We start from the raw sequence: 144,179 nt of genomic DNA on the forward strand, positions 1-144,179 counted from the left end.
TGAAAAATTGTGCACTAAAAGACTTGGAATGGTTTGATGTGGTGTGTTCGAGGCAAAGTATGAGGATCCCAAACTTTAAGGTTGTGTATGTGATAGCCATGTCATGTAAGGATAGGTTGCAGAATACTTCATGGGTTGGTGTTGAGGATGGACATGGGAATACATCACTTCTAAATCTGGTGTGGACTTTCAAGCATGCATTCTATCCACCCTTCATCCTGGTTGAGGAAGAGCCAAAATTAGAACATGGTAGCTAAAGGAATATGTTAGGTGAGTGCACATGTGGGGCTAAAGGGAGGGAGAAGTGCTAACCATAGTTGAAATCACATATTGTATTGATTGAATGATGATGAAGTTAGGTGGATGCAACAAATAAGAAAAGAGCTTAGTGATAAACTTCATCAAAAGCATGTGTGATAACATAACTAGATTTTAAGCTTCCCCCATGGGCACTTTATTGTTAAAGTGCAAAAGAAGGAAATATTTCCATGAAAAGGTTCATGATTTCATCCATAAGACTTTTTTCTATCCCCAAACCTAAATTGAGAATATGGGAAAAGAGGATCAATGGTGTGTGGAGAGTAACACCTTCTCACAAACTCAACCTATTAACCTAGTGCTTTGGCATGTCATAGTGAACAAGTTTGCCACCAAAGACATGCTTGGCAAGTCAATGCATGTCTTTCCTTTGTGTGTATTTTACAAATGGAAAGAGGAGAATGTTCCTCACTCATTTTGACACTTTAGAGAAGTTAGAGCTTTGTGAAGGCAAGCACATGATTGGATATGTAAGGCATGTTTTGTAAATAATGTCAATCTAAAGACGGTTTGGTTTGGTAATCAAAGCACACTAAAGGAAGAATGCTTGAAAGTTTGGGACTTGCTAAGAAATGACAAGTTTTTGGGTGGGAACAATAAGACCTTGACCTTAGGGGAGATGTGATGTAAAGCTCAGAAGTAAGTTTAACAACATTGCTTGGCTCTAGACATGGCAAATATTTAGTATTGTGCACAAGAGACTAAAGCAATTGCAATAGTTGCATAAGGATGTTAGAGCTTTAGCTCTTAGTAGCACCCTAGTGGTGTTGTGAGTATTCTCAACTCTACTCATATATTTTCTCATTATAAAAAACACCTCATTTTTTTAAGATTTAACTATTGGGTTTTGCCGAAAAGTTCTTTTCCCAATTGCATTTCTGAATCACGTGGATCTAAATTGTAGAGAAATGTCACTTTGGACATTCTATTTGAGGCATCTTTTCCTTATGTGGTAGCTATTTACAAAAGGTTTTTTGTACTTCATGTTGATATCTTTTTGTCATCACATCAATCTCATAAGTAATGATGAGATACACTTAGTGTCACGTGTAGCTAAACCAAGTAAGCCTTATGTTGTAAGGATTTTTTTCTAATTTTAGAAAGGGGTGGGGAGTTTCTATGTTGGGTGTATTATAATTGAGAGACTCTCCACCAAAGCCAATTGTCTTATTATATTTATTGAAGTTGGAAGCTTGGCTTTCAAGTATAGCTATTCTACCCTTCGTCTATGAGCACACATTAGCACGTGTCGATATTAGATGAAGGCATTAAAGGATGAAAACCCTCTAACCAACCTCAATAATTTAGTTGAAAGCTTGGCTTTCAAGTATAGGTATTCTACCCTTCCTCTATGAGCACACATTAGCACATGTCAATATTAGATGAAGGTGTTAAATGATGAAAACCCTTTAACCAATCTCAATAATTTAGTTGGAAGTTTTGTGGAGCACAATTGTGACATACATCTTCATCAATCCAATAGGTCTAGTGTCATCACCAGCTTCTTCTTCTTTTCCTTCTTTGAGAGAGAGAGAGAGAGAGAGAGAGAGAGAGAGAGAGAGAGAGAGAGAGAGAGAGAGAGAGAGAGAGAGAGAGAGAGAGAGAGAGAGAGAGAGAGAGAGAGAGAGAGAGAGAGAGAGAGAGAGAGAGAGGGAGAGGGAGAGGGAGAGGGAGAGGGAGAGGGAGAGGGAGAGGGAGAGGGAGAGGGAGAGGGAGAGGGAGAGGGAGAGGGAGAGGGAGAGGGAGAGGGAGAGGGAGAGGGAGAGGGAGAGGGAGAGGGAGAGGGAGAGGGAGAGGGAGAGGGAGAGGGAGAGGGAGAGAGAGAGAGAGAGAGAGAGAGAGATTAATGTCCTCTAGATGTCTCAAAGGCATGCAAGACAAAATGACTTAACTCCACATCTCAAATACAATTCACTTTAGGATACCATTGGCTTGAACATGAACCAACTACGAAGATTACAATAGTTACTATACAAGTTAATGGCCCTAAGTAGCCCAAGCTTTAGGATTTTTGAACTCTTGTATGATGGCTTTGCCACCTCAATAAACTACCCATTTTCTCACTTGGTTGTGCTTTGAGTTGTGCTAGTGTGAGCTCACCTATAATCCACATTTTGGTTCACTTGAAACATTTTGATTTCTTATAATGCTTCATTTTTATCTTGTATGTCTCCAAATTTCAAAGTTGCTTGGTTCTCTAACTTGTATTAATATACGAAGATGGGATTTGTATTACATGGAAGGGCTTTAATTATACAAGGTATAATATGAAGACACCTGTAAGTCATTTACTGTATCGGATCATACAAAAGACTAGTGGAGATTTGTGAATGATTGTTATGTTTGATTGATTTCTAGGATTTGGAGATTACTATGACAAATGAAAAAGCATGAAAAGAAGGGTAAGTAATAATTGGATTTATATTTTAACTATGAGAAGAAGGGAAACTAATAATTGGATTTATATTTTGATTCTTAAGACTCTTTAAGGGGTCATGAGGTAATAGTAATGGTTTAAGATAAAATTTGGAAATTATTTATGGCTCCCTAAGGGATCATAAGCAAATAATGTAAGTTTAAATTAAAAGTTGGAAATTTTTATGACTCCTAAAGTGGTCATATGTAAATAATATTGGTTTAAGTTCAAATTTAAAAATTCTTTATGGCTTCTAAATGGCTCATAAGGAAATAATATATGTTTAAATTTGGAAATCTGTATGACCCCTTAAGGGATCCTAAGTAAATAATATTAATTTTAGTTAAAATTTGGAAAATTTCTTATGGTTTCCTAAGATGTCACAAATTTTGAAAGGAATTTAATAATAGCTTTAATTGAAAATTCTTTATGACCCCTTGAGGGGTCATAAGTAAATAATATTTGTTTTAAGATGAAATTTGAAGAATTAATTTAGTAATGACTTGAAAATTCAAAAGTATAAGTAATGTTTCAATATTAAACTTAATAATCAAAATTTAATAAATAAGACTATAATTTAAATAATACATATAAAAAATTAACAATTAACATGTGGCAAACTAATATTTGAGAAACTAAAGAAAACTTTATCTTGAGAAAGGAAAGAAAATTTGATCTTTGTGAAATTCATAATATTTAATTAAAAGTAAAGGTTTTTGCATTTTGGTGGAAATCATAAAGTTCCTATTAAGAGGAAAATAGTTGACATTCTTAAGTAGAAATCGTGGCCCTTGAGGTAGCTTGAGATGTAAAAGTAAAAGAACCTTTTCACTTAGGATTTGAGGCAACTTAGGACTACTTGAGAAACAAAAGTTTTTTTTTTTTAAAATGTGGGGCCCTTGAAAAAAAAGAATTTACTTAGGGCTTTGATTTTGACCCTCATTTATTTTCCCCAAATGATGAAGCATGCATCAAGTAGGAAAGAGCATATGCCATTGCTACTTCGGCTTCAAACCACTTTACAAGTTTGTAAATTGCTTTCTTTTCTTCAATGTTGCTCTTGTGTATATCTAATAATATGGATAACACATCAAGTAGGAAAGAGCATATGGCATTACTACTTTGGCTTTAAACCACTTTACAAGTTTGCAAATTGCTTTCTTTTCTTCAATGTTGCTTCCTTGTATATCCAATAATATGGATAACACATCCATATTTCTAAGTCGAGTGCAATGTACTTGATTTGTTCCCTTCGCTAGCTCCTCATTCAATTCAATGAAATACTTCATTATGTGATTTCTCCTATAACAAAACATTAATTTTAAAGTTATAAGTGTCACACTACTAAAAATGACAATTTCAAAAAGATATAGAAGAATTATACATTGCTTCTTTTCATCTTAAACAATTTCCTATTTATTTACTTAGTTTTTGATTATCCAATTGAAAGTAATTGTTGAGTTTGCAAACTCAAGAAAAGCTAGAAATTTAATATTTATGTTAGAAATAATTTTTTATTAACTATTATTTCATATAAAACAATGTATTCGTTATTTCGTATGGAAACCTATTTGGTATGAAAAGAACTATATACAAAATAAACTTTTTGTTCGTAAGGATATTTCATACTAAATAGTTCTTTTGTTCAATTTTTGTGGTACGAAAGATTAGTGATTGTATGGTAGTTGAGATATTATATAGATTGTATGAGGTATTGAAGGTATAAACTATATCTTTTAAATGCAATATGGGCATATAAATGCAACCTAGTTGGTTATTCCCTTGATTGGTGATGTGCCATGGTATCACCTAGTTAAATCCTTTATTTTTCAAAAATTGCTTGATTTTGGTTTCTAATTGCTAGTGTATGACTCCAAACATACTTGGTAGTCTTCATCATCTAGTTCCTCTTTTGTTTCCTCATGCCACCCATTAGTGAGTCTCCCTAGTCATGCATTAGATTCAATCTTCTTTTGTACTGTGGATTTATTAACTATAGAAGTAGTGTTTGTCATAGCTTGGGTAGCTTCTTCCTTCATTGTTTTCATTTCCTTTTGAAAATCCTCTTCTACTCTTGTTGTCACATCCTTGACTTCATCTTCAATATTCTTATAAGTTGTAGCCACCTATATAGCCAACTTCTCCTCTAGTTGAGCCAATTGTGTGTATACCTTTGGAAAGTGCATCCTTCAAGGCTACATTTTTTTCTTTCAAGCTATAAATTGATTGACATAGGCGTTCCTCCCATGGATGGCTTGGGTGGAGCTACTACAATGGTAGAGGGGGTCTTTAGGTACATCTTGCTCTTATGGCGAGAATTAAAATCTAACGCTCTTCCCTAGGTGCCTCTCCTTGCACCATAAAGGGAGGTGATGAAAAGATTGAAAACCTTCGCAACTTGGTAGAGAGAGAGAGAGAGAGAGAGAGAGAGAGAGAGAGAGAGAGAGAGAGAGAGAGAGAGAGAGAGAGAGAGAGAGAGAGAGAGAGAGAGAGAGAGAGAGAGAGAGAGAGAGAGAGAGAGAGAGAGAGAGAGAGAGAGAGAGAGAGAGAGAGAGAGGGGGAGGGAGGGAGGGAGGGAGGGAGGGAGGGAGGGAGGGAGGGAGAAGACACCAAAATAACCTATGAGATTGAAATGATAAATACAATTTTCATGTGGTGTGTTTCATCATAGGTTAATAAAAGAAATTTGAAAACTAACCTAAAAGCCAATGCATGAGAGAACTTGGCTTTCTTATCACCTAAAGTATCTACATAAAGCTATTGTGGACAGATCTTAGGTGGCATCTCTTAACACTAGAATATCAAAGAATACCTAACATTGATGGTTATACATGAAATCTTCAATATTTGCATTAGTGATGCCTCAAGATAATGTGGGGCTACACAACTCATTGGCACATGGGCAATATGTCTAGATTGGCCAAGATGGATTGCTTGATCTATAAATATTCCTTAAGTAGACACAGTCTAAGTGCATGCTAGGACCTCCTTACTACTCCTTCCATATGCAGATTAAGATTTCTTTGAAGTTGTGTTGCTACTCCAATTGAAGAAATTTATAAGATACGAGTGGTGGATAAGCCCTTGGTATATTGTTGCTCTTCTCCTAAGGAGAGTCTAAGCCATCATATCATGGTCATCTTCATTGCCAAGTTATCATGAGGACTTATGAGCTAGTTTTGCATATCTATGTTTAGGTAGCTCCCATGAAGAAATCTATAAGCTACCACTAGATAGGCCCTCAATATGTTGGTGTTCTACTCCTAAGGAGAGTCTAAGCTATCGTAATTCGTGGTCAAGTTACTATGAGGACTCCAAAGCTAGTTGTGCATATCTATGTCTAGGTGGCTCTTATGAGCTATGTATAAATAATGTTGATCTAGTAAGAGCCCTTATTACAATTAATGTACCCCCTAACTTAGCTCATTAGATGTACATTGGACTTTTCATGAGTTCATACATGTAGGGGTAAGTAAATTTGACAAATAGGACACAAGATTGAGCAAAGTGAACTTTCAATGGAACCAAAGTTTTTGGAGAAAAATAGGGCACAAAATTGAGAAGATTAAAGTGAGTTTCCATTGTAATCAAAGTTCTTGGAAAGTGAATTTGAAAAAATAGGACACAAATGCAAGAAAATAAGTGAGATTTCATTGCAATCAAAGGTATTACATTGGTAATTATTTATTACATTCATCACTCATAAATGAAAATGGTTCTCATGACTTGGTGAATTTTTGGGCTCATGATGTGATCATTGACCATTGATTGTGCCGCCACTTCCACTCAAGAAGACAATACGTTTTGCCATAAGACCGCAAAGTGAAAGCAATAAATTTTAATTGCTAGGTTACTTAACTTTTAAATACTTCAAACATTATCGAATGTAGTTAAGAATTGAAAAATATAGTTTGAGTTGGCTAATGAAATGTGTTGAGGTGTGTTGATGGATAAACGAGCTCACTAATTATCAAAGGAATTTCTACTCGCTTATTCACCTGATCATCTCGTGCAACTTGTAATTGGCTCCTCCCTACTTAACTTTCTAAATTTAAGCAAGGGCTGCATGTTATAGCCCATCTCTAGGCAAATGCCCCTAGGCCAACCCAACAAAGCATGCTAGGAATGTGTGGCTCCTCTCCATGAGGTGAAACTCCATTAGTTGTTTTAGTTATATGGTTCCATCACCATGAGCATGAAAAATGTGGCTACTCTACATATTGTACATGTGTGGCTACATGCCATGCCCAAGTGAATCATTGAACTAGCCCTGTTGTAAAGCCATATGTAGACGCCATAATGCATAAGCCTCCTACCTACCTAACTTTATAGATGCAAGTAAGGATTCGATGCATGGTGTTAGAGCAAACATGCCTTCCTGATGAGTGTTGTGCTATCACCAATCTCTAGGTCAATGTCCTTAGGCCAACCTAGCAACCCAAATGAAGCATGCTAAGAATGTGTGGCTCCTCTCCATGTGATGGATTTGCATTAGTTGTTTCATCCATGGATCCATTTGGAAGTAATGATGCATGCCATTGTTGGATATCTCCATACCATAAGTATAAAAAAAATAGTTGCTCTCCATATTGTATGTTTGTGGCTACATGCCATGATTAAGTGCACTTTTAAGTGGAAAATCATAAATCCAAACATAGCTTTCAAGTGGCACATTATAAAGTCAAACATAGATTCCATTAGGACAACATGTGAAATAAAGGCAATCAATGGTTACTAAAAGTACATTTACTTTTTGAACCATGATTACTGACACATGACTCCTATAGGGCATGATGAACCACCATAAATGTGTTGTACAATGTTGAATGTTGATGCTCAATCGTATTATCCCATCCATAGAATGGAGTTGCATGCCAATAACACCCAAAAACATGTTAGCAACTCATACATATTCTTGAAAGGCAAGTCCAAAACATGTGCATACTCAAATCACTTAGTATTGATAGCATAACAAGTAGCCACTCATGATCTAAGATGGTAGATGGAACTATCAACAATTTGTATTGGTAATATTGTCACAATGTCACCTAAAGTGTGACCATTCCAAAAAGCAAATGCCATTATCAAAGGGCGCCAGGTAGAGGTCTCTACAATATATGCACACCATCATAAATATGTTTCAAATGTCAGATGTCAAGCTTGTAGCTATACAATTTCTTGTAAGGTGTCTTTTCATGTATTCGTGTTGTAGGTGTTCTATTCATAACATAGACAGCCATTGTCAGGCATTTTTACAAAAAGTGGATCTACTTCAAACAAGTTGGAAATGACATTTCCATGAGATGGAACAAGCATATATGAGATAGCAAGAAGGATATAAGAAGAAGTTTCTTCTTGAAAGGAAGATGTGTCCATGGAATGCCATAATGTCATTGAAGGTGAATTATGGGGCGCACTAAAAGGTGATATTGTGGTAAATGGTTATACTATCAAGGAAGCAGTGGCATTTACTAAGAGTGTAGTCCTTGCACAAAAGGGTCATTGCTCTTTGGATATGTTAGCTAAGATATTGGACAAATCCTTGTCAATCTTTCAATCTCCACCTATCTCAGAACTAAGTCTAAATGGAAGAGTGAATTCGTAGAGAGCACTCATTCGCAGCTGCGGAGTCGATGGAAGGACTGGAGTTGCAGCGGCAAAAATGAGAACGAGGATCGTGCCTGTGTTCTGTTGACGAAAGTCTTTTGTGATTTTTGAAGCAAGATTCTTGAAGGGTGGTGAAGTCCTCGTGTGGCTGGCCTTCTTGTTATTTGTTATTAGGGGAGAGACGTGATTAGTTCTAGTTTAGAATTACTAAGAGAGCGCTGAATACCAAGTTTTAAAGCTAGGTGGGAAAAACTATTCAAGAAAATACAAGAATTTTACTCTGTGAGTAAGGAGAGATGGTCTAGGCCTCTTGACCCTTCGATACTTAGATGGTTTTGAAGCTCATGAGATCTTAATTTGAAAGCTTCTATAGTCTCCTTTTCAAATATGGCAGCTTCATCTTGCATTGTATTTATTCACGTTCTCCGAGGAGTACTATACCTTAGTCTGTTTTCCAAGTTCACTTCACTTCTCCCCATCTTTAGGACTCCTCAGTGCTACCTCAATAAGCAAGTGATGAATGGGGGCATTTTATAGGCCCTGTTCCCATCAATCCACATGGATCAAAAGCCCATGAGGCTTTATATATATGGAGTCATAAGATCTTTAAGTTTTGCTTTGGATTAAAATATTCTACCTAAAGAACATTGGAATAAGATTTTCCTTGTGTTGCAAGGGAAAAGAACAATAGCATCTGTGTTTGCTAGTGGGGTGGTGGAGTTAGGGGAAGCACATCAAAAGGATTGAGCCTCTTGGATATTAGAATTGTATTTTTTGATTCTTAGAGACTTCGCACCAAGCCACAAACTTATACCAATGCTCCTTTTTCTCGTGTGTATTGAGTAGTCTAAGGGATTTATTTCCACTCACCGCTCACAATCCATTATTTTTTGTGCCCCCACTGAGGAGCACTGACAAGTGGTTTGGTGCTATTTCTTGGTTGTTATTGATTACAAAAATGGCGACATTTCATGGGAGATTGACAAAAATGTTTATGCTTAGGTGGACTATGTGGAGCAGCGTATGCGCATGTTTGATATTGTGGATGATGAAGAAATAGTAAATTTTGCTTTGTAGGGATTCAAGGATTACGCTTTCAAAGTTGTCAGCCATATTCAAGTTTATATTCTCAAGAATTGGGAAAATCTCTCTTGGTTTATATAGAGTTTCTTCTTTATTTGTCATGCAGGTTCTTGCATGAGTGACTAGTCATAAAGGAAGTTTTAGGAATTGTACCAGCTTCAACTCAATGATATTAGAGAGATGGGATGTTATTATGAGCACTACATGAATGTTTTGGATCCACTTTGGCAAAAGTTACAAGATTTGGCATTTGGGATATATCTACAAAGCAGTGATAAGTATGTTGAAGAGAAGGCACGTGTGTATATAGAAGAGAAGGAAAGATGTGCATTGGTAGATTATTCTTTAGCTTTGGAGAAAGCTCAAATTTTTTGCAAGTATGTCAATTTATGATAGTGATAGAGAAGAGGGGGAGGGCTTTCAAGAGTCTCCTACATCATGTGGTAATACAGGAGGTGTTATGTCTACTAATATTGGTTTTGGACTCTTTGAGTTGCAAGGAGGATTTTTGTATTTCTTTGGGATTTGGTTATGTGTTGAGTGATATTGAGAGTCATCATGTGGAGGTGTTCCATGATGATTGTGGTGTTGTTTCTAGTGTTGATGGTAATGAGTTGGCTATTGAAGAAAGTAGAAAAGAGCGCTTGTTCTATATGCTAGAGGATGAGAGAATTCTTGAAGAGCACTCCTTGGAGTTGGATGATGCTTCTGGTATTGAAAAAATGTTTTTGGATAGTTTGGGAAGTGATGATGATGATGAGTCTGTTGAAAACGAGAGCTGATGCAAAGTGTTGTGTATGGAGCATTGTTATCTTTCTTTCTATCTTGGATAAAGTTGTGTTTAGTAATTTGAATTTGCAAGGTATACAGTTAGATTATGGTGGTTTTGAAAAGGAACTAGCTATGGATATTTCTTGTTGGGACTCTCATCTATTGGAGTATGCTTCTGAGTATGAGAATGCTGGTACTTTATTCTTGTTGGATAAAGCAATGCAAGATGTGTCTATCAAAGAGAACTAAGGTATGCAAATAGAGGAGGCTATTTCTAGCCTTTGGCAAAATATTTGTTGGTTGTATGAAGCAATGTGTGACACCCAAGGTGACAAGGAAGATTATTTGATGAAGTCGTTGGAGATCTTTCTTGATGAGGAAGAAAGATTGAGTATAAGCTGTGGTCTTGCCTATAACATTGAGGAGACAGAGTCAAAGGAAGAGATTGTGCTATTTGGTATATACATGTCTACAAGGATGAAAGAGGTTGTGCAGCATATCTTGGATTTCATATTTGGATGCATACGAATATTAGCAAAGCTTGTAGGTTTTGAGAAAGTGAATATGATGTTTGGAGGATTTGAGTTTTCGAGTTGATGAGGTTGGTTTTGTGGACATGTGTTGTACAAATTATATTGCTTGGGATGTCACATTGGAATATTCATATACATACGAATTATATGGATTTTGTAATTTATCTTCAAGCCTAGAGAAGTAATTAATATGGGATGAAGAAGATATCATCTTTGTATTTGAGGCAGGAGTTCCAGAAGTTTTCCTTATAGAAAAAATTGATGAGAGAGGAATTATCTTTGTGTTTGATCTAGGTACTCAACAAATCTTCTTTGTCAGCTATCACGATGAGAGCCAGACTATTTTTATTTTTGATCCAGGTGGACCATTGCACATAAATGTTTGCACACTAGGGGTGAGAGCTGGATTTTGGGACCTGTTTTTGAAGTGGAAAGGTTGCCCAAGAAGTGTAAAAGACCAAATTTTCATGCAAAATGAAATGGTTGCAAATCGATGAGGTAGAGTTTTCTAGATGGAGTTCGATGTGCCACAAACCCAACACAAGTCTCGTTTCGTCAATTGGAGTCTGTTTGACCCTCCATTTAATCCCTGCAAGGTTTGGTGTTATAAAGCAACTATGTGATCTGGGAGTCAAAAAGTGCATGACGAAGACCAAGTTTATAGATTTCAATACCACGAAACCGACGATCATCGTCACAATCCAGTCGTGAATCAAAGTTTGTTTGGGCCTCCGTTGTTCGGCAAAAAACCACTTACGACCAAGTGTAAACATGAGAATACGAACCGGTTTTTTTATTTTAACTTTAAGCCCTGATTAAAAAGGCTTAAACCAAAAGTCATGAATCGTGGGGAGCCCCGCGAAGGGGGGGCGAGAGGGGATGTAGTTTTTTTTTAAATGCCCTCAATTTTGCATTAAATTTTGATTTGTGTGTCCTTTTGCATCAGGCAAAGGAAAGAAGGCCGCAAGATACTAATTTTTCACACTCTCCAATGCTTCAATCTATTCAACAATTGATGCATTCTATGAAGAGTTTGGTTTTTAGTCTTTCTCTCTCCTCTCTCCTCTTGTTGCATGTTTCCATGGTTTATTCTATGAGAGAAAAGGGTGGATTGATATGAAAGATTTTGATCGTGGGATAATGGTAGAAAGTGAAGGAGCATAGATCAAGGTTAGAAGGATCATCAACGGTTGTTGGAAACCATAAGTGGACCTCCAATCACAAGACATGCATGATTCTATGAGTAAGCGGTACATTTTATTGTTTTATGATAAATTTTCGTTGGAAATTGTTACATTTGGTTTCCAATTAGTAGATGAATTATGACGTTTTGTATCATCTACTAATTTCTTTGTAAACACACAAAACCCGCAACATTGTGATTTAAGGAAAATTATGCATTTTTGGGATTTTGTCATATGTATAGTGTTTGTATGGGATGAAATACAATAAAAAAATAATTCTCAATAAGATCAATTAGTTTAGATTGGTAAATAGAAAAAATCAATAATTATCTATAAATAAATGGTAAAAAATAGGAAAAAAATATTGAAAATTAGGTTTTTTACATTTGACAAATAGGAAAAAATAATATTTGTATTCATGAATGTATGGTAAGGCTAAAGCATGAGGTTTAGCCTCGATTCAATCCTATCTCTATATTAAAGTGGGTTTTCATTGCTTTCATAAAAGAAAAATACATTAGAAATACACTCTAAACCTATCACCGAATGCACAATCTTAAGCAACAGGGAGAAGAGGGATGTTAAGTGCTTAAAATGATCGGTGTTGACCCTAAGCAACGCAGCAATCTCAGTTACTAGAGGAAAGGCATGAAAAGACATGTTTTTGCACCTTCACAATCCGAGTTGTTGATAAGAAAATTGTTTGAGCACTAAGAATCATACACAATTGCATTGTATGCACCATATGGTATCATCATGGATGCATAGCAATTGTTTTCATGAACGATGACCTACATTGAGTGTGGAGGTACTATAAGTTGTAGGGTTAGCGGTTCGTTTCCTTGGGGAATATTTAGTGAGGACTATCTATTATCTCTCGAATCTATTAATTAAAAGAGTGAAGTATGTATTGAATGTGCTTTATGTGTTCATGGCGCATCTTAGGGCCAATCCCCGAGGTGTAGGAGAGCTATAGTAGTGGGGATACCGCAATTAGCCGAGGGGCACTCCCTTTGTTTGTGCTTATGTGGTGTATAATACTTATATGTGTAGAGGAGTGTGGGAAGGGTTATCTATTGGGTTACAATCCATACAAATGCAAAGTTCTGTATTCAAGGTTAGGGTAGGATATCCCTTAGATGCTCCTAGGCGTGAGGTCGTGTAGGGTGGTTTGGGTGTGTAGTAGAGGCCCTGCTAGTGCCATAGGGCCAATGGCTAGCCCATTTCAGGTCCTGACAAGAGGGAGGGCTAAATATGTCTAGCATTTTTACAAAAACTAGATGCTTCGATACTTAGACAATTTTGAAGCTTATGCGATCTTATTTTGAGAGCTTCTATCATCTCATTTTCAAACACGGCAGCTTCGTCTCGCATTGTATCTAATCATGTTCTCCGAGGACTATACCTTAGTCTATTTTCCAAGTTGACTTCTCTCCATCTTTGGGACTCGTCAATCCTGCCTGGATAAGTAAGTGATAAATGAGGACATTTTATAGGCCATGTTTCCATCAATCCACATGGATCAAAAGCCCATGATGCTTTATATGTATGGAGTCATAAGATTTGTAAGTTCTGCTTTAGATTAAAATATTTTACCTAAAGAATATTTGAGACTGCCAGTCATAATAGGTTGCCTGCCATCAACTGTGAGAAAGTTCAGTCTATGTCAACATCAGTTTCATGCATTCATTTGATGCCTATAGGAGCATAGTTTTTTGTTGCAATGTTTTGCCACTACACTAGAACATGTTTGAGCTTATTTGAGGTTGGTTTGGCTATGGTTTCCCATTGCTAGAATACAATTTACAATAAGCAGTTAGTTAGTGGAAGAATTGCTCTTAGTTTACAAGGAGTCAAGCACTGTCTTTTTTAAGATTGCATTGAATGCATAGAGTTGTGCTGATAGGACTAACAACATTACTCAAATAGTGGGTGAAATTTTGGATAACAACAATTATGCTATTTGGAAATTTAGCATGGAGAACTTTCCCATCAAGAAAGGCTATTGGAATCCTATGATTGGTGATGAAGCTGAACCTAGGCTTCCAAATAGACATCCAACTCTTATGAATAGTAGAAGGCACGCCATGCTTGGTTTGAAGGTGTGTGTAGAGTCTTGCACTAGCTCTCATTGTGCATTACGGATGCAATGGTCATGTAGATAATGAACTTCGTCTCCTAAAGATGCTTGGGAAATCTTGATGAAGTATTATGGCACTACCACTAGTGCTAGAAAAATACACTTGAAGCAAAAGTTTAACACAATGGAGAGGAAAGGGCGGTCCATTCAGGACTATGTGACTGAAATAAAGACTATTGCAAATCATAGCATCCATCGGGACTGAGACAAATGATGAGGATTTGGTGGATGTGACCTTGAATGGTCTAGGGCTCGAATACAAATATTTTGATACATCAATTTCAATCAAGGATGAAATGCCTAACTTTAATGAATTGGTATCCTTGCTTATACATGAAGAAATGAAACTAGGTTTGGCTGTAAGCTTAAGTAGCTCTAAAAATAGAGATGAAGCTTTTTACTCTAATCAATGAGGATGTGATCATTGTGGCAAAGGAATGGTAGAAGAACCCAACATCTCAGCATGGGCAAAGTCAATAGGGATTTCCTGGTAGAGGTGGTGGATACTCCCATGTGAGACAGAGATTTCAATCTCTGGGCAGAGGATCCTATCACACTTAGTCTACTCATGAAAATGCAAACAAAGATAAAGATTGCCATTATTGTGGCAAGAATGGCCACATTGCAAAAGAGTGTTAGAAGAAGTAGACTAATCAAAAGGGTAGATAATAGGGTCACTATGCATCATCTAGTCATGCAGAGCTTGAGACTGGTGAGAGACTATTTGCTATGACATATCTGTGGAACAAGGGCAAGCAACAAGAAAAGTCAGATGATATTTGGTATATAGATTCTGGTGCCTCAAACTACATGACACCACATGGCAAGCAGTTTGATGAGCTGAAAATAGGTGCTAATGGCTATGTATTCGCTGGAGATGATTCTCAGCATGACATAGCACACACATGGATTGTTCCTTTGGTTATTCGTGAATCATGGCAAGAACAAGAAATTGCATGATGCCTTGCATGTTCCATCAATCACCAAGAATTTGTTATTTGTTGGTCAGATGGTTGAGTAGAACCTGCATGTATGATTGAATAAACATGGCTGTTTCATAGTGGAGTATGGCAAAAGATGTAAGTTGGTTGTTAAAGGCCAAAAACATGGTAGGATGTTTACACTAGATGCAAACATCTCGGAGTTGAATGCTGCTATGTTTGCTCATGATAGGGCAAGTATCCAAGACATTGATATATGGCATAAACAAATTGGAGATATAAATGTCCAAAAGCTTAAAACTATGCAGCATAAGGAGCTTGTTATAGCCCAAGCTACCGAGGTTTAAGTATGCTGATTTGGGACATGTAGGCTCAGTATGTTAGTTTGGAAAATAAGCCATGTTTTCATTTTTTAAGAATACATGGAATAGCAATAGGCCTTTACAGCTTGTGCACTCAGATATCTAGGGATATGCTCATAATGTATCACTTGGTGGGTTTAGATACTAGGTGATCTTTGTAGATGACTATCACAGGTACACATGGGTATACATCCTAAAGCATAAGGATGAAGTTTTGGACAGCTTTATGGATTTTAAAGCTCATATAGAAAAAGAGCGTAATTATTATGTCTCATGCTTATGGTCTGATGGTGGTGGAGCGTACGTGTCAAAGGAGTTTTGACAAATACTTAGCAAAGCATGGGATCAAGAGGCAGTTGACTTGCAACTATACTCCTCAGTAGAATGGAGTGGTTGAAAGAAAGAACATGGTGATTATGGAGGCAACCATGGCCATGTTGAATAAGAAGGACATGCCTTTGTCTTATTGAGCTGGAGGAGAACTTATGGCTATCTATGTCATGAATAGAACACCTACAGTAGGAATACATGAAAAAATACATTTTGAGCAGCTCTATGGCTACAAGCTTGACATCAAACATTTGAAATTATTTGGTGGTATTGCCTATATTCACGTTCCAGATGTCAAACGGAAGAAACTTGACCCTAAAGTAGTAAAGTGTATTTGCATTAGGTACTCATAGGAAAGGAAGGTATACAAGTGCTATGTTCTAACTACATGTGAGATATTGCTCAACTGTGATGCCTTATTTGATGAGTCAGCATCTTGATATGGTGCTAAGCAAGTTACAATACATGATGACCCTTCACAAGCACATATGTTGAAAATAGACAACAAGACACTATTTCTACCAGTGGATCTACTCAAGATGCATCTAGCAGTGCAAGTCCTTGGACAGGAAGGCTAAGGAGTCATGGATCTCCATCCATTGACATGGATATGTCAGTGAGAGGGGGAGAGATAAAGGAAAAGAAAATGTTTTTGATGATGTTACAAGCTCATTGACTTTAGGATATGACTCTGCTGATAGTTCGAATAGTGAGTTTGGCATACCTGCAGTGGTTACACCTAGAGTTAAGCAAAGATATATATCACCTCATGAGAGAGTGGACTGTAGTTCAACTCAATTGTGGAGATTACAAAGAGAAAGGAAGCATGTGGATGGTAGGCTTACCTACAATGGATATTGAATGAGACATTATGCATACATGACAAAAGTGTAGAAGTACAAAGAGTCTACATGTTTTGTAGAAACAATTAAGGATGAGAACTAGTGCAAGGCTATGGATGATGAATATGAAGCTTTATTGGAAAATAGAACTTGGGATTTGGTTGAGTTACATAAGGGCAAAATTCTTATTAGATGCAAGTGGGTCTATAAGGTAAAATGTAAGTCTGATGGCTCACTAAAGAGGTACAAAGGCGAATTGGTAGTGAAAGGATATGCCTAGTAGTATGGACTAGATTATAAGGAAACCTTTAGTTTTGATTGCTAAGATGGCAACTATAGAGACTCTTATTGCATTGGCTACATCCAAAGGCTAAAATCTTTATCAGATGGATATTAAAAATGCATTCTTGAGTGGTGATTTGGTGGAAGAGGTGTGTATAGATCAGCTAGAGGGCTATGTGCATCCCAACTATCAATCATGTGTATGCAGATTAAAGAAAGTATTGTATGGCTTGAAGCAAGCACCGCAAGCCTGGAATGCAAGGATCAGTTCTTACTTGTAATAGACACTTGGATTTCAAATAGGCAAAGCTTATCACTATTTATTTATCAAGAAAACAGAGACATGATATGTGATTTTGGTGATCTATGTAGATGATTTGGTGATGAAAAGTGATGATATGCATGGCATTGACAACATAAAAGCCATGTTGCAAAAAGAATTTCAAATTATAGACTTGGCAGAGTTGAAGTTTTTCTTAGGGATTGAAGTTATGCATACACATTCTGGGATCTAGATATTATAGAAATAGTATGCACATAATATCTTGGAGAAGTATGGCATGTTGGAATGCAAACCCATGGACACACCACTCGAGCAAAATGTAAAGCTAGTTGTTGATATACAAAATGTAATAGAGAATGTGTCTATGTATAGATAGATGGTTGGCAGTTCAGTAGACCAAACTTGAGTTATGCAGTTGGGTTGATTAGCAAGTTTACGCAGCAGCCAAGGAAACCTTGCCTAGATGTTGTGAGAAGGATCTTGAGATATGTGACGGGTACATTGCCTCATGGGTTGCTCGATGAGCATGGTAATCTTGCTGAGCTTATAGGTTATAGTGATGCAGATTGGGTTGGCTGTGTGTATGATAGAAGATCAAGCAGTGGATATTGTGCTTTTGGTCTTGAAAGTAGCATGGTCAATTGGAGTAGTAAGAAACAACCTATTGTGGCTCTCTCAAGTACAGAAGCAGAATACAAGGACATAGCATTAGCTTTATGTGAGGCTGCTTGGCTGGTTAAGTTGATGGATGACTTGGGGATTTTTATTGATAACCCATTCAAGTTGCATTAGGATAACATGAGTAGTGTGCTCCTGTGGGGCAGGCAATTCCATTTATCATGCCAGTTCAAAGCACATAGAGGTACATTTCCATTTCATCATGGAAATGGTGCTTGGAGACAGGACAGACATCATTCATGTGAAGATGGAAGACCAAGTAGCAAACATCTTTACCAAATAACTCACAATCAATAAAGATAAGTTTACTCATTTTATGATGCCAGGAGGCATATTTCACGATGGATTCCGTGCCACGGTGGATTCCGTGAGGTTTTACGGTGGATTCCGTAAACTTTTATTATTGGGGCTCATACACAAAGTGGATTCTTTGTGTGAGAAATCGATGGGGACGCCTATCCTTTTCGGGCGTTTTGTTAATTTAGTGTGTACATGGGTGATTCCATAGCGGGTGATTCCGCAAAATACATATTAAATTAATAAATGTTTATGAGTTTAGAGTGTCCACTCGTGATAAATTAAGGTTAGGATTGATTTCTAACCAATTTATTTATTTATGTAGCTAAAGACTGCTAGGTATTCACTTTTGTCAGTTTAATTTTATTATTTTACTAACGATTGTGAATGCTTCAGTTGATGTGTAGAGATAGCAGCAGTGGGCGGTGGAAAGCATTGGAGGATAGCGTGTATTCGAGTTATCATCTATATTTTGATAGGCGCATACCTTAGGCATGGTGCCTATATTTTGTCACGCCTATTTATCAAGGCATTGGATATTTATTTATTATTTTTGTATGCACATGGACGCACGATTTAGATATTTGTATTTGGACATTGTATTGGGTATGCCTGACTTCTTGGGCGCCCGTCCATTAGCTTTATTTCTACTTGGCACTAAAGCGAACTCAAAAGCTAAAAGCGTGCTATTTTGTAATTTGGGCTATTATTTGAGCTTGAAGATGATTAATACATAAAATACATGCTTTGTGGAGTGCTCATACAAGGCATGGGAGGAGATTGCACCCAATTGGTCTCTTGTTCATGTCATGCAAGTCTTCTACATTGAGTTTTGTGCAAAAAGTAGAGTTCTTTTGTTCTTGGGGACCTTCTGACGCTCACTATGCGCGCTTACGACATCCGATCTGTGCACCATTTTAGGTCACTACTTGGGATATGGGAAGTGTTATGCAAGCTCATTCCATCATACCTTATCCAAACCCTGACATGAAAGTTGGGTCCTTAGATATTACTAGTGTATACTTCATAAATAAGTCGAGTTATAGGCTAACTCTAGTTAGAGTGCATGGTCACATTAGGCCTAGTTGAGTTGTACTTTGACTTTTAGTGCGTGATGATAATAATGAAGTGAAGAAAATAGTATAATCCTCTTTGAGCTTTTTTCCCTTTGCCTATCTCTCTCTCAACTTTAATGGCTACTAGAGGACATGGTGGAGAGCTACTTTGCCTTATATATCCATCTATTTTATCTAGAATCTTCCATTGAATTTTGAGATGTAGTTAAAGATTATGTGCTTATCACAGGATGTCTTGGCCTCACCTTGCATCACTCTTAGAGGAATAAAGTTCAAAAAACAAACAAACAAATAAATAAAAAGAGAGAAAAAGCTCCAACTTACATAGGACATAGTACTACGAATACTATATCTAGGGATCCTCGAGTTAGGTGCATATAGTGGACCTAAACACCATATTAGAGAATTTGGGAATATCCTAAGTCCCACTTTCAAATAAGGGGTAAAGATTTGGCCATGTGGTTAAATCTTAGCCCATGCTGCAAAGGGAAACTTGGAAAGACAACCTACATAATAATTAGGGTAGACTCCACTTTCAAGTAAGTGGACAAGATTTGATCATGTGACTAAATATTAACTATATTGGGAATTTCCAAACTATATGAGAATCCCTCCTAATATAGTGTCCCTAGTAGTCAGCTAGCTGCATTTCTAAACCCCTAGCCCTTCCCCCATAACAGAGCTGCTTGTGCGGATAACCTGACACCCTGAGACTTCATTGCACAATAAAACTATACACAAATTGGGTGCTTAAGTGTGGGACAAAGTACCAAGCCTGCTTGGAGCTCACAATCCATCTCCCGGTTATACCTACATAAGCACAAGCACCACACAGTAAGGTAGACACGCCTCCAAGGAGAGCACCTTGATTTCAAATTATTGAAGAATCCATTGAAGATCCTGCAACATCAATGGCCAATCATGCTCTAAAACAACACTACACCCACATGTCTTCTTCTACCTCCTCAAGTACCATCAGTAGACCTACAACAATACCTATACCATAGTATGCCATGGGACTAGCACTCATCTAGGATAGGGGTAATGTTTAGTCTTACTTCACAATGAAGCAAGCATACCAAGAAGTGGAAATGTTCACAAATGATGTGCAACAAAATTTTTGTGTGTGTGCCATGTTGTGATTTTCTTTTTTAAAGATGTAGTTAATAGAAAATGAGGACCAACTTACTCCTGCTATACAAATTGTAATTATTAATTGACAAACCAAGTGAGATTTATGTGAACACCTAAGCACATGCAAGAGTGGTTGGCCAAGAGGCCAGAAGTGTGGCTGGATGCTTAAAAGGGTAAGAAACCCTAATGGTTTGTATAAAATAGATAATGGAAAAGCCTATTCATGTGTGTTCAAACTTGTAGTCTTCATGCCTATGCTATCTTTTCTTGAGAGAGAGAAACAAAGAGAGAGCGAGAGAGTGAGTGAGAGAGTAAGGTTGAGAGAGAGAGTGAGGGACATTGAGTGAGAAGCTCTTGCACTATTCTCTTCTTCCCAATCTATTCCTTGGAGTAGCAACCTAAGTGGTAGTGAGAGGATGTGAGGGTTTGGGGTGGAGAAAGTGAGGGGTGTAACAGGGGAAGTTACCCCCATCTTTCTAGTTCTCTACTTTACACAAAAGCTAGTAAATTCCATAATGCATGTTTGATGCTTCAAGCATGCTATTTTGGTGCCTAGAATTTTTTAGAGATTGATTAGCTTAGTTTTGCAAAGTTATATTACTATCATAATAGTTTGGACAGTTAAGCATACTATAGTGAGCTTCACACATTAAATGCCTATTGTGGCTACGTGGTATTTTGGGTATGTTGCATGTCTACAGTGATGTCTAGCATTGATATATGAGCCTAGATATGGTTATGATATGATTTGGCACTTGGATTTGAGATATATTTGATGCACTTGGTCTTTGGTTAGTTGCTTTGAGCTTCCATACTTACTCACTTATGGGTATTGAAGCTTCATTATTGGACACTTATGCTCTTGGATGTATTTTTTATGCACTTGGGATTCTCAGATACTTTGATGTATATGTCTTGAGTTTTTCTTACTCACTTTGCATTTCGGATTCACTTCTAGTAGGAGGTGCTTATACTTGTTGGTAGAGCTTAGTTCTTCACGAGTTAGCGAGAATCTTGGTTCATGTGAATGCTCTCTTATATGCTATTGGACACAGTTACTTCCAATAGTGGGATGATTTGATTCCATATGCTTTGGACACCAGTACTTATCTCTATTAGTAAGTTGCCAGTGATCTATATGCTTATGGAATGTATAATTTACTGACACTTTGAATTTGTGACAATCTTTGGTACCGCTGATCTATACTTAGTCACTACTAGTTGCATTCTTTGTATCCCTCTTGCTACTTGGATATCCCTAGCAGTGGTGGAAAATTACTTTCTTGGCTATTTGCCCATAGTTGGATTGACATGTACTACTATCTTTATTTCAATATTGCTATAGTTACAGTTTTCAACATTCTTTTGGAGAGCAAACATTATAGTTTGGCAGTCTATTGCAGTTGGTGGATAGCTCTATACTTTGGTATTCCCTCCTATTTTACCCTTGTTTTAGCAAAGCTTTAGGAACTAATTTATATTCATTTATAGCAGCCCATTCTCTTAAACCTTGCATTGGTATACTACTACTAAGGCTAGTTCTTTGAATAATAGTGTTATTTTCAATATTAAAAAGCTTGATGGGATAAATTTCACCTATTGGAAGACATAGATATGGTAGGTGCTAGTTCAAAAGAAGAAAGTTGGGCCTTTGAAAACTAAGAGTGTAAAGCTCAAAGGCATTGATTAGGATACTCGGGATGAGTTGGATGAGCTATGTAAATCCACTCTTATATTGTCATGATTAAAATAGGTTTATTTCAATGCTATGGCACCTAAGGATAATGCTTGTTAATTATGGGAAAATACATGTAATTTTTATGAACAGCAAAGTCTTGCTTCATAGATGTACTAGTTGAAATAGCTCATGGACCCTTGAATAAAGAGAGAGACTAGTGTGTCCGTGCATTTGAATGAGTTTCATTCTATTTTCAACCAATTGGCTTCACAAGGCATTGAGTTCAAGGATAATCTACCTCCCTTGTTTTACTTGTGACACTTTCCAAGTCATGGAACACTTTCCTTTCACACATGTGTGTTTATATACGTAAGGATGGCTCAAAACTCTAGGATGTTGAGGGTGCTTTACTCATCACAGAGGAGATAAACAAAAAAAAATGTGGATGCTGCCCATACTTCTCATGCATTGATTGTTAGAGGGGTAGACATAATAATAAGAGTGGTAATGACCACAATGGTGGTAGAGACTCGGAGAAGTCTTAATCTCGTATAAGCAAACTCACAATAAGTCCCATAGTTGTAAGGCCTCTCTTACATGTCATTATCATGGGAAGAAGGGTTATATTTGGCCATAGTGCCATAAGATGCACAATGATAAGTGCAAAGAGAAAGGCAAGGGAAAAGTGCAAGAAAAGTCAGATGATCGCATCATTGTCCCTAGTAAGTCAAGTGTAGAGATTGAAGAAATAAATGTAGTGCAACCTAACTCAAATAATGATTACATCTCAACAGCTTCTTCTCTTAATACTAGTCTGTTGACTAATGTCTCGTCCACTTTTTCTCAGTGTTGGTTGCTTGATTCGAGAGCTTCTTTTCATGTTACTTTGTATGGGGATTGGTTTTAGTCCTATCTGAGCACAACAGGTTTTGTTAGACTAGGAAATGACTTGGCATAGGATATTATTGGCATTGGGGATATAATGCTGCAGTTTTTTTTAAAGAAGATCTTTTACTCTACATAATGTACATCATATATCGGTTTTGATCAAAAGCCTTGTATTTGCTAGATAGTTGGATGATGCAAACTATTATGTATCTTTTGGTGATTTTGCATGGAAAATTGCCCGTGGGAATCTTGTTTTTGCTTGAGGTGTCAACGCTAGTAAACTCTATCCTTTATTTGTATCTAGATCCCTTGCCCATGTTTTGGTTGTGGTTGACATACAACATGTATCTTTATGGCATTGTCTCCTTGGGCACATATCCTTAAAGAAATGAAATGCTTACTCATTTGCAATATCTTTCGTTTCTTGAATATAAATGCTTTAATTAGACAAACATTTAGTTCTCATAAAAAGTTTGGCATTACACGAATGGGTAAAAGCCTCTAGCTCTTGTGTATTTCAACATGTGTGGTCCCATGCCATGTCAAATTGGGTGGCATAAAGTACTTTGTTACATTCATTGATTATTATTCACATTAGGTTGGGGCATACCCCATACAGTAGAAATCAAATGTGTTGACTACCTTTCTGTGCTGGCTTGCTCTTATTAAGAAGAAGTAGATGGCTATAGGCTGAAATACATAATATCTAATCATGGGGATAAATATATCTCTAAAGAATTTGAGAAGTTTTGTGATGAGTGGGGTATTAAGCATCAATTTACCACCCCTTACACCCCACCCCAAAATGGTGTTGTAGAGCGCATGAACATGATGATTCAAGAGAGTCCATAGTATGCTTAGCCATACTTACCATAGCATTTTTGGGTTGAGGCAGTTACTAATATTGTACACGATAAAAAGATCCCCATGTACTACTATTTGTTTTCAAGTTGTAGAGGAGATATGGTCTTGAAAACCTCCATCATATGCTCATTTGCATGTCTTTAGATGTGAGACTTTTTGACATGTTCCCAAGGACAAAAACAATAAGGTAGATCCTAAATCAATGAAATGCATCTTCTTGATTATAGGGATGTAGATAAGATGGGTTATTACTTATGGGATCTACAAGCTAGAAAGGCCATATGTAGCCATGATGTTGTTTTCCATGAGGAGAAAATGTGTAAGCAGCCTAAGCAATAGTTGAGGCATGCATGGTGATATTTTAGAAGGTGCCTCCTGTTATTGTATAGCTGGGCAAACAACTACAACAGCTAATGTTCCCATGGTCCATGATCATAATATTAGATAGCATGTACAGGCCCCACAACCTACTTTGAGATGTCTAATAGAGATAGTCTGATCAATTTGAAACCTCCATGGACTATGTTATGGTGACAATTTTTTGTTAGCCCCTTACTTATAAGGAGGCCATGTGTAGAGGTGATAGCCACTCTCGGGAGAGGGCCATGCAATAAGATTAGAACTCATTGTAGAAAAACCATACATGGGATTTGGTTCCTTTGCCCAATGGGAAACATACATTACTATGCAAGTGGGTGTACAAGTTGAAAAGTACCCCTAGACACCCCCCAAGCTAGCATATAAGCCTAGATTGGTTGCTAAGGATTTTAAGCAAGAGTGCGGTGTTGACTTTGATGAGGTATTTTCTCCTGTAGTCAAGATGACTACCCTATGTTTAGTATTAGCCTTGGTTTCTTAGTCAGATCTAGATCTCTATCAAATAGATGTTAAGATGGCTTTCTTATATAAAGACGTGCATGATGAGATTTATATACAATAGCCTAAGGGCTTTCAAGAAAGGGGTAGAAAACATCTACTATGCAAGTTGAGAAAAAGCCTTTATGGTCTTAAGCAGGCACATAGGGAATGGTATCATAAGTTTGGTGCATTTATGCAATCGTAGTCTTACTCCTGCAGTGATATGGATATGTGTCTCTATACCAAGAATGCTTGTAATGACAGTCTTATTATCTTAGTACTTTGTGTGGATGATATGTTGATTGTTGGGAGAGCTCATGATAAGCTAGATGCTTTGAAAACTTAGCTCAAGAATAGCTTTGAAATTAATGACATGGGATAGACCTCACATATTTTTAGAATGCACATTGCGTGTGATTACTCTCAGGCACTCCTTTACTTATCACAAGAGTACATATAGAAGGTCGTTGAGTACTTCCATATGTAAGATGTTAAGCCTATTGGTTGTCCTTTACCTTCCCACATGAAGGTCAGTCAAGGAAATTGTCCCAAGTCAAATGATCAAAAGGCTGAGATGGCCAAGATCCCTTATGCATTTGTAGTAGACAATTTGATGTATTAGCCACTCACCTTGACATAGCATTTGCAATGGGAGTTGTGACATGCTGGTAGGTGAATTGGGTAGTCGGCCTCTAACAACCACGAAGACAACACCACAGGATAAAGATTGAGGATCTCCCCTCAACGAAACCCAGAAGATAGCACCATTGAACACATGATCAAATATTCCTGATCACTCACTACTCACTGAGACTTCAACTCAATACTTAAGCAATTTAAACCTTCAAGCTCAGAATTTACCATTTTTAGAGAGAAACTTATGCAAAAACAACCATGGTTGAGACTCTTACAACACAAGCTTTCAGATTCACACAACTCCTAAATTTTTAGGGATGGCAGCCCTATGCGAAAACTGCCCCATAAAGTGTGGTTGCCTCAAGCAATGCAAAATTAGTTGTAGATCCTTTCTATTCTTCTTTTCTCAGAGCACACATAAATACAAACCGAAAACGCAAGTAACCAAATCTTTATAAGGTAAATTTTCATGCCAATTCAACTGCTACAAGCATTTCACTGTTGTGGACATTCCATTACTACAACAAAACAAAGTTTACACTAATATAGCAACGGATAATCATGATGACTTTCATGGGAAACCAAGTTGGTGGTGTAGATGTTGCTGAATTCACATGTTGCCTCATGTAGCATAGAAATTACCTCATAGAGCATTGCAAAAATACAATGCTTCTCTATATAGCAAACACATAACTTCTTTGCTCCAACAAGCACAAACTTGCAAACGGGAGGACACTTTCTTTGATTTCAGATTATCATTTCAGCATAACAGTAGATATATCTTAGCATATCTTGCATTAATGAAGAGTTACGGAGCTTCGAACGTTATGAGTTCTAATTCATCATTTTTATGGTTGCAAATCCTTTCAAATTTCCACTAACTCGATTCCATGCATTCAACACCTGCCCATAATACATATTCTCTACCACATACCCAGTTTTAGATGTAGATGCCATTTGCTTCCATTCTTCTCTTCCAACAGGAAGTCTCACGCAAACAACTAACATACATCACTCTCAACACGACAAAGAATAGCCCTCTATTGTCTCTCACTCATATTCATACATCAGAATAGATCTGCATACTCTGTGCCCCACACAACAATAGAAGAAAACAAGACAAAAGAAAGACTCTTATTGCCATCATCTAAAAATCGAGAACTCGCATCAATCAATTAGCTTCAATAACCCCATCTTTAATATAATGCCATCATGCTCCACGACCTCGATAATTTCAGCTGCACGGCCTCTTTCTTCTAAAAACTTGTTTTTCTTCTTCTAAGCATCAGATTTCTCCCTTCTCTTCAGACTGCAAGGTTCTTCTCTCTCTCTCTCTCTCTCTCTCTCTCTCTCTCTCTCTCTCTCTCTCTCTCTCTCTCTCTCTCTCTCTCTCTCTCTCTCTCTCTCTCTCTTTGATACGCTAATTGTCTTATGTAGAACCCTTCTCCCCCTCTCTTTAAAAAAAAAACTCCTCATATTTTTACTTTTTCCCCTATTCTACCAAGCTACCCCCTGCTTCCCCTCAGTTACTAGATGGCAAACATGCCCCGTGCCACATAAAATTCCATTTAGGGACTCAAAATTGAAAGTGAGAACACATTCCTTGTATGAGGATATCTATTATTGCATGAAGCACGTGTCTCAAAACTAAAATATCACAACCACATGTCGAACATGCATGGTACCACTTGGGATTTCCACCTATCAACTTGACTCTCGCTATGGTTAGGTGTTAAAAAGACAAAAAAAAGATATTTGCATGTGTTACTTCACTTGACCCCATGCAGCATCATGTCCCCGGTCACTCATTTTCACCTATCAACGCTATATGATTACATCTAGCCAATGACATTGGGACACTGTGAAGGGTATCATGAGATACTTGAAAGGCATTGCATATATGTGCATCTACTATGATGGCCATGATACTACAATCGTGGATTATATTGACTCCAACTATGCATGATATGCAGATAGTAGTAAGTCCATCTCTGGGTATGTCTTCACTTTTGCTAGAGGTGATGTTTCTTGGATGCCCAGGGGATAGAAATGCATGGCCTTATCTACTATCAAGCCAAAGTATGTTGTAGACAACACTTAGACTTGCAGGGAGGCCATATGGTTAGGGCATTTGGTGCAGTAGACCATGGTATTAGTATTACTTCTACACTACGTTGAGATTTTCTACGAGTTATTCACTTGGCCAAGAATTAGGACTTCCATGCGAAGAACAAAGCACATTGAGATGCGTTATTGCTTCATTAGGGAAATGATAGAGGAAAAGTCTATTAAGCTTGTCAAGATCTTGTGACAAATTGACAAGAATCCCACTTATCTACTCACTAAAAGTCTCTTAGTAGAACATTTTCCCTTCCTTAGAAAGATGATGAGCATAGGATGAGATGACATCTATTCCTCATCATGTTATACTTTATGTATATTTGTACTTTGTCATTTTCTCTTGTGCTCTTCTCACCTTTATTCTTTCATTGACTATTGAATAAGGGAATGCCGATCACACATTATGAATGTTGGAGTTCTCACATACAGTATCTCTCTCTCTCTTGCTCGATCTGCCATAGCTCTTTCTCTGCTCTTGCTTCTACTTTTATGCTTCCACTCAGGCTCTACCTTTCAAAGCTATCATAAATCATTCCATTGTTTTGAGCTAGAACAAACTTTATGGTACTCTCAAATCTTCACCAAGTGAATGTAAGATAAAGCAGGTCATCATAAGATTGATAAGGCAATGCTTGAAAATAACATTGGCTACAAAAGCTTTACCTAAAGGACCATTAAGACAAAGACCAAATGAAAGACTTCGCCAAAGTCAAAGACATCCAATACCACCAACTATCGAAGACCATCTTCCTCAAGAAAGTTTGCCTTGCATATACACCTCAACTACTATATTGTCTTCCTCAAGAGACTGCATGTTAACCCTTTTTCAAGACCAACTACAAAGCATTCAAGAATAATAGATGGCTATACAAAGGCCATGTTTTGTCAATTCCATCTATAAAGAGTTGAAGAATAGATGGGCATACAAATTTAAAGCTAAAACACTAACCAACAACACACTAACTACATCAAAGTAATAACAATAAAAGCTCGAAGCAAAAGCACATCTCAAAATGTAAAAAGCTAAAAATAGCACAACAGCATCAAGTGCCCCAAGACAAATCGGAGAATTAGAGATAATACCTAGGAATCCCAAATAATTATTCTAAAATCATTCTCGAGCATTAGGCTCAGTCTCCGTGTAATTTTAAATTTAGAAATTATGCACACATAAATACACTATGCATGTGTGACTTAATGAAAGAGACATGCCAACGGGCTAAAAACTTGAAGTTTGTGAGTAAAGAAATGTTCGAGCACAATGCCAAGATAAGCATTTTCCCACATGTAAAAGAGAACCATATTTTCATCCACTGTCTCAGTGTTTCAACTATGAGCTCTCCATTACAAAGTGCTATCAAGGTGCCATAACTGTCCACAACTTTTGTAGCATGCTCATAACCCAACCTATGAATAGTTGATACCAAATGTCTAGGCTAAATTGGTGGACGGCTAAGGCCTAAGCTAAAAAATTTGCTTGTATATAAATAGACCACTATTTTCATTGTACATAAAATAAATTTTTCAATATAAGAAACACACTACACATTTTAAGGAAGCACTTAAACCATCAACCACACAAGTTACTAGTTTCTTTGGTGCACCTAAATTTTTATATAACACCACAAATTATCTTTGTGCATTAGCATACTAACCATTAGACCTAGAGCCCTTAGCAAAACTACAATATAACCAAACCTATGACTATTGGATACCTAAGGTCAAGGCTAAAATTGGTGGATGACTAAGACATAAGCTAAAACTTTTTCTTATATATAAATAAAACACTCTTTCCATTGTACATAAAATAAATGTTCTTGAGGAGGGGATTGTAAGTAGCATAAGGTAAAGATAAAGGTAATAGAGGTAAATTTTTTATTTTTTAAGTTCAACCCCTCATACTAGAAATTCCATAAGAGAAAACTATTTATTATTTGTAATGACAATGACAAGATAAGAAGTAGTCCCGATTGAGATGAAACGGTAAGGAATAGCATATAGAGTTCAACTTATAGCCATGACTCTATAGCATTAAAGAGCTAAAGTATAGCACTCGACAACTTGGATTGGCTAATCAAGGGTAATGACATGATAAAGAGAGTGGTGGAACAATGTGACTTGAAAACTTATGCATGGGTGATAGGCAAACCCCTTGGTTCCATTGCACACAAGGTTCATTAGAACTAATCAATCCTATCTAAAGACAATGTATGTCATGCTTTGCATCAATAGTGACACCACAAGCTATGGCATCATAGTCATATTAGGCCTAATGGAAGAAGCACTAAGGATGAGACAAATAGATATGACAAGAATAGGAAGGCTAAGGTTGTAGCAAAGAAATGGAGTAAACCAGGTGTTAGCAATGACAGCCTATTGATAAGCATCATACTTGAGGAAGGCTTGGATGTCACCACCCAAGTTTTTCACACAATGTCCACCTTTATTCAACTTGGCTCCTACTTAGGCAAGATTTCAAAGGGACTTGTGGAGGACATACTCATTACCTATATAGCTCATGAAGTTTTTGTAAGGGTCGAGAGGGTTCTCTTTCAAGAAGCTAGATGACAAGGTGTCACTTGTAGATGCCCAAGAATTTATAGTAGTATGTGGTAGTGTTCTTACCAAGATTATCCATGTAGCCTTGCAAAGGTCAAATGCCCCATCACTTGTTAGGACAATCCCACTAGAGCAAGCAACAAAGAGGGATTCAATTTGAAGAGGAGAAAACAAGAAAAAGTGATTAGTTAAGAAAACGAAAAGAGAGGCAACCAAACTTTTAGAGGAGAGAAAGAAGGAGAAAGTGAAGAAGAAGAAGAAGAATGATGATGAAAAGTAATATTTTAGGAACAACCCACAAGAAGAAGCCAAGTTCTGATATGTGCTAGGATAGTTTAGGAAGGAATTTGAAACCAAGGAGGTAGCACATTCCAAGGAACATGAGGACACCCTAATGGCCATGATGATGTCTTTTGAGGAAGACATGAGAAAGTAAAAAAGATTTATTGGCATAACAATTAGGTGAAGGATTTTGGCCAAGGCTAGATGGGAAGAAGATTCTAACGAGAGAAAGGGGAAAGTAAAGGAGGAAGCACCCCTAGTGGCTGCACTTAGTGATCTTCAAACTTTTATACCAATCTTACAAGAGCTACAAAGAGGGCGGCCTAGATAAAGAAGTAAATAATCAAAGAAGCAATGTCATATCTCTAATGGGGTGGCATGTTGTATTAACCATTACTTCTCAAGACCAATTTAATGGGATAAGCCATACTTTGAGGAGTGTAACTAGATTTGAAAGCCTTTGTGATTAGCTCAAAAGACAATGCTAGAGCCATTAAAGAGTGACAAGAGCTCCATCTTTAGTTGCATGATGCAAAGGAGGTGCATTAGGAGTACATTCAACCATCCAAATCCACAACAAGAGGGTGTTGCAATAGCCATGAAACCACCAAGAGTGACACCATCACAACTTCACTATATAGACTTGTGGGTAGTAGATTCACCATGAATGGGAACGGTGAAGTGTCATGGGAATTGCGTGAAGAACTGGAGATATCCATGTATGATCAAGAGATTTATTGAAGGATTATCAAAATTATCAAAGCCTAGGCACAAAGGGTGGCATAAACTCCAATCCCTATAGACCTCCCAACATAAGAAGAATAAAAAGAAGGCCCTAAACAAACACTTAAAGGTTGTAGACCAATTCTATTTGTTGACATGTAAACCATGTCCTCAAAATGCTAGTGTATGCATCAAGTAGGAGGACTAGTCATAAGCCCAATAGATAAGGGGATGATGCCGAATCAAATATGAAGACCCTAATCCTAATGTATAAAATGTGTAAAAGTGGACAAAGGGCTCATTCTTCTATGTGCAGTTTTTGTGTTTCTACTCTCCTAGGGAGGATGCCAATTGAAATATGAAAATTGAAACCCTAACTTATGCCATGTGTAAAAGTGGAAAGAGGGCTCATCCTTGTATGTGTAGTTTTTAAGTTTCTATTCTCCTATCTTTTTGTCTACTATATTGTGGCAACCATTGCTTGAGAGTGAGGGAGAGATAATGTGGGATTTATTTGAGTGAGAGACCAAGTGCAGGTGAATCTTTTGCTTACATCTCTTCTTCCTCCCTTGCTTCCATAGCTCAAAGAGAGAGAGAGAGAGAGAGAGAGAGAGAGAGAGAGAGAGAGAGAGAGAGAGAGAGAGAGAGAGAGAGAGAGAGAGAGAGAGAGAGAGAGAGAGAGAGAGAGAGAGAGAGAGAGAGAGAGAGAGAGAGAGAGAGAGAGAGAGAGAGAGAGAGAGAGAGAGAGAGAGAGAGAGAGAGAGAGAGAGAGAGAGAGAGATCAAGCTCTTGAAACAACAAGAGTCCTCATCCAATATTTCATTATATGAGCTCTCATGGACCTAATATCCTTCTATCCTTTCAAGATGAGGTGTTATCAATTTAGTGGCCAGATGGCCTAGTTGCCTATCCAAAAGGCTCCACATGTTTAATGGCTGAAGGACTATACCTATAGTGAGGCTTAACTCTAAAGTTAATGCTATGAAGTACATCCTGAGCGTGCAAGGTTTGAAATACTCATCTAAGCACTACAACTTACTTTGTTAAAAGTGTTAATAGGCCCAACGACTATAATCAATTTAATACATGGTACTTGTAATATTGAAGTCTTCTAGTTTAGAGGGCTTTAGGAGCTAGGTTGCACGAACGAAGTTCATGATTTTGATGCAAGTGGCACTTCTTTATCAAGCACGTTGAAGACTAGAAGAAGATCATAACTCATGTATTTGTTCTACATCTAATATCATTAAGTCATAATAATGGCGAAAAGCTTACAGGTCTATGGTTTTCCTTGAATGGTTATCCTCAATATTGTGAAGATCATGTTGGGGCTATGTATGAGTTTGTGGCTTAGAGACGTTGATATAAGATAAACCTTAAAGATTGATGTTGACTTTCAACCCGCTTTAGTCATAAAAGTAGGGGAGTATGGGGGGAGTGATTTCTTGAAAGATAGTATTAAGGGTGAGGTCCTCAACATGTAAGATGAACAAGTTGTTCAATGTCAAGCAATCAATTAAATTATCTTTAAGGGTGCACTAAGTGTGGTGGGACTCAAGAGGACGACCATGCTCTATTTTTTTAATGATCATGTTGTCATTTTCAAGTTGATTTTGACAAGGAGGGAAGGATGCAAGTTGCATATGCTTGATGTGACAAATTTTCAATCAAGCACTTACATATTGTAGGCCTATTGGTGGCCAATGGTTAGAGTGGATAAAATAAAACCTCAATTGATAATTTCTTTTGAAAGAATGTCAACAAGGTATCCTTGGAATAATAAATTTATACCAAGTCCAATTTATAGAAAGATGAGATCCAAATTTCATCATCTTTAATTCTCACCATGGACCATATTATGAAGAAACTGTTGCTGATAGCAATCGAAAACATATGAAAGAATTGATATGTAGCATAAGTGAGTTTGGATAAGACAAATAACATGTGTATGCTACATTTGATATATGCATGAGGATGACTTTTAGTAAGGGATCCCAACTTGGGTAAAGTTATCCATGTGGTCCAAATATCATGTGCAACTTGTTTCAAGTTGTTGCAACACAACATTGATATGTTTCCATGCTTCACTTCCATTCAAGTACTTATTTAGTGTGTTGTCTCACTCATATTGCCGATTCTAGGTTTCATGTTGTTTTTGCTGTGCAAGCAAAGCATGAGACACTGAATAGGACTAACATGGCACTTTTCCCCTAGAATATGTCCTTTTTGTATTGCTTATTAATCTAACTTCAAGTAGCTGTGAGTACCATAAACTTGGACTGCTTAATACCTTCAATTGCTTTGACTTAACTTTGGAGATGTTCTCATCATAGTTGAAATAGACAACCATTGGTTTTGAAGGTTGTTGGGTTCACCTTTGTGGTTCAAACTCCATGAGTTGTTGATTTCATAATTTTAGCTTTGAACATAAGCATTTTATCCTTTCATTTGGACAAAAAGATGGGGCAACAACCTCACGTCATACTGTTGGCAAGGTCAAGTCCCTTGTGCCACAAATACACTTGGCTTCCCATCCAAAACCCATGTCCAACCATGTGTGGTTTTGGATTGAATGTGTTTTCAAAATTGCACAATCTACACCTGACCTTGTAATTATAGCCAATAAAATGAAATGATCACTTTTGGCATCAATGTACATTGATGAATCTTTTTGACTAATAATCTCGTAAGGAAATGCAAGCCTTTTATGGGGGTTGGTATTCAATATAGGTACTGATGTAGAGTTTTTTGTACTATCATTTGAAACTATAACCTCCCAATACTAAAGTGCTCGTACTCTCTCTCTCTCAGGGCACACTTGTTTTGAACTAAGAAAATAAGCTCATGAACTTGAATCTTGATCTTGTTTTATCATCAAGATTGGATTTCATTCGATAGATGACCGAAAAAAAGAAAGGTTAGATACAATACAGGCTTGTAAAGAATGTGCTCGGCTTAGGGTTTGCCCCGTTTTTTAAAGGCGAAAAATTCTGTATTTGCTTTACAATATAACTATTTAAAAGTGAAACTATTTTACTTTGCGTTTAAAGTGATGAATATATGATCTAATTTCCCACTAATTTTAAACAGGAAATACATTAAAAATTCGAAATATTGAAAGTAAATAAATTTGTACTTGCTATCAAAAATATCTTCTTTTTTTATTGACGTGTTAAAAAGTTGTGCCGATGACGGACGAGGTGGGACCAGGCGACTGGCGACCTATAAAAAATGCAGGATGTTTTCCGGAAATAAGGTCAACGTTTCGGTTTCTCCCTGCGTGTCCGGGCAGGTTCGTCAAAATGTAACAAATGGTATTGCACCTGTGTTTCTTTGGTGATCGTCTTTGCAAGCAAACAATTCATTGCTCCTGCCGCCACTGGCAGCGCACGCAGCTGGCTATGGTGGACAAGCTCTGATTAGGGTTCCGCCAGACAAATGCATGCGCTTCTTCCATATTGACACTCAAAGGCAACACCCGATCAGCCGTCGTTTCTGAAAGGCCTTCTTGCGGAGCCAGTCTTTGAATGCAACCTCCCTGTTTTCCTTTCAGTTGCATTTTGCATGTGATCCGGCAGCAAGCACCATACGCCTGCGGTTCCTCCATTTTGACACTCGAAGGCAACACTCGATCGGCCATCCTTTCTGAAAGTCCTTCTTGGGGAGCAACTCGTTGAATGGGACCTTCCAGGTTTCCTTTCAGTATGTGATCCGGTAGCAAGCACCATGCTCGCTTCCTTTTCCTTACAGTTTCGTCAAGATGGTCAGAAGCATTGAGCCTTCCAAATCATTTAGTTGTTATCATAATATATATGCGACGATTGGGGAACATCCAGCTATTATTGCCCATATCTGCTTTCATTCATGGACTGCTGCAGCTGCTTTGAGTTCTTTCGACGCAAGCATTCTACTGTAGAGACTAAATCCTTTACCCCGTCTTTTATCACTCATCTCTCAGAGGAGCATCTGCTCAGTTACAAAGAGGAAGATTCTCCTAGTGCAACCGCTAAAGTTTCAAGGCATAAATCTGTTGCTCCTGTGAACTGTTTTAGGCCGTCTTATCCTATTGAGGATGCATCTTCTGATGTGACCGATACAAATAATGGCAACAGTAATGAAATCAGACAAAATTGTGACCCAAAAGTTGCAAGTTTTCAGAATGGAGCACATGGGATCCAAAAGGGCAAGGTGCCTGTTAAAGTTACTCATCGGGCTATCCGATCTGAGGTTCTGTCTCTCTCAGTTGCTGGTTTTTGCTACCAACCCTGTATCGAAATAGTTCTCATTTTGTGTTTTGATCTAGTCTACGTGATGCATTTCAATCACACTAATGCATTTGCTTTTTTGTTCTTTAATGGCTTCGTGAGCTGCTAACGACTGTTTGTTATATCTATGTGATCTAAAAGAGCTCAAGGATAGTTAGATATAGTGTGGGATACAAGTTTAGGTACAACTTTCTATCTTTGTACGTATTCTGTACGAGGAAAAGTACGCAGTTCAAGCACAGCTTTCTGGTTCTGTATATGAGATCAAACATGGCATCGTGTGGACCTTTTAAAGTGCATACAAATGCCTTTATAACTTATATCACTGAAAGTCAATATCAAGTACAAACTGTAACACATACAAGAAAGTAGAAAATGTACAGGGAACCACATCATTGGCATGATGCTCCGATCAAGGGAAGAAGGGGATAAGCTATCAGAGCCATGAGTCCAGGCAGACTACCATACTGAGCCCTATAGTCATCATAGAGTATTGCTACATGTGGTCCCTATCTATCACAGCATGCTGTAGTGCTCTGTTGGTTCATGGAGTATGGGATTTATGTATATTAATAACCACCCTCTAGTGCTCCTTATATGCTAAATTCTCCTGATAAGTTTTGAGATATGATCTGGTACAGGGCACCCGATGGAGATGCAGCACTGCAAAGATCATGTCGTCAGATTCACAGGTGATGGGGCTATTAGACTATGAGGCTGCATGGATGTATGTTTAGATTATGTGTCCAGGTTCAGATCAGGGCACAATGTATTTAGGGTTTTTGTCCCATATTTTTTGACCATCCGACACCCCCATGCATTTCCTTTGTCCCACTAATGGCCCATGCATTTTTATGTGTCGCATTTAACCAGTGCATTGACCTTAGGAAGTAAACCATTTCCTTTGTCCTATGAATGGTCTAGGCCACATTTGAGACTTCCCATGCATGGTTATATGTGTCCAAATGTCTAGGAGTAAATTCACATGCTCGTGACATACCCCCCTCTTGAAAAATGGCAATTGACCCTAGTTGTATGCATGTAGAAACCAAAGGCATACCAACCAAAAATACAATGACATAGACCACAAATGATCCAAGCAACATGTGTACCAGTTGCTTTCATAACCATGTCCTCGTGTGGATTTACAATCCAGAGTTGTTAGTATGATACCCAATCCCATTGTAAGCATTTATACACAACTGCATAAGCAATGATGAGTAGTGCACTAATGATAGTAGATCTGAAAGCAAGATATACGATTAGCAAATAGTACCTTGGATGAATATAAAGTTCATCAAATAATCTCTAGATATCTGAGCTTATATGTATGAGAGAGTGGAAATTCTACCTTCCCTTGAGCATCATACAATGCTCCGGTTCTATACTTTCCTGAGCCTGATGGAGGCACAACCAAAGTTGGTTCTAGTTGAAAAGCCTCGAGATAAAGCTACAACAACTAAGGTGAGTCTATTGAGTCACCCCCCTCCATACACTTCAGATGGTCACCAGATAGCGAGCGATAGGAACCTTTACCTTTTATTTTTTTTCATTGTGTGCCAATATTTGCTCAAGGACTAAGATTATCAAGGTCGTTAACTTCCTTGAACCTCATCGATGGTATCCCCAAGGACTAAGATCATCAAAGTCCTCAACTTTCTTGAACTTCATTGATGGTATCCCTAGTATAGTTGTCCACATTTGATGGATAGGTTCATCTGCTCGATCAACTCCATTGTGTATGACTCGTGTTAGATATGTTCAATGCTCCACCCTCGTAAGGTGCCATCAATGATCCATGGTGCTCTAAGCAAGTTGTAAGGCCCCCATTATGAGGAGAAGCCATGTGTGAGTACGGACATTGGGTGGGTCCTGACTTGTATGTCAGATGATGTCTATGTGACCAAATGGCAAAAAGGTGATCTTTGTGGATCTAGCCTTTGGGTTAGATAGAGTAGTTATATTAGTAGCAACTCAAGGCACAATTCTACCCCCTTGATGGGGGTCTGGGGGTAGTGTCTCTGGCCTGATGGTAAAGGAAATATTCCTTGGCTGATTAGGGAAGGTTCATAATATGGTTGGACATGCCGATGAGACGACATTCCCGGGCAATAAAAGGAAGATCCCTCTAAAGCCATTGTCAATCTATCTTTTATCCAGTCAGAGTTCTTCCAGCTACCCTTAAGCTCTTCGCCTATCATCTGTTCGGATTACCATCTAAGCTTCACAATGGAAGCGCACGGGTGCACAGAGTCATCTTTGCATCAGTTTGTTTGAAATTAAAGTAGTCTCTATTCTTGATAGATTTGCTATGTGTTCTCTACTCCTTGCTTAGATTCTGTCCGTTGTGCCGTGTAATTTCTACGACTCGTTGGATCCCATGTGGACTTGTTTGGTTGTGCCTAGTCAACTGTTCACCCCGCACCACCACCACACACCATCCCCATGCACCCACGCACCCACTCACTCGCCATCCCCATCCCCACCAACTAACTAAAAAAAAGCATGATGTGATATGGACTATCATTTGCAAGCTTAGCAAACAAGCCCATTTCATTTCGGTGAGGAAGAAAATAAAGGCTAATTATATGGCACGATTGTTTTTGCGGCACATCTTTAAGTATCATGGTATTCCAAAGTCGATTGTTAGTGATTGAGATCCTTGAATAACCAGTTTGTTTTGGAAGGGGTTGTTTGAGAATATGGATACCACACTAAAATTCTTATCGTCCTTCCATTTGTAGACATATGGTGAGTCTGAGGATGCAAATTCCATAGTGTTAGATCTTTTGAGGTGCTATGTTTTGGGCCACAAGACATAGTGGGACCAGCATTTGCAATTGGTTGAGTTTGCTTATAACACAGTGCATAGTTCTAGGGCAAAGCTCCATTTGAGGTGGTTGAGGGTGGCAAGAAGGTACCACCTATTTTGCAAATTAAGGATAAGATCTTTGAGATTGGCTGCAATGTGGAAAACTTAGATGCAGCCTATGCAAAGATAAAGTATGCACTTCAGAGATCACAGGAAAAGCAAAAGAGGGCAATTGATCGTCATAGTCGTGCTTTGCAATTTGTAGAGGGCGATTATGTATTGCTGTGTTTTGAAAAGGCAAGGCTGAAAAAGATGAAAGGAAAAGAAAGATTGTATATGAAGTTGAGTATGAGATACTATCGGTCCTTCTAGGTATTGGAGAAGATCATTGATGTGGTATATCGACTGAAATTACCTCCACATTGGCGGATACACAATGCCCTTCATGTCAGCTTATTGAGGCCTTTTCATGACGATGTGCCAATGTTAGCAGTCTAGTTAGCTCATGTTTGAGTTTGGGCTATGCTTGATATTAGTGGGTAATTTAGGCATTTTATAGTGGTCATTTTAATAATTATTTAGACATTTATTGCTGATTGACCAACTGCTATATTTGGCATATATTTGGGCCTATTTATTCAATGGCTCCTCCTTCTCTCATTCAATCATCATCATTCTTCAGGTGGTCTTCTTGTTGGCGAGAGGAGTCAATGTTGGTGCCCAAGTAGCCCATGACTTACTGTTGTAAGCATCATTCATGTTTTTGGTATATGGATTCCATTTCCTGAGCACATCTCTGAGTTCTCTTCTTTTGGAGTGTTCTTTTGTTCTTTTGCTCCTTTCTCGTGTTCAACAATTTATTTCAGCACTTGTCTATGCTTCCATTGTTGCACCGCTTTTGACATGGTATCAGATTGCAGACTCTCGGTTCCTGTTGCAATTCTTTTGCTGATTACAAGTCTTGCTTCCCCTTTTGATAAGGCTTGTATTTTTCAGACTGGCAATCTGCGTTTTCAGCATGTGCTTGGATTTCAGGCTATAATCGTAAGTTGACTGCATTCACTGCTCCACCAGTCTGCGATTTTTTGGTTTTCTACCCCTATCCGTAGCTGGACAATTGTTTGTACAGGCCGTTTTTGTTGTTTTTGGCAGTTTTGGACTGGTTTTTCTTTATTTTGTAGCAGTTGGCTTTTGTTGCTGATCAGATTTTTGGTTACCTACATGTGAACTCTCATTTTGTGAAGTCTTTGCTGTTGGTTTGCCTGTATTTCCTCTCCATATACCCTCTATTCTCTACCTTTTCTTCTTCTTCCCTCCAGATGGCTCCTCCATGCACTTTTGCAGAGATGATAAGTTACATGGACGTGATTATCTTACATGGAGTGCTGTGATGAAAGCTTGGTTTATGTAGAAGCAGATTTCGTACATTTTATGTAAATCTATTCCTTGGCCTCAGCATTCTTTTTCTCTTCCCAAAGATTTTGATGAGGACAACCATGAGGAAGCTGTGCTTGCATGGGATTCAAATGATGCTTGTGCATATTGTACACTGCTTCGGTGTGTTTCTAAAGAAGTTTTACTGGTGATTACCTCCTGTAGGACATCACTAGAGATACAGTTGAAGCTTCAAATATTGTATGAGGCACCTTCCCCATGCGTGTTGTGATCCTTTATGGACAGCTTCAACAGATGAAGTTTGAGTCCAAGGACACCATTCGGTCCTTTTTGCTCCGTGTTACATAGATACAGGATCAGCTTCGATACATGCAGTCTGCCCTTCCAGAGGCACATCTCGTGGATACGGCACTCTACAAGCTCCCCCTAGAGTTTGGAGTAGCGAATGCTTTGAGAGCGCATACCTCCTCTACACCTGTGAGCTTTACCCATATGTCCTCGATGTTGCTTGAGCATGAGACATCTTTGCATTTACAAGGGAGGCTCTCATCTCATTATAGTGATTCTAGTGAGGCCTTTACAACTTTAGAGGGTTGATAGGAAGAAGTCGAAGGCCCAGTGTTATCACTGTGGTAAGAAGGGTCACTTGTGGAAGGATTGCAAGAAGTTAGCAGCCTCATGGAATAAGAAGCAGTGGGATGGGGCCTTCTCCGACGCATCATCCTCTTCCTTAGACTCTGACTTTGATCATCCGGCCAAGAAGAAGTCCGCGGTGGTGCGGAAGGGATCCACTTCTTTAGATCATGGGAAGGGCTTGATTGGCCCTTCCTCAACTGCTTTCTAGTCCTTGTGATGTGGTCATCCCTTAGAACTCTCTGGTGCCAGAGAGAGTATAAAGAGGGTGATAAGATAGGGCAGCCACGCCTCATCTATACAGGTTCACAAGTGCACAGGTTTTAGAGAGGAATATTTTTAACGCATTGACTGAAGTTTGGGAGGTTCAAATCCTGAAGTTGGAATTGATATCCAGGTTAATGATAAGTTGTTTTCTTTTTTATAGAGAGCGGGCTTGGCTCCTAGTCTTGAGCTCACATGAGGGGACACTTTGGCGGTCTTGGTCAAAGGCGGGAAATCCATGGTTATATATGTTTAGTGGCATTTTTGATAGGATAGTCTTGTATACTACTGCGAGGCATTGTTGACAGACACTGAGATCTGTTTTGGCTCTTCTCTATTTTCAGGAGCTAGTGCGATCGACTTTGACCTCAAGTTCTCTCCGAGGCACCTTGGTGGTAGCTTAATCACCTATTGCTTGGGTATCCATAGTTCTACTTTGGTGGTTCTTTGTTGTATATGATTATCATTGTATCATTGTATTATATCAGATCACCGATGATGATTAAGTTATTTATCAAATATGCAAGGTTGTTTAGCATGTGATACACATGGCAATTATTTCATGGTAATAGGCCAAGGACCCTGAGGATGTAGTAGTTGTCAAAGGCAAAAGTTGTGATAAGTTATGCTAGCTAGGTTTTGGGGGTCAATTAGTATTCGCTTTGACCCTAGGATAGTTATTTGGCCAATAAGTGTTGGTGGTGACAGTAGGGACTAGTATTGATTAATTAATTAATGCTAGTTTAAGGATCAACAGAGGTTGGGGACCACTCCAGGTTGCAAATGGCCTAGCTAATTTAATTATGGATAGGCACATTTAATTTTGGGTAGGGTCAAAAGGGTTGGAATTAATTTTCAGGACTATTTAATTTTGAAAATTAATTAAATGATTAGATAATGCTAAAAAATGGGTTTAGAAGGTTGCAACTTGGCAAAAATGCCCATGCAAATTGAGAAAACGTTTTTGGGGGCTAGGTCTCAGTCATTCAGTTAGTTTATAGTTTGGAGAGAGAGAGAGAGAGAGAGAGAGAGAGAGAGAGAGAGAACGCATGCAGGGGCTAGCAAGGAGTCACCTTCTAGGGATTTGCAATAGCATTGTTCATAAGGTGACAACATTTTGGAGGTGCCTGACAGTATAGATGATTGTATTAAATACTGGATGGAGTAAGCAACATGCTAAATGTAGGGTTTTCTCATGAAGAAAATCAGATTTCTCTCTTATCTTGGCTTTTTCTCACCTTCTCCAATCCATTCTCAAGAGATCGCGACATTGCTTAGCCATTTTGAGCAGATCTTAGCCAAATTTAGTGGGGACAGCAAAGAGATCTTTGTTGTAAACCCTAAATTTCTGCACAAATTAGTGTTTGATAGCCACCTTAGGACCCATGCCAATTAGTGAAGGCATCGCACATTGAATTAAGCACTTAAAATTTGTGTAATTGTTAAGGAATTTAGATGCCAGCTCATTCATTGTAATTGAGCAGCATTTGGCTGGTTGGTGGTTCCATTTGTGCAAGTGCTTGGTGAAAAATCAAGGGGCGATTGGCCCGAATTGATTGTTGATTGTTGTTATAGCAAAGGGACTTTTGGAACAGCAAAGGAGATTGTGAATCTCAGCTCGTACTCATTCCATTAGCAATGAAGTTAAAGAAATACCGAAAGAGGTGTTAGTTCTGGGGCCAACAAGGTGTGGAATGTTTGAGATTATTTAGGTAATTTGTGCAATTTAAGTTGTGTCCATTTGTTGCTGATTGTTGTAATTTGGTGCTTAGTTAGCAAATTACCACCCTTTCCAAGAAAGAAGATCGGTTTCAGCGCCACTGAGAGAGGTTGGTTTTGAAGGCTGAAGTGAAGGAGAAGAAACAAGGATTCGAGCAAGCAAGCAATGGGTAAAAAGCTCTTCCATTTTTCCACTCTCTGTCTTGGATAGTACCTATGGAGGCACCAAAAGTATGGCAGAGCAAAAATCTCAGATTTTTTGTGAGATTTGGTATGCGATCAAATCAGTGTATATTTTGCAAATTGGCCCTTTAGGGCTTTTCCATTACTTTTTTGGCCATCTGAGGCTGTTTCGAGTCTCGTTTTAGACTCGTAAGGTTGTGGACAACAGTTTCAGGGTATACTATCATTTCAGTTGTGTCGACTGAAAGTGAGTGCACATTTTACAGATTTCGAGTCTATAAGTTTTGAGTTGTTTGCTAGGAAGCAAACACAAGTTTTATATCAAATAGATTGCAGATTACATGTAATGTTAAGTAGTTAGTGAAAGAGGTTTGATGTGTTGTTGTGCACTTGTTGTAGAAGATTGTAAAAGACTTGCTTATTGTTTTGTATTAAATTTGTGAAAATGGTAGAGAACAGTGGAAACCCCATTATTGAGAAGTTGGACAAGAATAATTACCCATCATGGAAGTTTCGTGTGACAAACTTTTTTATTGGAAAAGATTTGTATGAGTTCATTTTAGGGAAAGAAAATAAGCTTGAGCTAAGTAATCGTACAACTGAGAAGAATTAAAGGTGTGTAAATAATGAAATGCAAAATACAAAAATGTTATGTATTGGCTATGTGTAGTCATTGATAACACTATGTTGGGACATATCAGAAATGCAGAAACTTCACATGTAGCTTGGATAATCTTTGAGAATATGTTTTTAGTAAATACAAAGGCATGGAAGATTCAACTTAAGTAAGAGTTGAATATCTTGAAGAAATGAAAGATATTTGTAAATGAGTATGTTTTGAAGGTGAAAAGCATTGCAGATATCTTAGTAGCTATTGATGCAATTCGTGATGATGATGATTTGGTTTCATCTACCTTAGGTGGTTTTAATAATAAGAAGGTTTGAAAATCATATCACTTCTGTATTTGTACGGAAGCTGTTTCCAGTTTTTAATGAGTTTGTCTCTCTCATGATTACTGAAAAGATTAACATGTAGGGTGAATCATTTGAAAGAAGTGATGAATAGATCCAAGCATTTTACTTAAGTTCAGGAAGGGGACGTGGCATATTCTCTTTAAGAGACCGCGGTATGGGATACATTGGTAATAACTAGCAAAATAAACTAAATCAGCACTTTGGTGAAATGTAGGTTTTAGAAGGCCGTGGAAACTTTAGAGGTAGGGGGTACTCTAGAGGAAGAGGTGGATTGTAGACTAGAGGTTTTAGCAAATTTGATGTTGTTTGTCTTTATTGTGGCAAAGCAAGCTATATTGCAGCTCAATGTTATGCTAAGAAAAATGATATTTGCAGTGGTAAATTGTAGTAAGAAAGTATGCATCGTCTTCACAATAGGATGAAGACAAAAATGAGCGTATATTTATTATGTGTAGCATATGATGAATGCTATTATAGAAAAGGGGACACATGATGATGTATGGTATGCTGATTTAGGTGCATCTAATCACATGACAAGCCATGTTGAATGGCTTGGAGAGATGAAAGATTTACAAAATCTAGGTTATGTATAAATGGGTGATGACTCATGCTATCTAATTTTACACATTGGAAAGGTTCTCTTATCCTTGCATAATGGTTAGACAAAGAATCTGTCAGATGTATTATATGTGCCATCTATCATAAAGAATTTAGTGTTTGTTAGTCAGATGGTAGAGCAAGGGCTGTAGGTTCGATTTAATGCAAAAGATTGCTTTGTGGAAGATATTAATGATAAGTATAATATGTTGATTGTAAAAGGAAGTAGAGTTGATCGCATATTCACTTTAGATGTTGGAATTCTTGCTATGAATGCTGCTATGTATGCTAAAGGCAAATGAGTGGTTGGAGACATTGAAATATAACACAAACGTATTTGACATAAAAATGTGCAAAGGTTGTAATTAATGCAATCCAAAGGATTGGTTATAGGGAGGTTTGCTTTTATAGTTGTAGAATTTCATAAAGTGTGTGAAGCATGTCAATTTAGTAAGCAAATAATATAACATTTTTCACATGATAGAGATGTGAGTAGACATATATTTGATATTGTGTATATAAATGTTTAAGGGTCTATATAAAACATATCTCTTGATGGCAATAGATATTTTGTCACGTTTATTAATGATTATTCAAAAAAGCTATGGATATATTTTATAAAGGAAAAGAGTGGTGTTTGAGCACTTCAAAATTTTCAAGTCTACTATTGAAACAGAAATAGGCTTGAAAGTTAAGTGTTTAAGATTAGATGGAGGAGAAGAGTATCTCTCTAATGAGTTTAGTGAATTTTTGAGGTCTCATGGAATTAAGAGAATTTACTTGTAGGCATATTTCACAACAAAATGGGTTTGCAAAGAGAAAAATTATGCATATTGTAGAAGTTGTATAAGCATTGATGGACAAAAAGAATTTGTCAAAACATTTTTGATGTGAAGCTGTTCATACTGTTGTCTATATTATGAATAGAACTTCTATAGTTGCAGTTCATGGAATGATCCCCAAAAAATGCTTTATAAGTAAGAAGCCAGATATGTCAAACTTGAAAGTGTTTGGTTATATTGCGTATGTTTATATGCTTGATGAACTACAAAAGAAGCTTGATCCAAAGGCCGTGAAATATATCTTCATTTGATACTCTTTAGAGCAAAAAGGGTATCGCTATTATAACCCTTTTATAGGTGAGTTCAGAGTGAGTAGAGATGTTATTTTTAATAAGATGAGCAGTTGGTATGTATCTAGTAGTGATGCATTGGATGATGATGATGAAAAGAAAGTATCACGGAGCCTTAGTGGACCAGAAACATTATCTGATACTATATCTATAGTTAGCCCTTGGTTTGGGAGACTAATAAGTACCCTAATATCTTTAGTTGCATCTATAAGTATTGCAAGTAAGGAAAAAGATTAGAAAAAAGTGTTGGATGGTAATAATGCATCTACTAGTCATTTGGGATTTGATGGAGATTCTAGTGGTTCAGAGAGGTTGGATGATGAGCTTGGTATTCCTTCAGTCATGACACTAGGTGTACAGAGAGCATATGGTAATGTAAGGGCTCCATTGAGTGATCCAATGGTACATAGGCCTAAAGCGTCGGATATCGTGTTAAAAGATTAGGTTTTAAAGGTTATATAACTCACCATTATACTTATAGGATGTTGAGCCCACTTGTTTTGAGGATGTTGTTGGTCATGCTCATTGGAATGTGGCAATGGATGAGGTGATGGCTGCATTAGAGACCAATAAGACTTGGGATCTAGTATCATTGTCCAAGGGCAAGAAAAGTATTGATTGTAAGTAGATCTAGAAAATCAAGCATAATGTAGATGGTTCTATTAGCAAATATAAGGCTAGACTAGTTGCAAAAGGTTGATTATGAAGAGACATTTAGTCCAGTTGCTAGAATGGCAATTGTTAGATATGTAATTGCTTTGGCAATAGCCAAAGGTTAAAGTTTATAGCAAATGGATGTAAAGAATTTTTTCTTGCATGGTGAATTGCAAAAAGAGATGTATATGGAGTAGCTAGCATGTTATGAGGAGAGCATCCCATATATGTGTGTAGGTTAAAGAGGATGCTCTATGGGCTAAAGCAAGTACCTAGAGCATGGTCTAATAAAATTGGAGAGTATCTTGTTAACATTGACTTTTATATTTCTGATACTGAGCACTCACTTCATGTGAGAAAGGGAGATGCAGGTTTAGTTATCATAGTTATCTATGTGAATGACTCGATTATTCCAAGTAACAATGATAGTGGGATCGCAAAAGTCAAGGATCATTTGAAGAAGAAGTTTAAGATGAAAGATTTGGGTGAGCTAATGTATTTTTCTTGGTATTTAGGTGATAAGATGTGATGATGGTATATGGCTATTCCAAAGATAGTATAGCGTAGATATGTTGTCCAAGTATGGTATGATAATATGTAAGTCCCTTTCAGTGCCATTGGAGCAAAATATTAAATTGAGTGTTGATATTGGGGATGACATAGAAGACTCTACTATATTCAGGAGGATAGTAGAAAGTTTAATTTACTTAACTGTCATAAGTATAGCCTTGTCAGTCAGTTTATGTAGATGCTTAGAAAGCCTCATTTGGATGTAGTTAGACGCATATTGAGATATGTGAAGTTCACTTTGCATTATGGAATTTTTTATGAGGCAAGTAAGAATATACAGGGTTTTGGATATATAGATGCAGATTGGGCTGGTAACATGTTTAATGGAAGATCTATGGGTAGATTCATGTTTTCTCTTGGTAGTGTAGTAATTACGCAGAGCAGAAAAAAACAACCAATAGTTGCTTTATTAAGTATAGAGACTGAGTACAAAGGTGTTGCTATGGCAGCATGTGAGGTGGTATGGCTGTAAAAGTTATTGGGTGATTTGGATATGCAGAGAGATGGTCTAGTTGTTATTTATTGTGGTAACATGAGTAGTGTACAATTAGTTAGGAACCCAATGTTTCATGCTAGAACAAAACACATTGAGGTGCATTACCACTTTGTGAGAAAGAAGGTACTTGTAGGAGAGATTGACTTGGTATATATCAGCACATAGGATCAGATAGTATCTTTTCTTCTGTTCTTAAGTGAGCTTCCTCTTGTGTGTATGGTGTGTGTTTGGCATAGTAGCTCAAGCAAGTCCCCCCACCATGCGATTGATGACAATAAAGTGGATACTCAGCCAATTGACCAAGGCTGTTATATAAAAGGGATATGTCACCATCACCCCTGGAAGAAGAAAACAAAACAACAGTCTATATAACAATAAAAATATAAGAGGATAAGTTTTGAGGGAAAAATGGTAAAACCTCGTCCATGACTGACAAGCAACAATCCATTACAATTGCGAGTCCATCCGAATATCTGAATTTTGAATCTAAAGAACCTTCATCACAAAAACATAAAAAGAAAATGCAACAGTAGCAGTTGTGAAGATATGCTAGGGTTTGTGCTAAGACAACATAGAATGTATGACCATGATTGAAACACAAAGACTCAAAGAGTGATGTGCAAAACTCAAACCTTAAACGCAAAACAAAAAATTCAAAAATCAAAATACAAAAAACACAAACACGGGCATAGAAAGAATAGAACTCTAAAGTGAATAGATCGATGTAATAAATGAATGTAAGAGTGTATAGAATGCTCAAGGGCAGAGCAATGAGTATCGGAGTGTGATGTCCATTGAAGACGAACCCTGATATGCAGCCAGGCAGCCTCCAAAGATGTTTGGCAGTAGCAAATGTAGTAGTAGATGTCGGATCTGTGATAGACGAAGTATTAAAATGCCACAATAAAATGCAGCAGTAAAATGGTAGCAGTAAAACAACAATAAGTGGCATAGGCTGTGAGGTAGAGGTTGGAAACATGCTCTAGATGGATGAAGAAAGTGTGGGGCCGCTTTGGTTGAGATGTCCTTCGCGAAGGGGGTATGGATAGTGAAGTTCTAGCATGTGAAACCTGCAAAAACGAGATTGGGCTGAATGGTGGGCAACTTGTTTATTTATAGAGGTGGAAGGATCCTCCCAAATTAGGGTTTTGCATGTGGAACATAGAAACTCTCTAGAACCACTTCATGTTTAATGAAAATTTTGGTAACTAGCTATTTTGTGACCGTCTTAAAGAGCTAATCAAGATGTAATGAATTTTTAGCTCAACAACTCCACTTAGGTCCAAAACTGGGACCAAAAAGAGACTATAAGAAAAGCTTAAGCCTAGTGTTACCCAAGGTGTTCCATCCCAAAGTAGCGAGGGTATTAGACAAAGGGTGTATGTTGATTGCCCATTGGCCTACCAAGACTATAGAGGCAACACTTATCTTATTAAGGGAGTTCAAGTAGTCACGCTAGAGAGGACAGGCCATCAGACAAAGGGTGCTCATCAGTTGCCCAATGGTCTACCAAGTCCTACAAAATTGGATGGAACCACAATTATTTATTTATTTTTATGGGTGAGAATAGGTATGGTTTTTGCGGCCTTTTAAGTAATTGTGCACCGTGGGAAGAATGAAAAGGGATGGTTAGATCCAATACATCATAAAACAAACAAGCTAACCCAATCACTCGGGGGTATTGATGATGAAGAAAAGGGTGATGGAGGGTAGTGAGAACTATTGGTGGAGAGAGCGTAGGACTTGCTGAGGTGTACTGTGTACAATGAGATGCATAGAGTAGTGTGCTACATGATGAGAATGTGCATGCGGTAGGTGCCACTTGCACATGGAGGAGAGATAGGGAGACGTGGAGCAAAAGATGGAAATCCCTACATAGTAGTGGCCCATGGAGTGCGTGACGATGCATCATAAGTAGAGAATGGGAATCCCTACGTCTAGAAGGTTGATAAGTGGGGAGGTGAGTGACTGGGAGTAGTGAGGGAGATGCCTATCATAGCTGTCCTAGGGTGAAAAAAATACTCACTTGTGGATATGTGGAAGGCACAATGTTAAAGGGTGGCATTTTCCCTAACTATTTACTGGGGTACGAAGGGATAGCGAAGTGAAAGTAGGTGTCATTAGAATATGTATTTTGGAAACCTTACTTAACATATGGATTAAATTTTAATCACATGGTTAAGTAAATGTTGCACATGTGAGGTGCAATTGCGTTAGAGTAAATTTACGAGCCAGAGACTTAAGAAAATCATAGGATGTCGAATGAAAAAGTTGCTATAAGTTATGATGCATAGGTACTTGGTGGTATTTCGTGTCAGTTATTGGTCTAGGTCATTTATTTGGTCATAAGTGTCAGTTGGGTAATAGTAGAGAAGTGGCATTTAATGGTATCTAACATCAATCTGATGGTCAAAGATGGCGCAGAGACACTTGAAAATGGAAATTGCCTAGTCAATTTAATTATTGGCTAGTTAGATTATTTTTCATTACAACGAAATAATTATTAGATTAATTTTTAACATTTAAAGACTGAAAAATATTATTTTATTATGGATAACGCTAGAAAAACCATTTGCAAAGGCTGCCACTTGTCAAAAACCCCATGCAAGACTAAAAAACGTCTTTAGAGGTTAGAGAGAGGCATTTTAGTTTATTCAACCTACAAGAGAGAGGGAGGAGATGTTGCTGGTTTGATCTACAGCCACTGGAGGGCCTTTTGAGACAATTGGAGGCAGGAGAAGATTAATCAACACAAGGTAACAACATCTATAGGTTGTTGAGACAAGGGAGTGGTAGTTAATGATTGATTTTCTTTTTCTTCAGTTATTTGCATCTACAAGTTGTTGAGATTGGACACTAGTAGTAAATGAATGGTTTTCTTTAGTTCTTTGCGAAGAAAGTTTGAATTTTCTCTCTCCTCAATATTCTCTCTCATCTTCCAATCTTTCTACAGCCTTGCTCCGAAGATTATAGCATTGAGATCACCAGAGGTTGAGAAATTTTGAATTTTTTAAATGTAAACCCTAATATGCAACAGAAATTAGGGTGGTTACATGGTTTCCTTGCCGGGACACCACTCAATCCCTTGATTTGTTGGGCTTGAGACACTTGATTGCAAGCCAAAGCTTTGCACTAGTGCTGATTTCTACTCTTAACCGAGAATTATAGCAATATGTCTTCATATAGTGAGATGGACTCAAGTAGTGATGATGCCTCTTAGTATGAACATTCACATGGGAATGAAGGAAATGCAATGCCTCACCTTGGACAAGGCTCAGACCATGGACAACAAGCTCAAAATATTGCTGTTGGGCAAGATCCATGGCTTTTAGGGCATAAGGAGACTGATGACCAGCAAGGTGAAGAGAAATTTGATGATCTGTTTAAGAATCGGATGAGGACAGCAGTAAATCTCTTTGCTGAATTGGCAAAGGATCCTCAATTTACCTAGTTTTTTTAATGCTCCGAAGAAGAATAGCAAAGACAAGAAGAAGAAGAGGTCTTCTATACCTTCGAGACAGCAAGATGCACCAAAGATAATGCCAAACCCTTCATTTCAAGCTCCCAAAGATGCTAATGAAACAAAACAGTTGGTACCTACGGCGCAAGGAATGCAAATGCAAGGCCATCACAAAAGTGCCAATTCAATGGATATTGGACAGCTGGGCATGCTTGCTATGATGGAGCAGCCAGGATATTTTGGTGGAAGCATGATTTTTCATGCTATGGTTGGACAAGGACCGCATATGGGAATGTATGGCACAAATCCCTATGGTATGTAGCAACCAATGTATGGTGTGCATGGCCCAACAGATTCGGGTATGGTTGAAAATTGGTAGAACCCTATGTATGGCAGCATTGGTGTAGCCTATTTAGGGGGGAACTTCACAGAGTCCTCCAAGATTTGAAAGGCAACCACTTTCTTGAAAGAGAATGCATTACAATGGTGGTCCACTCATTTGATGCAAGGTAGAGCACCGTCAATGTGGGTACAATTCAAGTAAATGTTTGCATCGAATTGGTTGACAAGTACATTCAAGGTGGATATCATGATAGCTTGGAATAAGTTGGATGCTAAGGAACGTAAGAATTTGGAGCAATATAATAAGAAGTTTTGGAATGCATTGTTGCCTATTACTTCTTATTGCCCCGTATCCCTTCATGAGCAAGTGGAAAAATATATTTGTGGGCTGCCCAAAGGAATCAAGGATTTTTGCATTAAATCCACCATGTCTAGCTTGTCTCAACTCATAGAGACTACTGCTACAGTTAATGCTTTGGTGTATGGGAAGGATTTGGGCTTCCTAGAGAGTGATGAGAAGCCAAATAAAAAGTTGTTTAAGGCTAAGAAAAGGGGCATATCTGAAAATTAGCTTGAAAAGAGGCCAAAACAGCAAAGAAAGGGCTCGAAAACATTGGCATAACGTAGGGAATGGATGGCTGCAAATAAATGTTTTATTTGTGAACACGAGGATCACATTGCAAGGGACTATCCCTATAGTAGTAAGTTGAAGAATCGGAAAATCAGGGAGATTCTAAAGGAAAGAAGCCCGAAACATCAATGGAATTGGTGTTCGATATTGTTAGTGATTAGCCCAATGATGATGCTATTGAGTTGTGCAAAGCATTGGACAAAATTAGGGATCTGCATGCTTTGATTTTATTTGATAATGATGCATGAACCAACTTCATCTCTGTTGACATGGTAGCTCGTCTTGGCATGAGAGAGGATGAGATGGGACCCATGGGGGAAGTTGGAATGACATGTAAAGGCCATGCAGATGCTGTCACACCGCTCATTGGAAAGCTTCGGTTGCACATACAAGGATATGTGGACAGTGAAGAGTTTTTCATTGCTCCACTTGAGAGTTGTGATGTATTGATTGGTATGCCATGGTGTCACTGTATGCATGCAGTGATTGATTCTTGTGCAAAAAGATCACTATTTAGCTTAAGGGAAAGGTACTCACACTTGATGTAAAGTTGAAAGGTGAATTTGTCCTTGTTGTATCTGCAGCTGCCATTTCTAAAGTAATGAAGAATCATCTTTCAGCATACTTGGTTTTTACTAAGGATAAAGGTAATAGTGAGAATGTTGGGAACATGTCTAAATTAGAGAAGGATTGCATGTCATTTCTGAAAATGTACATTGATTGCCTCTCTCAGTCACTTCCAAGGCAACTACTACTTGAAAGGCCAGAAGATCATGACATAGATCTTATCCTTAGAAGTAACCCATCTAACAAGGCACCCTACAGTGTCAGTGTAGCCCAACAGGAGGAGATTATAAGTCAGGTGAATGAACTATTAGAAAAAGGGTTGATTCAGCCCAACTCATCTTCTTTTTGTTCTCAAGTGTGCTTGGTGCATAAAAAGGATGGTTCATGGCGTATGTGCATTGATTATTATGCTCTGAGCAAGGTCTTGATAAATTATTGCTTTCTGACTCCTCGGATTGGTGATGTTATGGATAGATTGCAAGGGGTAGCCATATTCAGCCGTATAGGTTTAAAAAGTGGGTATTGTTAGATACGCATTGGATTGAAAGATGTGCCTGAGACATCTTTTAGGACATCTTTTGGATTGTATGAGTTTCTTATTATGCCTTTTGGACTTATGATTGCTTTTGCCACTTTTAATTGGATGATGGATTGCATCTTTAGGCCACATAGAGGATTTGTGGGCACTTTCGTATCAAAGTGCAATGATGCGGAAGTGTAGGACAAAGACTGAGAGAGAGTGAACACGAAGAGAGAGAGAGAAGGAGATAGTGTAAACACAGAAACATACATGGGGGTAGAGGAAATATCTGTGTGTGTCTCTGACTTGATGACCTCGATCTCTGTGAGCTCGATGTTGTGCCACTACGCGGATACGGTGTGAAAAACTCTGGAGTGCATCATCATCCGACTTTCTTATTAATGTAGAGAGTCAATGTGATCTGAGTTATTAGTGCTAGTGTTTGTCGCATGGATTATCCAAAAATACTATATTTTTGGATAATTTTAGCATATTTTTGATATTATTTATTATAAAAATCCAAAAAAGTTAGAAAAGCTTCTAGATTAGGATGGCAGACAAAAAGCAAGTTACTTTTTTAGCAAGTTTGGGATTTTTCATAAAAAAAAACAGATTGAGGAAATCGCACGCGTCGCTATTATTGTTGACAGGTTGAAAACTACACTTTGAACTGGAAGAGGAATAAAAAGTGATCTGGGAGATCCCTGAGCAGGTGTCCTAGGGTTTTACCCCCCTTTTGAAGCCAAGGGAGCCATTAGATTTGGGTTCCGAGTAGTAGAGGAGCTGTTATTTTGATCCACGTTTTTGGTCCACGAAGAAACTCCAGGAGATCTAATGTCTAGAGAGTGCTTTTGAGTAGTGCCAGATAAAGGATTTCAGGTTCTGTCAATACATATTGATTTGATTCATTGTGCTTTGTCATTATTGTGTTTACCTCTTGTGTATTCTTTATTTTCTCTTCCATCTTCTATCTCTACTTCCTTCAATCTTTGATCCTCGGTGGATACGACCTTTTGACAAAAACCCGTCCAACATTGGTGAACCGGACGTGAAAGGTTGTCAGAAGAAGGAAAGACAAGATGGGAGAACCTTTGAACACAATCTCCAGTGATGTTTTGCAACAGTTGGTGCAAAATATGAATATGATTATGCAGGTACAACAAGTGATGCGAGCTCCTGCTCATACAGAAAGTGTTGTGATGAATGTTTTGCAAGTAGTCGAGCGTGAGGTGAAGTTATTCAATGGCAGGAATGTACCTGCATATTTACATACTTATGCTCAAAAGATGGAATTCTTTGGAGTGGCTCAACTCGCATGGAGTTGGTATTTTGTAGGTGTTATTGTACATGAACTGAAAATGCGGATTGCTGAATTATACATGGAGGATGTTGACTGGGTAGCTTTCAAGAAGACACTCTGAAACCAGCCTTCCTTCTTGGAATGGGTGGTAATAACCTGATTTAAGAGTTAATTACAGCAATAAATAAATGCACATAAAATGAAATACACACTTTACCATAACATTCTTGGACAGTAGACTCCCTGTTGGCCCCAAAACTGGCGCCCTTGCGGTATTTGTTTAGCTTTCATTCAATTGGAAGGAGTACAACTTGAGATTCTTCAATCTCCTCCTGCTAACCAATTGCTCTTGCTGCCATAAATGACCAGCAAGCCTTTTGGGTCATTTGCCCTTTGATTTACCCAGGACTTCTTCTCCAATTTGACCCTTGGCTGGCCAAATGCTGCCCCAAGTCAATTTGGGATGGGCTGGCTCTTGAAATCCCTTGATTATCTTCAATTATCAGCTGCTGATTTCAGTCCCTCGAGGCTTCAATCTCTGGCACGGATCCCAAGGTGGTTGCTAAATCCTAATTTCTGCTGTAAATTAGGGTTTATTGCAGAAATTACAGATTAGCCCACCAAAAATGGCTAAGATCTCCTCCGAATGGCTAAGCAATTGCCAGCTTTCCAAGGTTAAGAATATGCAATCTCCATCACCAAAATGCTCTTTCCAACACCTCTTTCCAACCTTGGAAAGAGCTGTTGGAAAGGGAATGGACAGCAGCCCTGAAGCCAAGAAAAAGATGTATGTGGTGTGATAGTTTGCAACATGAGAGAAATGATTGTGTTGCCTATCTGGAGGCCTTGGCACGACAACTCATCTTTTGGAAAGATGGCAAGATCCATGTATAAGAAATGGGATTGCCTCTTGCTTTGAATTTTGAAAAGGGAGGTATGCAAAAGTTGTTGGAAGACTTGGCTGTTCGAAATGCTTATACGGCGGTACATGCTTCTACTTTTAGTCTATAATTGAATACAATGCATGGCCAAGTGATGTTGGTCCAAAGACTGAAATATGGACACATGCTTTACATGCAACTAAAAAGAGAAAGGTTACCGATTGTGAAATGTCTCATGCAAGGCAAGACATTCGTGACATAGCTGGTTGGGAATCACCGGTAGATGCATATTCAGTGTATGCATATTTAGCAAAGGTACAAAACACGGATGTTCTTGTGGAAGAAAAACGAAAGAGAGACGATGATAATGTAGAAACATCTAAAAGAATGACAAAAAGAAGTGTGGATCAGTCAGGAGCAAAAACAAGATAGCAAACAAGAGGGCAAGAAGAAGGGCAAGCAACCAGGATATAAGTTGCAATCTGACATTGAGACATCCACAGATCTTAAGAAGGTTCTTGAAGAACGAATCTTAAACAGTTGGGTGGAATTCACCTTGGGAGAGGTGTTTGGCATCACTAAGAGAGAATTTCATGATTCCGATAAGAGAGATCCTGCTAAGGCATTAGCCTTTGTTAGGCGATTTGAAGTTGCTTTTTCTGATGGTAATTTCTCAAAAAAGTTTAAGCTAAGGCATGTAGGCATGCACTTGAAAGACACCGATAGCAATTGGTGGTCGACTCTCATTTAGGAGGAAAGGAAATCCATGACTTGGGAAAAGTTCAAGAAGAAGTTTTATGCTTAGTTCTTGCCTCCTGATTTTGAGAATGATGTCAAGGAGTGGGATTGGCTAGGCTAGAAAGAGCATGAGAAGGTCACTAGTTATGTGGACAAGTTTCGGTCTACTCTTCTCAAGGTTACTCCTTTCATGGAGATCAGCGATGAAGAGAAGAAAAAGAAGTTTGAAGCTGGTCTACTCCCTCATTTACATAGAACCATGAAGGTGTATTCACATGAAACCTTATCTCGTATGATGGAGTCTGCCATCATAGTTGAAAGTTTGCATACACCTGGTACATCTCAAAAGTTGGAGATGAGTTCCTATAGAGCTAGACAAGAGCACCTCTATGATAAACCAAGAGACAGGACTAATCGAAGAAGACCTACCTTTACCCATGACCAATATACAAAAAGAAGTGCAAGTATCTCTCACCCTTTGAGATACAAAAGTACAAAGAGAAAGCAAGGTGCTTTCTTTGTGGTGAATTAGGACATATGAAGCTTGATTGTCCTCACAAAAGCATAGTTGCACTCATATGTAGTACGAACTGGTTCGTATCGTACCGTACCGTACGAATTCGTACCAAAAAACAAGGTGTGTTTTTTTTTTTGCATGGTTGGTAGTGGTGGTGGTGGTTTGGGTTGTTGGCTGTTGTTGTTGTGGTGGTGGTGGTGATTTTGGAGCCTTGATCGATCAACCAAGAAAGGGGGTGGAAGCTTGATTAGACTCCTTATACATGTTTTGTTATGATTTATCCTAGAGCCATAGGCTATACATAAGGTATTTAAGCAGTTCCAAACGTTTCTAATTGATGTCCCATCATTTTTCACAATATGTTAGTGTCATCAATAAATAAATTCAGCACCATTTCAGAATTACCAAGTAGCTTAATCCTATTGATTTTACCTTTGTTCACAGCTCATTTTGCACCACCTAACCCAAAGCATTAGTACACATTGCTAATAAGACTAGGCCAGAGGATAGCTTAGTCTAATGTACCTTCTGAGAGTACACGAATTAGTGAATGTACCATCGGTAGCTACTTTAGCCTTAGCAATGCCAAACAAAACCATTACAAAATTCATAAATCTTTTACCAAAACCTTTGGTGGTTTGTTTGGTAAGTGTTGGTCTCACAGGTCATTTTGGCCTCTTGTAGACGTTGATAAAGCATCTCATGTCATTTCATCTCTTTTTTTTCGTAATGGAATGTCATTTCATCTCTCTCTCTCTCTCTCGCCTCTCCCTCTCTCTCTCTCTCAACCTTCTCTCTCTCAAGCATGCATACCTCTTATTTGTATAATCATTCATGTATGATATATCCATTCCTATGTATGTACTTGTAAGTTGTAGCGCATGTTGCGCATGCGGCATATGCCATAGAGATTTTGGCGTTTTACCCTCAAGTATTCATCTTATATACTCCAATAGCATTGCTATTTAGACTTTAAACATTTGTTCTATCATCTATAGTTCAAAATAATGAAGTTAATTTTTTTTTCGCACTAATATCGTACCTACCTTATAAAATCTTAAGGTACCATTTAGTACCGTATTTTATCGTACCGTACTGTACCGTACCGTACTTTTCGTACCTGAAAACTATGCACAAAAGGAAGGAAGCAAATGTGGTTAAAGATCCTCCTCCGCTATCCTCAAATTCTATTCCGGATGTGCAAGCTAACACTCATTCAAATGAGAAGAAAAGACAACTCTTAAAGGGTTGGGGGACCCTCAACAATCAACGAGTTTTGATACTCTTTGATCCATGTTCCACAGATAATTTTGTGTCAATGGATACTGTTGAAAGGCTACAAATTCCACCGGATCGATTGGGATCAATTGGATTAGGTTTGGCATTTGAATGACTTACAACCAATCCTAATGCTATCCAAGGGAAGCTGAATTTTAGAATTGGGGATTACCGTGACTAATAATCTTTCCTACTTGCACCCATTGATAACTGTGATGTTATCTTAGGCATGCCTTGGCATTACAAGATTAGACCTCTTCTTGATTTTGTTAAGAAGACCCTTGCATTTCAATTTAAGGGTTGTAACATAGTATGCATTGCTGATACTGGAGATTGGCCTGTGCCAATGGTTAGTCATGTTAGCATTTCTAAAGAAACGAAGAAAGCTATTTCTACGTACATGATTTTTGTGAAAGAGTCAAAAGAAGCTAATGATTCAAGGGCACTTGATGCCTCTAATGAACACACAATACCAACTAATGCTTCTAAGTTTCAGACTTTAAAAGAATCCCTCTCTTTAATTGATCAAGCTAGATATGATTTTGTTAAACAATATGAAGATTGTTTTAGTGATTCACTCCCAGGAGAGTTACCTCCTAAGCGCTCGGAAAATCACACAATTGATCTTATCCCAGGCAGTTTACCACCTAACCAATTGCCTTACCGAGTAAGTGCAAGTCAGCAAGAAGAGATCCTAAAACAAGTAAACGAACTGTTGGAAAAAGGGTTAGTTCAACCTAGCTCTTCTCCATACTGCTCTCCAGTCTTACTTGTTCAAAAGAAAGATGGTTCTTTCCGTATGTGCATAGACTAGAGATCTTGGAACAAGATCACAATCAAGAATTGTTTTTCTTATCCCAAGGATAGATGATATCTTGAATAAGTTGCAAGGGGCTAGTATCTTTAGTCGCATGGATCTCAAGAGCGGCTATCATCAGATACGGGTAACACTTGAAGATGTTCATAAGATAGCTTTTCGTATAATATTTGGACTATACGAGTTTCTAGTCTTGCCATTTGGTTTGACTAATGCATCCGCCACATTTAATCGAATGATGGAGAGAATTCTCAGACCTTACTCAAAGTTCACGGGTGTCTTCTTTGATGACATTCTAATATTTTTGCGGTTTGAAGAAGAGCATAGAAAACATCTATCTACTGTTTTTTAAGAGCTTCGCAAGCATAGACTACAAGTCAATGCTAAGAAGAGTGAATTCTTCCTTTCGGAAATTCATTACTTGGGCCATATTGTTTCTCACAATTTGGTGAGAATGGATCCTGAGAAGATTCGAACCATTATTGATGGCCTACACCTACTTTTGTACTTGAAGTTAGAGGTTTCTTGGGCCTATGTTCATACTACAGGAGGTTGATACGAGATTTTGCGTATGTTGCATCTCCTCTACCTGACCTTACTCAGAAGTGAATGCCTTTTCGATGAGGATCAAGGCAACTACAAGCCTTTGAAAGAATTAAGTTTCTTGTGACTCAAGAACTAGTTCTTATAGTTCCAAATCTTCGAAAACGTTTTGAAGTTCACTGCGATGCTTTTGGGGATTGCATTGGAGCTGTGCTTAACCAAGAGAGCATCATGGAGTAGCATTTGGGAGCCGACGCCTCAAGGATCATGAGCTATATGCTCCAGTATATGAGAAAGAGCTTATGGCGGTGATACATGCTCTTCAAGTATAGAAACACTACTTACTTGGTGCAGATTTTGTTATTAAAACAGATCACCAAAGTCTAAGATACTTCCTCACTCAGAAGAAGCTCTCAGAGAAACAGATGCGCTGGGCGAATTTCTTATCTATGTTTCATTTTCAAATCCTTTATACATTTGGAACTAAGAATGTGGTAGCAGATGCTCTATCATAGCGACCTCGAGTAAATGTAATCACAACTGTTTACCATAACGAGTTCATGGATTTACCCAAAATGTATGCAACTGATTTCGACTTCTCAACCATATGGGATTAGCTTAACTCAGGTCAGTCAATTACACCTTACTCAATTCAATATGGTTATTTGTATCATCATCAAGTAATTTGTATAGCATTACCATTGTGACACAAGGTAATGGATGAAGCACATGCATCTCCATATACTGGACATAGGGATATTCTATCCACTACTCAAGCATTGGAAAGATATTTCTTTTGGCCTACTCTTAGAGCTAACATTGAAGGATATGTCCGCGAGTGTAAGATATGCCAAAAAGTAAAGTATGATAGGCATAAACCACCTGGTCTATTGAAGCCATTACCTATTCCCAATGAGCCTTGGGAAAGTATAGCCATGGACTTTATCATGGAGCTTCCTCGCACACAAGCAGGCAATGATGCAATCTGGACTATCATTGATAGATTCAGTAAGCAAGCTCACCTTATACCTGTGTGAAAAACAATCAAAGGTGATCATATGGCTAAGCTATTCATTGCTCATATTTTCAAACATCATGGCATGCCTAAGTCTATTATAAGTGATCTAGATCCCCGCATGACCAGCCTCTTTTGGCAAGCTCTCTTCGAGAACCTCGGGACAAAGTTAAAGTTTTCATTCTCTTATCATCCTTAAACGGATGGGCAGAGTGAAAGTGCTAATTCTATTGTTCTGGACCTTTTGAAATCCTATGTCTTTGATAATCAAAGAGAATGGGAAAAGTATTTGCCTTTAGTAGAGTTTGCATACAATAATACGGTGCACTTTAATATTGGTAAGGCACCCTTTGAGATCATCTATGGTAAGCCTCATTTACCACCCATCCATTCTACGAAGGATAAGATCTTTGCAGCAGATGAGTTTATTAGAGACATTGATACAGCTTTCACTCAAGTAAAAGCTCCTATCCAAAGAATACAAGAGAAGCAGAAACGCAAAGCTGATAAGCATCGTTGTAAGTTAGATCTCAATTTGGGACAACATGTTCTTCTTAAGTTTGAGAAGGCTCGCTTTAAAGAAGCAGAATGGTCAAAAGGGTAAAGTGGTTAAGCTTTCTAATCGCTATTATGACCCTTTCAAGATCACAAATAAGATAAACGATGCGACTTTTTGTTTGGATCTACCAAGTCATTGGAAATTCATAATACTTTCTATATAAGTTTGCTACGTCTCTATATTGGAGAACCTCCAATGGAACCGATCAAGGAAGATTTACATGACATAGAAGAAAAAGAAGAGCTCCTTGTGCCTGAAAGAATTTTACATCATTGGGACAATACTCTAAGGTCAGGTAAGGTATTACAAAAGTATCTGGTTAAGTTTAAGAATTATCCCCCATTGGATGCTCAGTTTATGACTGAGAGAGAACTACAAGACTTTCCAGATATTCTTAAGGACTATGTATCCCCTCTACAGTTGAGGTCAACTGTTTAGAAGCCAGAGGGATGTCACTAAATTGATTGCTTATTACACATTCTCTATTTAATAAATTCATGTCAATAAATTAATGACTCACTTTTCTTTAAGTGTTGATGATGATCTAGCATGGCCATGAGACCATTTAGAGACCAATATTCCTAGTGCATCACTTAATGGGGTGATCAGAGCACTGTGACGGGGATATCTGGTACATGCAGTACAAGTTATGAAGGGGAAAAGAAGTATCTGCCAAGTGTAAGAGTGTACACAAGAACCAAGGAGTTACACATAAATGAAGATGGATTAAGTTCTAAGAAGAGGAAGTGCATTAGCATTGCGTATATATATTTATGTGTGTATGCGGGGATGCCTGGGAATGTTTACTTGTGTGTAATGAGCATTGCATTCATTTGGGGTCATCCTCTCCCTTACAAGTCAAGGTTTAAGGTCTTTTTTTTCATTAAGAAAGACAAGAGAGGTAATTCTCTCACTAAGAAAGACAAGAGTTGTGATCTTGTGGAAGTGAGGAGAGAAGTGATTTTCTCTTTCTAAGGTCTAAAAAGACACAAGCTTTTGTGTGGAAGTCAATCTTAAGGTTGAGGCCCAATGTAATTTAATGAACTCTCCTTAAGGTGGTTGCATGGACCATAAGTTAAGAGTATAGTTTGAGAAGCTGTTCTTTTTAAAAAAGACATGGTGAATTCATTTTTAAAATATCTCGCAATAGAAAGACGGTCTCTAAAAACGAGCCACATGGGTTATTGGAAACAACGAGATCTACAACTTTTGTGTTGGACGTTTTTTCATCTGAACAACGCACAGAGAGATATCTCGAAATTAGTGCTTTAGAGTAGGTCTTGGAACAAACACATCTTGCATGAAGATCAACTCAAGTCTCTCTCCAAGTAGAGAAGCTCTTGAAGCCTATAAAAGAGAAGGCTCTCCTTGGGTGTGAGAGAGGAAAAGGAAGCATCACTTTGCATGCATCCAAGAGGAGAAGAGAAGGTGCAAGTGCTGTAGAAGCTCTGCTGAAATCAAGTGCTGCGGAAGCTTTGCTGAAATCAAGTTCCAAGAGGAGAAGAGAAGGTGCAAGTGCTGCGGAAGCTTTGCTGAAATCAAGCGCCAAGAGGAGAGCCCTACATATATTGTGTAGGAGAGAAGGAGACTCAAGAAGGATCAAAAGGTGCCAACTTCCAAGTTGTGCAAGTGTTAGACGGATGTATACTATGCAAGGAACCGTGATTTTGTTTCCAAGATCTACAAGTAAGAACTGGCTTATGTGTAACGGAGGAGCTTGCTTCTTGTCAATAATACAACTCCACAATGGCGGGGACTGTCCCATTTTCCAGTCCCTAGTGTGTTGCTAATTTCTCTACCTCTCTCTCTCTCTCTATATATATATATATACATATATATCTTTCTTTTCTCTCATTTATTCTCCCTTTGTGCTAGCATAATATTGGCCATATATATTTTAAGTATATAAGAAGTTGAGCGTGTGTCTCGGATCTTATAACAAACTGGATGAGATTTTGGTACTCGAGCAAATTTTGGCTCATAAAAAAAGAAAGGTCAAAGGTAAAGTTTTTAGGAGATACCTGGTGAAATTTGAGAATTATCCACCAATGGGTGCCAAATGGATAGAAGAGGATGACTTGGCAGACCATCCTTAGTTGTTACAGCTTTACCTAGATGCCTTTTAGTTAGAGCCGTCTTTAGTTTGGCGGGCTCCGTCAGGTTCATCGGAGCAAGGGTCCGGAGTATTGCCTGATGCTCAAGGGGGAGGTAGCACTTTCACTCCTCCAGTTGTAAACAACTCTTATATGTAGTGGATCTCGGATGTATTCGACATGCATTCGAGATACTGTGCTGACAATATGTCTGCCATGAGGTCACTACTTAGTATACTAGTCATTGTGAGATGTATGCAGATGAGTATGAGTTTCACCTAGGTACTAGAACTATACTTTTGCATCAGCTTATGATCAATTTAGCATGAATTTTGCCTCAATTTTGAGACCAAAATTGTGATAAGTTTCAGCTCAGTTTTTGATAATCTTAAGAATCGTTTATGGTTACTTTTGGGATTAGTTTTGCATTGATTGCTGGTCAATTTTTGCAATGTGTTTGTGATCAGTTTGGGGTCACATTTGCAATAGTTTGTGATTAATTTTCAGATTATCAAGTGATCAATTTATGATCAGATTATTGAAGAGTCAAAGCAAAAGCAGATAGAGAAAGAGAGCTGAGAGTAGGCACATTAATCGAGGAGTTCAATGACACAGTTGAACAGTGTTTGACAGTGATAGAGTGAGAGTGAGTCGTTGGATAGGTGTGTACCAGTGTGGTACTCACAAAGAATAAAAGAATGTATTTATACTTAGGGTACTGTACACTTACACCCATTAGGGTGGGTTCACATGTGTGAAGTAATATATACATGGGAGAGCGCGTAAAGGGCCTTTACACCCAAAAACCTTCCACTTAAAGGTCCTAAGTGAACCTTTAATCAACTCTCACAAGTCTAATGCAATGCTCATGTTGAACCTTTGCAAGACTTTTAGTGAGAACGTCTGCAGGGTTATCTTGTGATTTGATCTTAGTCAGGGTGACTAGACCATCATCCAGAACCTGTCTGATAAAATGATACCGAACATCAATATGTTTGGTACGTGCATGAAACATGGCATTCTTAGCTAAGCATACAGCGCTCTGGCTATCACATCTAAGTATAGGTGTTTTGGTGGGCAGTCCAAAATCCTTGACCAAAGGACCAAGCCAAATTGCTTCTTTTGAAGCTTCAGTGGCTGAAATATATTCAGCCTTAGTGGTAGAGAGTGCTACTATTTTTTGCAATCTAGAGGACTAAGAAACCGCCCCACCCGTCAAGGTAAAGATATACCCGCTAGACTTGCGAGTATCCAAGTCACCTGCCATGTTTGCATCACAATACCCTTGCGGATTCAACGTATCCTTGCCATAGCAAATACATTTTCTTTGTGTGCCCTTAAGGTACCGTAAGATGCATTTCACTGCTTCCCAATGTGCTTTGCTGGGATTTGACATAAACCTGCTTACAACTCCTAGTGCATAAGCAATGCCAGGTCTAGTGGCAACCATAGCATACATGAGTGAACCACAAGCTGAAGCATAAGGAACACCCTTCATAGTACTGGCTGCCTTATCATCTTTTGGGTAGTTTGCTTTGCTAAGCTTAAGATAGGGTGGAAAAGGTACATCGAGAGGCTTAGCATCAGCCATAGGAAAACGATTAGGTTCTTTGCTGATGTACTTTTCTTATGAGAGAAATAAGAGTTGTTGCTCTCTATCTCGTGTTACACACATGGCCAAAATATGTTCAACTGCATCCAAATCCTTCATAGAAAAGGCTGAATTCAGCTGCCTTTTCAATGCATTAATGTGGCTTTTATGCTTACCAGCAATAAGCATATCATCCACATAAAGCACAAGTATAGTAAGGTTTCCATCATTAGCCTTCTTAATATATAAGCAGTGATATGCTACTCCTTTTAAAACCATGTGAGAGCATGAAGGCATCAAACTTTTTATACCATTGTCTAGGAGCCTGTTTCAAACCATACAAGCTTCCCTTAAGCTTACATACCAAATGCTCCTTTCCATGTATAACAAAGCCTTCGGACTGTTTCATGTACAACTTTTTTTCCAGATCACCATGCAGAAATGCAGTTCTAACATCCATTTGATCAAGTTCAAGATCCATAGAATGCTACAATGGCAAATAACACTCAAAGAGTGGTCATTTTGACAATAGGAGAGAACACTTCTTGAAAATCAATGCCCTTCTTTTGTGCATAGCCCTTAGCCACAAATCTGGCTTTGTATTTGGGTTTGCCATCCACACATGTGATTTTATAGACCCATTTGTTAGGAATGGCTTTTCTATCCTTGGGCAATGTAAGCAAATCCCAAGTATCATTCTGATACAATGACTTCATTTCTTCCTACATCCCTAGCTCCCACTTTTTCTTTTAACTCACATGATGAGGCCTCTTTATATGTAAGAGGCTCACATTCATCTATGAGCAAAATACAGTCCAAAGAAGGATAAAATCTTTCTATAGGTCTTCTGACACATGTAGACCTTCTTACCCAATGATCTGTGTTATCAAGTAATGGATCCACATCCAAGGGAACGTCAATGACCTCATTGTTTGATTGCTGAACTGTATGTTCAGGTTGCTGTAATACAATTTCAGGTTGCTGCAATTCATTTTCAGCATGCTGATTTTGGTGCTCAAGTTGATGTTCAACATCCCCTTGCTACCCATTTTCATCTGGCTCAATAATGATATGCTGATTGTCATAATCAACATCAAGAGGAGCCGAATTTTCAGTGGCTGATAGCTGTTTAAGTAACCGATCATGTTGAAATTTAGCTTTCTTTTTGTCTGAGTCATTAGATGTGACATTTTTCAGCAGCTTTGACTCATTGAATACCACATTCCGATTGCGTAGCACCTTTTTCATGCTTGGAACCCAAACTTGATAGCCCATTTCACCTTCATCTTCATAACCCATGAAGATGCCTCTACGGGATTTCATGTCAAGTTTGGGTCTGCTATCAACAAGTACATGTACATAGTATTCACAGCCAAAGACTCTTAAGTAGTCATATGAAGCAAGTTTGCCAGACCAATCCTCTTTAGAGATGCCACTTTCAAGTGTACGATGTGGAGATCAGTTGCAAATATGCACCACGGTTTTAAGTGCCTCTCCCCAAAACGATTGCGAGAGATTAGTTGTGGACAGCATGCACCGAATCTTTTCACATAACGTGCGATTCATTTGCTCAGCCACACCATTAGATGATGGATTGTAAGGAGCTGTAAGCTCTCGTTTAATCCCATTGTCATCACAAAACTTATTGAATTCTTTAGACACATACTCTACCCTATTATCTGTTCTTATGCATTTTAACTTTAAGCCTTTTTGAGTGTTAACCAATGCATAAAATCTTTAAAAGCATCCAATGCCTCACTTTTCTGCTTAAACAAGTAGACCCATAGCTTCCTAGAATGGTCATCAATAAAAGGGACAAAATAACGGAAACCACTATGAGTTTTTATTGGCATGGTACAAGCATCAGAATGGACTAAATCCAAGATACATGCCTTCCTAGAGGCTCCATGAGAGTAGGGACTCTTTACATGTTTACTAAAAACACAATCATCACAAAAGTCAAGCTTTGAGCTTCACATCAACTCTTCAAAGTGAAGAGAGTGCATGCAAACCCTTTTGGCTCATATGTCCAAGACGCTTGTGCCTTAACTCCATGCATGACTGTACTTCAGCAACTGTAACAAACTTTCCAAGAAGTGCCTTGCAGTAGAGATAATACAGAGCCTCCTTTTTACCACCTGTAGTGATCAGCATAGACCCTTTCTGGATTTTCCACATACCACCACCAAAAGTAGTGAAGTAACCTTTGCTGTCTAGCTGCCCAATAGAAAGCAAGCTCTTCTTGATTCCAGGAACATACCTAACATCATGAAGAATCAATTCCTGACCATTTTCTAGAGCTAGGTGTATGTTGCCCATTCCTTCAATATCACATGCATGATTGTTGCCAAGGTATACTTTTCCAAGATTACCTTTTGCATAAGTAGAAAAACACTCCAGAGATGGAGTTACATGAAAAGAATCACCGCTGTCAACAATCCACGATTGTGACAAACCATCATGAGTCGACAACAAAGCATCTATCACATTTGTTTTAGTGATATACATGCCCTCCACTGTCATAACAAGCGGATCTGAAAATGCAACCAGCAAATCAACATCTTTATTATCTTCTATTTTCTCAATAACAACACTAGATACCACATTTACTTTTTCTATCTCTTTAGGGTAGATCTGCCATCCTTGTCATTCTTTTTGCCTTTTGCATTAGCCTGCTTCTTACGTTCTTGTTCCTTTTTAAAGTACCTGCAATCAGACTTTTTATGCCCTTTGTGACCACATTGATAACAAGTTACATCTTGCTGTTTTTCCTTGCTTTTGCTGCGATTTTTGTTTTTATTTGTAGCATTATACATTTTTTTAGGTCTTCCTCTTACATTGTAGATTGATCCACTGTTTTTCCCACTTGCCTTTGTCTAATCTTTTCATTTAGAATAGGACCACGCACCCTATCAAATGTGAAGTTGGGGTTATTGCTCAATGACACAACCAATGCTTCCCATGAATCGGGCAAGGTCATGAGTAAGAAGATAACCCTCAATTTAGGATCAAAAGCTGGCAAACCTGCATCCTGTAAAACTGACTCAAAATACTAGTGAAAGCATTCAAATGCTTTGAGGCATATTTGGACTCATCAAGCTTCAAGTTGACCAACTTCCGCATGAGATATACCTGATTGACAGGAGTTGTATTCTCATAAGTAGTCTTGAGTTTCTCCCAAACTCCATAGGCAGTATCAAGTCCCTTTATATCAACCAAGATATTATTTGTGATGACCATTTTAATGTAAGTAATGGCCTTTTTATTCATTTTAGCCCAATCCTCATTTGACAAAGCAACAGGCTTATGCTTTTCTAAAGCATCATCACAATCCTTTAGAAAGAGTATACCTTGCATACGATCTTTCCAAATATCAAAACCATTTCCGTCAAATTTACGAATCTCAAAGAGATTCTTTGTGTTAGATGTAGATGCACTGCCAGCCATCTTCAGCAATTCACAATTGCAATAAAGGGCTGAATGCTTTCAGCCAATAGCAAGGTTTCTGAATTGTAACAACAAGTACACACTCTTGTACTTCCAAGGCGTCCAAGAAGTAGATGTTTAGCTGCAAAATTCAGTCTCAAGTACTGATTACAGCATATGCACGAATCGAATTTAATACATTTGCATTAAGGATAACTCCCACTTCAGTAATACATCACCAAAATTCTGAAATGCAATGATCTAAATGCTGTATTTACCACTGTTTCACTCATAGTTACTTGGAGTTTCGGAAACGGCAAAACGGAAACGATGGGGAAACGGTAGAAACGGAGTTTTGTCTCCAGGAAGAAACGGGGAAACGGGGAAACAGGGATTCAAGGAAATATGTAACCCCGATTTAATATATAATATAGATAATAGATGACAATAAGCCACACTTGTCACTTGATTGAGAAATACTTGACATACATGATTAATATACAATTGATTATTGACATGATTAATATACAATTGATTATTGACATTGAAATTTGATACTGTCATACTAGGTCAGAGACCCTAAATCCTAATTTCTATAACCTGTTACCTATAGCTTGCACCAATTTCCAAAATCGAAAGATACATCAGGATTCATACAGTATACTTAAACTTTGAATTGGCAAGTTCCAAGCACACTCTAAAGATATTCATAGATCACACTTTAAAGATTAGATCATTACAATTTACATGTAATATGATAATAGATATACACGAGTCACAAAAACACCTGGAGGTTGGATCATATTCATGAATCATGAAAAAAAGATACAAGAGCATAAAAGATAAGTTGATAACTAATGATCCATAAAACACCACGGTCCACTAAGTCCTCAGTCAATGACCATAAACATAAATGATAAGACACAGTCACACAAGAGAGTATCTGTCTGAACTCTGAAGAGTCAAGACTCAAGTCTCATCAGTGATCACCCTCCGCGGCATCTGTATCACTACCACTAGCACTGCCAGATGCACTGACAGAAGCAATATTTGACTCAGAGTGGTCAATCGGCACTACTAAATGAGGGCGAGGGTACATTTGCTGAAGTGCTGGCACCCCTGCTTGTCGACCTTGACCTTCGTGATGAAGCTCGTGTGTGGTGCGTTGGAGCTGACATCTCCTCATATAGCATGGTATAAATGTCTAGCTCCTCTCTGGGAATGTCTAGAATGTCCTTCATTTTCTCAATATCAATCTTGTCAACATTCACCTGGCAAGGCTCAGGAGATGAAGATGTGTGCTCGAGGAGGCAAAGATTACAATGACAGTACACAAGTCTCTCAAGCTATGCTGTAGTCAAACGGTTCCTCTTCTTTGTGTGGAAGAGGGCCGAAGTGCTTGAATTTCTTTCACAAGGACCTGAGCTGCAGTCTTGTGAAAGAACTCGAATGGCAAGGCGTTTCTGCCAATCACATGACAAAAACAAGAAAAAAATATTATAATTGATTCATGTTTGTCTTGAAGCTTGAAAGTTGAGTCTAGACTATGGTTTATGGGTTAGCCTACTTACCAAGGTAGGTGCAGATGTTCCATATTTCTCCCACCAAGACATAGGCTTCAACTGTGTCTCTTGAAGCTTTGCTGTAGGGCGACCAAAAGAGAGACTCCTATTTCGAAAGAGGAGAAGATCATCCTCTAGCTTTCTCAGCATCTGCACATCTCCTCGTGCCCACTTTGAGAAGTACTCCTCAATACCATGCTCTAGCTCCTCATTCTCATATTGCATCTCATCACGCCATAGAGGATGCAATATGTGTGCAATAGCATGGATTGGTCTATGAAACCAATCCCATCGCGTGTTCCACACACATTGAAGCTCCTCAATCCTACATTGACACATGTATAAGTTTATAACAAATTACAATCATAAATACACACACAATTAGTGTCTTCTAGACTCTAAAAATAAGTTAATACCACAATAGAAAAAGTTAAAACTTTAAAAGGAACTTACTTTGAGCGAGAAAGATAGGCATTCCTCTCAAAAGCCTCTCCGATCTTATCCATGTACTCATACAACAATCCCATGGTACTCCCCTCCATGTCAGTGATGCGTAAAATAGAGTAGATAGGCTTGATGGACTTCACAAAAGCTTCAGCCTCCAAGAACCATGTCGCATCCATAGCTTGTCGTGCAAAAGCCCTATAGTGTGTATCTTGATACTCAGGCATGGCTGACCACTCTTTGGACACAACTGTGCGCATCAAGCCCTGACACACTTGCACAATCCGCTCAACAACTATAAACATATACGCAAAGCGTATGCTAGATGGCTTCAGCAACTCAAGGTCAGTGTGTGCATGATAGATGCTCCAACACTTTAGGCCTCTTGGTGACAAAGTTCACCATGGACTTTGCAGTAGTAAGAATAGTGTCTACCCATTTCAATTTTTGCAAGTCCTCCATCAATAAATCAAGAGAGTGTGATGCACACGGAGTCCATCTAATCTTGGGATAGGCAGCCTCAAGCATTTGCCCCATGGAAACACAATTGGAACCATTATCCGTAATCACCTGCACTACATTTTCTGGCCCTATCTCCTCAATGGCTGTGCATATATGCCCATAGATGTACGAGCCTGTGATCATTGTACCAGGAGCTGAAGCATCAATGGCTCTCAAGAACATTGTCCCCTTGCATGAGGACACTAGAATGTTATAGACACTGCATTTACGAACATCTGTCCACCCATCACATAACACAGTACATCCATACTTTACCCAAGTAGCCTTCGATGGTTCTAACTGAGCCTGTATACGCATCTTCTCATTTTTTAGTTCTCGTGTGCGTATACCATCATAGGATGGACCTTCCCACTCGCATCCAATACGGCTAACGGCCCTCATGGCTGATCTCCATCATGGCGTTTGCAATACATAAAAAGGTATAGCACACTGTATAAAGCAACGAGTGAGCTCCCTAGTAGCCTCTTGAATAGCTTGCTTTTGCAAGCTTGCCTGGATGCTTGCCTTCTGAAGTGACCCTTTTGCCGGCCTTACCATTGTACCTGTACCAACTCCACTTCCACTACTAGTGGACCCTGCCAATGGAGTCTTGTGCACCCCAGCCCCTCCCATTGAAGCTGTATCTGACTCTAATGCAGCTCTACTCCTCTTTGATGGCCCTGTTGCTACAGAAGCTACATCATCTACTCCCCTCTCCCCTATAACTGATGCACTTTGATTGCCTAACCGACTGAGCTTCCACTCTTGAAGAGAAGCCTTCACGTCTGCGGGTACATTTGGACACAGGCCTATGTCTTTATTTGCCACATGTGCAAGATGATCTTTGATCCTTGTGGCTGCCTGATCCCATGCAGCATCCTTCACCATGATGAGTGCAGGGCCCAGGCTGCAGCGTGAGATGGTCATAGCTTCACGAATCAGAATCACCATTCACAGGCTACAACCTACAACCACAGAAATTTGAGATAGAAGATTGGAGAGAGAGAGAGAGAGAGAGAGAGAGTGTGTGTGTGTGTGTGTGTGTGTGTGGTTTTGGAGTTCTCAGTCGACAAAGGAGCAGGCCCGACAGAGTGGAGACAAGAAACGTAGGTAGGTGAAAAGTCGGCTGGAATGTGGGAGTTGGGACGCGCTCACGTTCGGGCCAAAGTTTTGCCCCAAATCGCAGTCTGCAGAAATGCCGTTTCTTGGGCGTTTCCGTTTCTGGAAACATTGTAGCGTTTCTAAAATGCCAAAAACGGCGTTTCGTGTAACTATGGTTTCATTGCATAATGAGTATTCAGCAATACATGTACCAGGAGAAGCTGCCCTTTTTCAACATTAGAAGCATCGAGTACTCAAAAGACTCCCACTCAGTAGTGAATCTGCTGTAAATTTCACTGCCCAGTCTCAGAACGACTCAAAAATACATCACCAATGTGAAAAACCCCAAAATTTTTGCAGTGAATTTGCTCCAAATACATAAATATATCTTCCCGGGCATCAAGTACGGACTAATGTTGTGGAAATTTCACTATTTCTGCAAAAGCTCCGAATTTCGGGGTCCAAGAGTGTACAATTTCCTAAAAAAAGGCTCAACCAAGCAAAAATTTCACTTGCATTTGAGAATCCCCAAAATTTTTGAGACCTGTGCACTCAATGTATGTAATTTATGGTTCAAAAGTCACTAGAATATGTGTTAGACACCAAATTTGGGAAAAGCCCCAAATTTTAAGGGGGAAACTTGCATAGATTCGGGCTATGTGCTTGCTTATGTAAACAGTCGAAAGCGGGGGGAATAAATTAGATTGGAATTTTTTTAAATTTCAATTAAAAAAAACGGAGCATTGACCTGCCCGTGGTTTGTGCGACTGCGTGACGTTTGTCGTCTGTGCAGCCCGACACCCTGTCCCCGTCACCCGTGAGCCTTTCGTCGTGTTGCACACCTCCTGTTCCGTTGCGGAACAGTCGCCTCCAGTCCCATTAGTCGTCAGTCTATCTGACGCGCACTTTACGCTTGTACCCGACCAGTCAGTTGTCTGATACCTGCTCGTCTACTCCTCAATAGCCCGATAGATCGATTGTTTGCTTGTGTGAGCCATTGTCTCTGATACCAGTTTGTAGAGTTGACGCGGAAGCAGGTAGAGAAAGAGATCTGAGAGCAGACACATTAATCGAGGAGTTCAATTACAGAACTAAACAATGTTTGATAGTGATAGAGTGAGAGTGAGTCGTCGGATAGGTGTGTACCAGTGTGGTACACACAAAGAATAAAAGAATGTATTTATACTTAGGGTACGGTACAGTTACACCCATTAGGGTGGGTTTACATGTGTGAAGTATTATATACACGGGAGAGCGCGTAAAGGGCCTTTACACCCAACAATGCTCAGTTTTCAATGGTTTACATTTGGTTCCATGGACAACAGCATATGTTATAATGCCATTGATGTTTTAACCATGGTTTATGCTTGATTATGCTATGATATGGTTTGGTTTTGCTAGACAAGTTGAGCTTGAGAAATAGACATGTCACTTGGAAATGTTTTTGAGATTCTTTGTGAGTCTATGTTATGCTATGTTGACTGGTACTTTTTAGCATGTGTTAGGCATATGGAATGGTTAAGCAGCAGTGCGTAATGTTGTGTTACCTAGGATGCCTCGTGGAAATTCCAATCCACTCTTTTGCTTTTGATGCATCTGACAATGCAGTTGAGAACGATTACAAGGATTTTAAGGGGGAGGGCTATCATGACATGTAGATTAATTTTTAATCACATGGTTAAGTGAACATTGCACATGTGAGGTGTAACTGGGGTTAGAGTAAATTTATGAGCGTGGGATCCAGGAAAATCGTGTGATGTCAAAGGCAAAAGTTGCTATAAGTTATGCTGCACAAGTACTTGGTGGTATCTAGTGTGAGTTGTTGGCCTAGATTATTGTTTTGGCCACAAGTGTCAGTTGGTGACATTAGAGAAGTGGTGTTTAATGGTACCTGATACTAGTATGATGGTCAAAGATAGCACAGAGACACTCGAGAATGGAAGTTGTCTAGCCAATTTAATTATTGGCCAGTTAGGTTTTTTTTAAAGGGCACCGAAATAATTATTAGATTAAAATTCAATATTTAAAGATTGAAAATTATTATTTTATTATGGATAATGCTGGAAAAACTATTTGGGAAGGCTGTCACTTATAAAAAATGCCAATGTAAGAATGAAAAACGTCTTTAGAGGCTGGAGAGAGGCACTTTAGTTTATTCAGCTTGCAAGAGAGAGGGAGGAGATGTTGTTGGTTTGATTTGAAACCATTGGAGGATCTTTTGAGGCAGCTAGGAGCAAGAGAAGACCAATCAACACAAGATGACAGCATCTACAGACTGTTGAGACAAGGGAGCAGTAGTAAATGAATGATTTTTTTTTTCTTTAGTTCTTTGCATCTACAAGCTGTTGAGGTAGGACAACAACAGTAAATGATTGATTTTCTTTAGTTTTTCACTAAGAAAGTTTGAATTTTCTCTCTCCTGAGTATTCTCTCTCATCTTCCAGCCTTTCTATAGCCTTGCTCCAAAGATTATAGCATTGAGATGACCAGGGGCTGAGAAAGTTCAGATTTCTCTGTTGTAAACTCTAATCTGCAGCAGAAATTAGGGTTTAGCAGCAGCCTCAGGAAGCGTGATAGAAATTGGAAGCTCCAAGATTTGGAGCTGAGTCCATAATACCTCCTTAGGGCCTTCAATGATGGAGAAGTCTGATAAGGCACAATGGAAACCTGAGGAGTTTCAAACATCACGAATTGGTTACGTGCCATTCGTATACCTCACAAAAAACCAAGCCTCCACAATATCTGTGGGATACTCTTTATAAGAGCACTAGCTCTTATACCATGTGAAGATATGCTAGGATTTGTACTGAGGAAACACAAAATGTATGGCCATGATTGAAACACAAAGTGTCAAACAATCACATGCAAAACTCAAACCTTGGATGCAAAACACAAAACTCAAAATTCAAAACGCAAAAAACACAAGCATAGATAGAGAAGGAAGAGAACTCTGAACTGAATGGATCAATGCAATAAATGAATGTAAGAGTATACAGAATGCTCAAGGGCAGAGTAGTGAATGTTGGAGACGTCCACTGAAGATGGATCTTGAAATGCAGCAAGGCAGCCTTCGAAGATGTTTGGTAGAAGCAAACACAATAGTAGATGCCAGATTTGTGATAGACGTAGTAGTAAAATACCACAATAAAACACAGCAATAAAATGCCACAGTAAAATGTAGCAGTAAAACGGTAGGAGGTGGCATAGGCTGTGAGGTAGAGGCTGGAAATAGGTGCTAGATGAATGAAGAAAGTGTAGGGCAGCTTCGGTTGAGATGTCCTTTGCGAACAAGGTTTGGACAACGAAGTTCTAGCACTTGAAACCTGCAAAAACAAGATTGGGCTGAATGATGGGCAGCTTGTCTATTTATAGATGTGGAAGGATCCTCCCAAATTAGGGTTCTGCATGTGGGACATAGAAACTCTCTAGAATCGCTCCCCATTTAATGAAACTTTTGGTAATTTGCTGGAAGTGGGATGGAAAGCTGAAATTTGAGAATTGGACTCAGTTGCTCACATATGATCTCCACTAAGATCACTCCTATCCTCTTTAGATCCTTTGCGACCTGCTTACTATGTGGGATTGACCTGCTTACTAAGATCTTCTCTTTTCTTCCAAGGCTTTCAACTTCTTCTCCTCCTTTGGCTCTCTTCTTGCTCTTCTTTTCAGGCACCCCCAGAATGTCCCATGAGGCCTGACTTTTACAACCTCCTTTCTTCTTCTACACTCCATGTGCCTGCATCCTTGTTTCTTTTTTTGGGCTTTAGGAGAAAGACCCATAAGAACATACCTTCTTTAATCTGATAAAGAACAATGCTTGTTTTCCTAAAAACTGATGGACTAATATTTTTAATGTGTCACAAGTGGAAAAAGCAGACCTTTAAGTTTCAATGTGTCTAGTTTCTTCTGCAATATATTTTTGTTTTTCGCGGCAGTTTCTGCTGCAGTACTTTAGTCCTTTTTCTGGGGAATCTAAGACAGCTTTTATGTACTTTCTGAGTAGTTACATACATTCCCAGTCTGATTAGGAGAGTGTAATTATTACTTTCTTTTCAAGGGAATAGGACAACTGTATTCATATGAAATAAACCAGGCCATTGCATGATCTGCAGAAGTATTTTGTAAAAGCAGGTTAACTACCTTGTTCTAATCAGAACAATAAATACAGTTATCTCCTTTCTTGAACAGGATATTGATGGAAATAAGATGGTGAATGAATTTGTTAGACAGTGTGTGATTGGTCGTGGGAGCTATGGAAAAGTGGTTTGTATCATTCCTGTGGTAGTCTGGTTATTTTACGATTGATGTATGACATTTCTTCTTATGTGATATTCTGCAAATGTATGCTGATGTACACTGTACAGGTTCTACATCGCAGCTTAATGGACGGGACCCTTTATGCTATTAAGGTGGGCAGAAAGTGCACCAAATTTTAAGTTAATGGCCTGTAAAAAGATGGACAATGGAGTAATTGTATTCATACAGACTAGAATCTTAGATGGCACTAGTTTGTGTGCTTTGAAGTGTTAAAATGATTTACATGGAATAAGCTTAATTTGACTATGATATGACAGGACAACTCGTTGAGTCTCATAATAACACCTTGAAGAAAATCCCCATGAGATGCAAGGAACTATGTAAATAGTAACCATGTACATCACAAAAGTCAATGGTTGTGTGAACAACCAATCTGCATCTAAGGGGCAACATGGGGAAATTCCCCCGAGTTCCACAGGAGGGTCTCTGTCCTCCTTCTCCTCATCTCATAGCTGCCTTGCATCCTCTCACATCTCCTGCAGAGATATGGATGACCTCTGTCGAAATCCTTGAAAGAGTCTTTGCTGTGGATACATCCTGAAGGTCTATAGCATGGCTGCACCTGATGGTCCACGTGTACTAGGCTATGATATTGGCAATCAACTCCCATTTGTGACAATGTCCTTGGGTCCACTATGCTTGCAAGTAACAGATGCTGTCCAATGCTGAAAAAAGAGACGCTCCCTTAAACATCCTCATAGCCACATGTTGGGCCTGTGTTTGCAACCCAAGCTACAACCCACCAGGTCAGTACCATGGTCTTTATTGTGCCACGAAATATTATCACGAGGGCTCTCCTCCATACCTCTTGAGCTATGGGGCAGTCCCATAGGTAGTGTCTCTGTGTCTCCTCTGGCTCATTGCATCTCGCACATGCCATCGGGTCCTTGCCATATCCAAGCCAAATATCAACCGCTAAGCTTCTATGTGCTAATAGCCATAGGAACATGGATTTCTTTCTAGACCTAAAGCTATCACTTACAATCCTCCTCCCCAGCCTACTAGTAGCCAAAGAAGTCAACATCGTGTAGCCCATTTAGGAATGGATCCCTCCCTACCTACTTTTCAATATGTCACTGTAATCTCTAGAGAGTCCTCTTTTGATAAGCCCAATATCTCCATCCATCTTACAAGTGGGGGGTTTGGGTCAACATACCACATCCTCTCGTAGTGTTGCAGTACTCTAATCATCTGTCGCAAGCATCTAGTGAACTTTGTCTAGTCCAAGTCCTCTTGCTGGAGGTGACCATTCTCCTCAACCATAAAAGTGAATGTCTTGTTTGTGCTAGTCGCAATGACTACTAGAAGAATGTCCCCTTTGAAGAAGAGACTAACATAGGTCCAATAAGTGTTTGTATCCATCCTTCAATTTGGAGAAACTCCCTTTGTCATGGCCTCAATTATAGGTAGGCTCCTTTGAGACCATGTAAATCTTTGCCTTTGAATCTCTTGTGGTAGCTCTTGAGTTACAAGCGAGTTTCCCATTGAGGCAACAACTTGAATAGAAAACCTCTTTCAGAATAGGTAAGTTCTTTGTTCGATAGTGTGGCTTGACTCTAATTCAAATAATGATTGAAGAGAAGAGGCTGCCTTCTCTTTTCTTTGGCTATGGTCAATGGTAACTGATGAAGGCGAGATGATATAGATCTCCATGCTTTGATAATGATAGTTGCAAATTTGATCTCAAAGCTCCTCCCTATGTTTCTAATTCTAATATCCTAAATAGTCAATGAACGTTGACCTGCCATTGTCCTCCATGTGTAGGTGTGATAAATTGAAGCCCCTCCATCAAAAGTTTCTTCCAAGGCTCTGTGCCAAGAAAAAGACCCCTAACAATGACCCTAGCTAAGGCTTTGCTCTGGCTATGAGGCTCTATGATCTCCAATTCTTCTCTAGATCTAGGTTATATGATGACATCCCAAGCCTTCTCTCTAGCTAGGCTCCCATCTCCTCTTGACCCAATAAAATTTTTGATATGGTGCTTCACTTGGCCAATGCATGACTTTGAGAATGCCATTCCCAATAGGGAGGGATGTACAACATGATTACAAGAAAAGTTGGTTGGTGATCACTACTCTCCCTGCTAGGGAGAACCTTGCCTAGCTCCAATGGAGAAGCTTTTGTCTGATGCTCAAGGGAAAAGGTGCCAATTGCTGCTTTGAGCTATGTCACTTGGGTCCCATTGGTTGGGAACCCAAGTGAAATCCTCATGTGCTCGCCATTCTGATCGCCTACTGATGCATACCCAAAATCCATTTGACAGTGCCAATGAATTAAGGAACTTGTTGCTCTGCACAATATCTCCATGGTGGCTACAAAGGCCTCTAAAGTTACTCACATCCTTGTCTAGATAGAGTGCTATGTCATCAACAAACTCTACAGCATGAATCTCCTCAAACTCAAGGATGCACAATTGGATGCCTTTGATACTTATGGATCTATCTCTAAGGAAGGAGCTGATTGCCTCTGCTACAAATAAGAACAAAAAGGGGGTTAATGGACTGCCTTGTCTCCTTGATTTGTGGATGTTAAATCTCTCTCCTCTCATCCCATTGGTCATAACCTAGTTGTATGTTATGAGAAAGAATACCCTAACATAGAAACATAAATGAAAGCGTATGACAAAGGGTAAATTCAAAAGAACACAATTAGGGTTAGGGTAGCTTAGAGATAGTCAGCACAGTGGAAATTTGAATGAATGACCAAATATTGAATATACAATGCTCATGCAGCAAACAAACCGTACAGGAATGAAATTTGGACCCGAAACTCTTGTGTCTGTAGGACCGAGGCATAGCTGTTGAGCGCGAGAGTGTGTCGTACTCTTGACGGATCCCAAAACGTAGCAAGGCAGTCTCCAAATAGTGAGATTGCCTTGGAGACAACCATGTGTAGTAAATATTCACAAATGCATGTTTACAAAACAGAATATCAATGCACTGGAGTTATGCAAGAGGCAATGCAAGTGTGATCATGCTCATGCAAAATGCAATGCAACAGTGCCACTTGGACAATATCCTCATAGGGAAATTGTTCACTTGCCTAAGCATCCTTTTACAATCTTGTCGTCTTGATGATGCTGATGAAGATAAAGATATTGTAAACAACATCCTATCACACTAAGAGAAGAAAGCCAAGTCCTCTCCAAGTGGAAAGGAGAGTGAGAGGGAATCACTCTTTCCCCATCAATTTGACAATGTAGGGGAGGGTGTATCCAAGCCATTCTTGGGTAGAATATACTGCAATACTAGTTGATTGATCGCCTTGGTCAATACATTTGCAAAATTGTGGGAGTGAAGTGAGTGATGCGCAGTGGCGATGCAATGTTCTGCGATGAAAATGTCAAGTAGAGAGCAAAACGTGAGCAAGAGTACAGAGTGAGAGTCAGAGAGAGAGATGCATGATGTTCTTGGGTACAATTTTTGTTGTGTGTACCTCTTTAGGTTTTAGATAGATATATATGAAAGCACAAATGTGCTAAGGATGTGTTTACACCCTTGCACATGTAAAAGGCATGATGGCCCGTTATTCCCAACAATCTCCCACCTAAAGGCAATGTGTCTTAAGAGGAGAAAAGAATCAGCTAAGCCTAGGTATGTGTAAAGCTGAAATACATATATCTATCCAATTTCCATCATCTGTGAGCAATGAGCAAACCGATCTGCTGGAAGACCCTTCGTGAGAAGATCTGCAGGATTATCATATGTATGCACTTTGACAAGCTCAATGCTCTTGTTGTCAAGTACATCTCTAATGAAGTGATACTTCACTTGTATGTGCTTCGTCTTTGCATGAAAGATGGGATTCTGTGCTAGCATGATAGCACTTTGAGTCTCTGACTATCACAATGGAGAACAGGTAACTCTATAATGCCAAGCTCTCCCACCAGACGTGAAAGCCATAAAGTCTCCTTGTATGCCTCAGTGGTAGCCACATACTCTGCCTCTGTAGTAGACAATGCAATACACTTTTGTAGCCTGGAGATCCAAGAGATTGCTCCTCCTGTGTGAAGGTAAAAACATACCTAGAAGTGGACTTTTTGTAGTCCGCATGACCAGCATAGTCTGCATCCGTAAAGCCAACAACAAATGCCTTCTACTTTCCAAAGTAGATGCACAAATCCTTTGTGCCTTTGAGGTATCTCATAATACCTTTTACTGCTTTCCAATGCTTTTTATCGGGGTTTGCCATGTATCTGCTAACCACTCCCACTACAAAGGCAATGTTGGGACGTGTAGCAATCATAGCATACATAAAATTGCGAACAACTGAAGCATATAGTATCTTGGTCATTTCAACCTTCTCATCATTAGATGTAGGGCTGTCCTCTGCACTGAGTTTCACATATGGAGGCAATGGAACCCCAATTGTTTTCCCCCCCTCCATATTGAAACTCTGTAAAACCTTGGAGATATACTTTTGCTGAGATAGATAGAGTAATCCTTTTGACCTATCTCTGAGTATTCACATGCCAAGAATGTGATTTGCATCACCAAGATCCTTCATGTCAAAGCTGCCATGAAGACTTTGCTTCAGTGAGTCCAAGGCATGAGTATCCCTGCCAACAATTAGCATGCCATCAATATACAAAACCAAGATAATCAGGCTGCCATTTGTTGCCTTCTTGGTGTACAAGCAGTGATCCACTTGACTTCTATGAAAACCTCGAGATTGCATAAATGTATTAAACTTATGATACCATTCTCTAGGTGCTTGTTTCAGCCCATACAAACTCCTTCTGAGTTTACATACCATCTTCTCTTTCCCTTTTGCCACAAACCCTTTATGCTGTTGCATATATATATCTTCATGCAAATCACCATGTAAGAACATAGTCTTTATATCCATCTGTATGAGCACCATATCTTTAGTTGCAACCAAGCCCAAAATGGTTCTCAATGTAGTCATCTTGACTATAGGAGAGAAGATCTCATCAAAGTCAACTCCATGTTCCTGCTTGTACCCCAATTTTGCTTTGTACTTTGGCGAGGAACCAGAAGTGACCATCTTGTAAACCCATTTGCATGGAAGGGTTTTTTGCCCTTTAGGCAACTGCACCAAGTCCCAAGTGCCATTTTTCTCAAGAGATTCCATCTCTGACAACATGGTTTTATACCATTTCTTGCTGTCTTGTCTATCCATTGCTTCCTTGAAGCAAGACGGTTCACCACAGTCTGTCAACATGACATAATCAGCCACATTGTTTGCATGGGGAACGAATCTATCAGGTTGTCTAGTAGCGCTAGACGATCTTCTAACCCAATGATCATTGTTTGCTGGTGGTTGAGCCTGCAAATTTCCATTTTCAGCTTGCTGTCTTGGCATTTCAGCGTGCAAATCAGCACTAACAGCTTGCTGTCCTGGCTGTTTCTGCACATCCAGTGGCTCATCATTATGGGCAATGACTGGCTGATCATTTCCAGCATTATTTTCTGCATTTGCAGGTTCATTTACAGCAGGTATTTGCTGCTGTACAGTGGGCACATTTTGTTGTCCAAAAGGTATTTCTTCCTGGAATATAACCTTACGGACCTCCTCAATATTTTCGGGTTGTTTATGCATCTGATCTTCCCGGAAGATAACATCGTTGCTACGTACTATTTTACTTTTCTCGGGATCCCATAATCTATACCCCATTTCACCCTCGTCACCATATCCTAAGAAAATGCATTTACAGGACTTTGGCTCAAGTTTGCTGCGTTCTTCTTTACAAACGTGCACAAAAGCCTCTTAGCCAAACACTTTTAGGTGAGCATATGAAGGTGGCTTGTCCGACCACGCGTCCTGAGAGATCCCCCCTCCCTTGGACCTATTCGGTGACTGATTAATCAAGTGAACAGTTGTCATAACAGCCTCTGTCCAAAAGCCATGGGGTAATGCAGCATGAGACAACATGGTACGGATTTTATCCTGTATGGTCTGATTCATATGCTTTGCAACTCCATTTTGGGGTGGATTATGAGGGGCAATGAGCTTCCTCTTTATCCCTTTGCTGTCACAAAATGCCTGAAAGGGGACACATATTCCCCACCATTGTCAGAGCAAAGATACTTAAGTGTCTTATCTGTTTGATTTTCAACCAATGCCAATAATTTTTTAAACTTGTCGAGCACTTCGTCCTTGCTACGAATAGGGTAAACCCATACTTCCGTGTAGCATCATCAACAAAGTATTTCTTTCCCCTTAAAGATAACCCTGACATTTGACATACATTAGAATGTACTAACTCTAGAGGGGAGGGTTTCAACGAAAGAGACTTCTTATGAGACGACTGTGTATATATCATAAACACAATGATTACAATGCTCAAAATCAGCATAACAAAGACAAGGCAAGTAACCCAATGAGAAAGCACTTTCATTTCAGTTTGACTCATGTGTCCCAATCAGCCATGCTACAAAGAAACACTTGGCTGCTCGGTCACGGCAACAAAATGGTCATGCACACTAGATACATGGAGAGGATACATGGTATCACTTTTACAACCTCTAGCAATCACTCTAGATCCCTTACAGATCTTCAATTTTCCATCTCCAAAGGTGGTATGAAATCCATCGTCATCTAGCTGCCCTGTGCTCTAAAATCTTGTCGTGGCTTACAAGGATCGCCTCTTGAAGTTGATTCAATGAGAGCGCCATGTATTGCCAAAACCAAAAGTAACAGCCATGATGGCCCATGCTTTAAAGGACGCACTTAGAAAACTTCAACAATAGCCCGTGCCAGTAGGCCCCCTAAGCGATCTGACCATTCTGGTGATTCGTGTTGAGTGTAAGGACCAAATCATCCAAAATATCTTGCTTGACAATGAATCAGGTGTCAACACCATCACATTGGCTACTTGCCAAGAATTGGGATTGATAAATTGAGAATTAGCTCCCTTCTTGGTAAGGATTGCGAATCAACAACGGGTAAGTGTTACTTCATTATGACAATGAGAGATGCATTGCTTTGGCACGGAACCCCGTGTTTCATGCTAGGTCGAAGCACATTGAGATTTAGTACCATTTCATTCGGGAGAAGATCTTGGATGAGACTATTGATGTGGTTCACTGCAAGGCAGAGGAGAATCTTGTAGATTTGTTTACGAAGGTGCTTCCTAAGCTTCTTCTATGATAGCACTCCACATCCTTGAGCCTTATGCCGTGTCTAGGATTTGAGAGGGGGTGTTAGAGATTATTCATCCCTTGGACTAGCATTTCTAAGATCATTGTAAAGTCAATTCTCTCAAAGGTACTCTTCGAGGGCATTATTTTATTACTCTTGTCAGTCAATGGGCATTTTCAGTACATTTGATATGGTTAATGGGCAGTTTGTCAAGTAGGCAATGATGCCACGTGGTAGTTGGAGGACTGATCATTGATTATTTTATTCCTTTGTCCAGTAGTCGGTTGGTTTTGATCAGGTATGCCAGTTTTTTACTGGCCAGTTGCAGTATTTTATTGCATTCTTTTCTCTTATTTAGGCCCAATTGGCAGCCTGCCCTACTCACTTGTGTTCACGTGCGGGGTGGAGGGAGATGGCTCGAGGAGATACGTCTACATCCCTTGTATATCTGCCCTCTTCATTTCAATTCATTGACTGCAGATTTCTGTGTTCTTCCATCTCTTTTCTCTCTCCCTTTCTCTCGGGTTCACTTGCTTTCAATCTTGTCCATATGCTTTTGCATGCACTGCACTCTGACACTAGTACGCTGAATAGTGATTCTCGTGGCAGGAATATTGTTAGCATACAATTCCCTGGATGCAAACCAAGTACATCCAAGATCCACTTCATAATCGAGCTGTTCATCACTAGGAGAGTGGCGATGCAATCTCTCCCTTGAGCGTCACACAATACTTTGGATCTTCTATGCTTCACTGAATCTGAATGAGCCCAATCCAAAGTCGACTTTAACAAAAACACATCAAGGTAAAGTGCATCATTGAGGATGATGTGCCAAGTTACCCTCCTCCATCGAGTTGCATCCTTTCATAGGTGAAACAATGCTAAAGCTTCGCAAGAAGCACACGTGTCATGAAAACTTGACCTCTAACTTTACTTGCCTCAAAACCTCCACTAGGTTCTAGGCCTTTTTCACTATGATGCTTTATACTTATGTAACATTGTATCTAATTGACTAGCCCCTCATGTACCTGACATGCTAGGAGCACCAGATATATTAAAAAACATTCTTATTTGCATACTTTGAACCATTGCAATGTGAAAATGCATGGAAATTTGCATTCTTCCAACCATACCAGGATACATTTTTCCATACATTACATGCATTACTAGCTGCATTTTCCCTCATGCAAGCATTACTAGCTGTATTTTTTTTCATGGTCAACATTATATGGAGCATTTGCATGACCAACATTAATACCATGAGTTTCAAACACAATGGGCTGCATATATGTATTGCCAAACTTGCCAATTTGTGCCTTGACATTATGTCAACATTACTATACATGGGGTTATGCATATCACCATTCATACCCGGATATATTGAGCCTTGCACACCACGCATTGGTTGCTGCATATCATAATGAGTTGTGCCATACATTCTTGTATGCAGTTCTTGACCCACCATAGCATGGAAACTAGTGCCACCACCAAAGTATCATGGTTGCTCTATCATTGCATGCATGCCGTGCTGTTCAAAAAGCATTGGATTGGCACTTCCAAATTGGGTGGCCTTGTGTATGCATCAATTGCTCCATGGCATTATTTGCTTGTGCTTACTATCCACATTTGGAACATTATGCTTGTATTGGCTCTTTCTTCGGGGCATCTTATTGTCCCAAAGGTCTTTGAAGATTTCCTCTTCTTGCCTTTGCTGCCCTCCTTCAAGGGGTTCAAAAAGCGCATGAGCCGAGGATCATTTGCCAATTTCACAAACATTTCAGCTACTGTCCTTAACTAATTTATAAATTGGTCAGCAAATTTCTTTTCTTCTTGTTGGTCATCAGCTTGAAGAGACCTAGAAGGACTCACATTTTGGCCTAAACTAACATTCTTAGCTTGCTGCTGACGCAGTGTACCTTGTCCCAGATCAGGCATTGCATTTTTCCCAACACTTAGTGAATTTTCAAATCGAGAGGCATCATCCCTACTTGATCCCATCTCACTATCTAAAGACATTTTTCTTGTAATGCTTAGCTGAATACAAATTTAATACTAGAGCAAAGTTTGTGACTTTCTATTAGGATTCAGGTGTCTTTAACCCACCAATTCAAGGGATTTGATGGTATCCTGGCAATGGAACCATGAAACTAGCCTTTCTTCTTAGATGGGGTGGTAAATAACCTATTAATCAACAATTATTGCAAGCATAAAATTCATATAAATTGAAAATGGACACTTTACTACTTTAATCTTGAACAATGGATAGCTTGTTGGCCACACAATTGGTGCTCCTCGCGGTATTTCTTTAGCTTTTATTGTAAAAAGATGGAGTACAATTGAGATTTTTCTGATCTCCTCTGTTAATCCAAGTACCTCTTTCTATCAAAACTTACCAGCAAGCCTTCAAACCAATTTTCCCCTTGGTTTGCTTGGGTATTGGACTTCACTTTGCTCCTTGAAGGACAAATAAAGCCCCAAACTTAATATGGGTTGGTTGGCCTCTGGAATCTCCTTGAAATTTTTAAATTTCAACTGTTGGAATTTAAGTCCTAGGCCTTCAATTCTAAGCATGTATCTTGAGGTGGTTGTGAAACCCTAATTTTTGTTGTAAATTAGGGTTTATAGCAACGGTTTTTCAATATCTCCACCTTTGATGACTCAAATGGCTGGATTTTGTTAAGATAACTTGAGAGATGGCTGAAGGATGAGAGAGAATGTTGTAGAGAGAGATTTCAGTGTTTCTTCATAAGAATCGCTGAAAAATTGCTGTTGCCCCACTCAAACAACCATGGAAGTTGTCACCTATATCTTAGGAAGGTTGTTATTCTCTCTTATATGTTGTCGCCTGCACGAGAAGGACCTTGGACTGCTATTATCACTTGTACCTGGAAGGCTCCAAACTACTGTGAACTACTGTAGGACTCGTCCTTGGTGGCTGCGAATCACATCAACAACATCCCTTTGCTCTCTAATAGCTTATTTCTCTCTCACAATGGTTGGAATAGACTTCCAGTGGCCGGCCAAAACGTTTTTCCACTTGCATGGGCAAGTTATGCCAAGTGGCAGCCTTCTAATCTCATTCTCTAGCATTTTTTAGTGCTCAAAAAAATAATTTCATCAGCCAATAATAAAATTGGCTAGGCCAATTTGTCTCCCAAGTATCCTTGAGCAGTGGTTGACCCTTAGACCATCATTAACTAATTAATTAATGCTTAGTCTGTCACCGCTGACATTACTGGCCAATAAATTAATCTAGGTGAGATTTTGACACCAGGTACCACCTAGTATTTATTAGACATAACTTATTACAACTTTTGCCTTTGGCATCGATTGATATTTCAGGATCTTGGGTCCCACATTGTGAAAAATTGACTTGGACCTCACATGTGCAAGTCACATTAGGGCATTTGATTAACTTTTAATCAAATGCTAAGCAAAGCAATAAAATTTCACATCCTTGTGATAAATTGCCTTTTGGGGCTGTTTTAATGAGAGCAAATTAGGGTTTAATACATGATAATAAGATTATGCGAGAATCATAAAATTTGTGGCTCAATAAATGACAGCTGCAATAATGTCAAGAAAGGCTGCTGTACACAAGTGACAAGTTGCTGTATGGGCCCCCATATGCAGAACACAAGTGGGAAACAGGTCACCAATGACGGGCACCTGTTGGGTTGCAGCCAATCTGAGACGACAGTAGCTCCAAGATGCACCGAACAGCATAGCAGCAGCTTTGTTGTGATAGCATCCACAAGGCACATATAGGAGGGGAACAATAGTCGGAGAAGGAGAGTGGTTGAGAGAGATTGAAAGCGAGAGTCATTTCAAAGTGACTAAGAGTGATAGTAGGGATGCACACAACATTTCCTTTTGAGGGGATTTTGGAGCATTTGTACTCCTGCATAAATAAAAGCCTTTTATTCACAAATAAGGCTGTTTTGGGGCTGAATTAAGGAGCAATATTTAGGCATTAATGTATCCTAATTACCCTTTAATGCCAGCCTTAATTGTGGTTGCTCAACAAGGATTATTATCACTTGATTACCTTTGAGGTAGGTGGTTGGTTGACCTCTATGTTTGGAATTAGACAGTTGGAAACTGTGGTTATTGGCCCTGGTAATTTCACAGCTTTAATAATTAGCAGAATTGTATGCATCAATTATTCTAATATGAGCTAGATAAGTCATTTAACTGACATCATTTATTGAAGTGATTGGAGGTATTCTGAGATCTATGGTTGCATCTTTGACTCATTATTTTTGTAGGTGTTTCGCAAAACTCGTCTTCGCAAAGTTCGGGTTGCACCATTACAGACAGCCATGACAGATGTTCTAAGAGAGGTAGTCTTCACAAAGCACCTCGTTGGTTGTTGCTTGTGCTTCACTTGCTCACTTCACAAAGAAATTGTTAATGGTATTGGACATTTGTAGCAAGGGGGAAACCAAAATTTCCCTTCTTGAAAAGCAGCTCATCTAATAATAAGTCATAGTTCATTTTAAAAAACTTGACTAATGTTTACATTGGTATTTCTGTTTGTTGAGGTTATTCAGGTGGAGATTATGAAAACTTTGCATCATCCTCGAGTTGTGGGCCTGATTGAGGTTATTGATGATCCAGCAAGTGATCATTTCTACATGGGTATTGATAGAGCTTTCTATGAATCCTACACATCTGCTTTTCTATGTGGGGCTTATCAACCTGATTATTATTGTCTTCTTTTGATTAAAATTACTACTGCTTTAATGACCTCTTGCAAATTCTAAGGACATATACATCACCTAAATGTCTGTCAACAGTCCTAGCATTTTGGCAGCTTTGCAACAGTTAAGCATTGAGAAGCGGTACTAATTGGCTCTATAGTTCAGATGATATATCGTGCTTGTTATTTTAGACCTTTGGGGCACATTTGTATTTCAGGTAATTGTCACAGTGTTACCACAGCCAAATTAGCTTTGTTTTGCCCTTAGAGCATAGTTGCTAGGGGTTTCAGAGATGGGAGGTATGAAATAGGTTTCCAAAGTTTCATACGAGTTTCCTAAAACATAAGAAACGGGTCTGTTTCGAGATGAAAATTATTGAAACTTCATATACATATAAAAATACTTCAAGTCCAATGGACCACAACAAAACATAACATGATTCAACATCGTAGACTAAATCTAAGTGGATAATCAATAGATGGTACACAAAGCAACCATAATTGATCACTAGATAGTAACTAGGCTAAGGTAAGCAAAGCCTTAAATAGCCCAATCATCAACGATTGGTCCCATAGGTAATGAATTGTCGAAAAAAAAGGACCAACTTTAGTGTTCTGACCTCAAAGGTCAATTCAGCTGTTTCTAAAGTTTCAGAAATGGACTGACATTTCCTACATTTCCTACAGTTAAGAAACATGGTTCTTGGCAATTATATGTCCACCCTTTTGCATTGATTTGGTTTGGTCTCTTTCTGTTTCAAAAGAGGGTTACAATGTCATCTTGTAAATTTGATTGCGTATTGTTTTCTGTCAGTATGGTCTCTGGAACTTGTAAGCTTTGCAAAATCCCTAAGTCCTGTGAAAGTATAGATATGATGTTGTGACTTGCTTGCCATGTATTTCACGTGTGAATTCATGCCTATCACAGTTCGGGTGAGGTTTTGCACATGGTGTCATGGTTAAAGGTAGTGGTGACCTCTTTGTGTAGGATAATGACCTCAATTAAAAGTTTTCTGATGTATACCATATAATGAAGTTCAAACATTCTTTATTGTGGCTGCTGTCATGAATTTTGTGGTCCTGTAGATGCTAAGTCTAAATCAGCAATCAGTCTTCTTGGGCATCTTCCGTAAGGTTTTCTTTTCATTCCTTGATTATCTTTTGCCTTGAACCATACATTGTGTAGTGCTTGAGTACGTTGAAGGGAGGAGGATTTTTGAAGGGGCTGGTCCTTCTGGAGGAATTGGAGAAGCTACTGCCCGGTGTTATTTTAGAGATGTTGTTGAAGGACTCATGTACCTTCACAAGCAGGTGGTCTTTCCTTGTGATACCTTTTCTTTGCAATCCTGTGTCCAATTGAAGCACCTGCTGTAAACAAACTGCTAACGTTGACAAGTCTCAAATATTGGGTTTGCTAAGCAGAATGTCATACATGGTGATATCAAGCCTGAGAACCTTCTTGTAAGCAGGGAAGGCAGGATCAAAATTGGTGATTTTGGCATAAGCCAAACCTTTAAGGTAATTCTTTTGGTGTGCAATGCTTGCTGGATCTTTTTAAAGGTTCCATGTGACGCAAGCCTCTAGAATGTTTATATGATGTCTTCAGGAATTAATACTTTTGGTCACTGACAGGATAACAATGATGAGATACATAGGTCCCCAGGTACACCTGTTTTCACAGCACCTGAATGCTGCTCTGGTAAAATTTTTGTTGCTGTATGTTAATATGGGTTTCTAGCTTTTTGGAGCATTATTGTGACTTAGCAGTCATAAGAGGTTGTAATGGCATGGCAACAGGCTCTGCATATCATGGCAAAGCAGCAGATATTTGGGCATTGGGAGTCACACTTTACTGTATGCTTTTTGGCAGCTACCCTTTCATTGGTGATACTTTGCAGGATGTGTATGACAAGGTGACTTAACAGACCATCTAGGGCAGAATACGTTTAAACATCCTCGAATACTACTGTTTTGCTTCTGAAAATTTTTCTCGAGTGAGATCTTTTTTGTATGCCATATGGTTCTGCAATGGCAATGGTTCAGTCATGTCGTTTTCTAGTGCATGTTGTCAAGAATGAAAGAGTTGCATCTATAATTACCTTGAAAGCAAATGTAGGCTTCTCAAAAGAAGTTCATGCTGGCCAATCCCACTTTTGATTGTTTCAATCAACGAGATTGCATGTTTCTTAATGCTATTTTCTAAGCTAAGGATTGCTGTGAAGTTTTAGAAGATGAAATTCAACATAACATCTACATCATGAGAAGAGGCAATAATTCTTTTAAGAGTTGATAAAAATATGAAATCTATAATGTTAAGATCCACATCATGAGTAAAGCATTAGTTCTTTAAAGAGTCGAGTTTGTAGGCTTTAAAACTTTGAGATGTGCAATCTTTGATTTTTGAGGACTGCACTGTATATGGATGATGAGTTTGAGCATTTTAGTTTAGTGTTTATGACTTCAGGTTTCTATCTGAATCATCTTGAAATTCTCCCAGTGGAGACTGATCACCTTGCTATTAGTTGCCTAGAAGGCATTGATCAAGATGGTTGGCAACAGACTTTACCCCATCTGTCCAGACATCATTGATGACACATAGACAATCTTCATCCAGGATAGGAGTATCTTGGATAATGTTTTCTCCTTCTCTGAGGCATGGAGTGGACATATCTCAACAGTCAATGTGTGGCCATGCTCCTTCTGGACTCTGAGAAGGCTGATGACAGGTTGACTGGGACTTCTTGGAGGGTATGATGGCACAGCTCAGCTTTCCTCAGGAGTGGACTTGTTTGCCTTACAGATGTTGGCCACCAACAGAGTGCTCATTGGAGGGCAGAGAGGGACAGAGTTCTGACTCCAAAGGTTTGTTGGTCAGGGTTGCCCTCTAGCCCCATACCTCTTCTTACTCTTTGTGGAGGTGATGTCCCACTTGCTTTGTTCAAGAGTGAGGGGCTTGAGGGCCTCAAGATCTTGATGAGGGCAGAGATAGAGTCAGTGGACTCCGAGTATGCTGATGACATTGCCCTCTATGTGGGTATGATGAGGTGATGCTGAGGGTGAAGATGGAGTTGGTGGACTTGAAGTATGCTAATGACACTGCCCTCTATGTGGAGGATGATGAGGTGATGCTGGAGAGAGTGAGCTTGGCACTGAGGTGTTCTGCATGACTGCAGGTGCAAAAATCAACTGGCATAGGTTTGCTCGGTTTTCTTATGGACCTAGACTCCTGCATTTCGTGGGGTGTCCACCTAGGTTTCAGATGGTTGAGCAGGGGTCAGATAGTTAGAAACCTTGGGTTCTAGGTGGGACTTGACATTACTCTAGCCCAACAGTTCACCTTGATACTTGATTCCATCAAACAGAAGTTAACTTACTAGAGCATGGTTCATCTCTCCTTGGTGGGCAGGGCCCTAGTTGTCAATTAGGTTCTTTTTGTGATAGCTTGGCACATAGCTTCCTGTTGGTGTTTCTCATTAGCATGTGTGATTCAGTTACATCACCTAGTCCAGAACTTCCTTTGGGCTGGTTTAAACGGGTCCACGGATTCTTGTGCCGAGGTGGCGTGGGAGACTATCATGTGTGGTTCAGTTATGTTGCCTGGTGCAGAACTTCCTTTGGTCTGGTTCAGAAGGGTCTAGGGAGTTTTGTGCCAAGGTGGCTTGGGAGACTATCATCTGTCATCACTCCCGGGAGTTCGGGGGGTTTGGGATCATTGACCCAGAGTATCTGAGTCTATCCCTACTAGGCAAGGTACCGTCTGAGGGCTCATCCTAGATGGACAGATGTGGAAAGTCATCCAATAGGGCTTCCAGGAGTGTAGACTGTGGCTAGGTGGACAGTGGAAACTGTTCCTGAGGTGGATCATCATTGCAGCATAGATCACGGCACCTAGATCCCCCTTTTCTTCACAACCTGTTACTGGTCTGGTAACACTTGCATAAGGTCCTCGTACTACAGAGGTCTGTGGCTTGCTTGGAGGAGATTGATTGCTAGCCTATTGTTTGGAACCCTTAGGTTTGAAACCATGACAGGTTACAGCTTGGAGAGCACCCTTGCATCCAGTGGGCTAGCTAGGAGGTTGGCCTTTCCCATGCTGTTAGGGTGTGGTAAGATGTTTACAGGATGGCAGATTGGAAGGTTCTACAGCAGATGGCTGGATGTCGGAGAGGGCATTGAGGCGAGGAGAAGAGAGATTGGAGTGATCTTGTCAAAATGGCTAGATCCTCTCCTCAGAGAGCCTATGTAGCCTGAAGAGCTGTAAGTTGCTCAATTCTCACAAGTGGGTGTCCCCCTGGCAGGCAGATTGTATGGTGCTCCCCATGGCATTTTCTTTCTAGTTTTATGGTGGTTGGCTAGTCATTGACAGGGGCAACAGGATGAGGAGCTTCTAGCCATCCCTTGGAGGAGGATCTCTATCATCAACCTCCAAGGGTCGACTTGGGAGTTGGACCCATACATACCCTGGGCTGAGTTTCGAGAGTGGCGCCTATGGATTTGGGAGAGTAAGCCTATAGATGAGCTGGAGTGGGACCTTGGAGAGTGGCTTTGGCTGGCCATGGTAGTTGCCAAGAAGTTGTAGAGCTTCTTGGCCTATACAACTAGGATTGGCAGACATGTTTTAACGCAAGAGATGGATTAGGCACTCTTGTGAATAGACACTAAGGAGAGCATAGCATCACAGATGCTTTTTGCCGCACCTTTGGCAATGCTTGTGGGATAGTTGGAGGCCCTTGAGGTTGTCCTACTTCATTTGGCTCCTTGCACATGGGGGCTTGGCAGTAGGGAGCTGGTTGCCCCAAATGTAGCAAGGTGGAGTTTGCAAGTGTTGCTTATAGCAACATTTGGGAACTCCAAAACATTGCCATTGGTCATGTGTGGCAGCTCAGCTGGTGTGGAGAGGAGTGTGGTATTCTCCGTCATGTGGCACCTAGATTGGGGTGTATATCCTAGGGGGCCTTCTGTTGGCAATTGGTTAACTAGGACCACCACCTACTATACGAGGTGAGATGCATGGCACAACAATCATTGAGGCAAGTTCTTGCACGGTGGTCGGCCTGGATGCATTGTCCATCTGTTAGGTAGTGGAGCCCACATCGCTTCAAATGTGTGGGAGATGATTTGGAGTCTTATAAGGTGGCACATCTAGAAGGCACACTGACAGCTGATTTTTGGAGGTGAGTGGTTCTCTGTACATGCGACCCTGGTAAAGCTCTTGACTTCCATCATCCACTCACTCTGCTGTTGGGATTAGGTTCCGGGTGATTCCTGGGGTGGGGTGGTCATAACCAGTTCCTCACAATGCAGACTAGCAGCCCTAGGTGGTGATATACTCCCATCCCCCTAAGACTGCCTTGAAAGGTTTGTATATATGATTGTTTTGAGATTTTGAGTCAGCTCCAGCTAGACTGTCTAGCACATGTACTCATTGCAAATTCATTGAGTAATATAATTAGCCACATTTTTTCCCACAAAAATGTTTAAAAAGCAGTTCCTTATATATGCTAAAAACCTTGCTATCCATTTGTTTGGTCTGCTAAACGTGTCAGCTGTCAGCATTACAATTCAAAGTTTCAAACATTTCTTTCTGCTTTTATAGTTTATGGACACTCTAGTCTTAAAAACTCATAAAAGTTGTAGCTAAGTGACAATTTGTGTGCAGATAGTTCATAATCCCCTTCAGATACCAGAATCTTCAAACCCAGATGTAATAAACCTTCTTCAAGGCCTGTTATGTAAAGGTGAGTCATCACAGTAACTTTTTTGGATGTTTCCTAGTCTCTACAAAATCTTAGTTTTCTGAATTCACATCTTTGATCGTTACATCCATTTAGATCCAAATTTGCGACTGACATTGGACAAAGTATCCCAGCATCCATGGGTTGTTAGTGGCCTGGACAGTCCAGAAGGTAAGTGTTGTCAGTTGGGTCTAATCTTCTGCTACATAGTGCTTCATGCAGGCTATAATGTGCAGCTATCTTCTTAGGAAGGCATTTACCTTATGAGAAATGGGGCCCGATTTGACATTGATACTGTGAACTAAAATGAGTGGTATGTATGCTGAATAACCCGATGAATGAAGAGAGATGGCTTGGGTGAGTTTGAGGTGTTTTTCAGATGATTGAGATGAATAAACTTTAAAGGGCTAACCTTCAATGTGCGCATAAGAGTGGGAACTTAGTAGGATTTTCCTGAATATAGACATCTAAATATGGTGATTGAAAGGATACAAGTTTTCATCCTGGGTATGATTTTGAAGATAGCGGTCTTCAAAGTTTGAATGGTCTTCATTTGAGCATGCAGCTATCTTCTTGATGTTAATTTGTCTTTATTAAAAATGACCAATTGTTAGAACAATCTGTTCCAGACATTGATAAGCCCTGGTATAGCTGTTTCCCTGTTTTCATGCTTTGGGTGTTGCTATTAAAGTTGGGTCATGGATAGAGGGGAATGAGGGCATTTGTCAAAATATAGCTTCCCCATACTGCCTACATGATGATTCTTTTGATGTGGACTTGGATGGCTGCTCCGATGCAGAGTTATTGCACAGAGTTGATGAAATTCACAGAGAACATATGACAACTTATCCTTCACATTCTTGCTTTGAACCTTAATTCAGACCACACACATATTCCACATCAGATTCCTGTTTTGTTTAAAGCTCCAAACACTCGTTTATAACTATAATTTGATGTTATTTATTCAAGCATGTGATTTGTTCTCGGATTATTGGTGGTTTGTACCCTTTTGGCCGTATACTTAATGTTTCAACACACTTGCAAGAGTGTTTTTACGCCAAGCTTTTTGGTAACACAAACACACATGCATGCGTGCGCGCATGTACAAACACATACACATGCACACAAAGAAATGAAATGATATATTAATACTTGCAAAAGGCCAAAATGTCCTATGAGACCATGAGTTACAATCATTTGTATGATGGCACAATTGTCTAGAAGGAATAGCAAATGAAAACGTAATAAACAATAAGAAAGCTAAAAGCTATAGGTGAGGAGAACTCTAGTTGACAAATAAAGACCTCTAGTTGATACAATCTCATGGGGGTGTAGAGGGCATGGATCTAGCCCAAGCAATTATCTCTTGTATCTGTCTATGAAAGTGTTGCCGACGTTTGGATTGGCCAAGGTGGATAGCTCAATCAATTAATATTCCATGCGTATGTGTAGATGGCTGAGGCTGTAACTGTGCTGAAACCTCTTGAGTCTCTTTTGCAAAGAAATCTGGAAGCTGCCTTTGGGTATGGCCTTGATGCCTTGGAGTTGTTGTACTCTTGAGGAATGTATTCCTAAGTCGCTATATCTCAAGGAGGAAGAGGCCAAGGCACTGCTGATCAGTGAAATCCATGACTCTAGATAGTGGTCCAAACCCATCTCTAAATAGACTTTGGACATGGCCTTGGATCTCGTAGTATGCTGGGCAGTGTCAAATATGGCGCTCCTCTGTCTCTAGTTCTAGTTGACATATTTGGCATATGTGCTTCTTTGGTGGTATGGATCTGTATCTACCAATCTCAATCTATGTGAAGAGACATGAAGTTGACCAAGAGCACATGATCCCATGTGAGAGATGAGTGTCCATGTATCTCGTTGGACAATAAATCCATCGTCCGTAGTATGGAGAAAATGCTATCTATAGAAAGCCATCTTCGTCCCTAGCTCCTGTATTGGTACCAACCATGTCCTCCTAGTGTCTAGCTAGGTGAGATCCATCTTGATAACCCTACCAATCTTTGAGTGGCTCAAGGTTAGAGATGGTGCATCAAGAGAGTATTGAAGCTTGTCCATGCTAAAGCCATATAACTCAATTTTGACATTTTATCAGTTTGTTTTGGAATGAGAATCATGATGTTGCAACTTCACTCAGTCTATATTGTATCTGGGCTATTTATATCTTTATTTCAATTTTCTTTATGTGATATATAGGTATGAATCATAATGTTTTAGGTTTGAACGATATTACAGCTCGTCCAAAGACTAACAATGACATAAGTCAATAATGGATCATAGATGCATAACATATTATTCTCAATTGACTCTCATGTATTATCACTCAAGGTTGATTGGCCTTTTTTTGTTTAAGAGAGAATTCCGTAGACTCTTTCTAGTTAAAATCATAAAAAGTCCCTATATGAAAAAACTTGTGTTTCTTATTTCACCCCCTTTGGAAAGAAACTTATGAAACACGTTTCTAACATTTTGTTTCTAAATGTTTTTGACATTTCTAGTCGCTATGTCGAATGCTCTCCTAGGTAGTCTATTTGGATGCATGGTATGTACTTTGTATATAAAATTGATGGTTTGGAACAGAGCCTCTAACATCATGGGGATGCAGCGAACTCTACTTTGATGATCTCATGTGGTACTGATGGCTTGTTACAAATCATCTGTGAGAGCATGATGCTATGATGCTATGTGGTCTCTTTATTCTTGTCCAATGATACACTAGTGCACCATACATCATGGCTGGTGTAACCAATGTATCAAATAGCCATCGTCGTGTATGAGGCTGCCGGAAGTGCGTTTGGTGACAATGTCACTCTAACATGGCCAGTGTAGTGTATCCTCATGTAAGTCGAGATCCTTGATTGCTTGTGCCATAGTGAATCTCCTAGTTGATGTAGTAAATGTGACTCCTAGGTAGACATATGAGTCTACCATCTCGACCTGTCCAACTCCTAGCGTGAAAAAAGTCCTCTTCATTGGGGGTGATGTGTGAAAAATCAGAATCTTGGTTTTCCCAAGGCTCATTGTCAATCCCCGTTGTGTACTAAAAATGTGAAGGACATGAAGTTGTCACTATAAACCCTCATATGACTCAAAGACCAAAACAATGCCATTAGTATAAAGCAAGATGGAGACCATGTACTTGTGTCCACCATGTCCCCTCCTTGTGTGATGTGGTCCTCTATCTCATCAATACAGAGTCCAAAGAGTGGGAGAGAGAGGACATCCCCACTTCACTCCTATGGTACTATAGAACACATTTGAGAGTCCTCCTAGGCACCTCACTCAACCAATCACCCTCTCATATAGTGCATAAATGCCCTAGATCACGTCTGATGGGATCCTTATGTCTATAGTCTATGTATTAGTCTTATCTTGTGGAATTGTGTCGAAGGCTTTGTGGAAATCCACAAAGAAGTAGAGCTTATTTTTTCTCACCTTGGTCTGTTCAACCATGGCCTTCATTGGTAGCTATGTTTCAGCAGGTTTGGGAAATAGGGGTCATGCCTTCCTCATGGAAAGAGGGCCTTATCAAATTGCTTCCAAAGGTTCCTTCGCCGTCAATGTTGCAACAGTGGAGACCAATTTCATTGATGGGCTCGATGCATAAAATCTTTTCCAAAGTCCTGGCAAATAGGCTCCACAAGCACCTTCCAGCTATTGTGCATCCTCTTCAATATGGTTTCATTAAGGGATGCAACATTCTGGATAATATCTTAAATGTACAAATGGCCATTGACTATGCAAGGCACTCTAGCCAGGAAGTGGTATTGATTCAGTTGGATCTGGAAAGGGCCTTTGACTATTTAGATTGGTCTTTCATTGCTGAACTTATGTCCGCCATGGGTTTTGGTGCGCGGATGTCCCGATTGATCTACACCATTAGTGCTGAGGCTTCTTCGCGTGTTATGCTCAATGGTGGGGTTACAGAGCCATTTGTCCTTGCACGTGCGGTGAGACAGGGTTGTCCTTTGAGTCCTCTCTTCTTTGCCCTGGCAACTCACCCGGTTCTTTCAATGTTATCTTCAATGGCAGCTTCTGATCAGTTGGTCGGTTTGTCTCTTCCTTTGGGGTAGCACTTCATTAGCCAATCTTTGGCTGATGATAGCTTTATGATTTTGCGTGCAGACAAGGACAACATTCGCAAGGCATTAGATGTTTGGACACTCTTTGGTCATGCTTTGGGTCTTCGCATCAATGCCTTCAAATCAGCCACTCTCAGCTGCACGGAGTCGGATTTACAGTCATTGGGTTGGGAGGGTTGTTGAGATTCAGCAATCACACTCACTAACAGCCTCTTTGTATGGAGCTTCAAGGCCAAGGACATGCAGGCTTATCTATCCCATATGCACAGTGGTGCCTACTGCAGTTTCCTACTTTCCTATAAAGCATTGTACTTGCTTCCTTTTCTTAATGCAATGATAGTACTCTTTTCTTTTCAGTAAAGTGTTAATGTCATTGTCCACATACACAAGATTGTGTTTATGAGTCTAAGTCTCAATCTTGGAACCTAATTCACTTGTGTAACAAACAGTGTCTTTGTCTTCTCCATCATGAGTCCACTCTTCTCCTTCCATCCACCATAACTCATTGCCATGTCCTAGAACCCGCTCATTTTGACAAGGGTCAGGTTGTTCCCCGTGGCTCCATTGTCAGGCATCTTGGGTACCCGTTGGGTGTCGATGTTCGGCCAAAGCAGCTACTGGAGTGGATTTCACAGAAACTGGTAGCTAAGTTTATGTATTGGAAGTCGCAAGCGTGGCCCTTTCATGTCCGCCTCAAAGTGGCGCAAACAATTATGCTGCCAATGCTCACATATTTCTTGCCATTGCTGCCCTAGACTCCTACTACTTTGAAGGCTCTCATGCGCCCTATTCGTTTCATGTTATGGAAGAAGGATTCATTGCACGCAGGTATTTCGTGGATTTCGTGGTCACATACATGTACCCCCAAATGCTTGGGTAGTGGGGCTATTTTGGATGCTGAAACTCATATGCTGGCCCTTCGTTGGTCACTTTTTCGCGCTATGTGCGTGGATCATCACCCGTGGACCATTATAGTCCGTTATTTTCCGGAGGACAGTGGGCTTCGACATGGCAATACACAAATTCGGGGCTCTTGGTGGCATGTCCTTAATACAGACTCTCGGTTTTCCAGCCCCGCCTCCTCTCTATTATTGCATTTGGTCGGCTCCTGGAAAGCGGTGCTCCAAAAGGTGAGTTGGCATCTAGCGGAGGACCGCTTGCATGCTAACTCCTTTCAACTGGAATTGTTGGCATTCTCAAGATTACTTTCGTGGGAAGACAAACATGAGCTTCGACCAAAATTTAACCGCATGGCCCGTTTGGGGGTGACTTCAGTTGCGGACGCCACCCTTGCCAGTCGTAATGTCTTTGCATCGTTTCGTACGGCCAGGAGACTTTTCAAAATCCTACGTGGCTACCATGACTTATGGGAGCAGCTTTTGCTGGTACTTCAGGCCAGGCAACCTTTTCCTGCCCTTGTGGTGGATCGTCCTTGTCAGGACTGGGACCTTGCAAGCCAGTTGAGTCTGGAAAAGGCCTCTGCTAATCAGGTGTATCATCTTCTGATGAAAGATCATCAATGGCTGGCTGTTAAAGCTAATTCTGTATGGGGTTTGTGGAAATCTCAGTCATGGTGGAAGGCAACGGTGATGGAGGGCTGGTTGAATAAGACACCGTTCAAGTGCAAGGTCTTTCTTTGGTGGGTGATGATTGGTGGTCTTCCTCTTGCCTTGGCCCTCTCCAAGCGTCAAATCTCGAATGGCAATTGTTTCTTTTGTACCACTACTGTGGAATCGGCCCGGCATCGATTTATTTCTTGCCCGCTGGCCAAGAGGATCTGGTCGCTCTTGTCACAGGTTTGGCTTACAGTGGTGGGGTCCTCGCTCACCCCGTTCAATTGGGTTTTTGTGCTTCCAAAATACCCCACACCGCCACAGTCGAATATGAAGATCTTGTTTCAATTCTTCAGATTCTGGGGATGTTGGCACAATTGGACCACTCGGAATGCCTTTCTTTTTGATTCTGCCTCTAATGTACCAAAACACATTGCTCGGCTTAAAGGTCTCTTGCATTGGCAGATAGATCTCATTCGGCACTCGGACTTGCTCCCTCGGGAGGACTTGCTTACCTGGCATATGGCAATTTCCTCTGGGTCTTTGCTACCACTTATGTAACTTTTGTGTGGCTTAGTACTGGGATCTTACACGTTGGCTTAGAGCCCTCGTGTATCTTGTAATCATGAAAACTTGTACTCTTTTTTCGTAATTAATACAATTACCTTTTACGAAAAAAAAAGAGAGAGAAGACCTATGTAAGCAACTTGCAACAGACCTGTGTGATCTGCATGACCTGCAGCACACCTGTACGACCTACAACAGATTTACAAAGAGATTGACAGATCAGTCCAGGGTATATCCAAAGAAGTGAATGGTGGATACCTCTTGTAGCATTGATATGGATTTCCTTGACCAGCACATAGGTGTGTGGGAGGACAAGATATTGTGGATTCCGATCAGGAATCTCAGGCTGAGGACATTCATGAGGATGTAGAAGGAGGTGAAGCGTGGAAGGGAGACACGTTCTAGTGTATGCTAGCCCAAGCTAACAACTTGATGTGTGAGTACATTCATGCAAATGAAGGCAAGGCATCCGCTTGACTAGGTGGTGGGTGGATGGAACATTGAATGACTAGCAATGTGACTGAATTATGGGCTACTCTGTGTCAGGGATAGAATTGTTGAACTAAAAATGCATTAGCTTGACTTAAACAGCCCCAAAACATGCTTAATTAATGAAGCAAACCTTTTATTTTAAAAGAAATGCGATCCTAGAGAGTTATTGTGTCCCACATGCAAAACCCTGATTTGGGTGCCCCAAACTTTCTATAAATAGGCATGCAGCCCACCACTCTCTCTTAATCTCGCTTTTGCAGATTTCAAGTCTTTCACCTTGATGCCCACACTCTAGATGCGGAGGACATCGCGGTCTAAGTTGGCCATTGCTGCCTACAATGGTTTGGCGCTTGTTTCCAGCCTACCACACACTGCTCGGAGCTGATTTCAGCCTGTTGATTGTTGTTGCTGGTTTTTCCTGTTGTTGCTAGCTTGCCAGGTCATCAACCAGCCTACGTTTGCTATTTGGAGCTACCGCTTGCACAGCTTTCTCTCTCCTTTACTGTCGCCTTCTCCTGCAAGTTGTCACCTAGCCTTTGCTGGCTGCATTTGGCAGTTTTCTCTGTTGTAGCTGCCGCCTAGCCTAAATAGGCCGCATTTTACTGTTTTCTCTCTCCTCTCGTGCGTTTTTAGGCTTTCTCTTTGATGCATTGCTGTTTGCATTAGATCTAGCCTTTCTTGGCTATGTTTGCTGGTGTTCGATATCCGGAGGTTTCCTTGCTGCCCTTCTAGACCCGTTCAGAGTATGACACTCTCTCCAACTGATTACCCTTGCCCTAATCTTCGAGACACAGGAGTTTATGGTATAGTATTGTAAACGCCCCGAACAACGTAGTATGCTTAACAATTATGATATTCGCTTGTTTTCGAGATTTAATATAAAAGAGAATGAACACTTAAAGCTGAAAATGAAAATTACTCACAAAATTACAGCCATGAAAATGTAAAAGTAATGGAGACAAGATTGAGGGTTGAAGATGGGCAACCCCCCCCGAAGGAATGTATTTGTGCTCAACCCAAGTCCCTTAGGGAAGAGCTCAGTTACAATCAACCTGAGAGTGAGAAGAAGTAATTCTCACTCTCACAATATCATGCAAAGATGTACAAACACACATGCATTATCTATTATGCAATGATAAGAACTGATTTCTTTACAGTATGAGAGAAGAAAAAGGGGAATTCAGCCTTTCTCCATCGTTGATCAGCAGTACATGGATAGGGCTTGCTTCTTGTAGCTAAAATGGAAGAAAGAGCTCAAGAAGGGGATGATGTAATGAATTTACAGGCTTGCTGTCTTGTAAAACAGTAGTGATAGAAGAGGGAATATGGAGGAATTTGATAATGGAGAAGTGGGGGATGATGATGGGGATGGATGGGGCCAGTTTTTGGCTATCTGTGGATGCTGTACATGAGTTTACAGCAAAGAAAAATGATGTCGAATGAAGAAAAACGAGCTCTTATTTATAGGAGAGGGGAGAGCTAGTACAAAAGGGGAAAGTGGAGTAGCACAAGACAAGTGTCCAACCACATGTCATGAGATGTGACAAGTGGTGGGACACTTGGAAACTTGTGTGACAAGTGTCTTGACACTTGTCTCTTCTCTATGGCCTTCCTTTTTGGGTTGAATACTGTCAAGAATAGAAACAACCAAATTTAGTAAGCACAGTCAGAGTACAGAACTTACTATTTTTAGAATGACATCCCTATTTTTCAGGACTAGCATTTTTAGGCTAATTCGAGGCTCCTAAAATTTAGGGACCCCCCAATATGGGTGTCATATGAAAGCTTTTTTCGTGTACATTGCAAAAATGGTATCCGAATCTTCATGTGACTTTCCTATGCAAAGAAATGTGCATTTCAAGCTTTCAGCCCACACATGCACATTATACAAGCATTTCATGATCATGCCATCTTGTTGATTATAACTGTCTGTTCTGGTGGATCTAGCCCACACTTCAAGGCATCAATCCTTTCTGTGTGCGAGTCTAACCCTGATATGCGTGAGTTCTAGTCACAGGCGTCCAATCGGGCCATATAGGTGGAAGTGTGAACTATCTTTTCTCTAACCCACCGCGTGGGTCCACCATAACCTGTGACCACTCATCAGTGGCCAGCTCCAATGCACTTTTCTTTATATCTAATTAGTGCAAAGGAAATAAATTTAATAAATCATTATATAGACAAATTAATGAAAAAGGATACAAATTCTGTTTCTATAGAGTTGTGACAGCCCTCTGGCTTTTATTCAGCTGTCCTCAGCTGAAAAGCTTCTTGATATTGCTGTAGAATATTTGGGTAATCCTTCATGAATTTTTCATCTACCCACTGTGCATCTGTTGTGGGTAGATTCTTGAATTTTAGTAAGAATTTTCGTGTCACAAGGCCACTTCTCGTGGTTCGATCCTTGAGAAACAAAATTTTTTCAGGTTCCAAGAGCTGCTCTGTTTCTTCAACTTCTAGGGGATCTTCAGTAATGGGTTCCTTTGGTTCTGGTCCTATGTAAGGTTTTAGCAAACTTACATGAAAAGCATTGTGTATTTTCCAATGAGTAGGAAGCTCAAGTCGATAAGAAACTTCATTTATTTTCTCAATCACTTTGAAGGGTCCAAAGTATCTACTGGAGAGCTTTGGAAAAGATGAATTTTGACCAGAACCTTGTTTGAGCCTGCTTTTATCAAACTTTAGCAAGACATATTGATATTTTTCAAAAGCCAAAGGTCTTCTTCGTTTATCTGCTTGCTTCTTTTGTCGCTCTTGGGCAACTTTGATAGTGGCTCGAACTTGATCCATTGCGGCTTTTAAATCTGAAGCAAACTCATCAGCATCAAAAATCTTATCTTTAGTGCGAATAATTGGAGGAGGAATCACTTTACCTTGTACTATTTCATTTGGAGCTTTCCGTGTGGATGAGTGCACTGTATTGTTGTAAGCAAACTCCAATAATGGAAGATATTTCTCCCATTGTGACTTATGTTTACTAACATAAGCTTTCAACATATCCAAAAGAGTGAGATTCATCACCTCTGTTTGGCCGTCAGTTTGAGGATGAAAAGCTGAGGAGAACTTTAAAGTGGTTCCCAAATTCTCAAATAAAGCACGCCAAAAGTTACTTGTGAATTTGGAGTCTCTATCTGAAATGATCTCAGAAGGCATACCATGTAATCTGAAGATATGTTGAATGAAAAGTCTTGCAGCTTGTGCGGATTTCAATGTTTTATGACATGGAATAAAATGTGATTGTTTGCTGAATCTATCAATTATGACCCAAATCATATCATGACCTTGAGGTGTTCTTGGAATACCTGAGATGAAATCCATTGTGATAGATTCCCATGGATCTTTGGGCACTGGAAGAGGTTGCAACAATCCTGGAATCTTCTGCCTATCATATTTGGATTTTTGGCATACCAGACAAGCCTCAATGAAGTTATGTGTATCTTTTCGTAATGTTGGCCAATAAAAGTAGCGCTCAATTGCACTTAGAGTGGCTGCCCTCCCTCTATGCCCTGCATAAGGGGGTTCATGACTTTCTTTAAGCACCTTTTGTCGAACAGGAAGAGTGACACAAAGGCGATTGTTCATGAGAAGGTAACCGTCCTTGATGGAATAATTTGGATGAGAACCTCCTTGCTGTAAATTTGACCAAATTGCTGCAAAATCAGTATCTTCATCATAAGTATTCTTCATCGTTTGAAAATCTTCATGATGAGCCACTGTAATAGTTGCAATGTGAGGCACTCTAGAAAGTGCATCAGCAACTACATTTTGTTTCCCTGGAGTATACATAATTTGAAAATGAAACATAGACAAGAAATTTTCCCATCTTGCATGTTTCTTCTGCAAATGCTTTTGAGTCTTGAAATACTTCAAGCTTTGATGATCGGTTTTAATAAGGAATTCATTGCCTAAAAGATAATGTTTCCATATCTTTAAAGCATGAACCACTGCTAAGAGCTCCTTTTCATAAATGTCATACATTTTCTCCACATCATTTAGATGGCGGTTTTCAAAGGCTATGGCATGGCCTTCTTGATTTAGCACTGCACCAATACAATCACCGCAAGCATCTGCTTCCACCACAAATGGTTTTACCAGATCTGGAATGATAAGAACAGGTCTAGAAGTAAGAGCTGTTTTCAGCCTTGTGAAGGTTGCCTTCTCTTTTTCCTTCCATTGGAAAGAGATCTTCTTCTTTGTAAGGTCTTGAAGTGGAGAAGCCATATGTGCAAAATGCTTGATGAAGCGGCGGTAATAAGAACATAAGCCAAGAAATGATCGCACCTCATGTACATCACGAAGATGAGGCCATTCTTGGATTATCCTGATCTTTTCAGGATCCATCTGAATCCCTTCAGAAGAGATGACATGCCCAAGGTAATTTATTTTATGCATGAAAAATTCACTCTTTTTACCATTTACCAAGAGTTGATTTTGTTGTAGTAATTGTAGAACAATTTCCAAGTGTTGATGATGCTCCTCTTCATTCTTGCTAAAGACAAGAATATCATCAAAGAAAGTACCGACATATTGTCGATGCTCTCTAAAGATGCGCTCCATCATTCGATTAAAGGTGGCTGGTGCATTGGTTAATCCAAAAGGAACCACCAAGAATTCATAAAGACCGTATGAAGTGCGGAAAGCAGTTTTGTATACATCTTGTGGTATTACCCTAATTTGATGATAACCACTCTTTAGATCAATGCGGCTGAAAACCTTTGAGCCTCCTAGACGATCCAAAATGTCGTCAATTCTGGGAATAGGAAACCGATTCTTCACAGTGATTTTGTTGAGGGCTCGATAATCAATGCACATCCTGAATGTGCCATCTTTCTTTTGAACAAGAAGAACCGGTGAACAAAATGGTGAGCTACTTGGCCTAATTAGCCCACGGTTGAGTAGGTCTTCGACCTGCTTTCTGATTTCTTCTTGTTGAGGACGGCTCACACGGTATGGTGCTATATTAGGAGGAGAACTGCCCGGAATAATATCAATATGATGGTCTTCTGGCCTTTCTGGGGGAAGTTGATAAGGAAGATCTTCCGAAAAATAAAGCAGACAACATTGAACACGATCCTTAATTGCTCTAGAGACTTGCATATGGCTTACCATAGGTATGGTGTCTCCAGAAACTCTAGCTTGAATCTCGTACTTCTTGCCTTTGTTGGTGAGTTCTACCTTCTTTTTCTGAGAGAAGATGGTTGAATCTACTCTATGATTCCAGGGCACGCCAAGAATCACATCGCAACCATCAAGGTCTCCGATACAGAAGGTATCTTCGTCACTGTAGCCTTGAATTTGAAACTTGAGCTTGCCAATGTAGGGTATCACAGTCTTCACTGTGTCACCTTCATCAGCATTTAAAGCTTTCAGCCCACACATGCACATTATACAAGCATTTCATGATCATGCCATCTTGTTGATTATAACTGTATGTTCTGGTGGATCTAGCCCACACTTCAAGGCATCAATCCTTTCTGTGTGCGAGTCTAACCCTGATATGCGTGAGTTCTAGTCACAGGCGCCCAATCGGGCCATATAGGTGGAAGTGTGAACTATCTTTTCTCTAACCCACCACGTGGGTCCACCATAACCTGTGACCACTCATCAGTAGCCAGCTCCAATGCACTTTTCTTTATATCTAATTAGTGCAAAGGAAATAAATTTAATAAATCATTATATAGACAAATTAATGAAAAAGGATACAAATTCTGTTTCTATAGAGTTGTGACAAGTATTCAGTTTGCATAGTGTGTTTGCTGCATGAGCATTGTATCATTTCATTATTATATGTATTCATTGTCTCTGAGTTACCCTAGCCCTACCTGTGTTTTGTGTTATTAGTTTGTGCTTTGTTGTATGATTGGTATTGTGTTTTTGTGTTTAGAGCATCTCCTCACAACCACCATGTGCGGAGATCTTGTCTAACCCCGTCCAGTCAGGATTGGGGGTTATAAGATATCATAAATCCTTGATGAGACAGTGCACGGATTTATGATAAATCCCAGCCTCCCCAGGTGATCTGATCAGCGGATATCTCAGTTTATGGAGACTCCAGAGTACTGCCCCTTCCTGATTATAGGCATTCTGCTGCCGAGAAAACCGTTTGGAGTAGTTGCTGCTTGTTGGCACCCTTCTTGGAACTGCTGTCACTATTTACAGCCTGCATTCATCATTCCCAGCTGCTGCCAGCCTGCCCGGCTGATCTGATAGGTTTTCTACTCCAGATCAGGCTGCAATTTTAGCTGCCAGCCATCATCTTGTCTCCTATTCATCTACAGCATCTGATGCCATTGGTCAAACAGCTGCGTTTTGCAGCCAGCACATCTCTGACACAGCAGCACTGTGTTTTTCAGCGTGGCAGGCCACGGCCACCCAGCTGCCGCCCAATATTCCTTTGCTGTTATGATCAGCGGATATCATCATTGGATCAGCTAGACTTGCTTTTTCAGCAGTTTGGGCAGACACTTTGTTGCCACCAGTTCAACATGATCATAAACTGCCTGCTGCATTTTGGAATCCATTCAAGGAATGACACACTCTCTGAGCAGCGAGCTGTCATTGGTGTCTCTGACCCCTGTTCCAGCTCACCTTATCCCTGGTCCACCTGAGACACTAAGGTTCGAGGCTGATTGTAACATTCCAACATAGTCTGATCCATTCATTCATTCACTCATTTAGAGTTCTCTTCTCCTAGAGTTCTACCTGTCTTCATTGTGTTCTTATTGTACACTTTGAGTTCTAATTCTTTATTCAAGAATTTCTTTATATTGCTTGTGTTGCTGATGGTTTTCCATCATCTCTCTTTGGTGTAATATTTGTATCTAATATCCTTGTACTGTTGGTCAACGTGCAGTTCTAGTCTCCTCAGCTTTCTAGTGTCACCCCTCTCTATGTGGTGACATTGTGTCTGATCACTATTTGGAAAAAGTCAGTGAGCTCACCCTCCGCCACCACAATCTTTTCTTCTTTGACACTTGATTGCTTCTTGACTTCACTTCACTACTTGGCATTCCCTTGACTCTTGAAAAGGAGGCTAATTCATTGCAACCCAAGTTTTTGGTCACATCCATATTACTTGACTAGCTTGGTAAGCACATGGAATGTGATAATTCACAATGGCACGATTGAGTTTGAGGACTACACAAGATGCTATCATTTCTGGTTAGTCTTAGGTTAATTATTTCCACCATACACACCAACACCTTGGAGTTCCTTAGGGTTACATGTTGATTTGGATGAATTTGGAGGAACAGCTTGGTGACATTCCCCTTTGCATGCATGTCAACCTTCATCCCCATGGTTGGATTGGGATAAATAAAGTTTGGACTTGCTTGGGATGATAAAGCTAAGTGGCATGATCAATTGCTTCAATTGTGGAGAGGTCTAAGTTTCCTTGGATATGTTGCATAGTCGCAAGATCTCTAGTGGTATGTGTGTCTTCTGTACTGCATGTGATGAGACTAGTGTTCATCTTTTTAATTCTCGCCCAATTGCGAGATAGGTCCGGGGTGTCATTTCTCAAGTATGGATTTGAGTGACACGTTAGCATGCAATCATCCGTTCTTCATCAGCTTTGGGCAAGATGTCATCCATGGCCACTGAGAGAGAGAGAGAGAGAGAGAGAGAGAGAGAGAAGAGAGAGAGAGAGAGAGAGAGAGAGAGAGAGAGAGAGAGAGAGAGAGAGAGAGAGAGAGAGAGAGAGAGAGAGAGAGAGAGAGAGAGAGAGAGAGAGAGAGAGAGAGAGAACTGAGGTCGACGCGATGGCGGAGAGAGAGACGACGACCTGGGGGAGTTCGTCTGCGCTGGCGCCGCCTGTGTCTGACGACCTGCAGAAGGTCGTCTGACCCGCCTGTCCCGCCCTCCGCTTCCTCCTGGGCCCTGCCAGTACGTTTGACCCCGGACCTTCGTCGGCCGCCTGCGACCCCGTCGCCTGCGCCCCTGTTGTCTGCCTGCGCCCCCGTCGACTGCGCCCTCGTCGCCTGAGTCCCTGAGCCCCGTTCGCCTGGCCCCCGTCGTCTGCCTGAACCCCCGTCGTCTGCGCCCTCATCGCTTGAGCCACCGCCGCCTGCCCGCGATTCGTCAGTCGCCGTTTGGCCTCTGTCCGTCTGCCTTCGCAGGTCCACGTCTTCACCTATGTGCCTCTGCGCGTGCTCGTGAGCGAGACAGTGCTCGACAGCGAGGAGTCGCCTGCGCCCTGGAGCCATAGTCTGTAGCCCCGCTGCCTGTTCTGTTCGCCGTCATCTGCAGTCCCGTTGCCTTCTCCTGCAGGTCCGTAGCCTGCATCTCAGAGGCCTGCCAGTTGCGTGCTTTGCCTTGCTGTCGCCAGTCGGATCTGCAGCCTCCGCTAAGACAACAGTATGGCTGGCCTGGATATGGATTTTCTCGATCGGACGGTGGCAGCCCTTGGCCCTGACTCCGACACAGAGGAGCCAGAGGATATGGTGCCATGCACGGAGGAGCTGCCTCCGGGTTCTGAACTGCTAGGTTTTGGACTGCCGCCTGCCGGCAAACGTTCTAAGCATACTTCTGATGAGCCAATGGGTTGTCAGGATCGTTCCTATGCGCAAGTGGCCTCTGATCCTGTGGATTCGCAGGACATTGACTGGGAACATTTACTAGACTTTGCCAATACTCTGCTTGGCGATTATGTACAGCATAATAATGAATCTTTTTCTGAAGCAGGAACGGATGATGTCTTGGAAGCCACGGTGGATCCCAAATCAGTCTTGAGATCCTTCTCGGTATTTTATGAGCGTGCAGTTATACTTTTCTTCACTGGCAGGATCCCAGTCCTGTCGGATATTCGCCAGTGGATGCACCATGTATTGCAAGGGGAGTGTGTTGAGGAGATCTTCATTGGTCCTCGCGGCTTTTATGAGGTGCTGTTGAAATCGGAAACGCATAGAGCTGAGCTCTTGTCCAAGTTGCCACTATTCTTCGATCGCCGCTTGGTCCATGTTGTGCCATGGCGCCCCATGGCCGACTTCCAGCGTCTGCTTCAGCGAGAATGCCCGGTGTGGGTGGAAGTCGAAAATTGTCCGGCAGTATACTGGCCAATGTTGAAGGATGCGATGGCGGTTGTGGGCACAGTGTTGGTTCCCCCCAGCCTCAGGGCAATTAACCGCAACCGTTTATGCATGTTATGGGACACGGCCAGGAAAAGGCCTGCCTGGCTTCGCCTCAATTGTACAGGCATGCATCCTTTGCATTTCCGCTTGAAATGGGGTAACTTTGCGGGCCACTGTTTTTCATGTGGTAAGTTGGGGCATTTCATGGCTGAATGCCCTCAAAGGCAATCGTCTTCGGAGAATGCGCAAGTGGTGCTACCCAAGGATGACATGGTGCTGGATGCCCCGCCCCAGAAAGACCTTCAGTCACCTCATGTCATGGATCAAGGCAAACAACAGGTCCGGGGTATGGACTCCCGTCACACTGACTGGATTGAGCCACGTCCCAAAAAAGGTAAACAGTTGGATGCAGGCCAGGCGGCTCCTGGGCTTACTGCTTCTCCGGATTCCGTGCGCACGTATACGCGCAGAAAAGAAATGGTTACTTCACAGCAGGCTGCGCGTACTACGGCCCCGTCTGCCCCCCGTGATCAGTCTCCAAGGAAAGTCCCTATCGACGGGCCCAAAGGCCCTCCTGCTCAGCTGGAGTTTGATGTCAAAGGTAATGTCATTACTCCCTGGGATCGGCGTTATCCCCGCCCCGCTCCCAAGGCAGTGGATGTCCCTTCTACCTCTACAGCAGGTCGCCAGAACTCGTTTGCAGTTTTGGCTGATTTTCTGGATGAGGGCGTCTTGGATGCTCTCGCGGCAAAGGTGAAATCGAGGCAACAGGTGCCTCGTTCCTGACTTCCTTCTTTGAAGATATATGAAGATAGTTCGGAGGATTGTGCGAGGCATTTGCTCTCGCCACTAGCAACATGCCATGTCGATCGTCTTGCATGAGAACCAGTGGGATGTATTGGATTCTGGGGATTTCATGAAAGAAAGAGACATACTGGGGATGCTGGCACAATTGAATCACTCGGAATGCCTTTCTTTCGATTCAGCCTCTAAAGTCCCGGCACATATTGGGAGGGTTAAAGGTTTCTTGCATCGGCAGATAGATCTCCTTCGGCACTCAGGCGTACTCCCTCGGGAGACCTTTCTTCCCTGGCATATGGCAATTTCCTCGGCGGCTTTGTCATGACTTTTGTAACTCTTTTGTAGTGTAGTACTGGAGCCTTTACACATGATGGCTTACTGTCATCATGTATCTTGTAACCAAGTAAACTTGTATTTTTTTTCGTAATTAATACAATTACCCTTTACGAAAAAAAAAAAGAGAGAGATTTTGTTTACGAAAAAAAGAGAGAGAGATTTTGTGTTAGAGTCTATGTAGACTTTCCTTTATGTCTGTCATTTTTTTTAATGTTGACATGATGGTCTGATGTAAATATTTACTAGTTAGTTCAATTATCTTCACGAAAAAAAAGAGAGAGGTTATTTTACCAAAAAAAGAGATAGAGGATATTTTGGCTTCTTGGCATGCTATGGTTTCTTCAGTTTCTTGACACACATATAGTTCTCTTGTGAATCTTGTGTTTTACATTCATAGTTATTAGTAATTGAGACAATTACCCTGAGAGAGAGAGAGAGAGAGAGAGAGAGAGAGAGAGAGAGAGAGAGAGAGAGCCCCAAAACATTACAAGGGGGTGTAGTTGATGAAGCCTCCACAAAGTTTCCAATACACAATTGTCCTGTTTTCATTCTATTGATAGTAGCTCATTTCACTTGGCAGAATCTACTTTTTTAATTTGCCTCTCACGTGTGATCCTTAAGTATAATCAGTTCTTCTCATGTGTAGCCTACTCAGGGTTATGACTGTTTCCATCACAAGCTCATTTTGCTAGAAAGTATTTTGGCAGAATTTCTATCTTTTGGTTACCTTTCACCCTTGAACCACAAGTATAAGTCTTTGCATGAGTGCCTTACTCAGGACTGTGGACTGTTTATGGAAAAAATCAATTGGTATTGTGATCTTATTGTACCAAGTGTCAAATGTTTACAGGTGGTAAAAGATGACGGTGCTGGACAGACGAGACTGGGAGTTTTGGCACCATCAGATGGTATTAAGTCTTTACCTGCTTTGCTGGGAGGTATTTCCAATTGTGTGCAAATGATCATCGTCTGCAAAGCGGCAGAGTGGAAATATGCAATGGCATTTTTTGAGATGGGAGTAGCTGATGCCAAAGGGGAAGGTTTTGGTTTCTTTCACATCAAACAAGTATAATGGTCTGGGTTTCTTGGAGTTGTGAGAGGCCATGCTGAAAGCGTTCAGTCTGTGTCCTTCTTGATGAAATTCAAGCAACAAGCAAAGCAAATATGCTTCGGGAACCATACTGAACAGACATGCTGGCAGTGGAGATCAACACTGCCGAGAATGATGCCGAGTCTGGCTGAAAGCGTTTCTTTCCTCCTCTAAGATTATGTTTGACAAGAAATGTGTAGATCTCTTGGAATGAGCTGACCTTTACAGGTATGGAGAATCGTACTGAAATGAGAATGTCCTCTTAAAGCCTTTGAGGCTGAAGGTGAGATTCTCTTCCCTGCTAATGAAGGGTCTTCTAGTGTATACCCTCTCATGAAGGAACAATTTCCAGAGCAGCTGTGTATAATATATGAAGAGAGACAGGTGATTCGCCTTCATGTTGGCAAACGTAATTTTTGAGAGTTTTGAGTCCTGTAAACCTTACAACCAAATCATTTTAGATGTGTTTTGACTCGGTGAGGTTCTCATCTTAACACGAGTTAGACTTGGTGTGTCTAAATTCTAACGCCTTATTTTACCAAGCACATTCCAATGGAAGGTTTTCAGGTCCAATTATTGGCTTTTCATCATCATTCATGCTGCTTTGGCAGTTCATGGACCAAGGGATATGCTGCTCTTGTCAATGTATAATTTGGTGGAAGCATGGCAAATTGGCCCAAATGTTTTTCTCCATGGAGAACTACTATTTGGTGGTAGGTAGTATCCTTTCCAAAATTAAGCATCTAGAATGGTGGGAAAAACAATAATCAAATTACTTTCTTTTGGGGTTGATTGTGATGTTTTTGTATCCCAAGTCCAACACCTTCCCTTTCTATGCTATAGCATGATAGCTGAGCATTCTTCTTGTTGCTCCTTCCCCACAATCACCACACAACCCCACCAAAAAAAAAAGTTGGATCAGGAACAGCAAGAATTGTTGTGCAGGTGTTGCAATTCTTGTAAGTTCTTCAATGAACAATAAATAGTTGTTTCTCTCTTATGTATGCTATTTGTTGCCTCTATCTTGACCTCAAAATTAATCTCAAACGGATAATAGGTTTGAATGTCCTTTTTCATTTTTTGGACATGCTTTCTTCTTTGTTGCTAGTGTCTTTTTTTTAGTGTTTTTAAGTGTCACATGTGTATACTTTGCTAGTGTGCTTGTATTTCACGTCGTAGATGACATGTTTGATCTTGTTTCTCTTTGTTGCTACTTTTAAATGGGCTCTTGTATGTTGCTCAGAACCAGTGTTGGATAATGAAGTTGAACTTGAGGAGGTGATTTTGTATTGGTTGAAATTGACATTGTAGTATTGGTAATAGGGGGGCATGTTGGGGGTTGCATCTATTTGGACTTCTACAAAGAACATTGTTATTGTTAGATGAGTTTATTTTTGTTAAACATATTGCTAACAAAGATCACTTGGCTTTCCTATATATGATGCTATTGAATGGATTGTTTTGGGCATTGTAGATTTTGTTATAGATCTCTTCGTTAAATAGGCAAGTGATTTTTTTGATGGTGATGGTTGGGTTTGCATGATCATGCATGTGGTGGTTGTCTTCCACCATAACCTTTAATGCACTATTGGTTGCTTTTTTTGGTCTCTTTTGCCAATTCGCCGAGAGAGAGAGTTGTATCCAATGTAGGAGCTCAATTGCATATGTGGAGATTTTATGGGTTTTTGTGTCTAGCAAGAACTAAATAGTGGTTGTCCATAGTGGACTCTATTGTGTCTTCATAGTCAAGGTCAAATTTGTTGAGTCTCTCTTTCAAGAGTCCTTGAAAGTAAATGAGCTAGTGTTTGGAGTTTCTCAAAATAAACGAGTTATAGTTGTAAACTTTACAAAAGGTTTTGTACCACTTGTGATTCTATGTTCTCTTAATTGATTTTTTCCAACGAGTACTAGCTTGCATGTGTTGACAAACGTTTGGCACTTTGGTTTTTGAAGCCTTTAACATACGTCGATGGTTGGTGGCCAACAATGTTTGCCATTCTTATATGGCAGGTTGTTAAGTACTTGGGATGCTCTCTGTCTGATCTTGCTTGATTTGGAGTTGGGGGGATTCTTGTGGTTCTTAGCATACATATTAAAGGTTTGCGTACAGACTTCAACGTGGGCAAAATTTTTTGTTGCAAATTAATATGTATCATGTATTGCTTCCACTGTGTGTATCTCAATCTTTTTTTTTTTTTTGGCTTCACTTGTCTTGTTCATTTATTCACGAGAGCAAAATAAATTATGTTAGCTTACTAATTAGAAACATGTGTTGATAAGACTTTGAAAGAGGAATTGACTTTTTTTTTGTGTACTTAAAAGCAATATGAAAGGTTTTGATATGTTACATCTCATTACGATTGCGCTACATTTTGGTTATGCTACAATGTATTATTTATGTGTGCGAATCACGGACTTGGACATGGCATTGAAACAAAGGTTGATGGATTTAGAAGTTTGATCATCTGCAGGTTTATTCTTTTGGTGATTTGGGATATCATTAGAATACTAGTCTTAGAGCAAATACAAATTTTATATGTAAAAGAGCATTTAGGGTGATTGTAGCTCTGTGTTTTATATGTGAAAGAGATTTTGGGTGATTGTCTTCTTATGTACGTATTCAGTGATTGTCTATGCAAGTGTCAAAATGTTGACTTGTAAAACTAATTACTATTCAATGCTTTATACTAGATGTGAAGGGAGTGAGTTCGGAGTGGAAACATGCAAATGGAAGCAAGAGCTATGGTTGAAGGAGCAAGAGTAAGAGAGAGAGGTGTGAAAACTCCAACAGTCACAATATGTAGCTGATTTTTTTTAAATTAAATATCATTGAAATAATAAAAAATGAAGTGATAGTGATAGATGTCCACTATCTATAGTGTACATGTGCTGATATTGTCAGTGTAGTAATGTACGGGTGGCTAAGTACATGTGTCTATCTCCAACAACCTTTCACTTAAAGACGAACGTGCTCTGAGTAAGAACAAGAAAAAAACGATAAAGTATAAATGTACGTAAGTATAATAGGGTGAGGAAAGATGTCAACTTATCCAATGTTTATCAACTTCTTAAGGAAGGCAATATGCTTTATTGAGACTTTTCGTAAGTAGATTTGTAGGATTTTGGTCAGTTGAGATTGACACAAAGTCATCATAATTGTTCTCAACAATCTTTGATGAAGTAATAACACACCTCAATGTGTTTCATCTTTACATGAATGATCAGACTCTTAGCTAATTTGATAGCACTTATAGAATCTAAATGTAATGTAGAGACTACATTAGTAATACCAAGGTTTACTACCACTAGATGGCCTCTAACTAGCGAGCCTCCTTAATACCAGGAGATATATTCCATGGTGGATTCCATAGGACCACGGTAGATTCTGTGAGGTTTTGTGATGGATTTCGTAACACTATATTCATTTGTCGGGGCTCGTACACAAGGTGGATTCTGTGAGGTTTTGTGATGGATTGTACGAGAAGTTGACAAGGACGTTTGTTTTTTCAGACGTCAGATTAATTTAATATGCATGTAAATAATTTCATAGCAGGTGATTTCGTAAAATATACATTTAAATTAATGAACATTTATGAGTTTAGAACGCACTCATATTAAATTAAGATTAGAATAGAGTTTTAACTTATTTATTTATTTTGTAGTTGAAGACTACTAGGTATTTACTTTTGTTGGTTTAATTTTATTATTTTTTAACAATTGTGAATGCTTCAGTTGATGTGTAGAGCAAGCCGTGGTGGCAATGGGAAGCATCGAGCGATGGTGTATATTCAGATTACTTAGAAAAAATTATCATTTTTTATGGACGTGTATCTTATCATTAAAGGTGTGTCACTAATATTTATTTAGACGAGCTTATTTATTGAAGCACTTGATAAATATTTATTATTTTACATGTGCATAGACACTCAATTTAAGTATTTCATTATTGGACATTATATTTGGGTATATCTCAACTTTTGGGACACTCAACCGCTTTATTCTTTATTTGGACAAAAGTAAACATAAAAGCCAAAGTACGCTAATTGTAAAATTGAGCTATTTTTGAACTTTGAGATTAATAAATTTATAAATACATGTCTTGTGGAGCACTCACATAAGGCATGGGGAGAGATTGTATCGAATTTGTCTTTTTACTTCATGACTTGCAAACTCTTGTCTTACTTTTATAAAGTTTATATAGAGTTTTTTGTTCTTGGGGACCTTACGGCGCTCGCTACGTGCTCATCTAGCATTCGATTTGCACACCAGTGGTATAAGAGCGAAGTTGAGATCAAGGGCTTTCAATCGTTATAATCTTGTGTGAAGACGAAGCTCTTGGAATGAACAAGCTCTATAGACAGAATTGTCAGTACTAGTGTGTCCCTGGCGGTGAAGAACCGCCTGCTATGCTATTGGATTGCGAAGGACCACTCTTTGGTAATGGGAGGACCACTTTCCAAGCTTTTTTATCCACACATTTTTTTCTCAGAGTTACTAGAGAACAAAGATTAGTCAATTGGAGATTATAAAGCTTAATAAGCTTTATAAAAAGCTTAAGGCTCCTCAATTCAATCGTCTGCGGTGGAAGGATGCACTCACTGCAGTCGATGTCGTCAAGAACATGCCGCCGACCAATCACGGATATTCTGAATTGACTAAAGCTTTTTCTTAAAAGCTTAAAGTTTTTAGCTTCCTAAAGCTTAAAAGTTTCAATCTAAATCTCTTTTCCATAGTAGGTGTTCACATCAAGCGAACTGGTTTCACAATTTCTACAAGCCCCTATTCACACTTGCGTTGTGACAGTCAATTTTCAGCAAGCAGATTGTCATACACAGACTATACGAAAGACATATACTTGAAATAGGACCGTCATCAATTATCGTACTCGCAAAAGAAGCAAGATCACAAAAAGCCATTTAAAAAAAGCAAGCCTTGTAAACCCAAACTTGAGCTACGCTCATTCCTCTAACGAGATTTCGAGTGTGTGAGGTTTGAGATTTTGCAAGATTGATTAAAACATAGAAGATTTGATGGCCAAAGGTAATTTACCGGAACCAACGATGGAGCAAAAATTGCACCTAATAATGATGCAACTTTAAGAGAAACGAAGAGCACATCAAACTTTGCAAGCTCAATTGACTACACTTCAACAATCCATTGTCGATTATGATGGAGCGCAACCTGAAGATGTTATTCGATGTACGATCAATGCGACACTCGAAGCACAATTTCTCAACAAAGAAGCCAAGATAAGTAAAATAAATTTCAAATTTCATACTTTTAATGGGAAACGTGATGGAAAAATTGTTCTCGCTTTTATAAGTTAGTTTGATGATTACTTCCATGAAGAGCAGTATGTTGAGAAAGATAAACTCAAATGTGTCACTAACCATTTAGTTGACAGAGTATCGTTATGGTGGACTATCGTCCTCCGCAAGAGTATTGATTGTCCTACTACTTGGAAGGCTTTTCAAAAGAAATTTTTGCAGAATTTTCTTCCATCTCAATTCCATGAAAAAGCAATCAAATAGTGGGATCTTCTACAACAAAGAGATCGTGAGCCTATTCCACAATACACTGAGCGTTTTTGGAGTGCCTCTTGAAGATGTTTCTGAGGCGATCCACAAGTGCAAGCATATGTTTGGTTTGCTTGGTTACTTCTATGTGGAAGTGAACATATTCAAGCCAAAGACTTTAGAGGATGCAATTTCTTTAGTGTACGATGTTGAAGCCAAAATTCGTGGACTAGAAAAGCGATCACAACAATTTTCAATGGACGATAACTTTGGTATAAAGCAATTCAATTCTAACTTTCAAAGATTCAATAAAAATCGCTTTGTTCCTTCTTCTTTCTATAAATCCTGGACACGACCCCCTACTTTAACATCAAACATAAATTCAAATCCTAAGCCATCTCTTCAGCCAAATCCCAACATACCTAAACTTTCAGCCATTACTAATAATGTTTCCAAAGTCAATTTGTAGTTTTTTACAAGTGTCATCAACTTGGACACTTAGCAATAAATTGTCAATCCAAGAAGCCAACGGTTCAAATCAACTACTTGGGAGCAACTGAAGACGAAGACCATTAAGATATGCCAGATTTCATGGAAGATGATGATGATGTTGGTGATGCTTCAGATATTTTACGAGATATGCCGAATCCTCATTCATTATTAACAATGAAATGTATTGTGCATGGTCATGAAAAGATTGTTTTACATGATGATGGAAGCACACATAATTTTATTTTAGCAAAATGGGTCAAAGAATTGAACTTGCACACTGTTTTAACTGATTATCGCATAAAAGCTGCATTCTTAGGCACTAGATATAATGGTACACAAGAAGTTTATGATTTAGAAATTAAAATTGATGATTATGTTGTGCATATAAGTTTTTTGGTTGTGTCTTTGTAAGCTAGTGACATTATGGAATGCATTGGTGTCACAAATATAATCCTGATATAGATTATTCCACACATTCAATGAAAATTCATTCTAACTAAAAACAAATCACATTACATGAAACATATACATTTGATAATTTTTCATTTCTTAGTTATACACAAGCTAAACGTGCATTGAGAAAAGATAGCAAATCATACTTAGTATGGGTGAATGAAATTGAAGCTAATGAAAATCAGATGCATCTTAGGCACATATAATTTCTTTCACAATTTAAAGATTGTTTTGTTGTTGATTTATCACCTGGTTTACCACCTATACATCTTGAAGATCATAAAATAGACTTAATCCCAAGTTCTTAACTACCATCTAAGCACCTTATAGACACAATCAGATTGAACAAAAAGAAATTTAAGCTCAAGTTGAAGAACTATTAACCCGAGGACTTATCAAGCCCAGTAGTTCTCCTTTTGGTGCACTTGTCCTACTAGTCAAGAAGAAAAATAATACCTATAGGATGTGCATTAACTATCGTGCCTTAAATAAAATCACAGTTAAGAATAGATATCCGATCCCTAGGGTAGACGACCTCATGGATAAACTACAAGGAGTCACTATTTTTAGCAAAATAGATCTCAAGTCTAGATATTAAGTATGATTGGATATACCTGATATTTTCAAAATTGCATTTAGAACTCGATTTTATTATTATGAATTTCTTGTTATGCCTTTTGGTTTGACTAATGCACCAAATTGTTTTCTTTGATGATATATTGGTTTTCAGTAATAATAAGAATGAACATTGTGAACATCTATATTTGATTTTCAAATTTTTGAAAGAGAATAAATTATATGCTAATCCTGATAAGAGTGAATTTTTTCAAATCTAAATTAAATACTTAAGACATATTGTTTTTTCTGATGGTATTCAAGTTAATTCTAAAAAGATAGAAGCAATTTTGAATTGTCAAATCCCTAAAAATGTGCATGAGTTACGTTCTTTCTTAGGTCTTGCTAGCTTTTACAGAAAATTTGTGAAAAATTTTTCATTGCTTGCATTGCATTTAATAAAATTATTAAAGAAAGGTATTGTATATCATTGGCCTGATAATCAACAAAAGTCTTTTGATTTATTGAAATATGCCTTAACACATGCACTTGTTTTACAATTACATGATTTTAATCAAACATTCTTTCTAGTAGTCACGGATGGTAGCGGATCTGGAATAAGAGCTATCCTTATGTAAGATTCACATCCCATAGCCTATTCTAGCTGCAAACTTAAACCCTTTGAGTTAAAGTATTCTATCTATTATAAGTAATTGTTAGCTGTAGTATAGGCCTTACGTCAATGGAAACACTATATAATGGGATCTGAATTCATGATCAAAACTAACCAACAAAGTATCAAATATCTCCTTAGTCAGTCACAAATCTCTGACCATTATATTAAATGGACTGCTTTCATTCAAAGTTTCCATCCACTTATCCAATATCAACTCGGAAAAGAGAATGTTGTTGCCAATGCATTGAGTAGAAGACCAAGTATCCATAATGTTTTCATTCTATCTTTTGATTCTCTTATTCTTATAAAAAATATCTATGACCAAGACCCCAGTTTTCAAGCTGATTGGAATAAATTAGTTACTAATAACTAGATTCCAATTGATTCATTATCTTATTTTGATGGATTTATGTTTTATGAGAAAAGATTGTGTGTCACAGTTTCATTTAGATCATTTGTGTTGCACGAAATTCATTGTTCCCCATATCAAGGCCATAGAGATATTGTTTGTACTTTAAGAACATTGGCTGAAGATTTTTACTGGCCACAAATAGAATTTGATGTTTCTAACTTGATTTTTGAATGTTTAATTTATCAACGAGTCAAGTGACACCATGGTAAGCAATATGGTTTATTAATGCCTTTACCAATTTCTGAATGACCATGGTAACATATTTCAATGGATTTTATAACTGGTTTGCCTAACACCCAAGCTCATCAAGATATGATTTGGACTATCGTAGATCGATTTAGTAAACATGCATATTTCCTTCCATGCAAGAAAACATTAACTGCATCTCAAGTTGCACAATTATTTTTTAAGACTGTTTTCACTAACCATGGTTTGGCAAAAGTCATTATTTCTGATTGTGATTTTAGATTTTACAATAATTTTTGGACTACTTTGTTTGCTAATTTAGGTATAAATATTAATTTCTCATCTACATTTCATCCTGAAACCAATGGGCAAACATAAGCTACTAACAATACAATTCTAGATCTTTTGTGTGCATAAACAATTTCAAAACCACAAACATGGGATACACACCTGCATTTACTTCAATTTGCATACAATAATACACCACATACAACTATACATAAAGCACATTTTGAAATCATTTATGGACATAGATTGCCTACACCTATTACATCATTGTCAAAAAAAGTTAAAGCTACTGATGATATTGCCAATATCCATGCTACAATATTTACTGAAGTTAAATATATGATTGCGAAAGCCCAGCAATCATACACTAAGCAAGCTAATAAGAAAAAAAAAGTCATGAGTTTCAAAGTTGATGATTATGTTGGGTTATGCATTGAAAAGAGAAGATTGCAAAGTGTTGAGAAACACCCTGTTGTTAAGTTAGCCCCTAGATTTGATGGATATTTCAAAATCATCCACAAAATCAATAACAATGTATTTAAATTAGAACTATCTCCACATTGAAAAATCCACAATACTTTTCATATCAGTTTACTACAACCTTTTAGAGGCCAATTACATGTTCACCTTGTATATGAAAACCCTCCTTTGTTAGAAAAAGAAACTAAAATCCTTGAACCTGAAACTATCCTAGATATTTACTTTATGACTACTAGAACTCGCCATAGATACTTTAGATATTTGGTTAAATTTAAAAATCATCCTGTTAAAAGGCCCAATGAATATATGCATGCGACCTAAGTGCTTATCCCTTACTACTCGCTCCACATTGAGCTAATAGCAATTGAGGACAATTGCTATCCCACCCCGAGAGTATGATGCCAAGAGGCATATTCCATAGTGGATTGCGTGAGACCACGATGGATTCCGTGAGGTTTTGCGGTGGAATTCGTAAAACTGTATTTATTTGCGGGGCTTGTACACAAGGTGGATTCTTGATGCGAGAAGTTGATGGAGACGCCTGTCCTTTTCGGGTGTCATATTAATTTATTGTTTACGTGGGTGATTTCATAAAATACATATTTAAATTAATGGACATTTATGAGTTTAGAGCGCACTCGTATTAAATTAAGGTTAGGACGTAGTTCCAACCTATTTATTTATTTTGTAGTTGAAGACTGCTAGGTATTCACTTTTTTCAGTTTAATTTTATTATTTTTTAATAATTGTGAATGCATTAGTTGATGTGTAGAGCAGGTAGTGGTGACATTGGGAAGCACTGGAGCGATGGCATGTATTCAGATTACTTAGAAGAAATTATCATTTTCGATGGGCACCGCCTTATCATTAAAGGTGTGGCACTAATATTTATTTAAGCGTACTTATTTATTGAAGCACCTGACAAACATTTATTATTTTGTATGCGCATAGGTGCTCAGTTTAAATATTTCATTATTGGACATTGTATTTGGGCAGAACTTGCCTTTTGGGACGCCCAACCGCTTTATTCTTTATTTGGACAAAAGCAGACACAAAAGCCAAAGCATGCTAATTGTAAAATTGGACTATTTTTTAGCTTGGAGATCAATAAATTTATAAATAGATGCCTTATGGATCGCTCACATAAGGCATGGGGGGAGATTGTACCCAATTTGTCTTTTTGCTTCATGTTGTGCAAACTCTCTTCTTGCTTTTATGAAGTTTATTTAGAGTTCATTGTTCTTGGGGACCTTCCGATGCTCGCTACGTACACATCCAACATCCGATTTGCACACCACTCCTTGCAAGCCGCTTCAGTGGCTGTAACATACTTAGCTTTGGGTAGTATAGATGGCCATACATTTCTGTACCCTGAACATCCAATAAACATCACCTCCAGTAAAGGTGAAGACATAGCTAAAGGTGGACTTTCTACTATTTGCATGTCTTGCATAATCAGAGTTAGTGTATCCTACGACTCTTGTATCGTGGCCACCATTTCCTAAGATTAAGGCCATAAAGGCTTTTTCTTCAAAGCCTTTAGGTTGCTGCATATAGATTTTATCATGCAAGTCCCCATGTAAAAAAGCCATCTTTATATCCATCTAATAAAGATCTAGATCTACTTGAGAGCAACCAATGCAAGTACCAAGTGTAGGGTTGTCATTTCGACCATAGGAGAAAAGACTATCAAAGTCAACATTATATTCCTACTTGAAATCCTTAGCTATCAATTTGGCTTTATAAGCGGTGGACTTCGGACATCTAGGAATACTTTTAAGCTTGTATACTAGCTTGATAGCAATGCCTTCTTGCCACTAGACAAAGGAACCAAATCCCACACATGCTTAGTTTATAAGGAGTCAAACTCTGATTGCATAACCCTATTCCATGACTATAATCTCTATGCATGGCCTCATCATAAGAGAGAGGAACTCACCTGCATATATCACCATAACATAATCCATGAAGGACATAAAGCGCTCAAACTGAGGTTTAGCTCTAGTAGAGTGTCTCAAAGCAGATTGATCTTGCACAACAAGTGGGGCTTGGGCCACTGGAGCATCACCTATTGTAGGCTATCTAGTTGGCTATATGAGAGTACGCGGCTTCTCTTGAAAGACCACAAAGCATACATTAACCATGTATGCATGCTGCGTATGCATCTTTTCCTCATGGAAAACGACATCATAGCTATAGAAAACCTTATGATACTATGAATCCCATAGGCGATAGCCCATCTCCCCTACATCCCTATAATCAAGAAAGATGCATTTCATGGACTTGGAGTCCAACTTATTGCACTTGTCCTTGGAAACATGGCATAATGCCTCACAACCAAAGATGCGCAAATAAACATATGATGAAGGTTTTTAAGTCCATACCTCCTCTCCACTTGGCAATCAATAGTGGTGCAAGGGAACATGTTAATCAAGTATACGACAATCATAATTGTCTTAGCCCAAAAGTGCAAGGATAAGTCTACTTGGCTAAGCATAATGTGGACTCTCTTTTGAATTGTTTTGTTCATATGTTTAGCAATACCATTCTGGGAAGGGGTATAAGGAGCGGTCAACTAACACTTAATACCTCGCTCCTTGTAAAATTCAGAAGCTTTTGAGACATACCTCCACTATTTGAACTTTGGCATTTCAGTCTCTACCCAACCTGGTTCTCAACAAAAGCAAGCCAATGCTGAAAGGTAGACAAGACATTTGATTTTTGCTTAATAGGGAAAGCCCAGACCTTTTGTGAGTAATCATCAATGAATGTGACAAAGTACTTCGCACCACCTAGTGATGATTGATAGGACATAGGACTACATACATCCAAATGAAGAAGAGCCAAAGGCTCACCCATGCACTTCGTGTCAGGCTTCTTATAGGTACTACGTGTCTGCCTACCATATAAGCAATGATCACAAGACTCAAAATAATTATAGTCTAGGAACAGGAGTTACTGTAAATTGGTAAGCATTTTCATTTTTTTAAAAGACATGTGCCCTAGGTGATAATGTCAAAGAGATGTGTGGAGCTGTAGCCACAACCAAAACATGGTTTAGGATATTAGAATTAGCATAACATACAATAACAAGATTCCCATGGAAAATCTTCTATGAGGAATCACCAAAGAGACAACATGACTTGCATCATCCAAGGTGCCAGAGCAGAGATAAGACTCTTCATGAGCGCTAGTACATAATGTGTATCATGAAGAGTGAATATTCTAGTGGAACCATAACATGGTTGGACATTACCAATACTAACTATCTCCAATGCCATGTGATTACCCAAACAGATAGATCCAATCATCATCATACTACAATAGGAGTGAGACCACTTTCTATGGGGGGTCATATGAAAGAAAGCCCTTGAATCTGTCAACAACCAACACTGAGTATATCTTGACAATTCGTCAGTTAGCTATGAAGCATCCAAAGAAGAAGGTACCAATATAAGATGATCAGATACATCAAGCCACATCACATTAATCTCCTCAAACTTGACACTAAACTTGCTATGTACAATGTTATGATCATCATTCTTGTCCTACACTTTTACCCTTTCCATTTTTCTTGTGCTTGTCTTCGCATATTTTATGACAATGTGATCAAATATGACCTGCTTTTTCACAATAATGAAACAAATAAGATCGGACTTACGGCCACAGGACTTACTGTGAAACTATCCATGTATCCTAAACTGAGACTTGTTAGAGTCCCTATCATAGCCATTTCCATCCTGCTGGCCTATCACAGTCAACGCATGTGACGTACAGGAAGAATCCACATTATTTCTCTTCACCTCTTCTATTAAGAGGGCACTCTCAACATTATGCAATTTCAACCCATCCTTAGCACAGAGAGCAATACGGAAAGTGTCCCACAACTCATTAGAGTACCAAAAGTAGAAATAAAGGATGCAAAGCATCCTTGAACTCAATCTCTTGCACAAAGCTAAATGGTTAATGATAGAGTGAAACGCATTCAAGTGTGCAAATATAGAAATCCCTTCATGTAAAGGTCCATAAATTGTTTTTGCCAATACATTTGACATGCATGACTCTACTTGTCCATTAGGATTCTTAACGTATATGCAAAGCTCATATGCTAATTTCCACTTACAACATTATAGGGAACGTGCTTAGAGAGTGATAAAGGATTGTGGACTTGTATAGCTCATCCAGTTCATCTCAATCCTCAGTCGCATTTTTGAGTGGCCTAACCTGCAATTTCTACACTAAAACTTTCCATATCTATACTTGGCCCCATCAATTTCTCAATATTGAAGAGAGCAATATCAAAAGAACCATTAGCCATAATGAGACCAAGCAAGTACACAGAAGGGAAAAATAGGGTATTTTAATACCTTACAAATCAACCCCAAAACCACTGCTAAATAAATTAGGAGATACTGCCAAAGTAATGAGCTATCCACAAAAAAACTATAAGCAAAAGACTATCAAGTCGAGATGACAATCACAAATAGAATGCATAGAACTAAAATGGCACATTGCTGTAATAAATTGTAGCAATATTCCAACAACCAATTATGAGAAACCAAGAAGGAAGAAGCTAAGAATAATCGGGATTGAACACTGTCACAATTGTAGTGTGTTAGAAATCATACATACAATAGGTATAGACATCATGCACATGGTAGGTCTCAAAGGTAAATGAAGAGAACTGCCAAATGTATAATCCATTGAGCAAAGCTCAATACATAATCCAAAAGTACATAAGTACCATTGACAACACCCTGACAGATATAAGTACTAGGTCCAAGCCAAGAGATCAAATGAATGCACGATAGGGTAACTACATCCAATAAATATCAAGAGAGTATATACATGTCACGATGAGTCCCATTATCTCATTATAATAAGCTCAAGCTTAACTGCATAAACCAAATGTTTTTGTAGTACATCCAAGTGCCAATGTGGCTTAGGTAATAAAGCTGAGTAGCTTCCACCATTGAAGCAAAAGTCAAATCCCAAATAAGCAAGCAAAGCTCAAAATATCATGCGAATGACATCCAAGTATCCAAGATCCATAGAGCATACATCCGGAAACATCATGTGAATGACATCTAAGTATCCAAGATCCATAGATCATACATCTACAAAAATCTGACTATAGCATCCAAGTAACATCCAAGGATACTCTCTTTAGTCTTTCCTCCTCCTCTTATTGCTTCTTCCTTTGTTCTTCTTCCCACCTTCTAGACTCTTCTTTTGATTTTCGCAGGCATTTCTCCTCTTCTTCCTGTTTCTTCCTGCTTTTTCTTTCATTCCTCCTCTAGCTTTCTTGATTTTTTATGCATGGCTTTTAAGGCTTTGTCATGTTGTAGTTTCCTTCTTGCATGGGATTTTTAACATGATTTTTTCACTCTCTTCCTGGCTCGATGGAACCTAAACCCTCCTCACCTTGCTTACTAATGGTCCTTTTTCTTGAAACCTTCTATTGCCACTGTGCTCAGAGTTGATCTTTTTTTTTTCCTTGCAACTCACTCTCATTCTTCTTTTTGTGTGCCTAATCATTGGTAGACTTTCAATCTCGATAGAGACTGCTACCTTGCACTTTCCCAGTAGTGAACAAGATTGCCCCCTAAACGAGCTAAGTTTAGCATTAGTAGGCTATAATAGGGGTGGACCAACGAGGGTCCAATGATTGTGTGTAAGGATATTAAAGTCATCTCCCTCATCAATGAGTGCATCAAAGGCAAGTGTCCTCTTGGCAGTGACCGATATGCGCAGGTATGTAGGTTCCACTAGTTCCTCATCCTCATCCTCTATCTCAATGATGGTGACTACTCTTATGCCGGGAATGGCAATCGGTAATCTACATAGCCATTGCATAAAAAATGCACAAAGAAAACTAATGCAGTACTTTACTAGCTCTTTTGGACCACTGTCGGTGAGCTCTTTGCTATTTCTGTGTGGAATTCTGTTCAGGCAATTTGGGTTCACCTTCAGCCCCCGTACACAAATCCCATTAATCTTTGCCAAGCAAAAAGTTTTGCATCGTGAACTTCCATAGAGTGAAGTTTTTGTTGATGAGCTTCTCACCTATAATTTGAGTCTTGTTATCAATGCCTTGAGCATTTTCCATAGCTACAAATTTAGTGCTCACTGAGAATGCCTGACTCCTTGCACATCCCTCAAGTGTTTATGACAATTTCAATTCAATAAGCTATCACAATAAAAACTAGTAGTAAACAATGTATTTCAGCTCACATGTATGTCAAATACATTCCCAGTCATGTGGCAAAACATCTAGATGCAATGGCATTCCAAATAGACAACATGTGTATGCATAGTAGACATGTAGGTGTTCATGACAATGAATGCCAACCTGCAGTCTGCGTATAACAAGTAGTGTTTTCTCTACTAAAACAAGAGTATTCAGACCTCAAAACAACCCCAAAACATCTCATATAGTTGACACTCTATGTAGAAGGAGTTGATACATGTCCAATTGGTCAGAATAGATTGCATGTATGACAAGTGAATATGATAGGTATCCTTCTTGCAAACAATAACCAGACAATACCCTGGTATAATCAACAACAAAGCAGTCCAAACTTTGGGCTTTCAACACTCACAATATCCCAGAAATCATCTACCACTTGAGTGGTATGATCCAAGCATTTGTCAATTGCAAATAAGTGTCATAGATACTTCAACCATATATGTATACTATTTCCAAACTCAAGACATCAATCAATTCACTGTTTCTGGCCTACAAATAAGCTCCAAAACTGAGCATTTAACACTCCAATACCATCCCCATGTATATAAGTGTTGCTGCAACACTTGCCATGCATCTAGGATGACTGTCTGTATCATTCTCAAGCATTTCTTGATCAAACAATGCCCTATTTTAGTGTTGGAAATTCCAGGATAGATTTCAGCCTACCAAAACTTTCCAAAGTTGAGCATTTGACATTCCAGACCAATGCTTAACTGCATGAGAGATAGCCCATATACTTTGCCAAGCATCATTGAAGATCAAGTGTGACATTTATGAAGCATTCACTACGATAGTAAACTGATCTAAGAGTGTAGGTACTAGACATATTTCTCCTTCCACAAACTCAAGTAAATTAATCATGGGTAGATATTCTAACTTTTGTGCTTTAAGAAAGCAGGTGCAAAAATAGACGAATCACATTTTTATATCTATTGCTTATGCTAAACATGAGTGCTTGCTAATGAAAGTTCTAATGCTTGATAATGTCCCTAATACTTCAAGCACCACATCTATGATGGTATTCAGCCATACTTGGTGCTCAAGCCTCCATAAACCAAGCACATTTTAGCAGGTCATGTTTTTGCATCTAGGCCACTTTTTTTTTTTCCAGATTTGCTACTATTTTGATTAGCAATGAGCTTATCAATAAACTCTCACACCTACCATCAATCCCTTATGCATGCTTCACATGGTCTTGGCATTCCATTCAGTATTACTGTTCATTGATAGTCCACCCTAGAGCAATAGGTGTAACTAGCAAGTCCACGTTTTCGTTGATAGCTCACATTTTTTCATATTTTCTAATGCAAAACATTAGGACACTCAATGATAGGCTCCATTACATGTCATTAACCCTTTGAACCACCTTCCACAAGCTCTATTAGTTGTAGAGACTTCAGCTTAGATACATACCTTCCAGATGAGAGTTATGGCTGCCAACACTACATGCTTACTTCAATACGATTTTTATATGCTTTGTAGGTTAGGATTCTATAAGGGCTCATTGATGCTTATTTGGGAGTTTCCCTCTTAAGCTTCACTCATTTTACTTCATTATCTTGATTCTCTTCCACATGGGAGTTCAAAAGTCTCTAGGTGCATGAGTATGATCCTCTCTATCAATAAGGGGGGATGGGAGTGTTCTTTGTTTCCAAATCTTCTATGGTAGGGTTAAGTCTAGGTAATCTCTTTTCCTCGAGAGTTGGAATCTCTAGTATGGTGTGCAATTGCTCTCTCCCTCTCCCTCACTCTCGCTCATGCATATGGTCTCACTCTCACTCTCTCTCTTTCTCTCAAGAAATGGTTGCACAAGATGGAAGATAAGAAGCAAGAAGAGTAGTTGCTCATGGTGGTTGAAGTTATAAATAATGTCATGTTTTCTGTGGATTGTATTGCCATGTGTAGTTGTTGAAGAGAAAGTGGAGGAATGAAGAAGTAAAGTGTGTGTAGGCCACTAATGTTGATGATTCTTCTTACTTGAATTTCAATGGTACTTACAAATGGCTGCGCTCTTTGTGGGGATATGACTACCTTACCATGCAATGAGAAGTGTGCTTATGCAAGTACAACTAGGAGATGGGTCCAAGTCCAAACAAACTTGCAGTGTCCTCCCATACTTGAGGACCCAATTTGTGTAAGGTTGATTGTATAGTGCTAAGCTCAAAATATTAAGCTAATCATGCAAGCCTAGGAGGTCCTAGCATGATGTGCGTTGAGATTTTATAGTGGGAAAAAAGGGGTGAGGCGCCAACCGACCAAGGCAATGTGATATACCAAACTTAAGGATCCTTAGATGTAGTGAATGTGTGCATATATGATGGAGCTTTTGATTTTATATGTTTATTTTTTTAAAATAAATACATGATGGTCATGATTTAGGGAGTGCTTGTAGCGTATGTACAAGCATCCCTTGCCTAGTAGGTACTTCATCACACGAATCTCCATAGTTTGACAGGAGACTTAAGATAGAAAGTGTGTATGGAGTAGGTGAATTGGCTATCAACCATGTCTTCTTTTAGAGCAATTTAGTATTTATTCACATGAAAGAATTAGGGGGGTTGACAATCTTTATAAGGAGAGGCCAACTACTACAATAACTTTACTAGTAGTCGAAGATAGTTGCAAGTTGTAATGAATCATTGGATCTAGACAGTTGAACTTCTTGATGAAGTTGCTAAAAGAAGGTTTAAGATATCTTAGTTTGAATAGATAGATATTTTTAGATGCCACAACTTGCTGATTAGGAATTTTTAGGAAGTTATACCTCTCATGAAACTAGGATTTATATTTTGTGTCATGCCTTCTAGGATATGGTATAAAGCACATCAACTTGCTCATATGGAAGTGAATAGAAAAAAGAAAACTAGGCATACTCATTTGCCTCTAGGACAACAAATCACCATTCTTCTTGTAGGTTCCATGCATCTTTGGGCTTCATTTCAAGGCATATCCCTTTGTTCCCTTGGAGTATGTAGGCTTCTTTAAGGGCTCCCGTATCATGTTGATCAAGCAATTTCTATGCTAAATTTTTTTATCAATGAATGTCTACATTGTATTCATGGAAAATCTAGTTTGAATCTTGATTCTTGCTAGACATTAAAATCCAATGCCGCTACAATCTCAATCTTATGTTTCTCTTAGCTCGCTTATGCATTTTGGATTTTGAGCATGTAGAACCTTAATCATTACATCATACAATTCATGTGCATTTTCTTGCATTCTATGAGGTTTATGACTCTTCTTGAATTACTTTCATAACTATATCAAAGTCCATTGGATCAACATATTCTATAGTGGGCACTATGATCTCAAGTAGTTCTAAAATCTCAGTTGTACTCTTAGCTAATGGAAATCAAATGTTGCTAGGCTATGAAGGTTTTTATGTTCAAAGTCTTAATTCTCTTAGATATAGATTAGTGTACTCTCAGCTAATGGAAATCAAATGTTGCTAGGCTATGAAGGTTTTGATGCTCAAAAGTCTTAGCTCTCTTAGATCTAGATCAATGTAGCTTGTGAGAAGACAAAGGTGATTCATCAATCTTTATTTTGTCGGTTATGAACAAAGTCAAAAAGCTTCTCTAGCCTTACTTTGCGTGTGAGTCATGGCATGCACAAGGATGGGAATACTATCTTCATCATTGATCATTTCCACTACAAATAGGCTTAGAGGAATATATTGCACTATTGCCTTGCTGCTACTTGCCTTATACTGTGGATAATCCAGAGACATGAGGGCAACATTGGTTAACATCACTATTTCCTTGCTACTACTTACCTTATGCTATAGACAATCTAAATACATATGGGTGATTCCACATTCAGGGAAATGTTGGTTAGGATCATCGACCTTAGAAGGCTCTAATTTTTGTGGACACCTCAAGGAAACATGCCATGAATATCTACAAGTCCAACATGCAATGGGATCTCAGTTTGAAGGGATGCCTCACTTGCAACCTCGTCCCAGCATCATAATGGATATAGGATGGTGTCATGAGATGTTTGGCATAGAGTGTGAAGGAGGAGATATACTATAATGTGGATGAATTCATGCTTTGGCTATAGACTAGTAAGTGGCATGCTCCTTGCTTTAATACATTTCTCAAACTTGCTCATTGTCATGGTAATATGAGACAATCAATGAAAGTCAGTGAAGTCTGGGAAGGTCATGATGATGTGGCTTGGTATAGTTGATTTATAGTCACTTAAGTGGCTTGCTCTAGAGGCTAATGGTGTAGAGTGAATTGTAAAGATCCAAAAGACCATTCAATGCAAATTTAGAGAAACTAATAGGATTGATTGTGTGGCCATTGTCCAATGTGGGCACAAAGGTGAAGGAGATGGTATGCTAACTAGGAGAGGACACAAGGGAAATGTGGGGGAGAAGAGCCAAAGAAATTAAGTAGGCTAGATGCTCATGCATTGTTAGAGGAGAGGGGAGAGTATTGGGACTATTTTGGATAGGGAAGAACAGGGGAAAAGAGGGCAGCAAGCTATCCTTGCTCTGCATCATTTTCTATTGAGCTTTTCTCTTAATCTATCAATTTATTCTTGGTCTCTATCATTGGAAAAACCTTCATTTAACATCAAATAAGAGTTTTGTGTGGATTGAGAGATAGATGCGGGCTGTTTTTGACTGTGTATAACCGTGAGAAACATGGTAGCAAACATTCCTTTAACTTCTTCACATCTTACAAGGTCTTGGATGTGATTGTTTAGTTGATTATTGGTCTTGAACTTCAGGGAAATCATCAAAGAGGAATTTTGATGGGTTTATGCTCTTTATGTGGATTGTTTTGGGTTGTGAATAACAATTAAGAATAGGGATGCATGTGTAATTGTAGTTTTGATGCTTGGATATAGGGTCTCTTTGGTAGTCTACCAATTGAATTATGCTCTCTAATAGTGATAGGCATAGTCTAGACAATAAAGTTTGGATTTTTCTTGGATTTGGGACAACATCTATTCCATGTTTTGCTGCTATAATAAAACTTTACTTATAGGGATGAAGTGCTCTGAAGGCTCATATAAGGTATTGGCAAGGATTTATACAATCATGTTCATGTGTTTATCTGCAATGGATGCTATCTATCATCATCTACCATCAAGAAATCGATGAATGCATAAGATTTTGAGGTGGTACCTATAGCTTTTGGATTAAATTCCACAAATATTATTCATGTTTATATTGGGCTATCATACAAGTGTGTGTATGTGCCTTTGTTTTGGACATATCTATTAGATGTATTGCAAATTCCTTGCTCTATTAGCCATATGAAATGAAAATACTAGGTTTCACCTCTATCCATCTCTATTAAAATCTTCTAAATTCTAAACTCTGTTTCTTTCTTCTTGTTTCTCTCAGTCTCTCTACACCCTTTTATCTCTTACCCCTATGGTAGACCTTTTACCCTACATGCTTCGAAAATGGTGGTCCTCCATGAGGATCGGATGCTCTTCATCATTGTAGCAAAAAAACTCTATCTCTTGCAAATGATGTGTTTGATGTCCTCCCATGTAGTCTTTTAATGTGAGACCAAATTTATCATCTTCTTATTGGTGATTCCAAATCAATCATTTTGTATGCTCAAGTTATTTTTTTGAATGTATTGTCAAGTTGAGTGAAACAATCTGCTACAGGGAGATTTGGTCTTACTAGCTAAGTCTACGATATTTTGATAAATTGATCGATGAGTAAAAGATGATTTTAATCCTAGCTAGTGGTGGTGGCTTTGTGACACTTGTTAAGGTTACCACAGTAGTAGTAGGGTCATTGATTTGTTCTTGGTCATAGTGTTGTTTTGTCTTTGGATTGGGTGGGCCTCTTGATCATGGCCTTTATGTATTCATGGGTGATGATCAAGGATGATGGTTCTCTAAGTTGTGTTTCAAGCACCATCTTTTTGAGTGGGAGGGGGGTAAAGGTATGGCTATTTTTTTTATAGCCTTGGGTTTGTATACCTAGATATAGTTCATTAAGATACAATCATGTTATAATGAATTTTAGGCATACAAACTTATTAGTTGCATTTTGGCTACACACTACAAGGCTTTGTTGGCCAATGCTAGTAAGCATGAGGTGCTCATTTGCGGTCTAAATGAAGCGATTACCTTTTTAATAGCCTTGCACATGTAGTAGTGCCTTGGGTACCCAAGAGGGATCGATGTGGGAATTAGGTCTAGTGTATTGGTGGTTCTACCATGGCTTACTATGAGTTTCTATGACTAATTTGTATGGGTTGCCATAATGTCATGCAGCTTTTGAACTGTAATTGGCAAGAATTTGGGCCAAATAAAGTTCTTTCAATAGACCTTTTGTTCATTTTGTAGGCATCACTAGCTAGCCAAGTTTGGTAGGACATAGTAGGTAGCATCACTACCTGGCTAGGTTTAGTAGGACAGAATAGTCTGTCTGTCAAGTTTTCCTTGCTAAAGGAAAATATAATTCTACCTCTAGGGAGATTTAGTGGATTTGTTGCTCCAAAAATTCACTTGATATTGAGATTTAATGGATTCGTCCCACCTTGTCTTGATTTAGAAGGAAAAGGCACTAGGATGCTTTCAATTTTGATAGTCACTATTAATCTACACTTGCCTAACACTGAGTATGGTGAGCCTCCATATGGATTCAATTTTTCATTGGATAGTATCAATGAAGGTTGTCCAATTTGCTGCAAGAACTCACAAGGTAAGATATTAAAGCTTGATCCTTCTTTCGTAAATGTATCCATGAGAATCTCTTTTGAGAAGCTTAGTTTGAGATGCAAAACATGCTTGTGGTATAATCATTTGCTCCTACTCTTCCAAGTTAGTGATTGAGGCTATAGTATGATGTGTGTTTGTGTTGTGTTTTGGTTCTATCATTTTGTTTTGAGTTTTTACCCCATTGGTGGGTGTCAGATATTTCTCATGTTAAGCATGTCTAGGGGAGTAGTATTTATTGATTTGACTTTCATTGAAGTCAAATGGCTAATCCCCTCTCCATCAAGAGTCTCAAGCTCCATGTTTTCAGTTTGACTATTGGGCATGAATGTGATAGTGTTGTAACTCCTTGAATTTCAACTTCTATTTGTATCCTTAAAGTGAATAAAGGAGGACCAAGTTTCCTTGCTCAAATGATTTTTGTTGCATGTTTTTATTAAATTAGGCCTTCCTATAACCTTTTTTGACAATCAACACATGCATGTGTGACTAAAACTTATGTTTCTATTAGCCACTCTAATTTAGATAGATACTCCAAGCTTTGTTTCCTTCCCATAGTTCATGAATTGCAATATGCAAGCTTGGTATTGGGAACTCTACATGCATGATATGTACTATAGGTTAACTTGAAAGGGGTCTATCCTATGGCTATTTATAGGCAATGTAGTACACACATAATGTTGCCGTTAGTTTCTCCCAATTTGACCTTAAACCTGACACGATTTTGGTTAATATGTTGATCAAGGTTTTGTTTGTTGGCATTTTGTAGTGGATAATAGGGGATTGAATTTTTGTGTGGATCATCAAGAACTTAGAGAGCAAGTTCTCTATAACTTCATTGAAATGGGTTCTTTGCTATGCTCATAATTTATTTTGGGCATCCAAACTTTGATATCACCTATTCCCATAAGAATGTGGTGGTTGTTCTCACATTATTTTTTCTAGTACTGCATGCCTTAGCCCATTTCACCATATACTCATCCGATTATGATGTATTTTTCTTGGTAATACTATGCAATAGGGCTGATGGATTCCATAAGATTAATTCCTATTTTTCAAAGGGTTGGCGAATAAGCACTAGTACAAGCTCCATTCTATCCTGTTTTATAGGCACTTTCTTGCATTGACTTTTGTCTCACAATGCTTTGCCAACTTTTTGGAGCCCCAAGAGGGACACCAAGAAAACATGGAGACTACTACAAGAAAATCTATCTTGTCACATCAACAAGCATGTTCTTTATACTTTAATAAACCACAAGAAGAAAATAAATACCAATATTCACAAATCTTCATGCAACATCACATAGCAAATCTTCCACGGGTTTATCACAACGAATCTTCAGCATATTCTTCATAGAAACCATTAAAGAACCAAAATAACACAAATTAATGATCAAATTTGAATGAATTCATCACATAGTATTCATATTTCATCATCCATCTTCATAGTCTTTCTCTTAATCTCTCTCATAGATATATTGTTTCTCATAGAAAATTGGCTATATCTCATACATGATGCTCTCTCTCAATAGTATATTGAAATTAAAATAAATAATTATCAATAATCATCTCTTGGTCATGGATACCCCTCCCAAGAGGTATGGCTGATATAAAGAATCACTAGAGCTACTACATTATCCCTTGGGAGCTCATCAATGTCATTGTCACTTCAGCCTTCAATTCAAGTCTTCATCAACTACTTCTTCTGCTTCTCCAAGCTATTTCAAGATTGTATTCTTCCTCTTCCAAGATTACAAAACATATACCAAGCTAAACTTCCATCCATCAGAATTCATACAGAAGCTAACAAAGGCTTACATACAAGATATAAAAGCTCTATAGAATACTATAGAAGGTCTACAAAAGACATAAAAAACATACAAGTCAAACCAAAATCACTTTAAACCATCCAAAACCTTCTAACACACTCTCAATAATTCCTCAAACCATTTCTTCATAATATCAATCTCACAAATAGAAAGAAAACAAACCAAAATAGAGGTAAAACAAACCCTATCAAAACCAAATAAACACATCATAGAATCTATCAGCTATCATATTTCAACCAAAAACCATCATAAGCTTCTCAAGCCTACTCAACCCATCCCCAAACACTCCAAAATACTTCCAAACTCATAAAAAATCAAACATTCCATCACAAAATCAGCCATTTAGCTCACAAAAATAACAAAAATTAACCCAAAAAACAAATCAATTCAGCCCTCACATATCCCCACACTTAATCAAGGAGCATCATCGCTATCAAGCATTTTTGGAAAAACTAAAAACTCCTAGAAAAATTATAAATAGGTTGGATTTTTGGTAGCTTAGTTTTTTATATGGATGTTTGTTTTGTCGTCTCATAGCTCGGATTTTTGTGGTTGTTTAGCTTAGAATTTGTTTTTGTCATTTTATTTGGATTTTTGAGTGTGAAAACTTGATAGTCTTGGTTGAGGTTGGTATTTTTTTGGACAGGTTGGAGTTGGAGTTTGTTAGTAGCTGTCAAACATATTGGAACATGTATGATTTCTTACCGAGACTCTTGCACATCACATGGATTATGGGTTCATGAGCACTTCACATTGCACTTGTCTGATATACTATATTCGGGGGTCGTCTCCTGATTTTTTCAAATTACTTCCATGCCATGGGTTGGGTTAATGCATATTTTGTACCATTGTTGAGCACTAGCATGGCATGAGGCCTGCTGCAGCTATATGTAGTAAATCTTAGTTGCATGCGCACTTGAGAGAGCACCTTTCATTGTGCACGCATGGTTTCTTGCATGTATGAGAATTGGGATTTTCATCATTCAAATAGGAATTTTTGGTTGAGTGGGAAAGGTGGTTGGGTGAGTTTAAGGGTCGTAAAGGATGCCTTTAGTTGTGAGATGGGTTATTTTCTTGGTCAACATCTTGAGGACCATTATTTTTTTCTTGAGTGACTGTGAGATTTTGGGTGGGAGGAGTGGAGTACAACATTTTCCTTTCTGAGTTTTGAAAGGTGAGGTTAAGGATTCAATCTAATTAAGGAAATGTGTTTTTCATGATGCACGAGCACATGCAGATAGGCTAGGCATAATTTTTACAAGTGCATCCATTATTTTGTGTGGAGCATCGCTTGTATAATTGCATAACATGGATTCGATTTGCATTCTTTCCTCAACTCATATGTGATTGAGCATCATGTACAAATTTCTAAGCATAGTTTGGGTTAGGACACACTTCTTTGAATCAAATGCAAGTACATCAGGAATCTGATATTTTTTTGAAGAAAAAGAGAGAGACAAATATTAAGGTTTGAAGATATCAAATGGAGATATTGGCTAAAGCAATGCAAGTTAAAACGATCGTCTATCTCAAGATAGACCGTTGGCCTTCATGGGATTGTTTCGTTCCTTAAAAAAGATGTTCTGTTATGTACAAGCATCGTCCATCAAAGAAGAGTGAAGATAGAACTTGGAGGTGTTATTATGAAATCACCAAAGGCAACAATATTTGACGAGAGTCATAAGCAAGCTCAATTATGTTTGTTGGTCAATAAGAGGATCAATCAATTGTTTTGAAGTGTGATGATATGAGAAACTAGAATTGGTGTATGAAACACACCATACTACAAGAAAAGGAGAAAAAAAATGGAGAATTAAAATATAGATGCTGGATGAACATTTTCCCTGTGCCACATCTAAGATTATAGGTTGTTTCCTGGAATGCTTTTCATGATTGCTTGATGCAATTGGTCAAGCTTATGACTTCAGTGAAGAATTAAATGTAAGCTAATTAGGGTGCAAGTGGCAATAGCTCCTATTTTCTTGGCATAGTCAAGTCTTTTGGCATAATTGAATGCAGTTTGCATTTAGAAGAGGAGAGACTTGTGGATCATCAAGACTTGTATAGGAAGGCAAGGCAGTAATTATATTTGGATTGGAACATGAGTAGAGGTAGTCCATTTTGGAGTTCAGTAGGCACATCCTTCCTTAGATGCCATGCAGGTAAAGTTGTTGAAGTAGACTCCAATTTAGATGTTTGCAAATTTTATTTCTTTCCTAAGTTATGATAACGCTATTTGGATGGGAGGAAATAGAGGCCTCTATCTTGATGGACATCCCAGTTTTTTGAAGAAGAAAATTGCATCTTTTCAAGGTCATTCAGAGCTAACAAGGTCGCAAATTTTATTGGGAGGAAGCCATAGACACTAGACTCTCATTATGATAGCTTGAGGGAAGAGAGCCAAGGCAATGATGGCATAGCTACGTCATCAATAAGTGCAAATGCTACGCTTGCTTGACATGAGGATTCTTACCAAGGCTATTCTTTAGTGCACGAGTACTTAGATGACAAGAAGCTTGTTATATGAGAAAAATATTTTGAGCTTGGCATCATTGATGAGGACTGGGATACTCGCCTTCAGGGGAATGTGTGAACTCAGCTATGCATGATGAAAATTTGCAAAAGGCTCAGGCACTTCTTGAATCAAACCCTTGCCTTGGCAAGAACTCTACTATTGATGACCGGGGTGGATATATTCAACTCCATCATAGTTTCCACAATGAAAGAAAACATTTGATTATGCAGTTTTTTAAAATTGATATTATGGTTTAGATTAAATCAAATAGATTATAGATTCCATGGTTTCAGGAAAAATAAATGTTCCAATCAAAACCAAGGTTTGGAATCTGCCTTAGTTGTGCATTATCAACGTATGATGCTTTAGTGGAAAATGGTTGACAACACTCCACAAACAAATGTAGAAGGTGGTGCCGATATTCAAAGGAGAAAAGGGTTTAAAAAAGCATTTGAAAAGCTCCAAGGCTATTCATTCTTCTCAACGTTTAAATCTTTTATTCATTCTTCTCAACGCTATATGAAAAGAAATATTGAGAAATTCTATTTAAGGAGAAGTGAGTAGACTAAGCCCGAGCCCTTTCCTTGTTACTCAACTTTGTATCTCGGGAGAGAAGTGAGTGGAGGATCCCACACTTGTGTATGGATATTTGTGTATGGTGGTCAAACCTTGTGACAATTTGATGCTGAGAAGTCAAAGTTTTGTGTATCATACCCCAAAGAGGTACAAAGTGTCTATTTAGTTTTGAACTCAAGATTTCATGTTTTGATATTGTTGATGCTCTACCTTGGGGTTGATTTTAGGAGTATTTGAAGCTACAAGGAGCATATTTGGTTGTTTTGTTTCATGTGTTGGATGTGTTGTGTTTGAGAGACATTGAAAATTTTCGTTTGTGTTAAACATCAACAAAGTCAATTTCCTACCGGCACTCCCTAATGTCTCATTATCGGGTAGTGAGTGAGGCTTGTTCTTGATCATCACTCCCTTAACATATATTTTTTTGGTGCCCCCGCTAACATATTTAGCCCTTCCCCTAGTCTGCAAACATTCATGTGCAGTAGTTGCTTTCATAAAATGATGCAACATTTATGAGCCAATCAAAAATTGAATCCAACACTCCATCCCTGAATTCCTCAAACTCATAGATCCTCAGAAAAATCCATGGCACATCATTCTCAAACAACTCCTCAATGAACACACAAAAATCATCCATCAAGTTTTCTTTAAAATCCACAAAATTTTCAAATCCAAAGTTCTCAAAACATTCCACACTGTTAATGCAAAACATCTCATCACCCACAATAATCCACATACCCCTCCCATCCTCCCAAAAGGAAAACATAACAACTCTAGGGTTTTGAAACAAGGCTACAATCCTTTCTATGTTGCCAAATTCCTTTCCATCCACAAATACATCAAATATCTTTAAAAAACTAAAATAACATCTTCCATCACTACAAAACATCCAAACACACCATCATCCACATCAAACTGAGACTCATCAAAACAAGAAACCTCTCCAAGGCACCCCTCCAAACTACTCATCTCTTCAAAAAAACAAGACTCCAACTCTTCAATTCCACAAATAACATGGTCAATCTTTTCCATAGTATTATCACAAACAAACTCAGGCAAAATCTTGCAAGAAACTTCAATAATATTGGGCAACAGATTAGGGTTAAAATCCTCATCCAAATACCCTATTGTCAAATCCTCTTCAAATGCAACCTCACAATCTTTTTCAAACTCTTTTCCCTTAACTCACTATTAGTGAATTTGGGAATTTTCCATAAGTTTAGGACTCATGATCAAAACTTTATCTTTGCTATAACTCTCACTTCGTTGCTCCAAATTTATTGTTCAATAGCTCAATAGATTCTATTTTTTATAAGGTTTCCAATGATGTATCACATGATAGATCTGGGAAACTTAAATATGTCTTTTTTAGAGTCCTAATATTCTAAATAATGAAGAATGGGACTTGAAAGATTCCCAAAAGCACTAAAATTGTATTCCTTGGTGTTAGATCTCTCCTCCCTCAAAATTTCAATCCTTTTCAAAGCCTTACTCAAATTTTCTCTCACATCCTCATTTGTATCACTCTCAGGGTCCTCAAAATCCCAATCAAAATCATCACAACCATAATTGCAAACTCTAGGATAACTCAAAGAAATCAAAAGAGCAGATGAAGTTTTCTCTTTGTCATTGTTGCCTAAATCAACCATAGAGTTATCTATACAACTATCAAGAAACTTGAGGTTAGGTCTACTCAAAACCACATCAGCAACACCACAAACAAAAGCCTCTGTAGGGCTATTCATACCCTCAACAACCAACTCACAAGACACATCAGAGTCAGCAACACCAACAACAACATCAATATCACAACATGAGTCATAACCCATAACCTCAAAAATCTCTTGATCAACACCCACATCCAGACACTCATTACAAATCTCAACAATCTCATTAGACAACAAATCTGTAAACTCAACTTCATCTTGGAACCTTTTAATTTCTAAGCCCTCCTCTTGGTCTTCTAAATGACTAAAAAAATCCTCCTCAATTCTCTCTCCATCTCTCAAACTCTTAGTTCTTTCATCAAGACTTTCTTGACTTTCTTGTCTCTCCCAATCTTTCTCAAGATTAACTAAATCAACTCCAATAGATGATACCTTTTGATCAGAATCACTTTTTGAGCTCTTATCCTCACTATTATCTTCCTCATCATAGAGCTATTGCTCTCCTCCTCCTCCTTCTCCTCGTCTTCTTCATTGTCATCCTCATTCACTAGTTCTTTTCTCAACAATATATCAAATTTCTTTGCTACTCCTCTACGATCATAAATTGTTATGATACATTTTCCCCAATCTTGTATTGCTCTTACTTTCCTAAGCCGAGGTCTACCCAATATAAGCGAAAAAGCTTCCAACCCTGTTGGCATAACATGACAATCAATTTTCATAGACACACCATAAACCTTCACTTCCAAATTCTAAATGATACCTAAACACCTCACTTTAGCATGATTAGGAAGCCACCTGATTTGAAACCTAGATCATTCAATAATTCGAAGTCCAAAATTGCTCTACACAAGCTTGAGTAATTGCACTAATTTGTGCTCCTCTATTAATATATGCTTCACCTATATTCTGATTCTTATACCAAGCATTAACAATAGGAAAAATATCAAGAAACTCTTCTACACTCAAAACTCTCACAGTTCCTTTCTTTTTTTCCTTTAATTTCAGATTCACTAATTTCTTCCACTGTCCTCTCATATTTGGGTATAACTCCATCAACTGAGAAAAAGATATATCAACTTTCTTACCCCATCATATCCCTTTTAAGGTCATAGTCACTCTCTCCTCCCCCCAATGGAATATCGACAGCATGATAATGTTTCCTAGGTGCTATTTATTTTCTTCTTTCTTCTTTCTTCTCTCTCATCTCTCCTCTCTCCTCTCTCCTCTCTTTGTTTTTCTTCCTCTTTCTTCACCAGCATTACTAGTTTCAGGTTCATCTCTCTCAACATCTCTCCTTTTTATTGCAGACATTTTATTAATAATTTTCTTTTCCTCATTCTAATTTTCTAGAAAAATACATTCAATGGCACTTTTTCCTTTCTCTTCTTCAGTCAACCTAGGAACTTGAGATGTAGAGTCATTTTTAATTTATATCCCAAAGTCAATTTATCTATCCGATAAGTTTTGAGGTAAAGGATACATAACCCCTCTTGCTCTCGTCGGATAAGGACAATTTGTGCTTACATGGCCTAACTCTCCACAAGAAAAACAATTCACCATTGGTCTTCAAAAATATCCTCTCCCATTTTCTCCTCTTGCACTTCCTAAACTTTCCCAACTAGTTTGTCATACAGGTCCTCCACTTCCTCTTCCCAAAGATCTTCCTCTCAAAGCTCCTAATCTCATGTTTTGAATTTGTCCTGACAACTGATCCTCAAACTCTGGTGCTAATTGAACATTTTATCATGTTAGAATCTGAAAAATCTATCAATTCCCCTGCTAATTTTGGTCTTTATTTTCAACATTAGGTATTCTAGATGATTCGCTCTTTTTAATTTTCTCAATTTTTCTCTCCTTTTCTATAGCAATTACTACAACTTCCTCAAAGGTACTTAGTTCCTTAATTTTCAATTTTTTTCTCACCTCTCCTTGCAAAATTTTAACAAAATGTTTAATTTTTAACATTTTTGGCACTCTCCCTCCTAGACCTAGAGATGCATTCCAACATTCGAAGGCAAAAAATTCTATGATTTGGTCTTCTTTTTAGACAAGTTTCTATTTTTCTCCAAAGGTCTTGGGAAGTTTCGATTTCCTTAAAATGGTTAAGAAGAAACACATGCTTGATTGCTTCATATTCCATAGGAATAGGAGGATTCCTCAATCTGAGAGTTTTCTCATAATCCTCAAACCATTTATGATCTTCATAAAACAACTGAAATTTCAGAATTTGGACTTTCACGGTTGAGTCACTTATTCGCTGGATAATACATCCAAGCTCTAATTTTTTGAGAAATAGATCAGGATTCTCACATTTTTTGCCATAAAATTCAGGAAATGAATTGGCAATCAGAACACAATCTCAAACAAGAAATCAATATGCAATTCAAACACAAAGCTAACTTTTTCGGCACTCCTTAGTTTGGTGCACCAAAAAAGAGATGTTAAGTGAGTGGTGATCTTGAGAACAAGCTTCACTCACTACCCGATAACAAGACATTAAGGAGTGCTGATAGGAAATTGACTTTGTTGATGTTCAACACAAATGCAAATTTTCAATGTCTCTCAAACACAACATATCCAACACATGAAACAAAACAACCAAACATGCCCCTTGTAGCCTCAAATACTCTAAAATCAACCTCAAGATAGAGCATCAATAACATCAAAACATGAAATCTTGAGTTCGAAAATAAATAGACACTTCGTACTTCTTTGAGATATGATACACAAAACTTCGACTTCTTAGCATTAATTTGTCCAAAGAGGTTCTAACACCATACAAAAATATCCATACATAAGTATGGGACCCTCCACTCACTTCTCTCCCAAGACACAAAGTTGAGTAATAAGGGAAGCACCCGCACTTAGTCTACTCACTTCTCCTTAAATAGAGTTTCTTAATACACATTGCGTTGGGTTTTAATGATTTTTCTTTTTATAAAGCTTTTGAAAACCTCAGAGGCTATTTGTTCTTCTTTGTGTTTAAAGCTTGATTAAGACCCAAGACAATGTGTATTAATAAACTCTATTTAAGGAGAAGTGAGTAGACTAGCCCGGGCCCTTTCCTTATTATTCAACTTTGTGTCTTCTGAGAGAAGTGAGTGGAGGGTCCCATACTTGTGTATGGATATTTGTGTATGGTGGTTGAACCTTGCGACAATTTGATGCTGAGAAGGTGAAGTTTTGTGTAGCATATCCCAAAAGGGTACGAAGTGTCTATTTCTTTTTGAGCTCAAGATTTCATGTTTTGATGTTTTTGATTGAAGGGGATGTAATGGCAGTGGAGAAGGAGAAGAGGAAGATGTGGGAGAGAATAGCAAACACAATGTAGGTGATATCCAAAAGTGATATGACAGCCTTATTGCACTATCTCATATATATGAATAAAGAATATGGGCGGTCAGTGTACACAGGTACGCCCAAGGGCCTTTTACCCAAACAACCTCCCACTAAAAGGCCAATGTGCCAAGGAGTGAAAAAACAAAGAAAAAGGAAAATAGACAAGGTGAGGAATCATGACATCTCACCCAACACCCAATCGAAAAGTGAGCTGTGTAATAAGCGGGAACCTCTACGAAAGAAGAGTCAAGCATCCTCGAGTCCATGACATCCAAGAGACAAGCAATCCCGCAGCTCCATACATCGAAGCAATCCAAGAATGCTTCTCATGAAGCAAGCATAACTCATGAGTGCAAGGCTGTAATGCACAAGCATCAGAGTAGCGCATAGCATCACCGGGGCACATAGGAGACAGCTGAGAGCACATAGACTCTCCAAAGTCAATCATAGAAGAAGGGCCAGCATCCCGGATGGGGTCTCGAGAGAGTATGCGACCTCAGTGAAGTAGAAGACTGACATATGGCTGTAGCATCAACCATAAAGCGCACTGAATGTGCATCAAGGGGCTTGAGAGATGTCTACATCTCATAAAAGATAGCATGATGGCTGTGTATAACCTGATGGGAATCCAAATCCCATAACCTATAAGCCTGAAAGTCACCATCTCCATAACCAAGGAGGATACATCTGCATGACATAGGCATATCTAAAATATATACAAATGCTTGGCATCCAAACATCCTCAAGTAATCATAGAAGGGTCTCATGCCACTCCATGCTTTGTGTGGTGTAATACCATCCAAAGTTAGACACGTCGTCCTATTAAGCAAGTAGATTGTAGTCATAAGGGCCTCAACCCAAAAGCCATAAGGTAACCTAGCTGTGGTAACATAGAAGCAACCTTTACTTGTAAAGTTAGGCACATGCCATGAGCAATCCTGTAATACCGTGGGCATAGGAAATCAATGCTAGACTGCTGACAATAGGACTGAAAGCTGGGAGAGATAGCATGACTCTCATAATCCATTTGCAAGCACCTAGGCCTACAACCAGCAGAATCCATAAATCTGTCAAGCATAATTGCAGCATCCTCAATCCGTACCAAGGGAAAAGCCCAAACACGGTGGGTAGCATAATCTATGAAGGTCACAAAATGCAAAGTTCCACCAAGTGACTGGGTAGGCATAGGTCCATAAACTGCACAACAGACAAGGTCTAGAGGATCATGCCTCTCATGGTCACCATGAGCCAAAGGGGCTCTACGAGGACCATAAGAACAATCAAGGCAAGCATCAAGATTTGCATGTGACATAGGAAGTAGCAAAGGAGACAAGTTCTCCATCTCTCTATAGTGCATATGGCCTAAGCGATAATGCCATAACAATGCATGTGGTATCCGAATAAATGTAACCATAGAATCTCCCACATGAGAGACATGCACTGGGTAATGAGAACAAACTCTAGAACCTCTTACCAAAACCAAGCAACCACGATAGATCTTCCATGACCTATCCTAAAGAGAAACAAAGTAACTTGCATCATGCAACTAACGGATAGACATCAAGCTCTTACTAAGCATAGGAACATGTAATACATCATGGAGCACAAGAGAAGTTTCATCATGCAAAGCTAGGTGTATGTCCCTTGTATCAACAATAGCATAAGTCTGCTCAAGGCCCAAAATCAATACATCTGTCAAGCTCGCTGTAAGAAGAGAACCATGCTCTATGAGGGGTAACATGACAAGAGGCTAAAGAATCCAACAGGCAAGACAATAGGGCAAGCACTGCTCAAACATGTATCTGGATCCAAGTAAATCAAGGATCCATAATTGAGGCATTAAGGGCCAAATAGCATCCAAGCTGCATAAGTGATAAGCCAACCAAATGCAAATTGCTCCACAAAATTTTGAAATGC

General features: G+C 39.0%; 2 protein-coding genes across 6 annotated transcripts; one reads left to right on the forward strand and one right to left on the reverse strand.

Annotated features, from left to right (window-relative positions):
* The first annotated feature begins 34,137 nt into the window (after positions 1-34,137).
* LOC148010856 (serine/threonine-protein kinase GRIK1-like) lies at positions 34,138-111,353 on the forward strand. 5 transcript variants are annotated; one of them, XM_087672060.1, is made up of 14 exons: positions 34,138-35,113; positions 35,793-35,843; positions 74,656-74,730; positions 74,832-74,876; positions 86,157-86,231; positions 86,442-86,529; positions 87,777-87,901; positions 88,013-88,108; positions 88,223-88,253; positions 88,388-88,503; positions 92,250-92,328; positions 92,422-92,496; positions 92,578-92,638; positions 110,087-111,353. In XM_087672060.1, the coding sequence occupies exons 1-13, from the start codon at positions 34,751-34,753 to the stop codon at positions 92,628-92,630; spliced, it is 1,272 nt and encodes a 423-aa protein (XP_087528186.1). In that variant the 5' UTR covers positions 34,138-34,750; the 3' UTR covers positions 92,631-92,638; positions 110,087-111,353. The 5 variants fall into 5 exon arrangements, with proteins under 5 accessions (XP_087528186.1, XP_087528185.1, XP_087528184.1 ...); XM_087672059.1 differs by having other exon boundaries at positions 34,139-35,113; positions 88,223-88,289; positions 92,574-92,638; positions 110,087-111,351; XM_087672058.1 differs by having other exon boundaries at positions 34,139-35,113; positions 88,223-88,289; positions 110,087-111,351.
* Positions 67,924-69,900, reverse strand: LOC148010857 (uncharacterized). The gene is given in 4 exon segments (XM_087671039.1): positions 67,924-68,322; positions 68,431-68,746; positions 68,875-69,233; positions 69,235-69,900. Coding segments are annotated over 4 exon segments (1,608 nt in total). The 5' UTR covers positions 69,769-69,900.
* Positions 111,354-144,179: the final 32,826 nt, after the last annotated feature.

Source organism: Lygodium microphyllum, chromosome 29 (genome assembly GCF_053477565.2).
Source record: "Lygodium microphyllum isolate KBCC chromosome 29, Lygodium_microphyllum_v1.1.10, whole genome shotgun sequence".
In the NCBI taxonomy this organism is placed as follows: Eukaryota; Viridiplantae; Streptophyta; class Polypodiopsida; order Schizaeales; family Lygodiaceae; genus Lygodium; species Lygodium microphyllum.

Bases quoted from the DNA above. Each gene is read 5' to 3' on its own strand.
- LOC148010856 (XM_087672058.1), top strand. From the start codon at position 34,751: ATGGACTGCTGCAGCTGCTTTGAGTTCTTTCGACGCAAGCATTCTACT. The intron at 35,114-35,792 runs GTTCTGTCTCTC...GATCTGGTACAG, and splicing joins ATCGGGCTATCCGATCTGAG to GGCACCCGATGGAGATGCAG. The intron at 86,232-86,441 runs GTAGTCTTCACA...GAGGTTATTCAG, and splicing joins TGACAGATGTTCTAAGAGAG to GTGGAGATTATGAAAACTTT.